The following is a 115,944-nucleotide window of genomic DNA, read 5'->3' as shown; positions in this document are numbered from 1 at the left end:
TGGCCCTGCTGACACCTTGATTTCAGATTTGTAGCCTACATAACTGGAAGACAGTAAATTTCTGTTTTTTTATTCACCCCACTGTTGGTACTTCATTATGGTATCACCAGGAAACTAATATAATCCATACACATTTTTGACAATGGACTCATATGTAAATGGTTTTAGAAATTTTGTTTGGAAACCTCTCTCTTTTCCTTCTAGGAAAACAATGGAATCATTTAGAATGCACTAGAAGAGATAATTCACCTTTTAAGGAAAACTGAGTTTATCTTTTCTAAAGCAAAGCATCCATTTGTGGTGTGAAGTATGACCTGTCTCATCCATCAGTTTTCCTCAATGTTACATGGAATACTTTTCTAATTAAGTAGATCCTCACTAATTCCTTTTGTTACTACAGTGATCCTGGCTCCATAGCAACCTCTCCTGCCCTACCTCCACTCTCCTCCTCCGAGTGGCCTATTCCATCCAGTTAGGTGGAAGAGCATAGCCATGAGATTATATTAATCCACTGTCGTTTGATATTCAGCACTGTTGGGGTGGATTTCTCGGAGCAGAGGCTGTGAGAATTTCTGGGAGATTAAGCCAATCTTTGCCAAGGGATCTATCCCACAAAACTGGGAGAAACACCTAATCCAAGACAGCAGTCTCTCCCTACCCCCACCTCATACAAGAAGTCCACTGGAAGTCTGCTCTATGTACTTCTGTAAAACCCACCTCTGCAGGTGGTATAGGCTTCTCTATGACACTGGAAAAGCCTTCAAGAGATCTCAAAGGCCCTGTCTGTGATGTTCAATGCTTGGCAAACACGTCATTATACATAGGATGATTTTCAAACAGGCTAGGTGGTAGAATTGCAGTTCTAGTCCAAAAGCACACTGCATGGCAGCTGAAGGAAACTAACCACTTCAGTTCCTGTTCTCTGTTCCAGGGATATTGCAAACCAGATTGCAGCTTCACTAGTAGGAAGGCTGTTCAAGTTTGTTCAAATAGACAAGAGATGGGAAGACTAGGCCTATGGCCATCAGAAGCCTGATGGGCTGTAACAAATGAGCCAGGGCAATGGTTCAGAGACTGTGCTTTCTAGGAACTAAACCATTCTTGCTGCATCTGTGACAGACTTGCCTAAGAGAGAGCCCCAGAGAACAGAATGCAGAGATGGGAAGCAAAGCCAGCACCAACTACATGAGACATCATCTAAAAGCAAGACTGAATTCCTGTCCTTCAAAATGGTTCTAAGATGCCATATGACAGCCTCTAAGCAGGGCTTCATAGAAACCACTAAAAGACCTGCTTCTCAACAAGATTAGTTGCACTTAATGCCCTTGACAATCAGCAGCTGTGTCTAACCATAAGGTGAGGCAGCACTAGCTTCAGAGTTAGATCTGGATACCCTATCAGGAGTGTCTAACCTGTGGCCCAGGATTGCTATGAATACAGCCCAACACAAAATCATAAATTTACTTAAAACCTTTTTTTTGCTCATGTTTTTGTTAGTGTTTGTGTACTTAATATGTGGCCCAAGACTACTCTTCTTCTTCCTGTGTGGCCCAAAAGGTTGGACAACCCTGCACTTAGATCTTCCATTTATCAGTATAATATCAGGCATGTTTCTTAACACTCTAAAGCTCAGTTTCTACATTAGTATTCTGGATATGATTCAAGAGTTAAGATAAGTAGTATATGTTAAGTGCACTTAGTTGGGCCTAATAAACATTAGTTCCTAGTCTCCTAACCAAAATCTCCTGTGCAGAGACAAAAAGTAGTCTTTGGACAATTTGTCAAATAAACCCACCTTTAAGTATCTTTGAACAGCCCTGTTAGGTAACTCAGTTGGCTAGAGTGTCGTTCTGGCATGCCAAGGTTGTGGGTTTGATTCCCAGTCAAGGCACATGCAGGGGTCAATGAATGCATGACTGGGTGGAACAACAAAATGATGCTTCTCTTGCTCCCTTCCTCTCTCCAAAATCAACTTTTTAAAAAGTTAACTATTTTTGAACATTTAATCATTTTAATTGTGTCTCAGAAAATCCCAAATACTTCTCTACATCCATGGTCATTAATCTTTTAGTTATCGCAAAATTCCTTGAGAATATGATGAGGGCTATGGGCCTTTGTCCCAAGTGAAAAATGCAGTTATACATTCACACAAAATCTCATCAAATTTCAAGAGATACAATTCATGAGAGCCTATTAATGGACTACAGGTCCAAAGATCCAAGGCTAAGGACCCTTGTCATACATAATCTTAAACTTCAAAGCATCAAGATGGACATACTCTTCTACTAAAGACCTGAAAGTAACTCCTCCAATAGCTGAGAAGCAGAATACTCCTGTGGTTTTGTGCAAGGGCTTGAGAGTGAATTTCCTCTATCTCTGTTTCTAATCCAAGGTCCACCAATAACAGATAGTGCAAACTTGTACGAATTATCGTCTTGATTTCTTCATTTATAAAAATGGAGAATGATAATGAAAACTACCTCATAGAGTTGTTCAATGAGTGCATTAAATATTGTAAAATTTCAAAGTGATTATTTGATTATTATTCTTTCATTCAACCATACATTTATGGAGCTTGCCATATCTATGTCAGGCAGATGAAAGGTATAAATAATCCCAAATCCTTGAAGGCATCTAAATGGCTACTCAAATACCTTTTAAAATAAGAGTTATCATTTTATAAAAATGTCAAACAGAACTATTATCCAGAATAATGATTATTGTCCTTGAAATAATGGCATACAATTAGACTAACCCTTGTTTAAAAAATGTAAAGAAAATATTAAGTCCCTACTCAAAATCACTTAGCTGCCATCTCAAGTGCAATGCCTCACTCTTTTTCCCCTAGAAAAAGTAGAACATTTTGTCTTACCTGGTGTCTTTTTCTTTCTTTTTTAAGTATATTTTATTGATTATGCTATTACAGTTGTCCCAATTTTCCCCCTTTATCCCTGCTCCACCCTGCACCTCCCAACTCTCCAGCATTCCCCCCCTTAGTTCATGTCCACGGTTTGTACATATAAGTTCTTTGAATTCTCTGTTTCCTACACCATTTTGACTTCTTCCCATCTACTTTATGCCTACCATTTATGCTTCTTATTCCCTGTAACTTTTCCCCCCTATTCCTCCCCTCCCCCTCCCCAGTGAAACCCTCCAAGTGATGTCCATTTCTCTGATTCTGTTCCTGTTCTAGTTGTTTGCTTAGTTTTTATTTTCATTGTTTTTCTTTTCTTTTTTTCAGGTTCATTTGTTGATAGTTGTGAGTTTGTTGTCATTCTACTGTTCATAGTTTTTATCATCTTCTTTTTCCTAGATAAGTCCTTTTAATATTTCATATAGTAAGGGCTTGGTGATGATGAACTCCTTTAACTTGACCTTATCTGGGAAGCACTTCATCTGCCCTTCTATTCTAAATTATAGCTTTGCTGGACAGAGTAATCTTGGATGCAGGTCCTTGCCTTTCATGACTTTAAATACTTCTTTCCAGCCCTTTCTTGCCTGTAAGGTTTCTTTTGAGAAATCATCCGACAGTCTTATGGGAACTCCTTTGTAGGTAACTCTCTCTTTTCCTCTTGCTGCTTTTAAGATTCTCTCTTTATCTTTAATCTTGAGTAACTTAATAATGATGTGCCTTGGTGTGTTCTTCTTTGGATCCAACTTCTTTGGGACTTTCTGGGCTTCCTGGACTTCCTGGAAGTCTATTTCCTTCGCCAGATTGAGGAAGTTCTCCTTCATTATTTGTTCAAATAAGTTTTCAATTTCTTGCTCTTGTTCTTCTCCTTCTGGCATCCCTATAATTCGGATATTGGGATGTTTAAAGTTGTCCCAGAGGTTGATTCCTAAGCCTCCCTTCATTTTTTTGAATTCTTGTTTCTTCATTCTGTTCTAGTCAAATGTTTATTTCTTCCTTCTGTTCCAAATTGTTGATTTGAATCCTGGTTTCCTTCCTGTCAGTGTTGGTTCCCTGAATATTTTGCTTTATTCCACTTTGGGTAGCCTTCATTTGTTCTTTCATTTTGCAACTGAGTTCAATCAGTTCTGTGAGCATTTTGATTACTGGGGCTTTGAACTCTCCGGCAGACTGGTTGGCTATCTTCTCATCATTTAGCTCTCTTTCTGGAATTTTGCTCTGTTCTTTCATTTGAGCCATATTTCTTTGTTTCAGCACACCTGTTAAGTTGTAAGGGGGCGGGGCCTTAGGTATTCCACAGGATGGAGCAACCACCCTTGCTGCGCTCCAGCACTACCTGTGGGACTGCCTGTGGGGTGGGACCAGAGAGGGAACAGTGCAGCTCACCTGCTCATCTCTAGCCCCACTTTCCAATGAACCCCCATATGAGGCTGGGAGTTTCTCCCACTGTGGCAACCCCCCAACCCCACCCTGTAGTCCACAGTCAGCCCTGAGTCTGTTTCCCGTTCAGCCAGCCCTCCCCACCTTGCAGCACTGTCTGGTCCACCGCCTCACAGTGGGCCCTTTCAGCAAGCCCCACCTGTGTGGTCTACCACCTTGCCTCGGGTTCTCTCCATCAGTCTGTCTTACTAGTCTGGTTGACTGTTTCTTTAATTCCTTGGTTGTTGGAGTTCCATGCAGTTTTATTTTCTGGCATTTCTGGTTGTTTATTGATTTTAGATTAGTTGTTATCCCCTCTTTGGTTGTGTGAGGAAGTGAAAGGTTTCTACCTACACCTCCATCTTGGCCAAAACTCCACCTGGTATCTTTTTCTTATCTATAAATGGTCCATTTAGGCCTGGGCTTTGAGCATGCTGGACCTATCCCTTACCAGCTGTATGATCTTAAACAAAATACTCAGTGAACTTGTTTTCTCATTTGCCTTGCATAGTTTTTATGAGAATAATATATACAAATGCCTAGAACATAGCAGGTACCAGTAAATACTAACACTGTAGCTGAAGTTTCAAGTACTTCACTTGTAAGTCTAGGAGGACACAATTTGAAAATTATCATCATAGATATGTTGTGAGAAGATATGGGCCTACAGTATGGTAGTGACCAGGGCCCTACAGAGAAACAGATCCAAGGGGAATGTCTAAGGATTAACACAGGAAAGTTAACTGACTGCATATTGTGGGTAGAAGAGAAGTATGAGTTCATACTGACTCCACTGTTTCAAGCTCAGATAACCAGAAGAACAGAAGTGCTTACTTAAGCTTCACATTGTTTCTTAAATCTTTGGATTTATAGTTTTCGTAAAATTTAGAAAATAAAATTTTAATCATTAATCCTTCAAATATTCTTTGTTCCATCCTCCTTGTCTTCCCTTTCAGGGACTGCAGTTTCACAAATGTCGCACTATTTGATATCACCTCACTGAGGCAGTCGTGGAGGTGCACTGTTTGGATCTCGCATCAAGGAAAACTTGGCACCCAACTCTAAGGAGTGTAATCAGCTGACAACATTTGGTTCTTAGTGTCTTCAGAATCTGCCTTGGGTTTTGAGCCAAGTTTTTGCTCTTCCTAGGCATCCCTCAGTCTGGTCATTTCTGCCCAGAATGGAACTCCCTCTAATAGACAGTCTTTAACCTGAAGCACCCACTGGGTTGGCTGACTCTATCAGTGATGCATGGCAGTCTGAGGTTCTCTATACCAAACCTCCTTCCACTCACCAATATTTTTCTTTCACTGGTATCGGATCTGCAAAGATTTTCTTTCTCAGTCTTACTCCCTCCCCTTTCATCTTTCCAAGGCATTGCTGTTCAATAAACCTCTTAAACTCCAAACTCCATCTCAGTATCTTCTCCCCAGAAAATCTAACTGACAGAGTTAGTACCAGGAGTTGTCCAAGAGAGTAGATAGTAATCTGGGGTCTTTGGGCCAGATTACTCACCACCTGGCTAGCAATAAAGGCCCCATACTAGGGGTATTTGAGCCATGAATTTTCCCTGATACAAAGTGGCAACTCAATTGCTAATCTCCTGCAGTGGGAGAAAAGAAAAAAGCTGAAGATCAAACTCAGGATTTAGGAGAGTTGCTGAGCTACAAAGATAATTTAATGCGAAACCAAGGCAGATCTGTTATGCCAAGATCAGAATACTAGTTCAGAATACTTAGGACCCTAATAGATGGGATGAGTATACCTGGTGATCAATGGTGGTGAATCCATCACTGGTGGTGAATGTCACCAATTATTTGGCTTCCCAAACTCCTCTGAACCCTCAGAGTCTGCCGGGATGCCCAGTCTCATTAAGAACTAGCACTCTGCCTATGGGGAAAGATACTGCAGAGGCCTCTCTCCTAGAAGGCTATAGAAATTCCCTTCAGGATATGTCTCTACATTCCATCCTCACTGCCAGGCCACAAAAACCAGCTATGAATGCACTAGGCTTGCTGAGGCAAGAAAAGAATAAATCCTGAAGGAGGTGGAAGAATTAGGAGTTGAGGGAGTACCACGGACTAGATTTTGAGAATGCTATAAAGCAAAGGAGTCAGAATATAAGATTGGATGAGGGAGAATTTATTAACTTAAGGGTAATTCTCAGGATATAGGATTAAACACCCTAGCAAAAGCCCCAGGAAATATGAAAACTCACTGGGTGGCTCCTGGAAGAACAAAGAAAGTGATGACCTTCATTGCCTTGATGCTGAAATGCTTAAATCACTATGGCAGATAGTGGAGGAAAGGATTTAAAATCTCAGGGAAGAGTGGATATATTATGTAAAGGCAGAAGACCCACCAGAGAATTACATGCCAGAGGACAAGGGTGTTCACCAAGGCCATCAGAAATGTACTGCTCTTCTGGCCTGGGCTAGTTGTACCTGGGGCTAATTTTCATAAATACCAGCACATTGATAGCAGCACTTAATTATTAGAAGCCAGAGGTCTCAATTATCACAATTGACAAAATCTGGGGTCCAGTCAAGGGGGCTTGATTTACAGTTATAGATAAGGTTAACAGGACATAGCCACTACTGAGGCAGAATATGGACAGCCAATAAGGGTGTTGTTTAATGTGTGTGTGTATATATATATATATATATATATATATATATATATATATATATCCCTCCCTCCCTGGTTCCAGTGTGTTTTTTATGCTATCAGTGGATTTAGGTAAGCCCAGTGACAATCATTACCCAGTGAGTTTCTCAGCCACCTAGCAGGTCACATTTTTCAGACCAGTTCTGTCCTGTGGCATTCTCCACTGAGCATGTATACCATCCTCCAAGCCACCAGTTTCTGCTAACTGACTCTAGCCCACCAATGCTCACCAGTGAGTTTCTTTCAGCTACCCAGTAGGCTTCAGCTGGGCCACACCTCGTAGTGAGTTTCTCTGCCACTCAGTGGGGCAACTCTGTGGATCACCAGAAGGCTGCTCACAGCTTCCAGCAAGTTTCTTTAACACTCAGCAGGCTGTTTACAGCAGACCAGCTCTAGCTGACCAGTACACTCCAATGGGTTTCACAGCCACTGAATTGATTACTCCTACAGACCAGCTCAGTTCTTCACCCTCTGGTGAATTTCTTCACTACAGCAGGCTGAAAGAAACTGTGGTAGCAATAACCTCTTCAATAAGGTCTGAATCTCAGACTGGGGGGCAGGGAGCCTTATTATAAGTATTTAGTTTCTTTCTCATTTATTCTCTCAATCCTATAATTAGTAGCCAATACCTGCATTCACCAATTCTGTATTCCTTAGCATCCAGGTTTCCCCTTCTAATAGTTAACCAATAGTTTTACTAGTTGATCATTTTAATGACATTATCGAGATATAGTTCACATACTATAAAATCTACCCACTCACAACTATGTAATTCAGTGGGTTTCACTTTATTTGGAGCTGTGCGACCATTACCACAATCTATTTAGAACATTCTCACCTCAAAAAGAAATCCCATCCCCATAACCAGACAACTCTCCATTCTCCACCAATGTCCATCATAGTCAACCACTAATCTGTTTTGTATCTATAGATTTTATACTCTTGACATTTCATATGAATGGAATTATATAACATGTGGTCCTTTGTGACTAGATTCTTTCATTTAGCATAATATTTTCAAAGTTCACCCATGCTATAGCATATATCAGTACTCCATTTCTTTTTATTGCTGAATAATATACTGCTATAACATATTTTGTTTACCCATTTATCAGTTGATGGAGTTGTTTCTACATTTTGGCTACTATGGATAATGCTGCTAAAAAGATTTGTGTACAAGTTTTTGAGTGGATATATTTTTCATTTCTTCAGGAGGTTATATATATATATATATATATATATATATATATATATAACTGCTATCATATAATAACAATGTTTAACAATTTGAGGAATACCCAACTGCTTCCTAAAGTGACTGCACCATTCTATTCTCTGACCTACAATGTTCCAGCTTCACATACTCACCAGCACTTGGTATTGTCTTTTTTATTTATACCCATCCTAAAAGATGTAAAGTAGTATTCTCATTGTGGTTTTCATTTGTATTTCATAATGATTAAGATATTAACTATATTTCATGTGGCTACTAGCTATTTGTGTATATTTTTTGAGAAACGTATACTCAAATCCTTTGACCATTTTTGTCTTTTTATTTTTGAATTGTAATTTTTATTTATTGAATACAATTCTCTTATCATATATATGATTTGAAAATACTTTCTCCCATTCTGTGGGCTCTCTTTTCACTTTCTTGAGTTCTTTAAAACACCAAAGTTTTTCATTTTAATAAATTCCAATGTATCTGTTTTTGTTTTTGTTCTTGGTGTCTTATTTAAGTTGTTCTCTAATTCAGGGTCACAAAGATTTACACTCATGTTTCTAACATTTTACAGCTCTGTCTCTTAACATTTATATCTTTGACCCATTTTAATTTTTATTCATTGTGTGAAGTAGGTGTCCACGTGTATTCTTTGGCATGTGGATATCCAGTTGTCCCAGCAGCATTTGTTAAAAGACTGTACTTTTCACACTGACTTGTCTTGGCATTCTGGTCAAAAATCAATTGATCATAAATGTATAAGTTTATTTGTGGAATCTCAGTTCTATTCTACTGATCTACATATTTATTCTTATTTCAGTACTACACTGTCTTCATTACAGAATTGTGGTTTCAAAATGGGTAGTTATAAGTTTCCCACCTTTATTCTTCTTTTCAAAATTACTTTGGCTACTATGGATCCCTAGCATTCCCATATAAATTTTAGAATCATCTTGTCAATTTCTGTAAAAAAAAAAAAAGTAGCTAGAAGTATGATAGGAATTGCATTGAATCTATGGATCAATTTGGGGAATACTGTTCTCTTGCCAAAATTAAGTCTTTTGATCCATGGATACTGGAAGTCTCTACATTTATTTAGGTTTTCCTTAACTTCTTTCAACAATAATTTGTAGTTTTTGTATAAAAGTCTTGCATTTCTTTTGTCAAATTTATTCCTACATATTTTATTCCTTTAGATCTGTTATAAATGGAACTTTTCTTAACTTCATTTTAGGGTTGTTCATTGCTAATGTATAGAAGTAGAATTGATTTTTCTATTGATCTTGTGTTCTGTACTCTTGCTGATCTCATTTATTACTTGTAAGTTTTTAGTAGATTCCTTAGGGTTTTCTACATACAGGATCATGTCATCTAAAAAGGTATTTTTAATTCTTTCTTTCCCATCTGAATACCTTTTTTTTATTTGCCTAATTGCCCTGACTAGAACCACCAATACAATGTTTAATAGAAGCAGTGAAAGTGGACATCCTTCCTTGTTCCTTATTTTATTTTTTAAAATATATTTTATTGATTATGCTGTTACAGTTGTCCCATTTCCCCCCTTCACTCCCCTCCACCTTGTACAGCCTGTCCCTCCCACCTCCCCCGCTTTAGTTCATGTCCATGTGTCATACTTACAAGTTCTTTAGCTTCTACATTTCTCATATTATTCTTACCCTCCCCATCTATTTTCTAACTACCATCTATGCTACTTATTCTCTGTACCTTTCCCCCCTCTCTCTTCCTCCCACTCCCCTGTTGCTAACCCTCCATGTGATCTCCATTTCTGTGGTTCTGTTCCTGTTCTAGTTGTTTGCTTAGTTTCTTTTGGTTTTGCTTTAGGTGTGGTTAATAATTGTGAGTTTGCTGTCCTTTTACTATACATGTTTTTTTCTTAATCTTTTTTTCTTAGAAAGTCCCTTTAACACTTCATAAAATAAGGGTTTGGTGATGATGAACTCCTTTAACTTGACCTTATCTGAGAAGCACTTATCTGCCCTTCCATTCTAAATGAAAGCTTTGCTGGATAGAGTAATCTGGGATATAGGTCCTTGTCTTCATGACTTGGAATACTTCTTTCCAGCCCCTTCTTGCCTGCAAGGTCTCTTTTGAGAAATCAGCTGACAGTCTGATGGGAACTCCTTTGTAGGTTACTGTCCCCTTATCTCTTGCTGCTTCTAGGATTCTTTCCTTCATTTTTACCTTGGCTAATGTAATTATGATGTGCCTTGGTGTGTTTCTTCTTGGGTCCAACTTCTTTGGGACTCTCTGAGCTTCCTGGACTTCCTGGAAGTCTATTTCCTTTGCCAAAATGGGGAAGTTCTCCTTTATTATTTGTTCAAATATGTTTTCAATCTGTTGCTCTACCTCTTCTCCTTCTGGTACCCCTATAATTCGGATGTTGGGATGTTTAAAGATGTCCTGGAGGTTCCTAAGCTTCTCCTCATTTTTTTTGAATTCTTATTTCTCCATTCTTTCCTGTTTGGTTGTTTTTTTCTTCCTTCTGGTCCACTCCATTGACCTGAGTCCCAGTTTCCTTCCCATCACTATTGGTTCCCTGTGCATTTTCCTTTATTTCTTTTATGGTAACCTGCATTTGTTCATCTAATTGGTGGCCAAAATCAAGCAATTCTGTGAGCTTCCTGATCACCAGTGTTTTGAACTGTGCATCTGATAGGTTAGCTATCTCTTGGTTGCTCAAAAGGATGAGTTCTGGGGCAATGATTTGTTCTTCTGTTTGAGCCATCTCTCTCTCTCTCTGTCTCTTTTTTGGTCTGGTCCCTCCTGTTACAGTGAGGGGTGGAGCCTTATGTGTTCACCAGGGCTGGGCACCCCAGTTGCTAGATTGTGACATTGTATGTGAGGGCAGGGTCGAGAGGGAACAATGGCGGTAGCTCCGTTCTCCATGGGACCTCAGTCCCTTCCCTGGGATCCTGGGTTGTATGCTCTGCCCTGCTCCACAATCACCGCCTCACTGGATTGCCAGCTGCTGCTTGTGTAGTGATTGCACGCCCCAGATGCCTTACCCGCCCCAGATGCCTTACGCGCTCCTGGTTGCCTTATGTGCCCAATTCTCCCTGCTCTCCGCGCTGCAACTGGCGCCCGGCTGCTTGTTTCCGCCCCTCTTACCGGTCTGGATGAAAGGGTCTATTTCAATTTCTTGGCTGTCCAATTTCCATTCAGATAAATTCTCTATCAGTTCTGGGTGTTATTCTGCCTCTAAATTGTTGTTGTTCCAATCTTGGTTGTGCATGGAGGTATGGTGCATCCACCTATGCCTCCATCTTGGCTAGAAGGCTGTTCCTTATTTTAAAGGAAAAGCTTTCAGTGTTTCAGCTTTTAGTTTGATGTTAGCCATAGCCCTGAAAATAAAAGCCCCCATTCCTGATAACAGAGGGAACAGAACTCATTCACAAAGAATTGTAATTATTTGTCTTGACCAGTTACAGTAACTTCCTAGAAGAACTAGCTTTTGCCTAACTTGAAGCTGGCCTAGAGTTAAAGCTGCTACCTAGGGGAAATTCTGAAAACACGAACAGGCAAATGATTTAGTTGCTGCTGCCTGTAGTGATAGATAATATTTCAGGCAAACAACAGACTTAACCAAAAAGCCAGGCAGGAAAGGCTGGGAAACGAGATATTCAAAAAGGCTTTGTAAAGCTCCAACATATTCCTGGGAATCTAAAAGGCCACATATATGGCAGGACCATGTGTGTGCTAAGGAAAAAGACTTGAGAAGGCCCTGAGCTGTCATCTCCTCTCACCTTGAGGCTGTGTCAAAGTATGAGGTGAGAGCAAAGGCAGAGTTGTAAGTGCCTGGCTGAGTGCTGAAGATCCACCACACAAAAAAAGCAGCACCTTGGCACACACTGGGAGAAGTTTTCTATTTGGGCTATTTAAGGAAATCTCTAATTATTAGCTGACCATTAAGCCAAAATAACAGAGACTTTGGTGGCCACACATGACAAAGAACAGAGACTTTGAACATTTAATTTAGAAAGGTTACTAACAAACAATTACAATAAGCACCAACAACAAACCCTGGGTCAGGGAAGGAAAAAGGTAGGGAATCTGATTTTTAGAGTAGCCATAGAAGATATTTTAAATATCCTATTTTCAACAACAAATTACAAGGCATGCAAAGAAAGAGAAAAAATTGCCCATACATAGCAGGCAAAAACAATTAAAGAATCTCTGAGAGAGACCAAACATTGGAAATTCTAAGACTTTAATTTAGCTATTTTAAATATAGTCAAAGAACAAAAGGAAGAAAATCAAGTTTAAAGACCAAAAGGAAAGTAATAGAATGATGTCTCAATCAAATACAGACAATAAAGTTATGAAAAAAACTTTTAATTCTAGAACTGTCTACATAGAGTTAAAAAGGACAATAACTGAAATGAAAAAAAAAATTCACTAGAGTAGCTCAGTAACAGATTTGACTAGTGAGAAGAAAGAATCCATGAACTTAAAGGCAGGTCAACTGGCGTTGCCCCGTTTGAGGAACAGAAGAGAAAAAGTGAACATGGCCTCAGAGACCTGTGGGACACCATCAAGCATAACAGCATACACATAATGTGCGTCTCAGGTGGAGAGATGAAAGCATCAGAAATATTTGAAGAAATAATGATCAAAAACTCCCCAAATTTGATGAAAAACATTAATCTACCAATCCATGAAGCCCCAGAAACTCCAACTAGGATAAGCTCAGACAGAAGCACAGATATCATAATCAAACTGTTAAAAAACAAAGAATTCCTGAAAGTAGCCAGAGGAAAGTGTTTAATTTCTCATCAGAAATGAAGGACCTCAGGATGCAGAGAGATGACAAAGTGCTGAATGGAAAACAAAACAAAACAAAACTGCCAAGATATATTCAGCAAAACTATTCTTTAAAAAGGAGGAAAAAAGAAGACATCCCCAGATAATTCCCATTGCTAGCAGATCTGTGCCACACACACACACAAAGCTACAGTGAGTCCAGAGTGAAAGGACACTAGATAGTAACTCAAACCCACACAAAGAATACAGAATAAAAGTAAATAAACACACCAGTATAGGAAAACATATAAGACAGGGTAAATATATTTTTTATTTGTATCTTCCCCCCTCCTAACACAAAAGACAAGTACATAAAGCAATAGTTATAAATCTATGTTGATGGGCATGCAATTTATAAAGATATTTGTGACAGTATCATCAGGGGAGGGAATGAGGCTATATACGGCAAAGTTTTATTATTGAAATAATTTTCTACCAATCCAAATTAGATCAACTGTACAATCTAATAATAATACTATATAACTTTGGTCCTTTTAATTTGTTCATTTATGAATTTAGTGTCATATTTAAGAAGGCTTTGCCTTAAAAAGGTCACAATTAGTTACTTCTATACTTTCTTCTATAAACTTTAGTTTTTGTTTATATTTTGCTTTATGATCTATTTTAATTGTTGTGTATGTAGTGTGAGGAATATTTTCTTTTTTTTGTCTGTGCTTTTGACTTCATAATCTCTATCAATCTATCTGCATGTTTGCTGATTCCTCCTCCAGCTGCCAATATAGGCCTTCTGTGGGACACAGGTGTGTGGAAACTGAGATCTATCAAACAGGGGTATATTTGACCTTACACCCAGAAACACTGTGTATTTCTGGTAGGTTTTGTGGTTTTCTTCTTTTGACAGCTTCATACTTTTATTATAAATGGGTCTTCTTTTTTGTTTCCCAGATGATTCCTGTTAAGCATTCAGGAAAGCTAATTTTCAGTGTACTGTTTTGAATTTTCAAAATATTGAAACCAAGTTATTTGCATATAGTAACTTGGTCTCTCTCCAATTTTACATTTTGCTTTCCTTTTATATTAGCATGAAGTAATTGATAACAGGTATCTGTTTCACTCCTTAATTGAAAGAGGCAATTTCAGTTATAACCTGAACGTAAGTTCAATTTTGGTTGAAGGACTCTAAACTAAATTAGCCCTAGCTGCTGTGGTTCAGCGGATTGAGCACCAGCCTATGCACCAAAAGGTTGCCGGTTCAATTTCTAGTCAGGACATATGCCTGAGTTGGGGGCCTGCAAGAGGCAACTGATATTTCTTTCCCTCTCTTTCTCCATTCTCTTGTCTGAAAATAAAGACTTCCTGCCAAGATGGGGGCGTAGGTAGACACACTGTGCCTCCTCACACAACCAAAATGAGGACAACAATTTAAAAACAAAAAACAACCAGTACTGACAGAAATTTGAACTGTATGGAAATCCAACAACCAAGAAGTTAAAGAAGACACATTCATCCAGACCAGTAGGAGGGACGGAGTTGGGCAGCCCAGGCGGAGAGGGCTCAGGGCAAAGTGGTGGCTACCCTGGGGTGCACAAGGTGGCGGCTGGTGGACCCAGCGAGGCTGTGGATTGTAGAGCAGGGTGTGGCACGCAAGACAGCTGGCAGGCTGGGCGGTCCCACATTTGCACACAGATAAACCAGGCGAAACTGGGGAGCAAAACAAACCAAGCAACCCAGGGTCCCAGTGCAGGGAAATAAAGCCCCAAATCACTGATTGAAAACACCTGTGGGGGTTGAGGTGCCAGAAGAGACTCCCAGCTTCACAGGAGAGTTTGTTGGAGAGACCCACAGGGTCTTAGAACGTAGGCAAACCCACCCACTTGGGGATCAGCACATCAGGAGGACCCAATTTGCTTGTGGGAAGTGGGGGTAGTGACTGAAATCCAGCAGAGAGTGGAGCAAGTGCCATTGCTCCCTCTCAGACCCCTGCCCCACACACAGCGTCACAACATAGCAACACGGGTGGCCCCTCCCTGGTGAACACCTAAAGCTCTGCCCCTCTCACTACGTAACAGGTGTGACAGGAAAAAAAAATGGTCCAAATGAAAGAACAGATCACAGCTCCAGAAAAAATACAATTAAGCAAAGAAGTAGTGAACCCACTAGAGGCACAGTTCAAAACACTGGTAACCAGGATGTTCACGGAATTGGTTGAATTTGGTCGCAAATTAGATGAAAAAATGAAAGCTATATTAAGTGAAATCAAGGAAAATGTACAGGGAACCAATAGTGATGGGAAGGAAACTGGGTCTCAAATCAATGGAGTGGACCAACAGGAAGAAAGAAACATCCAACCAGAAAGGAATGAAAAACCAAGAATTCAAAAAAATGAGAGGCTTAGGAACCTCCAGGACATCTTTAAATGTTCCAATATTCAAATTATAGGGGTACCAAAAGGAAAAGAGGAAGAGTAACAAGTGGAAAAGTTATTTAAACAAATAATAAAGGAGAACTTCCTTAATCTGGCAAAGGAAATAGACTTCCGGGAAGTCCAGGAAGCTCAGAGAGTCCCAAAGAATTTGGACCCAAGGAGGAACACACCAAGGCATATCATAATTACATTACCCAAGATTAGAGATAAGGAGAGAATCTTAAAAGCAGCAAGAAAAAAGGAGAGAGTTAACTACAAAGGAGTGCCTCTAAGACTGTCAGCTGATTTCTCAAGACCTTACAGGCAAGAAGGGGCTGGAAGGAAGTATTCCAAGTCATGAAAGGCATTCAAGATTGCTCTGTCCAGCAAAGCTTTCATTTAGAATGGAAGGGCATGTTGGGAACTGCCCTGCCTGGTATCAGAAGCTGTAACCCTCACCAAGGCTAAGGCTGAGGGAATGACTTTGGACAGTAAGCCAGCAAGGAGACAAAAGCTTATCTCCCTGGCAGGAGCGCAGCTTCTACTCCTTTTACTTCACGCTGCCTGGCCCCCAATGCTTGGTCGGTTAGCCAATGACGGGTAAGATTCCCCAAAAGGGGAATGACCTAAGACAGGCACGAACATGTGGGAGGCCCCCAAGGAAGGACTTTGGGGGCTACAGCAAAAGGGGGTAATGGACCCTCACCCCTCGGCTTTTACAAAGCCTGAGTCCTCATTGTCTGCAAGAGAATCTCCTAATCTCTTGGCTGCCTTACTTCCCTTGCTCCACCTAAGCCTGAAACAATGACAGAGGGTGGTGCAGCCCTGTGCTGGAAAGGACAGGTTCCCCGGGTGATCAGGCCTAAGAGAGAATATGTAAAATCCTGTGAAACCTGCTTTGTTTAGAATGCTCTCAATGAAATAAGGGTCCAAGCAAGAAGTAAGTTTGTTCCCCAAAGTTTTACAGCTCTTTAGCTATCTGACCCTGACTCAAAATAGGCTCTCAGACTTCCTTGTTATCTATTGTTTGATCCTTACTTCCTGGCAATGATTAATGAGCTTTACCTGAATTCCTATGCAAATGAACCCAATAAAAAGCCTGCTCAGGTGGGAGAATGGGGTGCTCTCCTCTAGGGAGGGTGGCCGAAGCACGCCCCACTAGAGAGAGTGGCCATTCCGTCCCTATTTCCCCACAGGACCTGGTTGTCTCTGTGTGTTTTTCTCATGTTTCGACAAGCCATCCACAGCGTTCCGCGGTCATTTCAGCGGCAGATAAAGTGCTTACCAGATAAGGTCAATTTAAAGGAGTTCATCATCACCAAGCCCTTATTATAGGAAATGTTAAAGGGACTTATCTAAGAAAAAGAAGATTAAGAAACATGTACAGTAAAATGACAACAAACTCACAATTATTAACAACCACCTAAAACAAAAACAAACTAAGCAAACTAGAACAGGAAGAGAACCACAGAAATGGAGATCACATGGAGGGCTAGCAACAGGGGAGTAGGAGGAGAGAAAGGGAAAAGGTATGGAGAATAAGTAACATAGATGACAGGTAGAATATACACAGGGGGAGGGAAAGAATGGTATGGGAAATGTAGAAGCCAAGAACTTATGACACATGGACATGAACTAAAGGGGGGGAATGTGGGTGGGAGGGGGTGTGCAGGGTGGAGGGGAGTGAAGGGGGAAAATGGGACAACTGTAATAGCATAATCAATAAGATATATTTTAAAAAATCAATAAATAAAATCTTTAAAAAATAAAAGTATTAAGAATTCTTTTCATATATCGTAACTGTCTTTACCAGGAATAAGTATTTTTTTATAAGCACCATTCTTGGTATTGACCAAAATCATTTTTAAAATTGATGTTCATTATATTAACACTCTTGCTACAATATTCACTCAGAAGTTTGACTGTCACAGTGGTACTCATTTGTTTAAAGAAAGCAGATTCTTAAATTTGGAGCATTTATTAACAGAAGTCCTTTGAGACACAAAACTAGTCAAAAATAATTCAAAGAAAATTCTGTCAAGCATCTCTTTCAAGGTACTGAGTACTTCTCAATTGCCCAGTTATGAAGGGAAGCATATTTGAACCAATGAACACCAAAATCAACCAAGCTGGTGCTATTTCAATTCTCCATTATTGGGAAATTTTCTTGCCACTGCCATACTCCTAACTAGTGACAATTAATGCTCTGAAAACCCCTCCACCAAATTTTGCTAGATAAGATTCTCAAAAGTCAATAATTTAAAAAAAAAATTTGTGTGTTGATTTCTTAGAGGAAGGGAGAAAGGGAGCAAGGGAGGGACAGACACGATCGGTTGTTCCTCCTACTCATGCATTCTTTGGTTGACTCCTGTATGTGTCCTGACCAGGGATGGAACTTGCAACCTTAGCATATCAGGCCAGGGCTAGAGTCAAGGATTTTGCTGAAAACAAGTATCATAACAAATTGACAGGGAAGAAAAAGAGCCAATACCCTTACACAAACGGGACATGTCCCAAGTAATAAAAAAAATCAGTAATTAGCTGTATGAAATTAATATCCTTCCATAAGCTGCATTACCCTTAACATACAAATGACCTATCTACCCAGTCACCATTTTCATTACATTTACATTCTCTTCAGTTTTAAACACACATCTACATTGGTGATTTACATACATTTTAGTTTTTGTACTTTGTAACTTTTATACAGGTAGCATACATCACAAAAATCTGTATCAAAATTTTATTTTAATAAAATTCCACCTTAACAGCAGAATTTTGAGACACAAAGGTTGGTAAACTATTTGGTAAACTAAATTTGGCCCACTGCCCATTAAAAAAGTTATTAAAACACAGGCAGTCACTCACTAATGTGTTGTCTGCTTCATTATAAGTTAAGTAGTATGACTACATGACCTACAAGCCTAAGTTATTTACTATACTATCTGACCCATTACTGAAACACTTTGCTGACCCCTTAACAAGTCCAAAATTTGTCATCAAAAATTATTTAAATCTGTTACTGAATACTTAGAAGGATAAAATAAACTCTTTAAAAATTGTTTAAATTAATGCCAAATAGTGAGGCCCACTTCAATGGAGATGGGCAAACAGGGAGAAAAATAAAACAAATTACTGACTCAGAAGATTGCAAAAATACAACTTAGTTTATCAATTTATAAGTACCTCAAATGAGTGACTACCACATTTTGTAAAGCCATTTTCACCTCAGTTTCAACAGAGAGAAAAGAGGATAGATTTTGTTTTCTGCTCTGGCAATAAAACAGCTCCAAACAAGTTCATCTCCTTCAGAATAACCTGACAAAGTCAGAAAAAGCTACTAACTACAGTATCTGGCGCATGAGGTATTTTTAAATGATTTTCAAAACTTGAAGGCAAAAAGTATGTATCTCAACATATTGATATGACTGTTCCAAAATGTGTCTTTAATTGTATTGGGGTGACAGTGGTTCACAAAACCAAACAAGGTTCAAGTGTACAACTCAACATCATCTGCACACCACACTGTGCGCTGTGACCCAAAGCAATCTCTTTCTGTCCCCATTTACCCCCCTTTGCCCACCCCCCCTTTCCCTCTGGCTATCACCACAGGCTTATGTCTTGTTATGTCTATGTTTTATCTGTGTGTTGTTGGGTTTTGCTTAATTCCTTCACCTTCTTTCATCCAGTGCCCCCAAACCTCCTCCCCTCTGAAAGCTGTCAGTCTGTTCTATGTAACCACACTTCTGTTTCTATTTTGTCTGTTTTTTGTTCATTAGATTCCACATATAAGTGAGATTATATGGTATTTGAAATGTATTTTATATTGTCGTCAATACTGGCAGATAGTTCTTTCTGTTCTCTATTTACAGAAGGCAATGCATCACAATAGGTCTCCATAAAAACAAAGCACTTCAATTTTATTGCTGTTAGGGTACTGAAGGGCATTAAGCCTCTCTAGTGGCTTCCTTACAGCACAATAAAATGGGTTATTTGTTACCCTTGTCAAACAAATTTTCAAATTTCACTTGTGGTTGGGGGTGGGAGGAATCCCACACTTTATTTGCATAGTTCACTACAATCAAAAATCTTTAAAATCTAAGTATTCCCCAATAGAGTTAAATTCCCATTTGATTTTAGCACAGCAGAAAAATTGTGTAAACACAAACTCAAATTTAATTGAAAATGTTCATTACAGAAATTAACAATGCTTACCATTCTTTAAACACCATGTACATTATTAATATATACTGTATATTTCCAATCACCTCCATTCTTAGGCTCAATTTAAGAAACACAATTTTAACAGGTTTTATACAAAAAATACTTCACTAAGAAAGTAGACAAACTGCACAAAAACAGTACATGTATAATGTGCATAGCAAGATTAGCTTGAAGCATCTATGTATGGCTTTCTTTAAAATAAAACTATTTGGAGAACGGGCCCATTTGGGACCTACTGTTACAGTTGATATATGTAAACTGTTTCACATCTTTTAGGCACTTGCTAACAATAGTGTTCAATCCCTGAAAAATGAATTTATCCCCCCCAAAAGATTCTATCTCTGAATAAAAACCAAGAAAATAATATGGGTAAAGTTTTATATATTCCTTTTAAATTAAACAACCAGTTTTATTAGTGCATGCACAGAACTAAATAGAAAAAAAATAAAATTTATGTCAAAAACTTTCTGTGCAAAATTTACACAATGAAAGGTACAAAAATATGTACAGGTTTAAATTCTTTGTTATGTACAGAAAAGAAGCCCTGAAGTTTTCACTCAATCAATGAAAATGTCATAATACTTGTAGTAACAATGTAACAAAAAATTATATAGCGTGTAATTTTCCAATAGAACTCTATTATTCACTGATTAAAAAAAAAAGTCGATCCAAACTTAAAGGTGAAAAGTTTAAGCTGATGATTCTGCCGCTGTCACAAAAACATCCATTTTAAAACTCTTCCTCTGTTGGGCACATCCCTTAGGAATCTGTCCTGAAGTTTTATGTGCCACTGCTGAAGTCCACTATTAATGATTACTTTCAACTGCCAATAATTAGTAAATAATCTGCTTTGGATTATATCATACCAAAAACTTGCTAACAAAAATGGTTTGTCCCAATGTGGAGATGTTCACACACTAATTAAACACACACAAAAATAGGATTCACTTTGCTAATCTTGCTTCAAAATATCATTTCTGTAGAATTTTTAGTTTTCAAAAAAAAGCCATTCCCTTGGAAGTGCTTCTATGTTCCACTCTTTTTAAAGAAATGGCAACCAAGAAAAAAATGGCAATTTGGTTTATGGGGGACAATTTAAATCAAACAAGCATAGTTCTATGCAAGGGGCACATTGGAAAATGTAAATAGATTCAGAAGTGTCCCAAGTTCTTTCATTGGACTTCATCCGAGACCAAGAGAGTTTAATTCGTTCAAGGCTGCCCATCTACTGCAATGCTTGACCTAGCCATTTAGAAAATCACCGTGAAAAGGTGTTACAATCTCTGACAAGGGACACCACCTTATGAGAAAAAAAGTTGTCAAAACTTTTTGAGCATTATGAGTTTTAACTGTAGTGAATGAAATATACTCTCAAAGAAACCTATACCCTTCACAAGAACTGTATTTAGCAGATGTAAGTTCTTTACCCAAGCTCTTTTAGTATATCCTCACAAATGATGTGAAACTCATTCAGTTCCATGATGAAAGAGCTCTCCATCTTCAGAGGAACTATATTTATCAGATTCATAAGGCTGGTGAAAGAGAAGGAATGGATGGAGCTGTCGGCCGGTAAGTCGCTGAAGAACTAAATTGGGAGAACTTTATCAAAACTTACTTTAGCCCTAACTTCCAAAGAACACATTTTTAAAAAATCAAATCAAGGTACATCTGTGTTGTGATGAATTCTTTCAAAATTTATGTGGGCAGTAATAGCATTTTCCAACATAACGCATAAAACTTTTTCTCTTCTAAAGAATATAGCCAGTGGTTAAATGTTTAATTTCTACTGAAGTAGAAAATGTCTGTATTAAGGTAAATCCACTGTTTCCTTTCATTTTACCTTTTCCTTGGTAATTACAGTAAGTTATTCTAACATATTCCAATCACGAGTAGCTTCCATTAAATGTCTCTGCCCATGACCAGCCCAAGCATCCTGATTGTCAAATACTCTACCACAAAACCAACAGTTAAATTTAGCCTTCAGAACATTTTCGGAGGTAGTTTTCACAATCTGGTAATTGTTTTTGCTTGTCTTTTTGAGTGTTAATTTTAGCACAAATCTTTCTTTCACAGAACAAACAGGTTTATATGTTTTGTGCCTCTTGGAAAAATCACCATAAGTTGTTTTAGAAGGGTTATAGCAAACTGGTTTCAGTAAAGCATTGATAGTTCTTTTTGACAACGAAACCTTAAGTACACGTCCATTAAATTTGGAAATTGTTTTCATTACATTTACTACTTCTGGTGCATCTGCATCTGGATGATTCAACACCACAACTGGTTGATTTCTCCTGGGACATGTCACAAGCTGTTTGGAGCTGAAGGGGAAAAGTCGCAAAGTTCTGACTGAATCTTTTGAAAGCCTAGGTGTGCAAAATCCAAATGATTCGTGGACATCTTCAGGTTTAACCTTTTCTTTACACTTTCTATGTAATGTTGCTTTTTTTCTTGGACGTTCTAGGTAACTGTCCCTGCACTTTCGTTTACAGTTTCTGCTTCTAGATACACTGGCAGTTTCAGAATCTCTACTTCTTACATGAGCTTTTATTCTTGAAATATTTTTTTTTGAAGTCTTTTTTCTATTAAAACTTCTCTCAATTGTACAATTTGTTTTATACCTCAAAACCCTGGCCTCTGAACCATCAGTGATATGTACTGGTTCCTCAGAAGATTCTGGGCATGTTGCAGTAGAAGTTATCACAATTTCATTTGCTGGCATCATATCGTCTAAGAAGGGTAAGGCATCTCTAGATGATTCTGGCTCTTTCTGCCCTCCTCCTGCAGTCTGATTAGACGACACATTGTCTTTCTGCAATGAGGACGCAGAGTTGCTTACTGACAGATTATTAGCAGCAGTCACATTTAAAACAGGGTTAAAGATTTTCAGCAATATTTTTTGTGGTGTTCCCTCAGGTTTCTTTGGCTGTATATTTTTATAATAAGTACTATTTTGGACCAATTTAGGCTTAAGCAGCTCAGTTTTATTTGGCATCACACACTTCAAAAAAACAGTTTGTTTGCCATCAGGCAAGAGGGTAAAAAGAGGTGGTTTTGGAAAAATCTCCCTTTGCTGTTTTACTGAATTCAAGACATTCGACTTAGCACCCCGATGCTCAGGTATTATATTAAAAGTAGGAACAGCTTTCACTGAAGAACTTGATGGCGTTTTAATAATGTAAGGGCCTTTTAATGGCAAAGTATTTTCTGAGCTACTTTTCATGCTCAAACAACTGCCAATGCTGGAACAAAGTGCAGGTGTCAGACAATTATTGTTCGGTTCTACCTTTAAAAAAGGCATTCTGCAAGGCTCTTTTGTTGTAGTTCCACAAGCTTGAGAACTCTCACTCTTGACAGTGTTAACACCTTCAAATTTTCCATTATTAAATGTTAAAATCATCCCAGGTTTCTTGTTTAAAAGAAGAGAAGCAGGTGCTCCTTGATTATTATTAACCTGTGGTTTTCCTGAAACAACATGTAATCCAGGCTTGTTAGCAATGTGCAATGGTACAAAAAACCCTTTTGGAGTCTGGACAAATATAGCTTTTTTTGGTTCTGAATTTACAAGTGGACTCGGCATATACAAAGAACCTAAATTTTGCGTAGTGGCTCGTAGTTTGTCTTTTACAAGTTGCTGTGTTATTATCGCATCTGACTGAGTCTTAAGTAATGTGCCAATACCTGAAATTCTAGGTGTTTTCTCCAAATCTTTCACATCTTGTGACACTGACAGCATTTGTGTTTCTTTTCCACTACATTTTAAATTCAGATCATTTGTAGGCACATTAATACCCATACTACCAGATGGAATTGGAAAGATGCCTTGTACTCTGAAGTCTTTTGAAGATTCAATAATTTTGCCTTCTCCCTCATGTTTCTGAAAAGACTGGTCACAGTGACCTGACAGGCCTTTATCTAGAGTGTTACTAGAGTCTTGTTTTACATCAGGTTTTGTTTTTAATACATCTTGAAGTAACTGGTTTATTTCAGGTGGCAAAAATTCTGATGCCTGTTTGCTCTGCAGAGAGAACACAGATGTGATCCTAGGCATCAAAGGTGACTCAACACTGGAAATGTCATCCCATTTAGATTTTTCGGTCATGCTCTCTAAATTTTGGTTTTCATTAATGTATAGATTCTGGCCATCAATGTTTTGTCCTTCTTCTAAAACAGACTGTTCTTCTATATCAACTTGAGCTTTTAAAGTTTCATCTTTAGCATTTAAAAGGCTAATAGATGCTAACATGCTATCTGGGTTTGAGCTCTCCTTTCTCACTAGTGATAAGACTGATGCACTTATTGGTTGTTGAACAACTGTCTTACTTGATGAAGATTCTCTTTGAGGGCTTTCACATGTTGCTGTTCCTGAAGACCTCCAACGTTTATTAGAATTATTCACTTTTGAGTAATTATGAAAAGGTAATGATCCTTGTTTGGAAGATTCAACAGGTGATTCAGAATTGACATAATTAATGCAGTAGTTATGCATATCTCCGCTATTGTATGCATTTGATTTGGTAGCAGAGTTGATTTTATCTGGACTTTTCATGGCAGTACCTGATACCTCAGGGTAACTATGAGTAATATGACTTCCTAGTAAGTCAACATTATCTCTTGTTTCAACTTTTGTGGTAAAATTCACTGATGATGTAATTAATTCTGATGATGTTGGAAAAGAAGATACACTTTTTTCATCATCCCCAGTTTGAAGGGTATTACTCGTCTGAGATAGTAAAGCCATTTCTTTTTCTGAAGTTACTTTCCCTGGAAGTATAGGAGGCGAACATGAAAATGTAGTTGCTTTCATGTAAACTGTGTCACTTAAGTCAGTTGTTCCTCTTGTTAGAAATCCAGTGGTGTCCAAAGTCTGTAGCTTCAAATTAGCAGTACTGTCCTTTGCACCATCTGACTGTGAGCCTGATGAATATAAATTCTCTTTATTGGTAGGCAACAATTTTATTACAATATGTTGTTTTCCATCCACCATCTTGAAACCCATAAACTTAGCACTATAGTTAGCTGGAACTGTTATTCTGTTGTTTTTCACCATTAACACTGTAGGTCCTTGTACAGCAGTCTTCAAGAAACCTGAAGTAGAATTTGACAGCTCTTCAGCTCTATTATGCTGTCCAGTGGACAGAATAGTTGGCTTTTCTGACTCTGACTCACCAGGTTTGTCATTGCTTTCACAGTGTAGTCGTTCATCCTTTTCATTTAAATGGTCTTGAATAAGATGACTCTGGCCTTCAGATTTAGCCTGTGTTTTGTTCACTTTTTTAACTACTTCAGTGTTTTTTTCTAGAATTTGGTCACTTCCACTGTGGATTTTCTTGCGTTTCCAGAATGTCTTCCTTGATGCACCTATTTTGTACCTTTTCAGTATTAGCTTAAGTCCTACTGAAGTCTTTGCCATCTTTTTTTCATATTTGTCTTTTTCTAATTTTTCTTTTGCATATAAATGTTCTTTGTGTAACGTTAGAACATGTCTTACAAGGTGCTCCCTCCTTGAGGCACCATAGTTACAATATTGACAAGTGAAGGGAAATTTAACAGAATGAACATGAAGGTGCTTCTGAATCTCTCCTCTAGTAAAGTATATATGATGGTATTTATCACTTTTATAATGAATTTCATTGTGTCTATGAATGTGCTGAACAAATGTGCCAACATCCAGGGTGGAAAATTTGCACTTTTCACACTGAAAACTACCATTTACACAATGTGTGGATACAAAATGTTTTGTCAAGTCTAATAAAGTATATACATTCTCATTGTTACAAATGTCACATTTTACTAAAGTGCTTCTATGGGTTCGTCTGTGTTGTTTAAATGCCTGGAAGTCATTTGCTGAAAAACTGCACATTTCACAAGGATATGAAGGTAACTCGCCATGGTGCCACATTTGAAAGTGTTTCTGCAAATCATTTGGGCTATATCGAGTACTATCTCGGCATTTTAAACAGCTGAAACTGAGTATTTTTGCAGACATTTTTATACCCTCTTCTTCAACCTTCTCAGACTTACGGAACAACACACGCTCCCCTACACAGCTTACAGCCTTTATACCGACAGATTTCCGTGCAGTCTGTGGTTTATGCTGAAATAATTTTCTGTATTTGTCAACTTCATGTTTCAATAGGACTTCATTTGGAATATTTATCTTCGGCAAATCAATTTTCACATTTTTCAGTTTATAATGAAAATCACTTTCTGAAATTTTGGGTTCAACTACTGATCTGATAGTATCAACTACATCACTTTTCATATCATAATCTTTTCTTAAAGTAGCTTGTTTTTCATCAAAAAATAACTGTTTCTGTTCAGATGGCATGATTTAACCAAAAATTCCGATTTCTTTTTTTCTGAAAATTCTTGCAATTACTGGAAATTTAAACAGGAAACAATACTGTGCTGAAACATCTTCGAAATACCAGGATTTTCCCCACATTAACTCACCTAAAACCAAACAAAGAATTGACATTTTTATCACAAAAACATCAATAAATTTCATATTTAAGCTTATTTTGACAGAAGATAGGAATCTGCTCAAATACATAAATAAAAGATGTAATAAAAGACCTGTTAATTATTTTAAGAACAGCTTACCAAGAAGCAAAAGTCTGAAGTAGAAATATCTCTAACACAGAAGTCAGGGAATACAAGCTTTACTTCCAGCTTTGCTCTGTGGCACTGGACAAGCTTCAACTTCTGTGCACCTCAGCTTCCTCATCTAAAGAAAACCACAATTGGAAAGGCACTCTTAAACTCTAAGATTTTTATATTAAGTTGATGCTATAGTTTTTAAACAGGATTTTTAAAATCTTAAAAAGAGAGCCCTAAAACCTTACATTCCAATTACACACTTGTACTTTTAACTTTCTCACTTGTTTAATAAACTGACTTTATAGCTATTACCTTGGGAAAATTTCAACAAACTTCTCTCCATATTTCCTACTTCTTTAGTGTATCAGGGACAACTTATATATAAAATGAAAGTTTCATTCATCTAACAACAACAAAATGACATTACCTGCTCTCAAGTTATCATTACTAACATGTAAAAAAAAAAAAGAACAAAACAGAAGAAATTAAAAGAAACAGCACTTTCCCTGGAGGTACTCCTAATATCTACCTACTACCTTTCTGGTTCCCTACCATTTTGGTTATTTGGCTTTTTGTTCTAGAACTCAGACAGATGGCACAAAGAAAAGCTTGGCAGATTAGAATGTACCCATTACTATTTGCCTTCATTAATTCAAACACTTACTGATTTATGTTATTCTTGACAAGTGTCAATCTGTATCTTAGGTTCTTCATCTATAAAATGAAACATATTCGTACTTCCCCTATTTTTATAAAATTGTTGTGAAGATTAAATAAGAAAATATATGTGAAAGTATCTGGTAAAGTGCTAAATAAACTGCAGCTACCATCAGTATTATTACCACGGATGAGGAAATACGATTAAAATTTCAGAGGAATAAAAAACAGTAAAGTGATAAGCTGACAGTACATTGCTGAGATTAGAACCTGAGTACTAAAGGTTCAGTAGTAAAATATCAAACCATGTATTAGAAGAATTACATTTTCTTACTTTAGTAGTCTTAAATATATGTATGAGTAATAGATAAAATTAGATAAGCTAATGGAAATAAAGTGAAAAATCACATGAAGCTTCATCTATAATGTCCACCCAAAGGTCTCAGCTTCAGATTTCAGTTAATCTAAATAACTAGGAACTTCACTGTTTCAGAAATCCTTTATTTGAGGAATATAATTAGACATCACATTAATTTTATATTAAAAGGCCCTTTTAATATTACTCAAGCTTAATAATTTTGGGATGGGTCTAAAAAACACATTCTTCATATATACATACATATATATGTATATGTGTGTGTGTATATATACACATATATATGCTAGCCTGATAAATTCATTAGAGAGGTAGCAGTTTACAGAATTTTTTAAAAAGATTTTATTTACTTTTAGAGAGAAGGAGAAAGAGGGAAAGAGAAACATCAGTGTGTGCTTGCCTCGTGCATGCCCCCTACTGGGGACCTGGCCCATAATCCAAGCATGTGCCCTAACTGGGAATGGAACCTGTGACCCTTTGGTTCACAAGTCAGCACTCAGTCCACTAAGCTACATCAGCCAGGGCAGTTTACAGAATTTTTTTACATACTATACCTAATACAGTAAAATATCAAATGTTACCGTAAACTTTTTACTATATTACTTAAAGTGAAATGTAAAAAGCTTTTTCTTCAAAAGTAAGAAAAACAATCAATGGCTAGAAAAAAATTCAATGATCTTTGGTGGTTATTCATACCAACTGAAAAGATTCCCTAAAGATGATCACATTTTCAGCAGTGACAAGTATCATAATTATGTATAGTTTTTACCACACCAGAATCTGAAAGTGGGGGTCAAACATATGAAACTTTTTAAGAACACCTAGAAATGGTTCTTCTCCATTTGTTGGTCATTCTGGATTGTCCATACCCAAGCTTTTCCATTATTACATACAATTAAGAGGATTCTATATCATGAGTTTCATTGCAAAAGGAAAACTTTTTACAGTGATATTTCATGTATCCAAAAATTATGTGTAATGCTAAAAAAGAATTTTAATAATATTTCTAAATATCATTAATTCCATTTCAAAACTTCTGTGCAACTTAAAAAATTTCTTATAAGAAAACACATATCTCAAAGTATGACAACCAGTTTAAAAATATGATTTTAAATAACTCAACTAACACTAATAAATATCTACTATGAATATGAGGCATTTTGGTGGGTGTCATGGAAAGATTCAAAAACTTGGTCCTTACCTATTTGAGGCTTACAATCTAAGAGGTGGAGGCAGGACATATACTTTAAAACATTTCTTATTCAGAGTTGACCATCCAGGAACCTCACCCTTTCAGTACACAAAGAACAAAAAATAATTAAGCAGAATATGTTACAGCCAAATCAGGTGCCATAAAGTTTACCCATTAAAGTGCATGCCCTTGCCCTGGCTGATTTAGCTTGGTTGGAATGTCATCCTGTAACCGAAAGGTTGCAGGTTTGATTCCTGGTCAGTGCACATAACCTAAATTACAGGTTCAATCCCTGGTCCAGGTGCACATGGGAGGCAACTGATCGATGCCTTTCTCTCACACCAATGTTTCTCTCTCCCTTCCTTTCTAAAAGCAGTAAAAACATGTCCTTGTGAGGATAAAAAATAGATAAATAAAGTGCATGCCTTTTCCTCACAGGCAAAGCAAACCTGGAAGAAAGGGACTAACTTATTAAGAAATCCACTCAACTTTTACTTAAGTTTGGTAACTGTTAATTAATGTTGAATGCCAAATTTTTCTATAATTAATGTATGGCATATACAATACAGTATTAGGGGAATTTTGTGTATTTTAGGAAGTTCTAGGTTTTTTATCTTTCCCAAATTTTAAATTTGGAGTATCTATTTTGTCTTCAATTTTGTTCAACCTGTAGTATACATGGAAGCAATCAAAGATGATACCCTGGTAGCAAATTATGTTAGGGCTGCCGCATATGGGGACAAAATATATTGACATATTTGGAACACTTCAGAAAAAATGCAGGAGAAATTTACTATAATTTTAAGCTTCCAACCTATTAGCTAATGTTTTCACTATAGTCTCATCTCTACTCTACCAATAAGGATTACTGATTTTAAATCTTCTATTTAAACTACTGCCTTCTAAATATGTATTATTTCTTCATAAGACTTGACCAACATCTCATCAAGCCTTGAAATAATACAACTTGTATAAAGTATGACTGGCCCTTTAATATAACCTGGAGAGTTTCATGCACCAACATGGAACTTAAGCAATTTGACTTTCTTCCTTTCCCAATTGCCCACTGAAACACAAACCAAAAAAAAAAAAAAAAAAAAAAGTCATAAGAAAATCCTACAAAACGGCTAGAAACTAGAAAACATTCCCTATACATACTACAAGGCATTGGTAGGAAATGGTCCAGAGAAAGAAGAGTGAAAATAAATGCTGACCAACTTTCAAGCACCACTTGTAAAGAGGAGGCCTATTAGGGGACATTCATTCAACTAATATTTGATGAGTATGTATTAATATTATGCCCTGAGTAAGGAAATGAATAACGTAATTCTGTCTATTCCCTCCCCTAAACATACCTTGGTAAAGAAAGCAAAGGCTTGAGAAGATGATTCTGTATAGTCCCCTAGGGTAACAGAAGTCTCCAGCTGAGGTATGGGGGAAGATGATGAATCCAGAGCTTTGATCTGGGTCCAGAAGCCAACCCTTGTTGGGGGTTGCTAGCACCTGCTATCAGGAGAGAAGAGAAAATTATTTCTGAACAAAGACATATCTTCCTAAATCCCTAGGTATCTCCTGCTTAAGATGTCTATCCTTTTCCATAGAAGTAAATAATTATTTCTAAGCTGTTAGAAAATTATTACAACTTTCCTCTGCCCTCCATTTAACTAAAAAAAAGGAAAAAAAAAGGAAAGAAAGAAAAAAAGTATCCTCTAAGAATTCATCTCAACTATCAATGCCTATAAAGCAAAAAAGCTAAGTAGGCAGAAACATCACTGGATGTCATGTCTCAAAATAAGGCAAATAAGCTGAACACTTAACAAAACCTATCTTCTATTCTCCCATCTACTAGTGGAAAACAGTAACTACAATGAAAGTTACTGCAAGAACAAGCAGAAAATGTTAAAAAAATCAATTAAAAATCGGCAATCTCATTTTTTTAAAAAAAGAATACACTGACATGAAAGGGAGAACAAAGTAGATGGGGGAGAAATATGATTTTGGAAAAAAAAAAAAGAAAAATTATATTGAGGTTTTATTTTGTTTTGTTTTTTAAGACCTGAATTTTCAAAATGAAAGGCTCTCCAAATACCTGGCAACATTATTAGTGGGGGGAGAATATGAAATTCATTAACTACAACTTATCCTAGTAACATGTTCTGGTTTAAGATAAAAATAAAATATTATTTCAAAAAATAAGGTGGAAAGGAACAGTTACCTAAAAAGATATTCAAATTTTCATCAGCAATGTCAACTTCAATCAGACAGCAATATTAATCAAACATTTTACAGACAATTCTATACACTAGAGACAATGAAATAACATATATAGAGTTCTGAGAGAAAAGAATTAACCCTTCACCCAGGTAAATTCTCGTATGTGAGGGAAAGATACAAGTTTAGATGTGCAAGATTCAGAGAATATACTACCTATGTACTCCTTCTGAAAAAAAGTTTTAAGTAAATACTTTAGTAAAATCAAATTTCAATAAAAAAGCAACGAAAAACAATGAGAAGAATTATCTGTCAACATCTACAAAACAGAAATAAATGTAAGTATTTTCTTAACACAGCTAAGAAACCAGAAAACAATGGAGAAAGAGAACATTTGCTACATGATTATTAAAAGAAGCCCTTAAAGAAAAATTAACAATGGAAAACAGAGGAGATGACAAGAGCAACAAAATTGTAGATACTGGAAAGCAGATAAATAAGTAGTAAAGAACTCTGCAGACCCAAGAAAACATCCCAGGCAGACAGTGGGTAAAGCTAAGAGCTAACCCATTTTACATTATTTTATCTTCAAAAGGATTTGGAACTGGCAGCGCCATATAACTCTAAAATGGAAAAGGAGGAGGGAGCTAAAATAAAGAGAAATTTGGAGAAAGCTGCTTCAGTTCTGGTTAGATGCTAAGAGTCCTCCCTATTCAATGCCAGGTAACTGCTGTTCCCCCACCACAGAAGTCTGGAGGTTTATTCTCTGCAGAGAGTAAAACAGAATATCTGAAATAGGGGATACCAGACACAGTTGAGACAGTGGGAAACTAAAGGTAACAATCAGAGATGTTCACTACAGCCCTGTTTACAAAAAGGGCAAAACTGAAAATAACTAAATACCCACCAAAAATAAATTATGGTATTTTCATTCAATGGAGGATTACTTAACTTTTACAATATATTATAAACACATTTATTAATAGAAAGATATCCAAGATGCAGTGAGTGAAAAACCAGAAAACAAACAATAGATATATCAGGCTTTTATGTATCAGGCTACAACTATCAATGTAAATACAGAAGAGATAGATAAGCAAACAGTCACAAGGGCCCACACAAACTCACAGTTAAAAGTCAATCATATACACATAAAAATGTTTAGTGATAGATAACTGGTTGTCCTTAGGTCAGTATTTCTTAAAATGTTGTCCCTGGGTATCTATGGCCTCCACAATGGCATACTGTATTTCCTTATCATAGCATAAGCAAACAGATTACATTTGGATGTAACAAGAATGATAACCTTGTCGCCTCTAACCGCACTATTATGAAACTTTATCAAAAACACCATGAAACCACGAAAATTTTGAAATTCTCAAACAAAGCAAGTGACTTCTGTGTAAACCAAGTTTTTCCTAAACCAACTTAAAGTAGTAAAATTGAGCTAAAACAAAATTGATGAACGTTTTGATTGTTTTTCTATACTAAAGGTAGAAAAGCAATCAAAATAAAATAGATTACTCAGTCCTGTACTCCTCATATAAAAACACAGGTGTCCAACCACGCCACTGTAGAAAAGTTGATTACAAAGTTAGTGGCAAACATAATACGCAGAGAATGAAGAATTATGCTACTAGATGTCACTCATGCTTTATAAATTCATGCTATAAGTGACTTTTTGTTGTTTATTTAACAATTAATTTGTGAGCCATGATGTTACATAAAAGGTAAGGGCATTGGCACCGCAGAATAGCAGCTATGGAGTGTTTTATACAAAAAAGTTACATGTATTTTATAGAGAAAATAAATAATATGCCTTATTATCTTGGTTCACTGTTAAAACAATAAAAAAGAGTAAAAATTATAACATCGATCTATTTTTTCTATATACTACACAAATGAATAGCAAGTATAATGTTGAACTATTTTTACATTAAGCATATCATTGCTTAATCAAGTTCTAGTTTTGATCAGACAAAATTTTATTTAGAATTTTTTTCCCAATGCTTGCTGTAAATTTTTCTACTTCATCTGCTCTGTAAAGTTCACTAAACATGAGAACTGTCCGCACCTTAAAACAGCATACACTATACTGACTTTCCAGTTCCCGTCAAGATGTCGGCAGAGGTAAACATGGTTCCGCTGTGCACACAACCACATCAAAATTACAACTAAAATATAGAAAAACTATCACTCAGAACCATCAGAAATTGAGTTGAATGGAAGTCTGAAACTAAGGAATTAAAGAAACCACATCCATCCAGACTGGAAAGCAAGGCAGAGACACGGAACTGGCTGGTCCCACATCCATGTGTGGTGAATACAAATTTAGAAGAGATATCTCAGGTGTGAGAGGTTCCCAGCCCCGCCAGGCCAGGGTTTCAGTGCCAGGAAGATAAATTCCCATAACTTCTGGCTGCAAAAACCAGTGGGGATTGAGTTGGTAGAAGAAACTTCTGGAGTCCCACACAGTTCCCCTTAAAGAATCCACACACAGACTTACTCAGATTCACTCCCTCTGAGCTCCAGCACCAGGGCAGTAGCTTGAAAAGCACCAGTGGCATACAAGGAGAAACTGAAGTGTCTGGCATCAACACAGGAGCTGGGGGACAGCTTTCTTCCAGAGAGAAAGGTGGGCAGAGGCCACTGTACCTTTTCTGAACCCTCCCCTCACAGGGCCACAGAGCCAGTAGACAGGGGCAATGTCTGAGACTCCATCAACCTAGCAAACACTGTTTTCCCTGCCTTGGAGATACCTTGAGACCCCATCACACCTGACTTATGGGCCCATCCAAACTGTTAAACCATGACTTTTCCGTATGAACGGCTAGTCTTAGTTCATGCTTCACAACTTCCCAAATCCTACCCAACAAGCAATAGCCAGCCTCAGTAAGTACCTCTTGCTCCCAGCTTCCCATACCTCTTGCTAAGTGGCCCAAGGCCAGGCACTAGGAACAGCCAACCTTGATTCACAATTTGGCTTTTCCTGAGAATCTCCAAGCCAGCACAAGTAGCAGCCATCTTAGATTGCTTTATACCTCATGAAGGGTGGCCCCAGGCAGAACACAGGTAGAGGCTAATCTTGGTCAGCACCACCAGGAAACCCCAGAGCCTGCATGCCCAGTGGAGAGGTACAGACCAAGTGGGAGCACTATGACCCTGTTCCTGTACAGCTGATCTTCCATGGAGCGGGAAGGTTGGTAGTCAGTGGTCACAGCCAGTACTTGCCACTGACTGGCTGGGGTAAATCCCCCACTGACCTGCTAACAGCAATCAAGGCTCAACTACAAGAAGAGGGTGTGGTGTACTCAGCCCACATGAGGGGTACCCTCGGGTACCCAGCTTGGGTGATAGGGGAGGCTACGCCACTGAACCCTACAGGGCACCTACTACATTAGCCCACACTACCAAGACAAGGAGCCATAGCAGCTCTACCTAATACACAGAAACAAAAAACGGAAGCTGTCGAAATAAGCAGACAAAGAAACATGGCCCAAATGATGGAAAAGATCAAAATTCCAGAAAAAGAACTAAACAAAATGGAGATAAGAAATCAGATGTAGAGTTGAAAACACTGGTTATAAGGATGCTCAAGGAACTTAGTGAGGACCTCAACAACATAAAAAAGATCCAGTCAGAAATGATGAACACACTAACTGAAATAAAGAACAATTCAGGGAAACAACAGTAGAGTAGATGAAACTCAGAATCAAGTCAATGATGTGGAACATAAGAAAGCAAAACCAATCAATCAGAACAAGAAGAAAAAAGAATACAAAGAATGAGGACAGTGTAAGGAGCCTCTGGCACAACTTAAAGTGTTACAACATTCACCATCATAAGGGTGCCAGAAGGAGCAAGAAATTGAAAACCTATTAAAAAAATAATGGAAGAAACTTCCCTAATTTGGTAAAGGAAATAGACTTCCAAGTCCAGGAAGTACAGAGAATCCCAAACAAGATGGATGCAAAGAGACCCACTCCAAGACACATCATAATTAAAATGCCAAAGGTTAGTCTACAGTCATACCACCATAACACGCCCAATCTCGTCTGACCTCGGAAGCTGGGCAGGGTCAGGCCTGGTTAGTACTTCGATGGGAGACTGCCTGGGAATACCGGGTGCTGCAGGCTTTTAGTCTACAGCCACACTATCCCAAACTCAATCTTGTCTAAAATGCAAAATGTTAAAGATAAAGAATCTTAAAATCAGCAATAGAAGTTAGTTACCTACAGGGGAGAGGGGAGTTCCCATAAGGCTATCAGTTGATCTCTCAAAAGAAACTTTGCAGGGTGGACAGAATTGGCAAGAAATATTCAGTCAAGAAAAGCAGGGACCTAAAGCTAACAGTGCTCTACCAGCAAAGCTATCATTTAGATTAAAGGGCAGATAAAGAGCTTCTCAGACAAGAGAGAACTAAAGGAGTTCATCATCACCAAACCATTATTACATGAAATGTTAAAAGGATTTATTTAAGAAAAAAAGCTCAAAACTATTAACAATAAAATGGCAATAAATACATATCAACAACCAAATAAAAAAACAAAGCAAACAAGAGTAACAGACAGAATCATGGATATGGAGAGTGTTTTGATGGTTGCCAGATGGGAGAGGGTATGGGGGAATGGATGAAGAGATGAGGGGTTTAAGTACAAATAGGTAGTTACAGAATAGCCATGGGGATGTAAAGTACAGTCTAAGAAATGGAGGAGCCAAGGAACTTACACCATAGCCTATGGACATGAACAATGGTGTAGGGATCACTTGAAGGTATGGGGATCACTTGAAGGTGTGGGAAGTGCTAGGTGGAAGGGGCAAAGGGAGAAAAATTGGGACAACTATAATACCATAATAAAATATAATCTTGAAAAACTTCATATACTACACCAACAAAACCATACAGGCCTGGTACTCTTGTGGATTTTAAGCCTTACAATTTTGCAAGTGCTTCCCAAGCTCTTTAATTTGCTTGAGTCACTTTTGGCAATTTATATTTTCCTTGAAAATAATCAATTTCCCTTACATTTTCTAAGACTCTCCCATAGTCACTTTTTACATTCTACCCTACAAATAAAAGCACCACATATAGAGAGAGATATATAGATATATCAGTATGACTTAAATGTCCATGAATAGGAAAGTGATTAAATTACAGAACAGCCACATGAAAACATTATAAAGAGATATATGTACTGAATTGACTTATAAAGATTTATTGTGAATTTTTTTGTGTTTTAAAAAAGGAACTTGTCAATTAAGGCAAGGCAGTTTTTAAATTAGGAGGAAAGATCCTCATTTTTATATCAGGAGGAAAGGTCCTGTATGTTTATACAAACAAAGACAAACCTATAGAAAGATTTCCTCCAACTTTTGAAAACAGGGTAAGTTTTTAAAAGGAATGACACCATGGCATAGCAAAAACATAAACAATAATAGAGAGAGGATCATCAGCTCTTCTAGGTACCCTGACCAAAACCAAGAGAGTAAAGTCATACCGCAAGTCTTTACTGAGACTTGCCTGTCTATTCCTGCCCCTAAATTCTAGAAAATCCTGTATCCTTAAAATAGTTACCCCTTTTCAGCTTAAGCTAGTTCTATTACTTATAACCAAAGGCTCTTAACTAAGACATTAGGTTGATAGATGAAATGCTCTTAAAAAGTAGATGATCCTTTAAAGAATAGTGGGATTTAAACACTTAAGAAAGGAGCAAAAGCTATCTAGACCAAAAAAACAGAATAAAGAAACACTGGAAGAAAAACATTTTTCTCTTATGCCACTGGAGGATCTAGATCAAAAAGACAATATATAACAAAGATTTAAATGAGAAAAGGGTAGAGAACAGATCTGAAATTGAAATAAAAGGTAACCAGGAATGACTGTTACTTCTCAGGCAGAGAGAAATTATAAAATCACTATTTTAGAAATATTAGAATGGTACTAAAAAGCAAGGAAGATACAGCAGAGAATGAACAAAAACCTTAAGAGGACTAAGTGGCAATCCAAATAAAAAGAGAGAATCCAGAGAACAGGCAGTGTTAGCATGGGTTAGGAACTGTACAGTAGATACCAAAAAATTTTAAAAAGACAATTCCCAAAGTAAAATGCCAAGGCTAAGACTGGAAAAAAGTAAATTAAGAAGTATCCTTCCTAGAGTTTTGTTTGCTTTCTACAACAGATTAAAAAGCAAAGATACTCCATAGTCTTTAATTTTAGTGAAACAGTACAAAAACAAATGTATGTGCTATTCATTACATTCTAGTTGTTTAAATATTAAACAAAGAACTAAAACCCTCTAATTTTAGCTTATCCCTATTTGTGACTCAGCATGTAGCTCTGTAACTGAACTAGTCACAATACACAGATAAGAAAACTAATATAATTAGTCATTATTTTTATAACTATTACACTCCTTGAATCATCAAATTTTCTGCAGATAATTGAATGAAAAATGGTCACACAAATATATAAATGGATATAAAACAAAAGCAGCATGCAGCAAGAAGGCCTTACTGAAAAATATGAGGTTCTGCCTAAAAGAAATCTAAAACACACAAAAAAACCCTAAAATTCTTATTTCAAAGCAGAACCTATTTTAGTGCCCTCAAAAAAACTATTATGTTTTTATGACGTGGAACAAAGATTTGGGGTGTTTTTTCTTTTTGTAGCTGTTTTAAGTTTTTTCAAAGTTAACATTAGAGAATAACGCCTATCATACTTTAAACAAATTAAATGGATTTTGTAGAATTTATGTATACAATGAAAGCCAGCTCCCTTCAAATCACTGTGGCCTAATGAGCAACTTAAACACAGCAGAGAGAAAGGAAGTGCCAATTATGCAAATATAACTAAGCACAGATCTACAAATGTTGAAAATGCTAGTGTACATGTGAGACATATAACATTCAGGTAGGTGGACAACACAGGTATACAATTATGAAAAAGTTCAATTATGAAGGAGTATGAATTATGAAAGAAAATTAAAAATTAAAATACAAAAACTGTTCCTGGTTCAGATGAATCCTCTTATTACTCTGAAACTTTGCTCAGTGTGTGTGTGTGTGTGTGTGTGTGTGTAAAGTGCTCAATATATAAGATGCTTTCTGCTCTCCCCCAATACACATACGTGTTTACCTTTGTTCATACTGTATCCTTTTGCTGGGTCTGTCACCCCTTCTCTCTATCTTACTTCAATACCGGTCAAACTTCCTTTCTAACTCTACCTCCTACAAGGTTATGAAACCTTTAAAACACACTAATCTCTCCCTTCTAGAATATTCACTTAAAGGATAGGCATTGCTCACCACTTTATTACAAACTGTTTTATAGTTACATCATTTCATTTTTTAAAGTTTTACCTCCCAAGATAATTGATAAGCTTCCTAAAGACAACTTCTGTATCATATTTCTCATTTATCCCTCACAAAAACCAACAAGACTGGACACACAGGGACCTAACACATTCTTAATTCATTTACTATTTTATTTCCAACTCAAGTATCTGACTTCCTGTGATTTCAGATTAAATCACTTCATAGCAAATGCCACAGATCATATAAACTCTTCTTGCTGAAATGCAGTCTGACTTAAAATACACAGACACAGTTAGAAAAAACACATTTTTATTGTGCAGGCATTAGTAGAAAAATCAGAAATAATCTGTCCAAAGTGAAATAAAGACTACTGGATTCAGAATAAGAAGGAGAAAGATTACCTTCATCTCTCATTCCTTTCTTCCTCTGTCATTTTGCTGTGACAGTGATTTAGGAAAAGAGGCAGAATTTACTTGAGATTTTTGAGCACGTGCACGGGGTGGGGAGCTTCAAAAGATTTACTGCTCCTTGGTTAGGAGAACATGTAATGCACTTCCTCTCAGCTTTCTGTTTAATTTTTCTCTGACTCTATAAAAACCCTCTGTCTATGAATAGAAAACAAATTCTACTCTTCAGGCTTCCCCATCTTAGTATATGGCACCACAGCCCATCCAGTTACCAAACCCAGAAATCAAGCAACCATTCTTGATTTCCCTTTTCCTTATTTTCCATGTTAATCCATAAGCAAGTCCTGTCAATTTTATCTCCAAAACATATCTTGAATTCTTCTCTCCATCTCCACTAATCATTTTAGCCCATTGTCATCTCTAACTTGGATTGAAACAATACTCTTACTAACTGGCATTCCATGCCTTCCTTTTACCCACCATCCTCCTCTGACTCCATCCTCCACACAAAAGTAAAAGTGATACTAATATAAATAGATCAATTTCCCCAACTTAAAACTCCTTAGTGGCTTCCTAAGGCACTTCAAATTAAATTTAATCTCTCTGTCAAGGCCTGCAAGGACCAGTGACATCTAATCCTGGACCTTTCTCTTCAATTTCATCTTAGACCACTCTCCCCACCTGTAAATATACTGCAGAAAGCTACCAAAAATAGTCTCTCAGTTCCTCAAATACTCTCCATCTCAGGCGCTTGCACCTGCTGTTCCCTGCTTGAAATATTCTTTATAAAGCTAGGTCCTTCTCATCTTTTAGGTCTCAGTCCAAATGTTACCACCTCAGAAAGGCTTTCTCCAACCTGTAAACCAGCCCTTCCTCAAACAGAAAAAAATGTTCTCTATTTTAGTCACTTGTATTTCTTTTTTTGTAATACTTTTTTTCTCTGGGAAAATTTTTTAAAATTTTTGTGAAATAATCTTTTTTTAAAAGATTGTATTTATTTATTTTTGGAGAGAGGGGAAGGGAAGGAGAAAGAAAGGGAAGGAGAAAGAAAGGGAGAGAAACATCAATGTGTGGTTGCCTCTCACGTGGCCCCCACTAGGGACCTGGCCTGCAACCCAGGCATGTGCCTTGACTGGGAATAGAACTGGCAACCCTTTAGTTCACAGACTGCGCTCAATCCACGGAGCCACACCAGCCAGGGCTCTGGCAGTATTTTATTTGACGATTTATTTTCTATCTGTCTCTACCCCCAAAATAAAAGCTGCATAAGTATAAGAACCACATCTGTCACATTCTTTGCTGTGTCCCCAGTGCCTAGCATAGTAGCAGGCTTGCAGCTAGCAGCAAATCTGTGCCAATCTTTGTTCTAAGCACTGGGAACACAGCAATGAACAAAACAGATAAAAATCCCTCCCTCCTGAAGCTAGTATTTTACTGGTTACTTAAATAATAAACTAAGTAAATTATATAACATATTCAAAAGTGACCTGTGCTGTGGAAAAATAGAAAGCAGGGAAAAACAGGCAGAACCATAAGGTTGCAATTTTAAATATTAAGTCAGGGAGAACTCACTTGAAAAGGTTGTATTTGAGCCAAGATCTTAAAGAAGTGAAGGAGACATGATCCCTAGAAAAGAAATAAGTGCTAACAGCCTGAGTGTACACTCTGCCTAACATGTTCAGAGGGTAGCAAGTTCAGTATGACCGGAACAGAAAGCACTGCAAGGAAAATAATACATGAGGTCAAAGTAATATGGGGACTGAAACAAGGTTTGCTGGACATTATAAGGACTTTGGTTTTATGATAAACAAGATGGGAATCTCCTGGAGCATTCTGGGTAGAGAAGTAGCATGAGCTGAATTACATTTTTAAAGAGATCACTTTAGTTGTGTTAAGAACAGAGTTTTGGGGAGGAAGGTAAGAGTGGAAGGAAGGAGACTAGTTTGGAGATTACTACACTGCAATTACACAGGTAAGAAGAGATGATGGTGTCTTAGTGGAGACAATGAGGCATGGTCAGACACTGTATATATTTTGAAGACAGAGCCCATGGGATTTTCTGACAGACTAAAATTTGGCATATTAGAGAAATAAACATGTCAAGTATACTTCTGAAAGTTCTGACCTCAACAACTAGAATAAATAAGGTGCCATCTACTATTAAGCTAGGAAAGCCTGTATAGGAATAGTAGGTTTGTCAAGTATATCAAGAGTTGAGTTCAGCCACACAAGATTTAGAATATGTAGTTGACAATCAAGTGGAAATGTAGAATGTGTAGCGCAATATAAAATATAGAGGTCTAGGTGTAAGATAAAATTTGGGGAGTCACTTATGTGTGTACATTTTTGTGTGTATGTATTTAGTATATAGAACTAAATGATCCAAGAGGTAAGTAAACAGAGAAGTCTAAGGCTTGAGCCTATACTGTAACATTTAGAGGGAAAATGAGCAAGAGCCAGCTTGCAAAACTGAAAGGAACGACCAGTGAGACTGAAGGTGAATCAGGACTGGTATCCTGAAAGCAAAGTGAAGGAAGTGTTCCCAGGGTCAGGGATTGATCAACCCTGTCAAGAAGGATGAGGACTGAGAATTGACCACTGGACTTAGTCATTTTCAACTCTATCCTTTGTTCTCTGTGCCTATCAAAACCTGCCTCGTTAAGTCAAAATCCATTTGAAGTTACACCTTCTTTAAGAAACCTTCCTAGACTGGGCTAGCCCTAACTAATTTCCTTCCTATCAGAACTCAAACTTAAAACCCATACTATACAAGTATGCATTTACTTATCTGTTTTAGCTGTTTATGTTGCATTTCACATACATTGATCTGGATACCTTAAACTATAAGCACTTTGAACATTAAGAACTCTTACTCTTACATATTACTAAAATGCTAAGCACAGCACTGAGTATTCTCAACACACGCTTATTATCTGTGTAACTTACGTATACAAAAACAGGATTATATCAGAGAAAGTCCACCATCCACTCAGCCTAGTATGCATAATCCTTGACTAACCAGGCAGTTGCATGTACTTGTACATGGTAGACAATAAATGTAAGGTGGAACACAGGACTACATGCATGCATGAATGGTGAATGAATAAAGGGCATCTTTTATAAGGTGGAGGAAAAGAGCACATTTTTGATGAATGTGAATGATTAACTTGAAGTTATAGGTCTTAAATTTGTTCTGCTGTAATCAAATTCAAACTACTTTATATACAGAATTTTGGCCCAAAGGACTGGGAAGGACACCGGGGTAGGAGACAAAATTAAAAGATAGACACTGATATCTCATACTATAGGCCGAGTGAAACTGGCACTCTATCTCCATCCATCTCTCATTTCTATATGGCTTCACTTTTTCCTACTACAGATGAGGTTCTCATTCATGGGAGAAAGAATGTCACTAGCACCCTCCCAAATTAACTTTAGAAAGAAGAGAGCATCTTTCTTTCTGCATTCATACATCAATTTCAAACGATTCCGATTGTGTCTGCTTGAGTAACAGGCAATCATTGTGGCAACAGGGATGACCAGGCCTGGGTTTTAAAACTATAAAACTGATAGCCCACCAACTACTCACAATAGAAGGGGAATGGTCCCCCAAAATGAACATATACTGAGGTAACAAAAATTATAGATAGATTTTCTACCAGACACAACCTCCAACAACCCAATTTTAACGGTGATGATTCTACCACATTTTAAAATTAATGGGGAGGGCTGCAGAGGTGGGCTGGGATGGGAGTAAAAGGCAGAAAACTGTACTTGAACAACAATTAAAATAAAAAAAATAAAAAAATAAAATTACATGACTTTTTACCCTGGTTGATATGGATCGGTTGGTTGGAGCATTGTCCTGCGAACTGCAAGGTAACAGGTTTGATTCCTGGCCGGGACACAGGTCTAGGCTGCAGATTCAGTCCCCGGTCAGGGTGCATACGAGACGTAACAGATCAATGTTTCTCTCTCTCTCATGGATGTTTCTCTCCCTCTCTCCTTCCCTTCCCCTCTCTCTAAAGTCATTGAGTATGTCCTCAGGTGGGGACAGACAGACAGACAGATAAATAAATAATTTGACTTTTTAAAAGCCAGCATTTGTTTTCAGCTATTGCTATTTCCACTTCTTGAAGTGAGACCTATTTGAAGCCCACCTAATTTTCTTAAGCTTCAAGTCACGCACCTTTATTCTAATATTGGGACACTTGTTTCATGAAGTCATACCTATTACAACTTTAAATTTTTAGTCAGACTTTGCTTTTTTTTTAAGGTTTTATTTATTTATTTTTAGAGAGGGAAGGGAGGGAGAAAGAGAGAGACAGAAACATCAATGTGCGGTTGCTGGGGGTCATGGCCTGCAACCCAAGCATGTAACCTGACTGTAAATCGAACCTGCGACACTTTGGTTCACAGCCCACGCTCAATCCACTGAGCTACACCAGCCAGGGCTGGTTTTTTAAGATAGAATTATCCAAATCATTCTGGTCAGTCATCACAGAACAGCCTCTTGTTTAGTCCATTGTATTTGAAGTTTTCGTTCTTCAACATATTACTTTTTGGATAGTTAGATCAAACACGGTAAAGAAAATTTTTAGCACTCAGCATTTCTCTATTCCAGATGAACATAGTACCGGTATGAATCGCATGAAGTAAAAGATCAAACAAACATCATATGGGAAGAAATTATGCAGGTAAATGAATATAGATGAAAACCTGGTATCTCAATTCAGCTTTGTTGCTTTCTACACATGATAGTTGTTAGACATCAACTTCTAATAAAATTAAAAATGCATGCCGTTGTAGAAATGCCTCTGGAAAAAAAGCCATCTACTAGTAAAGTTCATGGAAATAAAGTAGTAATTTAAGTTGATATTGTCTATTTCAGCTATTTTTAGTAGTTACATACATATTCTTAGTCCTAATCTAGGGTTATACTTCTGTGTATATTTATTTCACTTGGTGAGGGAAATTATGATACTGTGGTATCACAGGAACAAATAGCAAGAAGCAAGAGACTTGTGTTTAAAAACACTTTTGTTTCAGGTCTTTTTTTTCTCTTTTTTTTAACAAGGGTACAATATTTTCCACTGAGTTTGCAAAGCTTTCCTTAGAATACCATATATTTGTTGGCTGATTTTTTCCCCCTTCTTTTTGTCCACGCTGAGATATTCAGATGATTGTCTCCAGGAAATCAGTCACAAATCTATAGTGATTCCTAAGTCCCTTTGCACAATGTAGATGCCATTAATCACACTACACAATTTTTCTTCAGGTGCATTACTTTGTCCTTACTACAGAAAAACACAAACATTCCTCTGGCCATTCATATAGCTTCCAAACATCTTCCTGCCATATTTATCTCCATTGTTTATTACCCAAAAGTCCTTAATGCCATCTTTATATTTAGAAGGATAATATAGTTAAAATCATCTTTAGATCTCTAATGAAATGTTAAACAGTAAAACCAAAAACTACTTTTTCTGTTTATATTGTAATGAAAAACCATATGTATTTTATTTTAAGCCAAAAATAAAATTATAATTTATGAAAACTCACATATACACAACTATTTTATTTTGTCCAAAGTTAAAACATACTAACTACTTAATAGACTATATAAAACAATACTTCAATCTTTACCATACCTCTTTTTTCAAGGAACAAAAGGCACACAATTTAATGCTTGCACAAAGCCACAATCAGGAACAGTGATCAAAAGAGATGATATCTGGAAATGAAGACCAAGATTTTAAAACTTTGATGGCAAAAACTACTAGCACAATATTTTTATACTCTCAATTCAGTTATGCTTCATATTAAACTTATGTGTATAAACTTAGAAGAAAAAATACTTTTCTGCACTTAGGCAAATAATCTATCATTGATACCCAGTGACAAAGTCATGAATTTACCAAGGTCAGAAAATTCAAAGCTTAGAAGGGAGCTTAGAATCAACGTAATTCAATTTCTTCATTTATCACAAGACAGGGAAAATGAGTCTTGCCCAAATTCACAAAGCTAGAACTAGAATCTGGATCTAATTCCAACACAGCTATCCTACCACAATGGTATCCTTCCACAATGGAGGATATCCTACCCTCTTAATACTCATCTCTGGTATCTAACATCCCATGAAAATTGCTCACCACATGAAGCCAATACCCCATACAGAAGTGAAATAGTCATAGCCTTCACACCTTGGATCAGATAATTAATAAAAATTTCAACTTTATTATCATTTTTTCTTCTGTGTACAGTGCTCTGTAAAAAACTTTTAGTAGAGTAACCTAAAAGAAACTGGGCAAGATTCAAACCTTTTATCATTTAAAAAAAGATGTATTAAGTGACGTAAAGCACACAATGTTTCAATAACAATTCCAAACAGAAAAGTAAGCAATAAAGTACATTAAAGGGCATGTGTAAAGTATATATTAAAGACAAACTATATATTTATACTAAAATAGATTCCTTCTGGTATGTTTCAAGATATAAAAACTTTTGGGGTCACAGTATACTATTACCAGAAAGGACAGAATCTGAAGTGTTACAATGATAAAAACCTTGAGCAATTAAAAAGCTCATCCGTTATCAATGTGTACAGCAGGTATTCTTGTTGTTGCTGCCCTTTAATTCTCCCATAAAACCAGATATAAAGTGCTTTGAACTGGTATTTATATTCACTTTGATGGCAACAATAAGAAAAAATGTGAATGTGCAAAACAGGTTGTTAGACACTTATATTTTATACTGCCTTCTGCTTTTAACAATTTTCTAGGTAAGGAGCTATTATTTATGAGAATTTTAACAAAAATTAGCACGGTCTACTATCTTACCCACCCTATGAAATACCAACATCCTAAAAATGTTAGCAAAATGCAACGTCTTTAAGAGTTTCAGAATAACCTACTTGTACTGATTAGCAATTAAACTCTGAAAAAATGTTAACGTGTTTCACCCAATCTTAATGGTTTCTGCTTATTCAACCGGTGGATATTAACTTCATAGTACATTCAAACCAGATCTCTTGCTGCATAAAACCCAATTCAACAATTTAAACTGGGCCTAACACACAGCTATTCGAGTTCACGAAATTCCTACCCTAACGTACAGTTTGGTGTCTTCATGTTTCATCATTGTGGCAATCATAAAAACTTCAACATTCTTAAGAATTCCTTAAACATTGGTTTTATTTTTTTTTAGGAATTTTTAAACTTGTGATAGGCAAACATACCCAACCAATGTTTTTGCTACAATACCTCACAAACACTAGACGCCTCCAAATGTAAACCTATAAAGAAACTGAACCTTTAACTTTAGCATTTTGAATCTCAAAACTACCATATCTGTTTCGTTGGTCTACTGAAAAGTTACACATTTTACCTCATATACACTCACCCTACATATTTTCAACTACCATGACTATCTAGGAAAAGACTACTTGACAATGAGGACACCATGTTAAGAGAAGACTCAAAATGGACCCTACAAGTGAGAAAGCCAGTTACAAAGAAATCCATCTGCCACGGGGTGTGGTTGAGGTTTGCAGGGAAGAAGCGCGTTTGAACAACTCCGAAGAAGGAACGCGCGCCAGAGAACTGAGCATTTCTGCAAGAAAAGACCACCGAAGACCATAGACTGGACCCACAATGGGGACGCCGTCGAGTTGGGGTGCCGTAGAACTGCGAACCTACAGTTCAAGGGGCGCGGTCTGAGGGGTGTCCGTGTTGCCTCCACCAGCCCTGGAACCCTCCGAATGGGTGCTTCGAGCGCCGCGCTCCCCGCTCTGTCCCAAACACCGCGCCCGATCCGCCCCTTCCTCCGGGGTTCCGCTGCCCCTCAGGCGCGCGGAGGCACACTATAGCCGCACTCTCGCTCCAGCTCCCAGGCTGTGGGGTCAGGGAAGAGTTGGAAAAGCCCGGACGTAAAACAAGTATGGCTAGGGTTGGCGCTAGCAACCTGCAAGGGACCAAACTGAAAAGACCGACTTACCTAGAAAAACTTTGCAGCAAGTTAGGCAAAAGCACTGAATGGCCGGGACTATTTAACAAGAGCTTCCCAGCTCAAGAGGCGGATCCCTGAGCCGGTTCGGGGGGGAACCCTGACGCCCCACAAACTCGCCCTTTGCCCCCTAGCTGGCCCTCTAGAAGTCCAGGCATCCTAACAAGTCTGGGCAGCCCCGCTCACAGGGAATACCTGTCGTGGTCCCCATTGCCTGTGAGTCCCTGACGGCGGCCATTACACTTCCATCCGGGTATTGCCGAAAAGCCGATCGCCGCTCTACGGTGAGCGCTCGCTGCGGCGGATGGATCCGCGGTGCACCTGGAGCAAGCGGAAGAGGACGGAGGCCGGCAGGGCCCGCGCCTGTCCTAGCGAGCCTAGGCCATTGAGTTGGGCTGGCCGCTGACCTCTCAAATTGACGCGGTTGCCTGGTACCCGCCCCTGCAGAGACTCACTCTCCTCCTTTGCCCGCCAGTAGTTGGAGAGATCCTACTTCTAGTGGAATAGTAGACAAGCGTCCACTCTATGGTCTTGCTCTTCAGAGTAGACACCAGAAGCAGGAACTGTGCTATTGGCAAACCCTTGGTGACTGGGAATGGTCTCAATCCTGAGATTTTAATCATTTCCGGCTTTGTAAATGGCGTCTCCCCACCCTTTGCTTCTGAGACGCACGTTTTTCCAGCCTTTGCAGCCCTTGTCAATGAAGGAAGATGCCACAAGCAGCTGTGGAAGACATAGTCAACTCAACACATGTACATATTTAATAACTGATCTGAAAACTGCCTTTACAACAGGGGAAGCCCTCATCCCCATCGAAGAATTCATCTGCTCTCATTCCTGTCACAACGGGGTTGGACAAAGAGGTCAATTAATATGACTGGGTTTCCCCTAAAGACCAGTATGGCTCCTGGTTTCTCCTTTGGAGCATTTCTGAAATCCAACTTATTAACTGATCGAACTTTTGACATAAATTATTTTACCTTAAAAAATATGATAGAAACTGTAAAAACTGCTTGCAACAACAACAACAACAAAAACCAACTGGGGAGGAGAATTATACCAAAACATTAACAAGGAAACTACGATAAATTTTTTTGTGTATTTTTATGTTCCACTTTTTTCTAGTAAGTATACATGGAGTTTATAATTGAAAAAATTGTTTAACATAAACATTTTTCATTCTCTTAGAGTATGCTTTTGAAAATATCGACTTGTAGTCATACACAAGACTTTCTCCATGCTTTAATAAAAAGTACACTGAAGTAACTTCACTTTGTGTTCAGGGACCTTTCTTATCACTCACTCACTGTGTATGTTGATCTATGTGATTCCTACAGGAAAAGGCAAATGAAATGTAATGCACATTAGATGTGCTCTCACATCCTCTGCTGGAATGCCCTCATAAAATACACCAGGAGAAATCTTCAGCAAATACCAAAAGGGATACCATTAAGGAATGAGAAACATGTAATGATTTTATTTTGCATTAAACATCATCCCCTCTCCTTCTGGTCTTCATGCCCATGAAGTCAAGGCATGCATACACATCACAGAGTAAAGAGAGATGATAGGATTTTTTTTAATATATAAAAAAAGATGATTGTTGGGAACTTGGACAGAATTGTTTTGTATTTTGATGTGATTTTTGTTTCACATTGAAGTTAGCACAGATAAACAGAGTAGTAAGACAGAAAGTAAGGAAGGAAGATAATTAAAAGAGAAAAAATACAAAGGAGAGAAAGTTAAATCATAGCTTAAGAAAGGATTCTGGAATGTTTTCTATTTGAGAAAGATAGTTAATGGAGATAAGGCATCTAAATTAATGTTTTAAATAGCTGATTCCTTTGAAGACCTGAGTGTACAATTTACTAGCTAGAGGGCATTTAACCTCTGAGTTTCATAGAGTTATGCAATGCATAATTAATAGAGTTCACAGATTGGAGAGAGTAATCAACCCCATTGCGCACACAGTGCAAATGGTACAAGTAATGATGGTTGTGATAGTGACAAATGTTCCATCTTGATTACAAACCTTTATCTGCTTTTCAATATATAATTCATAGACATTATGTTGTAAAACAAATCACTTCAAGACAGTGAAATTTTCTCCTAAAAAATATATATATATGTTACATTTCACACTAGAGATTCACACCTCTGAATTATAGAAAACACCATACCATAATAAATTACAACAAACATATATGCATTTCAAAAATGTAAGCATGCTTTTAGTCATAGATAGCTTGGTATATCACAGGCATTATATAAATAGCAACTGTTACAATCATAATTAAAGAATTACATGATATTAATTTGAAGAGCAAGAGTCTCTTTGACATGGCTCTCTCCTTTTTGTTGATCTCTCAATTCAAGTTCAGACTCCCTACCTCCAATAATATAAGCAAGTACAACCAGAACTGGAAAAATACAGATACAAAGAGCTTGGGTGACCTAGTTTAAAATGGTCACACTGCTTGGTCAAGAATATTATGGTTGATTACTTTCTGCAATCTATCAATTGAACATAAGCTTCAAGTATTATCTTCCCCAATATCCTTTGACATTTTTTAAAATTTAATATCTACTCAGCAGACACTTTCCTGAACATCTATTATGTGCCAGAAACTGTACTATAATAAATAAAGCATTATCCCTCAGGAGTCACCAGTTCAATGGCAGAATTTTAAATATCTAAAAGATTTAATGACTTAACAGAGCAATTTAGCTATGAGCTTTAGGAAACTACACAAGACAAATAACTTGCTTTCTCAACCAAACAAAAAAGAGATGGAAGAGAAGCCTATCAAAAATAAGGGATTCTAAATCAATTAATCACTGTATGTGGAAGTTAGTTAATTAGCTCCTGATTCAAGCAAATAGCCAAAAACACATTTATGACTTGTATGAGATAATTGGAAAATTGAAGACTGGGGATATGTAATGATATTAAGAATTGTTTTGTTAATATTTAGGTGTTATATATATTGTTATATTTTAGAGGTTATTATTTAGAGACATATGCCAAAAGAATTATAGATGAAATTGATAATGTGTCTAAGATTCATTTAAAAATAAAGAGGCAGAGTTATAGGAGAGGGTTTGAGTTGATAATTGGCCTGAGTTGATAATTGTTGACCCTGGAAGATAGAGACAGAAGAAACTATTATAAAATTCTGTCTACTTTTTGTACATGAATTACGTTTTTATATTTTCCACAGTAAAATTTTTTTAAGTTGGCATAAAGGGAAGAGAAGGGAGCTGAAGAAGACCCCATAATCAAACCATGTTTCATTTCATTGATTTCCTAACAGGAGAGGGACCACAGCAGAAAAGAAGAACATTATCCTGAGGCTCAGTTTTGCATTTGGTGAAAAAATCAACCGAGAGTAAGAAATATTTCCATAGACTATAGGTCTTCCCTTTAATCCTATTACCAAGATGGCCAATGTTCCTCAAAACCAAAGGAACTGATCCTCAGGACAAAGGGCAGAGACCCAAATATGCTCATATATAGACTAAAATTACACTAGTGCCCTTCCCCCCTCTAGTGAAATGGAAGAACTTAAGAAAAATACTCATAGAGATTGACATTTAGGGGTCTTGCAATAAAATGTTAAGACTCCACAATAAAATCCACCAGTCAATAACCAATCCAATCAATGTTTAATTAATTGCCTCACTTTTAAAATATAAATTTTTGAGAGCCAAGAATAACCAGAAATTTAAGAAAAGGCTCTAAAAATATTTTTTTTGTTGTTAAAAAACAAAAACAGCCCTTGCCAATGTGGCTCAGTTGGGTGGACATCATCCCGTTACTGAAAAGTTGCTGGTTCAATTCCCGAATGGGCACATACCTAGGTTGCAGTTAGGGACTTGGTCTCTGTGCATACAATACCTGTTCTGGTCAGGGCGTGTGTGATCTTCCCATATCAGAGACAACCAGTTGATTCTTCTCTCTTGCATCATTGTTTCCATCTCTCCCTTTCTCTCTCTGTATAAGCAATGAAAAAATGTCCTTGGGTGATGGGGGAAAACAGAAAAAGTAACTTTGAAGAAAGTTTATGGAGCAAGCAGAAGAAAGTATACTAGTAAGCAACTATAATATCCCCAGATAATAAAAGATACTGCATCTATGGAAGAAGAGCAGATATACCATGAAAAGAGGATACTATCCTGAGGCCAAGAAAGAGCTCTTGAAAATTAAAAACATGCTCTAAATTATTCAATAAACAGTTTTGAAAATAAAATTGTAAAAATAGTCACCCCCAAATAGAAAAAAAATCAGAAAAGATAAAAATACAAAAAATTAAAATCTAACATCCAATTAATAGGAGTTCCAGAAAATGAAAAAATAAAAATGAAATTATCAAATAAATAATACAAGAAAATATATATAGAAATGGACAAATCCCAAATGTATGGTGCAATGAATTTTCTCAAAGTGAATACACCCATGTAATCACTACAGAGATAAAAAAATTGCCAGCACCTCAGAAACTACCCTCATGCCTCCCTCAGTCACTACACACTATCCCCTCCCCAGAGATAATTACTTTCACAACTTTTATTCACCATAAATTAGTTCAGACTTTTTTCTTCTTATAGTATGTAAGCAAAATCTTAAAAGTACAATTGTGCTTTTATGCATTTACTCATTCAACATTATATCATCCATTTTCTAGTGTGGCAGTAGATAATTATTTTTAAATTGCTATGAACTATTACCTTGTATGAATATACCATGATTTATCTGTCCTTTCTATTGCTGTTGGACAGTTGGATAGCTCCCAACCTGGGATAATGACAAATAATGCTGCTATGAGTGTTCTTATATATGTCTTTTATTGCACAGATGCACATTTATGTTGGCTATATACCTCAGAATGAAACTTCTAGGTCATATGATTGTATATATTTACTTTTAGCATAGATTGCCAAATCATCTCTAAAGTGATATACTAATACACATTCTGAGCAGCTACATATGAGAGAGTACTAGTGGTTCTACATGCACACCAGTACTTGACACCATGGTTAAATTTGTATTATTTAATAATGATGTTGAACTCTTTCTATATACTTGGTAGCTAGTTGGATTCTCTTTTGTGAAGTGCCTAAGTCTTTTGACCATTTTTCTATTTGGCTATCATTGATTTATAGGAGTTCTTTGGATACAGTATTTGGAATATGAGTTCTCCATAGATTAAATGTGTTGTAAATACAGTCTTCCTCTTTGTGGCTTGCCATTTCAATCTCTTTTTCCCAGCTTTATTGGGGCATGATTGGTATACAAAAACTGCACATAATTAATGTATACAATTAGGTGAGTTTGTACATGTATACACTCACATTATTTATTATCACCCCATTAAAGTAATAAACATCCATCACTATCAAAGATTTTCTTGTGTACCTTTGTGGTTTGTTTTGTTTTATGGAAGAACACTTAACATGAGATTTACCCTTCTAACTAAGTTTTAAGTGCAAAATACCATATTTTTAACTATAGGCACTATTTTGTACAGCATATCTGACACTCATCTTGTATAACTGTAACTTTATATCTATTGAACAACAATTCCCCCATCCCCCTTCCTGAATCCCCTGGTAACCACTATTCTATTATCTACTTCTATATGCTTGACGATTTTAGATGTCCCATATAAAAGGAACCATGCAGAATTTGTCCTTTTGTGACTGACTTGTTTCACCTAGCATAATGTTTGCCAGGTCTGTTCATGCTATCACAAGTGGTAGGATTTCCTTTAATGGTATCTTTTGATGAACAGAACTTTTAAATTTTAATGTAGTTCAGTTTATTCATAATTTCCTTTAGAATTAGTGTCTTTTTATGTTAAGAATTATGTCCCACAATAGCCCTGCTCAGTTGTTTGGCCATCAGCCCGCAAAGCCAAGGCACATGCCTGGGTTGCAGGTTCAGGCCCCACGGATCCCAGTGCATGCAATTGATCTATATTCACTCTCACATTGATGTTTCTCTCCCTTTCTTTCTCCCTCCCTTCCCTCCTCCCTAAAAAGAAAGAAATAAAATCTTTAAAAAAGTAATTATGTTTCCACACTATAGAAGATCTTTTCATATATTACTTTCCAGAAGTGTTGTTGCTTACTTTTCAAATTTAGAAGTAGGAGTTGCTTCATTTGTTTGATATAGAGATATTCAATTTTCCAAACATTATTAATTGGAAAGATAGTCCTTTCATTACTGCTCTACAGAACCATCATTTTCATAAATCAAGTGTACACATGAATATATTATATCTCCAGACTGTCTCTTCTGGCATATTGTTCTATTTCTACATACTCGCAGCAATAAAAGTCTTAATTACTGTAATTTTATATAAGTCTTGATATAAGATGAAAAATTATTCCCACATTTTCCTTCCTAATTCTTTCAAATTCTTGTGAAGACATATTCTCAGCCTCTTGTGAACTTAAATTTACAATCTTATTATTTATTTTTTGTTTGTCCTAACTTTTCTGTGTTATTTCTCTTTCTTCTTTGGAATGGCTTTGGTGTTTTGCTACTCCTTTCTGTCTTTTATCACCTTAATATTTATTTATTTCTTACTCTTCTTTAAGTGCTTTACCTGTAGTTTATCTTATTTACTTTCAACTTATTAATGCCTAATATATGTTAGTATTTTATGCTTCTCCTTGACAATGAAAACATTGACTCCCATCTTTCCTGACTTAAGTGCTATTGTTGTTTATGTATTTTAATTCTCTTTGTATTTTAAACCCCAAAAGATATTATCATTACTGTTTTACACAGACATAATTGATTCAGGTTTACTTGCTTTCATAATATTCTGCAGCTCTAAGCTTTCATCTGGGATCCTTTTTCTTCTGCCTAAAAGAAATACCCTCAATTATGTCCTTTAGCATGGATTTGTTTATGGTGAATTTTTAAAATTTTTCTTTGACTGTAAATGTATTTGTTTCACCTTCATTACTGAAGGATATTTTTGTTTAGTATAAAATTCTAGGTTGGCAGTTATTTTCTCGAACCATGTTGAAGATCTCTTTATGTCATCTCTGGCTCCAATTGTTTCTCCTGAGAAGTCAGAACTATGTATCCAATTCTTGTTCAAGTCAAAGTAACATGTCTTTTTAAAGTCTTTGTAAAAAAATCATTTTGCTTTAAATGTTTTCCCTTTGTCTTTGACTTTAGCAGTTTGGTTCTTATGTGTTTAGCTTAATTTTCTTGTATTTATCATGCTTGTGTTTTTTTAAATAAAAGTACTTCAGTTTTAGAAATTTTTCATGTATTAGCTATTGATAGATGCATAAAAAGTACCTCAAAGAGTAGCAGATGTAATCAATGAACACTTATTATCTCACACAGTTTGTGTGGGTGAGGTATCTAAGAGCATCTTAGCTATGTGTTTCTGCCACAGAGTCTCATATGAGGTAGCAGTCAACATGCTTGCCAATACTGCAGTCATTTGAAAGCTTTATAAGGGTTAAAGAACTACCACCAGGGTGTCTTCCTCACTTTCCTGATGAGTAAATAGAGCTGAATGTTAGCAGGTGAACTCAATGCAGTGCTGGTTGAATACCCCACTGGCATGGCGGCTGGCTTCCACAAAAACATGTAATCCAAGAACATTCAAAATGGGAACTATATTGTCTTTTATGACAGTTTCAGAAGTCACACTCCTCATTTCCACAATGTTCTACTGGTGGCAGAGGCCAACTGTATTCAATGTGGGAAAGAACTACATCAATATTTATTCCTTTATGCATCTCTGTACTTCCATCTGGAAGTACAGCTACTCTCAGAACAACTTCCTTTTATTATTTCTTTTACAGAATGTCTGATGGAAATACATTCCTTCAGGGTTTGTTTGTTTGTTTTTTGGTGGGGGGGTTGTTTTGTTTTGTTTTGGTCTGAAAATGTCCTTACTTTGCTTTAATTTTTATTTTGCTTTACTTTTGAGGGATTTTTTTTTTTGCTGGTTATAGAATTCTAGCTTTATGAATAGCTTCCTTCAACAATTTAAAGATGTTCATCTATCACCTTCTGACTTCCTTGATTCCATTGAAAAGTCATTTGTCACTCATATCATTGTTCCTTGGAAATTTGATAACTTGTGTCTGTTTTGGAAAAATCTAGGCCAGTATGTCCTCAAATATTGCTACTAATTTTATTCTTTCCTGTCCTTCTGAGGTTTACATATAATTAGAACATTTCACCATATTTTATGTATTCTTATCCTTGTTATGTATGTTTCATCCTTTTCTCTCCTTGCTTTAATCTTGATACTTTCTATTTACATGTCTTCTAATTAGCCTCTGTTTTGATGTGTTTAATCACTTATTAAACCCATCAACTTACTGATATTTCTCAAAGCTAGTTACCATTTTTTCATTCCTAGATCACTATTTGATGTTTTATTTTCATTTATTTTAAATTAAATTTATTGAAGTGACATTGGTTAATGAGTTTATAGGTTTCAAGTGTAAAATTCTATGATACATCATCTATATCTGTGCCCACCAAAGTCAAATCTCTATCATCATATATTTGACCCCTTCACCCTTTTCTACTCTACCACCTCCTACCCTCAGATAATCACCATACTGTTGTGTCTGTGTTTATAAGTTTTTGTTTGCTTTTCTTATTTGTTCATTTGTTGCTTTCAGTTTAATATCCCACATATGACTGAAATCATATGGTCCTTAACTTTTTCTGACTTACTTCACCTAGCAAGATATTTTCAAGATCCACCCATACTATTGCAAATAGATGCACTTCATCTTTTCTTATGGCTGAGTAGTACTCTGTTTTTTATATATGTATCACATCTTCTTTATCCAACTGTCTATTAAATGTTTATTAAAAAGTTTTCCCCATGTCTTGGCCACTGTGATTATTGCTGAAGTGAACATAGAAAATGTAGTATATATCTTTGCAAATAAATGTTTTCAATTTTTTCAGGTAGATACCCAGAAGAGGGGTTGCTAGGCTGTATGTTAACTCTACTCCTAATTTTTTGAGCAGCCTCCATACTGTTTTTCATAGTGGCTGTACCAGTTTACATTCCTACCAGCAGAGAATGAGAGTTACTTTTTCCCACAACCTCTCCAACACTTGCTATTACTTGTCTTGTTGATAACAGCCATTCTAACAGGTGTAAGGTGGTACCTCATTGTAGTTTTGATTTGCATTTCCCTAATAGCTGGTGAAGAGCATTTTTTTTTTTTCATATATCTGCTGGCCATTTGTATGTCTTCAAGGGAGAAGTGTCTATTCAGGTCCTCTGCCCATTTTTTAATTGGATTAGGTTTTTGGTTTGTTTTTGTGTGTGTGTGTGTTGAATTGTAAGAGTTCTTTATACATTTTGGACATTAACCCCTTGTCAGAGCTGTTGTTTGCAAATATCTTCTCCCATTCAGTTAGTTGCCTTTTTGTTTTGTTGGCAGTTTCTTTTGCAGTACAGAAGCTTTTTAGTTTCACATTGTCCCATCAATGAATTTTTGCCTTTATTTCTCTTGCCTTTGGGGTCAAATTGATAAAATCTCTAAGATTGAGGTCCATAACTTTAGTACCTATGTTTTCTTCTATGTAATTTATTGTTTCAGGTTTATATTTAGGTCTTTGATCCATTTTGAAATAATTTTTGCATATTGGGACAAACAGTGCTCTAGTTTCATTCTTTTGCATGTGGCTTTCCAATGTTCCCAGCACCATTTATTGAAGAGGCTTTCTTTTCTCCATTGCATGTTTTTTGGTTCTTTTGTCAAAAATTAATTGTCCATTTACATATGGGTTTATTTCTGGGCCTTTAATTCTGTTATTGGTATATGTATCTGTTTTTCTCCCAATACTGTACTGTTTTGATTTTTGTCACTTTGTAGTATAATTTGAAGACAGGGACGTAGTATCTCTGGCTTTGCTGTTTTTTTAATAGCCAGGATTGCTTTGGCTATTTGGGGTCTTTTGTGGTTCCATACAAGGCTTCACTAGTGAATTCTACCTAACATTCAAAGATTTGATATCTATTCTTTTCAAACTCTTCTAAAAAACTGAAAAAGAGGCAATATTTACTAACATATTTTATGAGGCCAAGATAATTCTGACACCAAAACCTGGAAAGGATAACACATAAAAAAGAAAACTACAGGCCAATATTTTTGATGACTATAGATGCACAAATCTTAAAGTACTAGCAAATTGAATACAATAATACATTTTAAAAACAATATATCACAATTAAGCAAGATTCATTCCAGAGGCACAACGTGGTTCAACATATGCAAATTGATCAGTGTAAGGCACCACATTAACAAAATATAGGATAAAAATCATATGAGTCTATCAATCAGTGTAGTAAAAGCATTTGATAAGCTATAACATCCATTTATGATTAAAACACTCAATAAATTGGGTATAGAAGGAAAGTATCTCTACATAATAAACACCACATATGACAAACCCTCATCTAACATCATACTTAATGATGAAAAACTGAAATTTTCCCCTAATATCAGGAACAAATGAAGAACATTCATCCTCACCACTCTTATTCAAAAGAGTACTGGAAGTCCCACCCAGAGCAATGAGGCAAGAGATACAGTGAAGCTGCAGGATGCAAAATCAATGTACAAAAATGCATTGTATTTCTATATACTAAAAAGTGAAAATCAGAAAACAAAATAGAAAAAAAACAATTCTTTTTGCAATTGCAGCAAAAAGAATAAAATACCTAGAAATATACTAAACAAAGGATGTGAAGAACTTATATACTGAAATCTACAAAGCATTATTAAAAGAGATTGAAAATGATACAATGAAATGGAAACATCTTCTATTAGTGTTCGTGGATTAGAAGAATCAACATAGTTAAAATGTCAATATTACTCAAAGCAATACATAGGTTTGTTGAAAACCATTTATCTTTTAAATGGGCTCCAATGTTAGCTGAAATTCTCTATATTTTCCTCCATTTTCATTATATTAATTATTTTAAGTTTTCTGATAACTCCAACATATGAATCACCAGTAAGGATATTTTTACCATTTCTTTTTAATCTAGTTTTTTTTTGTTATTTGGACATTTTTATAGCATCCCTCAAAATTTTTACTGGATGCCAGACATGTACATTTAAAAAATGTGAAATTTTATTGGTTAAAGCATTGACCTGATACCTCAAGGTTGCAGGTTCAATCTCTGGTCATGGTACATACAATAATCAACCAATGAATATATAAATAATGGAACAATAGTTGATTTTCTCTTTTTCTTTCTTTCAAATTTCTCTCTCTCACTAAAATAATTTTTTAATGTAGAATTTTAACACCAGAGATGCATAGGCACAGAGAAAAGACCATGTGGGGACATGGTGAGAAGGTGGCTATCTGCATGCCAAGGAGAGAGGCCTCAGAATGAGGTCAAACCAGTGACAACTTGATCTTGAAATTCTAGCCTGTAGAACTGTGAGAAATAAATCTCTTTGTTTTTTTTAATGTAAAATTTTGAACAACATTATCTCTTCCCTGAGCCAGTTAATTTTTTCTCCTGGCAAACAGGTATGGTACAAATAGATCATCTTAATAGTGTCTAGTCTTAGTTTTAGGCTTTGTTATAGCCAATTTACTTTTTTTGTCATTTCTTCTAAGATATGGATTTTCTGTGCTCTCTTCTAAAAGTCTATGGTGTTTGGTAAGGTCTCCACCTTTACTAATCTTAACTTCCATCCTCTTTCTCCCTATCATCCCACAGCTGCTGAATCTGTATTCATGTCTTTAGCCTCAAAGATGTTCTTTTATACTGAGTTTATTGGAATTTTCACCCGATGCATGTAAAACTTTGCAACTGGCAAACATCTCATGGAAAGATGGCATGCTGGTTTTTGGAATCACTTTCCCTTGATTCTTACTGCTATGGAATTGTGTCCCTTAAATTCCTGTTGTTTGTCTCCTCAGCCCAATGGGACTGATACTTCCTGTTATGGATTTGTTTGTGTGTGCTAAACACTGACAAATTCCCTCAGAAAAAAAAGCCAAGAGTTTATCAAAACTGATTAGAGAAATTTACAAACTACCAGGCAGAGTGTCTAGAAAATAAAAATATATTAATTGAACATTAAAACTCAAGGATTGTATTAAACTACAAATTAGAAACTCATGGAAGAGTGATAAAATGAAAGATAGATATGAAGATATTTTCTAAATTCGGCATTAAAAGTCAAAGAGATAGAAACAAACAAAAAAACTAAGATACAAGGACGAATGGTAATTCCAGAACATCTAATCAGAGTTCTAGGAGAAAAGAATGGGGAAAATACCCCAGAGTCAATGGAAGAAACAACCTCTGAAAGTGGCTGTAATTGATAAAAAGACACCATGCTTCAGACTCAGGAAGTCCAGAAAATCCTAAATAAGACATATAGAAAGACATTTGTAATAGAGATAATATGGCAAAACTGAAGAATACATAAAGGGAAACTGAAGAATAAAAAGGAGGATGAAGAAGAGAGGAGGAAAGGAGAAGGTGGAGGTGGTGGTGGAGGATGAGGTGGAGGAAGAGGAAAGAGAGGAAGAAAAAGGAAGGGAAAAAATTAAATGGAGCAAGAAAAAAAACACAGCATATTAAAAAGAGCAACAGTTACACTGAGTGATGACTTCTCAAGGGCACAATAGTACGTTGCCCATAAAAGACTGAAAGAATATATTGATAATCTATAATTGTATAGTAAGTACACGTATCTTTCAACTTCAAGGGTTGTAAGATATCTTTTCTGATTAACCAATATGTTAATATTTCAAATATGTCAAATATCAAATATAAGCAGCACCATATAGAATAGGGATAGAATAGAGAATGAAGACTTTATTTTGCAATTTGAAATAAATCGCTTAAAGCTGTACCCCATAGAAGGTAGAATAAAAATAGCCTTCTATATTTGTTCTCCCAAATTTCAAGTGCCTCAAATTCCCTTCCCTCGCTTTTTTGGGAGAAATTTCTGATTGTCATATATTTTTATACAGAAGTGTATGAAAAACAAGTTTTACTCATTTGCTTTATGTTTACTGTGAGAATTGTTGAGCCCCAAAATGTATTTTGATAACACTGGCAAAAAAATCCAATGCTTTTCCAAACAGGATTTCTCTGTGTGATTTGTGTCAGGGACTGTCATTTGTCAAAATGTGACAACATGCGTTTGTCTTCATTATAATGACAAGCAATTAAGAATGTTTTATCATGGTCAATTCATTTTTCTATATTAAAAATATATTATAGCAGACATGGAAAATAGAAAGAAGAAAATAACTAGATTAAATGGTCACTTTAAATTTTATCACTGTTGATTTTGATGTATTTGTTAGTGCTTTTTTCTATGTATAATTTGTTTTTACAAAACTATGATCTTAGTAGCTATTCATACGTTATTTGAGAGCTGGTAAATGTAGTCTTAAGAGCAAAGGATTGGTTCTCAGTCATATTCTGAAGATACAGAAATTAGAAGAAACATTATTGATTTGGTATAGAGTTCAATTTAATTGCCAGTTCTTAGTTAAGGTCAAAGACTGTATTTTATCATGGTGAGAAGCCTCGAGTTGTCTGAACAGTCCCGAATTTACAAGTGTCTAACAGTTAAAACTGTTTCCCAGAGCCCAACAGCCAGTTCCAGTTTCTTTGGTAGCAACGAGAAAAAGCCGTGCATGTGCAGAGTCAAGGGGCAGGAGACCAAGTGAAATTTCAGGTCATTGTTTTAGGGAAGGTGACTCAGGCTGAGCTTGGTCGTATGTCCACAGTAAGGTGCAGAGTAGCTGTGTGGCCCCATTGCCTGGGCAAAGGGATGCTGAGCTCAAGATGAACAGCCCTTGCAGAAGTGGCTTACCAGGATGCCAAGCACGAGGGTTTTGGACTTTTCCAAATGGAAGCTCCACGGTAGAAGTTGAAAGCACAAGTTCTGCAGCTAGCCTGTCGGGGTTGGACCAGCTCCAAATACAAGCTCTAAAATCTTGGACAAATCACTGGCTCTGTCTTAGTCTTAGTTTCTCCGTATGGAAAAGGGAAATATTCCTCCCTCCTGGGATTATTGTGAAGAAATGACTGAATGGCATAACAATGCTTGTGTTAAGCACACTGCCTGACAGGCAAACACGTATTAGAATGAGCTGGCTGTCCTCAAGACCCAAGCTTTCTCTGCCACAGCCAGCGTCCCTACCGGCCCTACTTCCGGGAGTGCCTTGATTTCAGACTTCCTCGGCGGAACGCGGATCCCTCCGCGCTTGCGTCACTTCCGGGAGAATCCGGGTTCCGTTCCTCGAATACCCGGATGTAATATTCATGGATGCCATCAGTGAGGGACCGCAATGAAGACAGAATCAAGAATTGCCCGGAAAGCCCTCAGAGTTGGCTTCAAGGAGGCCTCTCTAAAGGACAAAAGATGGATGGCTGGGTGTCAAGGTGCCCTAAATGGTCCTAGGATGTGCCTCCGCACTTCCTGTTAACCTGCCGCCAAGTTTCCAGATCATTCACTTCCCTTGGCAGGGTGGGGCTCGCTTCCTATCCTGACCTTCTTGGTGGGTCAGGCTTTTGTTCCGGTCATTCCCCTCAGCCCTGGAGAATCGGGCTTATGGTGGCTGGTCTAGGAGGAAGGGGAGGGCAACTAGGACTGAGAGAGGTGGGGCGCGCCGAGGATGGCCGGGTGGCGGAGGACCCGGGGACGCCCCACTAAGTGCACCTCCAACCGCCGCCCAATTGGAGCCTCGTCGGGAGTCGTTTTCGCCTGAGATGCTCCTTGCAGGGGGTGTCTCAGAGTTGGTCATAGGGCTCTTCCCAACCGACCAAAGCACGCTCAACAGTAGACTTTGAACCTGGAAAATAACTAGGATTTGTATGGTGCAGTTTGTGGTGGTGGTGGTTTCTTTTTAATCCCGGACAAGCAAACTGATAATGTTAAAGTTTCGGAATTAATAGGGGAAACTCACAGTTGAATTATGTGGTGGGCTTTCTTTTAAGGTTTATTTTAAGTTTGGATAATGCTGAGATTTTACCAAAAACATTAAAAAATGAATATTTTGAGAAAATAGGCTATTTTAAATACTCAGGGAGTTGAACTTTGCTACTGTGTAGTCGTCATGCTGAAACTTGTAGACATCAGAATTGTACCTTGTGATACGGCTTTAATTGCCAGAAGCTTCTGAAAATGCAACAATTCTAGTTATAGATGTAGATACATTAATTAGAGTTAGTTTTCCTCACTTCAGGGTACCCTATAAATTTTGTCATAAGGTAAAATAAAAAAATGTTCGTTGATTCATTAACATTTCCTGGTAGTTAAAATTACTTTTTAAGTGTGACACTGTGTAATACACATTACTTTCTTATAGAAAGAAAATATGGAAACTATATTTAAGGCAGGTCAACTCCATATAATACAGTGTGTAATAATTTAGATTTTCACTTAAACTCTCACAATTAGAAAAGCTCACCTAGAAAAGCTTAAAAAAAAGAAGAAAATAAATCTAGACATTGACCCCTTCTCAGAACATTCCATAGTTTGAACACAAAACAAAGTGACATTAGAAAGCACCTGGGATTTACTTGTATACAACTACACACTATGTGTAAAGCTCTGAGTTGGTAATGGATGAAAAAGTGTTCTAAGACATATATAAAGTAAGGAATCAGTCACTAACAAGTTCTTACTTTCTGGCCAAATCATGTCTCCCTGTGGTAACTTTTAACCTCCAAAACTCATGACTGTTTTACTAGCACTTAGGTATACAGATTATAATCATATTTTAAAGGAAGCAAAAATAAATGATCTGTTCATACATTTTGAATTTTTTTTTGATGATATGTTACTTGAGATTGTGTTTATAAATGCATTTGTACACAGAAGAGTACTTAGTAACTTGATGGTCATAGATAGCCTTTGTTCTTACTTTTTGTATGTTTTCTTTCAGGTAAGGTCTTGGCACAATACCATATGGACCTGGACAAAACTTGTTAAGGTGGAAATTTTTATTATATTAATTAGTTCAAACACTTGACCAGTCTCTTTAGTTTTCCAGTACTTTAGACAAATAACTATATGTGGGCTTCATGTTGTGAGCAATGTCTGTGGGATAATTGATGATCACTTTAAATTATTTCCTACCAAATGTAACGTTGGATCTCATATAGTTAATTTTCATGGAGCACTTACTGTAGGTAAGTATCTGTGTTAGTCTTATACACACATTATCTCACTGAATATTTACAGTAACATCATCAGTTAGGTCTATTAAACTAGCTGCTTTATAGATGGAAAAACTGAGGCAAAGAGGGATTAAGTTCCTTGTCCATAGTTCCCAAAACTAGAGCCACATTCTAGAGCCTTTTCTTCCATATAACTGAAGACTTTGGGTAGAAAAAGCATAAGAGTGAACTCAGACCCGGACTCTGGTCCTGCCTACCCTGTTTTGTGAGTTAGAGCGTCATTCAACCTCTCAGAATTTTCCCTCTCGTATGAGAAAGGAACACTAAACTCTTATACAGGGTCCAGTACAAATAACGCCCCTTTTTTATGAGCTGGTAGTCTATACCAAATCTTTTATTACAAAATCATAAGCATATAATTCTGTGACATAACAATATCATACTTAAGCACAGCATATGACATTTTAGGTGAAATGTTCAAATTGCTGCCCACCTTGTGTGAGACATTCACATACCCTACCAACCACACTCAGTGGCGTTACTTCTGTCAGACCCTGTATTTTACTGAATCTTGATTTATCAAGAATCCTTAAAAGGGTGGCTTCACCATTGTCTCTCAGATTTTCTTTCAAGCCCCTGACACTTGTTTAGTAAGTTTTGATGCACATACACAGGCTGTGACAGCTCCATCTCTATTACTGGTTTGGTCTGCCCATGTTGTAAGATGTGGCTGATTTCAGAGGTGTCAAAATATATATTAAATAATGTGTATCTTGTAACTGATGACATAAATTGGCCATATCTGGGCTTTTCAACCTTAACACTATGACATCTGTGACTTTATAACATTTTATTGCAGGTTTATGTATTTTTAATGTAAATGATTAAAAATAAAACATAAGTGTCTTTCTGTCTTTTTCACCTTTGAATCCCAATACCCAGAACAATGCCTAGCATATAGTAAATGCTCAGTAAATATTTGCTGAGCAATGTAAAATAAAATCCCTATTTTATATTACAAATATAATATTGAAAAATTTTTAAAAATTGTATTTAACTTGAATTTGACACAAAATATAATAGTATCAACAGTGCAAAAATTGTTTGCTAATAGTTTTTGCATTCAGAAGTATACTGTAATAAAACAGTAGTTATTCTTTGCCAGCATCTTTTCTGCTCACTGTTGATTGTGATTAGGTGTGGAGTATATTTTGTTCCTTGAAGAGTTAGAGTGAAAATTGAAATACTGGCATAAAGACCTAATAAGGAATCAAACTGGTTTTATATTTTTAAACTAGCTGGTGTATAGGCAAACTGTTTCATATATAGGGACTTTTATTTTAACAAAAGTTGAAAAAATGTTATTTGATACCTTTATTATATTTTTTAGCATTCTTGAGGTAATTAAGCATACCATCCTTCCAAATGTACAAATAGAATTAAATATGTGTGAGTTATGAATGATGGAAATAAACTGTACTTTAAAGATATTTTTGAAAGTGTGTGAATGGACAGAAAAGTGTTCAAGTTTTGGAGTGGGCAAGTGTAATAAGATAATGTAACTAAAGAAATCTCAGTGATATTTATAGTACGTATGTTGAGGTTTGTACTTTCAGTTAGAACCAGCATGGGGGTGTGGGAATTATTACAGAGTTATAGACCATTCTCTGGAGACAATTTTTTTTAAAAGATTTTATTTATTTTTAGAGAGGGAAGGGAGGGAGAAAGAGAGAGAGAGAAAGAGAAACATCAATGTGCGGTTGCTGGGGGCGGTGGCCTGAAACCCAGGCATGTGCCCTGACTGGGAATCGAATCTGTGATGCTTTCGTTCGCAACCTGCGCTGAATCCACTGAGCTATGCCAGCCAGGGCATGGAGACAATTATTTAAGTGGTTCTGCTGTAGCTAGAAAAGCCAACAACATGAGGTATTATCAGAAAAGGATGTTGGAAAATTAACAAAAAATATCTTACCCTCAAACAACACAGTGATCTATGCCCATTTTTGAACCAAGCACTGGCAAAGAAAATGAATTACTCTTAGACATCTAAGTCCCATTTCATAGTTGAGGGTAATCTTCAAATGTTTGGTAGGGAGGGGTACATAAGAATTTAAACTTCTGTTAGGAGGAAGGGGGAAATGGGTGCTAGAATAGGTAAAAACAGAATCCACTGCAATGCCTCTGTTGTCTTCTAACAACCCTTGGGTCAGGGCAATGAACACTAAAAGCAGAGAAAGATTATGGACAATGTAGTTTAAAAATAAATAGTCCTGATGTTCTGTAAATGCACCACACATTTTTAAAGCTCATGATTTAATAGGTTCATCAAAAAAGTTACTCCTGTCACCCTAGCTGGAGTAGCTCACTTGGAGCATCGTCCAGTCAACCAAAAGGTCATGGGTTTAATTCCTGGTCAGGGCACGTGGGTCAGGACACATGGCCGGCTTGCGGGTTTGGTCTCCAGTGGGGGTGTGTACAAGAGGTTCCCTGTTACAATGCTTAAGAGAGGCAGCTGGTCAATGGTTGGGGCACATACAAGAGGAGATTGCTGTTTCTCACATTGATGTTTCCCTCTCTCTCTCCCTTCCCCTCACTCTAAAATGAATAAGCATGTCCTTGAGTGAGGGTTAAAAAATCACTTTTGTCAGACAGCATATTAAGAAAATACATTTGAATTACTTCAAATAAAGAAGGTTAAAGGAGCATGGAAAATTACCTACTAATAGAAGAAATTTCAGCTCTTTGGGACTTCATGAAATAAACTAATCTTCTGGGTAACATAGAAAAACAGAAAATGGGAGTGAGGATGGAAAGAATGGAGTTCCTGATAAATCAGGTGGAGTCCCTGATAAATCAAGTGTAAAAACAATCAATGTAGGAGGAGACTGACACTATAAATGAAATTATTCAATATCTCCAGCTTTAAAAGAGATTTACACACAATTTTAAAAAGTGTCAATGAGAAGAAATTGAGACTTGGGGTTAGTTAATAAAGTCTATTTACTCTCTATCGAATGGTTCTCAAAATAGGGACCTTGTCCAGTACAACCTGAATCAAGGGTGCAGTATACGTGTATCCAGTGCCTGGCATATTACCTGATACATAAAAGTCACTAGAATGGTATTTGTTGAATGAAGGAAAAAATGAATGATCAAAAGACAAGTAAGTGATGAAGGTACTAATGAATCCAGATGCCATTTACTAGTAATTCCTAATATGATATTTCACCATTCTTCAAGAAAATAGCATCCATGATGGCACTAATATTGCTCTCTTTCCAGCCTATGAGATGCTAATTGTTACTAATACTAATAGGTACTATTTATTGAGCATTTAACATGTGTCAAGCACAATGTAAGTGCTTTTTTTTTTTGCATCAATCGATTTTTTAAAATCCTCATCAGAGGATATTTTTATTGATCTTAGAGAGGAAGAGAAAGAGAGAAACATCAATTGGTGGTTTCCCGTATGCAACCTGACTGGTGATTGAACCCACAATTTTTGGTGTACAGGGATGATGCTCCAACCACTGAACCACCTGACAGGGCAGCCCCAATGCATTTAATCCTTTTAACAACTTTGTGTTATGGAAGAGGAAATCAAGGCTCAAAGAGATTAAATAATTTGCCCAAAGCTAGACAGCTGATAAATAATGGAGTTTGGGTTAGAACTCAGTTTTGATTCACTTTGTAAATTGAAGCCTGTGCTCTAATTTGCTACACTGCTTCTTCCATAATGTGCAACATTCTGCAAATACATTTTCTCCTTTGAAATTACCTTTGACACTATTTTGGGTTTCCTGCTTTGGCGCTGTTTCTTATTGCCAGGGGTCGTCATGAGCTCTTTTGTTTATGAACTAATTCATTCTTTATTGGCTTCTTTTGAAAACTTATCCCAAGACCTGAAACCCTCACTCAGGAGAATTCTAGGCTAAATATATTCAATTTATCGCTTTATAAATCTCATTCTCTTCTGCAGTTGGGCAAGCCGCCTGAGAGGCCTTCCGTAAGCCTCTTTCCCTCTTTGCTCCCTGGGATCAGGGTCCCATCCTTTATCTCGGGTTTGCACAACCAGCTCAACCCAGATCAGACATAAATGTCTATCATTTCCTATTGTCCCAAGTACCTTTCTTTAAAGGTGTTTTCCTATTTGTCTGATTGTTTTAGGATTAGAGTCATCATATTTTATTATAATTTCTCTCAGATTTATCTTGGTTGTATTTGAAACTGGTATTGTAAAAATGTTTTAAACTTCTAATCCAATGGAGAGGCAAAATTAAGCAGCTTTTCCTCTTTACTTTTGGAAAGGGTTGAAAATAGAGATCTCTGTTAACATAAATCCCTCCTTGGCTGCCTTCACTATCCTTATCTCCTCAGTGCTGCCCCAGGCTTCCAGTGGGAGAGGCCTCAGAGAAGTTTTTTGTTATTCCTAAAGCACACTATCTGTTCCATCTGGCCTTCCCAGATAAGACCTTTCTGCCTCTGTCTCTGCATACCTTCAGGGACCAGGGCACAACCTTCCCATTGTCCAAATTTTACCCAAAGGGGTAATGGAGGTGCCGATTTTATTGACTTTTGTCTCAGTCTCAGAGCAGCTGGAAAGTTACTTTTTTTACTTTCAAACAGGTGGTGTGGGTTTTTTTCAAATGAGAAAGGATGGCTGCTTTGATTTAGCTGAGATTAAACCAAACTAAATTGCCAGCAAAGATATGATTGATTGATTAGGCCCAGTCATCTTAGTGAGTCAAGTTTTCCACAAGGATTTATTATCAAACCAAGTGACTTAAATTTTTAGTGTTGGTAAATGTATGTCCTTCTTTTGTGGTCACTGTCATTTTATGTTCAACAGAAACACTGAAAGGAAATGTTAGCTAAGCTAGATGAAGACTCCAAGTGGTCAGCTTGCTGTTTTGTGCCTTCAGAGGAATTGAATAAGAGGATGTAAGTACTTTTAATTCAGTTTAAGGAAATTTCTGACGTCCAATATTAAAGGCCTCATTTCCAGTACCTTTGTAACCCTTAATATAAGAGGATAGAATTTGGGGCCTCCATGTCTTAAATAGATAGGCCCCATGTCAAGGAGCCTACAAAGGGGACTTTGTCTGAGGCCTCTTCCTTTTAGGCTCAGAAGAATCTGTTAATCAGGCAACATTTTTATGTTTTCCTGTCTGTGGCGATTTCCTATGGCTGCATGAATTCACAGCCATACTCAGCATCCGTGCCCTCCCCATTATTGGATCCTTAAGAAGTGGGCCCCTTTTTAAGAAAATCAAATTTATTAAGGTATAATTTGCATATAATAACATGCATACATTCGGTAAATTCAGACAAATATATACACACCTAGTGTAACCATCATCACAATGAAGATATCAAGAGAGCATTTCCTTTACCCTTAAAGGCTTCCTTGTGCCACTCCCGCTCAGTCCTTCCCACACCCAAGTCCCTGGCCAAAGCAAGCATTGAGAGTAACAGCCAGGAGACGAGCATCTAACATTGCTGAATAAACTTGTTTTTCCTAGAATTTCAAACAGAGAATTATACAATGTGTTCTCTTGTGGGTTTTCTTTCATTCAGCGTCATATTTTTGAAATTCAGCCACATTGTTGATATATCAGTAGCTTATTTTTACTGCTTAGTACTATTCCACTGTATGTATACACCGTAGTTTGGGGGTCTATTCCCCTATTGATGGACATTTGGGTTGTTTCCAGTTTTTTGGCTGGCCTTTATTTGGACATATGTTTTCATTTCTCGTGGGCAAATACTTAGGAGTGGAATGCCTTGCGTCACATTGGTTAGAGTGTTGTTCTGAATACTAAGGCAATCCCTGGTCAAGGCACATACAAGAATGAATCAATGAATGCATAAGTAAGTGAAACAAACCAATATTTCTCTCTCTCTCTCCCCTTTCCTCTCCAAAAAAAATCAGTTAAATAAATTTTAAAAAGGAAGTAAAATAAACTGCCAAACTGTTTTCTCAGAGTGGTTTTACTATTTTACATTTCCACCAGCAATGTGTTAAGAGTTTCTACTGCTCCACATTCTCACCAACACTATGTAGCCATTCCAGTAGGTGTGTAGTGGTCTCATTATGGTTTTAATTTACATTTCTTTGGCCATTTCTTGGCTACTGATGCCAAGGATCTTCTTATGTGCTTGTTGGCCTTACTTTTGTGAAGTGAACAGATATTTATAAGCAACTGACATTTGCTAGACAACTATTCCCTGGCCCACTTGGACTTCTAGAATGGCCACCAGAGTTACACTATCCCTACCCAACCACACACCCTTATTGCACCAAATCCCTTCCCTTTCTTTAGGCCAGGGATTAGTAACATTTTGTAAAGAGCCAGATAATATTTTGTTCTTTGTAGGCCATAAGAACTCTGTCACAACTCTGCAACTCTTGTCATCATAACAGCAGCTGCAGATGATATGTAAATGAATCAGTGTGGTTGTGTTCCAATGCAACCATTTATGGACCCTGAAATTGTTACAAAATATTTTTCTTTAGATTTGTTTTCAATCATTTAAAAAGGCAAAATTATTCTTAGCTTGCAGGTCTAAGCTTGCCAAACTCTGCTCTAGATGGTTCACAGGAGTTCAGCAGGCCCTTAGGTTACAGTGGAATCACACAGTTATGAGTTTGAATCTCAGCTCCACTATTTATCAAGCTGTGTGGCCTTGGGCTTATTTTTCCTCCTCCCTTCTAAAGGAGACTTTCTGGAAGTCTCAAACTTTTGCTTCCACCTATATTTTATTGGCTAAAACTTAGTTCACATGTTTATACCTACTGAAAGGGAGGCTGAGAAAGTCACTCAGCTATGTGACCATGTACCCAATGGAAAATTTGGGTTCTGTTACTGAGGCTGAATAAAAGAATGGATGTTACAGTAGTCAATGCAGTCTGTGCCATACACTTCTTGTCCATCACCCTGTTCAGATGTTCTCTGAGCTGCAGAATAGGCTCTGGAAATAAACTAGACACTAAGCTCAGCCACAACTGCCTGCTTGGGAGGGGCCTTATGTAGGAATAATTTTGTCAGGTTACAATGGGAGAAACCAGAGTTTAAAGTCCAAAGAGTCTCAGTGCATCAGTGGAAACTTTTATTAGTAACTACAAAAATACCATCCCCTATATCTTTAGAATATTGTCATTTTAGATCTCTTTTGTGATGTTCTTCAATACTCTGTATCAGGTTCTGAGGTTAAATTTACTTTTGGTGATGATAGTGCTTTGGTGAACAAAATGTCAACATGGACTTTTTCTACTCTGCTAGTCAGTGAAAATTTAAAATAAGCAGGTATGATTATTTAAAAAATATTTTGTCTTGAATCTCCCCACCAACCCCACCTAGTACTTGTCTCCACAGCACCTAGACTTTTATTTTTTAAAAAAGATTGTATTTATTTATTTTCAGAGAGAGGGGAAGGGAGGGAGAGAGGGAGAGAAACATCAATGTGTGGTTGCCTCTCACATGCCCCAAACCAGGGACCTGACCTGCAACCCAAGCATGTGCCCTGACTGGGACTCAGACTAGTGACCTTTTGGCTCATGGGCTGGCACTCAATCCACTGAGCCACACCAGCCAGGGCCACCTAGACTTTCAGAAAACTGGTAGTGTCGACATTTTGAATTGATGGAACTTTGATCATCTCTAAAGGATTTCATGAGAGACCTAATCTGATTCTGAGAGATCTACTAAAATCTTTGACTTATTATCTATAGTCAGATTACTTAACCAGATACATGGGACTCTTCCAAAGACATGGAGACACTCATACAGGAACGGCTTCCACTGAGCACACTACTCTTCAAATGCCCACAGAAGAGCGCATCCCAAATCTTAGGCATATGAGGGTAGCAATAGGGGATTTAGATTGCAGTATTTGGATTTAGAGAGTAAGTCTTTCTATTTGGATGAAAATAACATGATTTTATACTGTTACAGAACAAATAGAACGGGTTTTATTTACATGATTTATGTACTATGACTTTACCATGTTCTGACAGGTGACAAAAACTATTTTGCTTGAAAATAGTGGGAACATGTGTCTGTTTGTTAGATTCCTCTCCTCCAAAGCTCTTTTATGCTGAAATTGTGTTCTCCCCAAAATGGAAGAAACCTCACCATCTTCTGGAAGACTTTCTTTGAAGTACTATTGTTATGTGAACTAGAGACCACTGGCTTTTAATGGAAGTGTTTTGGGTCATCTAGTCTCTATGAGTTATAAAATGAATTGATTTATTGTGAAGTTGATGTATTATAGTTTTTTAATCTATAAATGACTTTCTCAAAAGACTGCTGGTCCTACATTTGTTTGCTGTTCAGTAATAAAGTATCTTTGAACATTGGAATAGGATCCTATTAAAAAGAAGACTACATAAATACCAAGGGTTTCATTTAGAGCCTCTTTGAGGCACAATAAAGAAGTCAGTCTCCTTGATCTGAGAAGCTTTTTATTTTTATTTTATTTTTATTTTTTTAAGATTTTATTTATTTATTTTTAGAGAGGGAAGGGAGGGAGAGGGAGGGAGAGAGAGAAAGAGAGAGAAACATCAATGTGCAGTTGCTGGGGGTCATGGCCTGCAACCCAGGCATGTACCCTGACTGGGAATCGAACCTGCAACACTTTGGTTTGCAGTCTGTGCTCAATCCATTGAGCTATGCCAGCCAGGGCACCTGAGAAGCTTTTTATTTTAACAAAATTTTTAAAAATGTATTTTTACCAATTGTAAAAGTAATTCATTTTACTGTAGAACACGTTAGAACACAAAGTTACAACAGAAAAAAAATAAGAATCATCCACAGTCCCACTACCCAGCAATAACTATGTTAAGTCCCTTGACAAACTTCCTTTGAGATAGTAAAATTATTGGGTTGGCCAAAAAGTTCATTTGATTTTACCCATAAGATGGATCTAGTAGCACCTAGTGGTCTTTAACTGCATTCAAAACAATTTGGTTAGATTGTAATGTGACAGCTGTCATATCAGCATGCATTAAAAAAAAACCATCAAAACAGTGTATGGAGAAGGTGCTGTGACCAATCAAACATGTTAAAAATGGTTTGCAAAGTTCCATACTGGAGATTTCTCATTGGACGTGATGCTCCATGGTCGGGTAGACCAGTTGAGGTTGATAGCAATCAAATTGAGACATTAATTGAGAACAATCATCATCATACCACATGGGGTATAGTCGACATACTCAAAATACCCAAATCAATAAAGTTATTTGTGAAAATGAAAAATGTGCCTTTTATTTATGGAAAAAACTAAAAGGACTTTTGGGCCCACCCAATAAATTGGTTTTCTTTGAACCAGTGAAATATACCCAGTGGGCTGGCTACCCTAAAGTGATTTGTGAATAAGGGAGGGCTTTGAGCCTCTATAATTCAAAGCCTCTATAATTTCACTTAGAACCTCACTGGGAGGAATCGTCCAGTAAAACATGAGTCTTCCTGAATTCACTAATTGCTAATACTGCAGCAGCACATACCCAAACAAACCCTTCAGCATTTCTTAATACTTCTTGGAGATCATGGTTTCTAGGATGACATAATATTTGGGGGTGCCTTGATAGTAGGACCAGTTGAGGTTATAAGTCCTTACAGAAATGAATCCTATTTCTTCCCTCAGGTGTGTGAAAGAAGAAAGAAAGGTGTGAAATTGGAGGATATGGTCCCATCATCTCAGATTATAACAAACTACCTCCCTGGTAGTTGAAATCCATGAGACACCTTTGCCAAAAGCAAATGAATTATTTGCTGAGTCACTTTTTTGACCTGGATGTGTTGAGATGGCAAATAGTGGTGGTGTCTGTCTCTGAAGACTTCTGGGACAGTTAATTTTGTGTTCCCTCTAATGCCAAGAACAATGCCTGAAGCCTAGTTTAGTCATATTTAATAAAGCAATTGGGTTAAGAATAATCAAAATCAAAGAGCACTTGAAGACACATATTGACACTAGGTAACTTCTAAAGCCACTTAACTATAAGAGATCCAGATCTTAGCTGTGGTGTCACCCTTCCTGACCACATTGCTAACGCACTAGCATCATATCTAGGAATGGAGGTAGGTACAGGAATAATCTGCAGGTCAGTACAAGGACAAGGCTGCGGGCTGCAAGCACATGCCACCTAGCCCTGCCCTTCTGTACTAAGGTGGTTTTCAGTGGCAAAGGGATGTCACCGGCTGCCTTTGGTACCTTCTGGAAAAGATATGCATGCACAGTAAAAGTGTTTCATTTCTGCATTATACATAGCATGGTTTTTCAAAGTACAGTCTCACTGCATGAAAATCACTTGTAGTGCCTTTTAAAAATGCAGGTTCTTGGTTTCCATTCCAGATTTGCTGAATCAAATCTTTTGATCCTGAGGTCTATATGATTTTTATGCACCTGTTCTTTGAGAACCTGGTATTAAGTAGTTTTTTCAAGCTTTTATGACTGCGACCTAGAGTTATAAATACGTCTAATAAAACAATACTTATACCTGCTAGGGCAATGCACTCATATGTTCTCTTCAATTATTTTTTACTCAATTTTCTAACTGTGACCCACTAATTTGATTTCATCACCTACTAATTCTGGATAAGAAGATTGAATTAGATGACTTTAATGTTTCAACATTAAGATTCTACAACTAGGGAAAAACTGAAATATATAAAATAAACAATTTTATCCTTTCTTTTCTCCTTTCAGATTGCAGCCAATATGAAGGATTGTCACAATTCATAGGTGCACTACAGGTGACATACTTGGGCTTTACTGTCATTCTGCCACTAACTACCTGTATGACTCTGAATACTCCAAACTTTGGGGCTTCAGTTTTTATCTAAAATGTTAATACTTTCCTCTTATATTTTATAAAATTTCTCAGATGAAACTGTGAGGAATCTCTGTGAATTCTAGATGCATGCATTAACATAAGATCGTGTTCTTTTACAAGAACTGAACTTGAAAACATTTGGACCGCAAGTCACCTCTCTTACAACATCTCTTGTGTTTTGGTCATAACTACCACTCTCCTTAATCCCTAGCAGATGACTTTTAGAGAAAAGGGTACTGCAGAAATCACAGGAATATTTATGCAAACCTTTGGTTTTTACTCTTATATCTTAATTGCTTTCATGTGAGAGAAAATGTCCTGAAGAAACACTCCTGGGAGAGCAATCCAGATCTTTGGTCTCCTAGCTATGTTGTTAGGCCTTATAACCAAATCTACCTGCTGTGATAAAGAAATGCAGAGGCGCCATGGCCAGGTTGCTCAGGGGGTTGGAGTGTCATCCTGTACACTACAAGGCTGAAGGTTCGATACCTGGTCAGGTCACATACTTAGGCTGTGTGTTGAATCCCCAGTTGGGGTGTGTACAGGAGGCGCTGATTGATGTTTCTCTCTCACATCAGTATTTCTCTTTCACATCATTGTTTCCGTTTCTCTCTCTCTCTTTCTCAAATCAGTAAAACACATATCTTGAGTGAGGATTAAAATATATATATATTTTTGCATTTATAATTTTGATACATACTGCCGAATTGCCCTCTGTAGAATCTGATTCATAGGAAATGCCCATCAGTAATGTAGGATGAAGCCTTCTCACCCCAACACTCTTATCAAACTTTAAAATGAGGGTAAGTATCTTCTGAGACTTTTTTTCTTCTGGGAACTGACTGTTTATATCATTCCCTCTTTATATGTTAAGAAAATTAGCCCTTGCCTGGAGATTAGTTGCAAATATTTTACCCATTTTGTTATTTGTCTTTTAACTTTAATCATGGTGATTTTTACCACATAAAATAATTAATTTATATAGTTAAATTTTATGGCTTCTAGATTTGTCATACATACTTGGAAAAATTATCCCCTTTTCTAAGTTATAATTGTTATGAAGTTATGAAATAATTCTTTCATGACTTCTCTTTCATCAAAATTAATTTTTTTGAGATGAGGGCAATTTTATTTTTCTAGGTGGCATCTCAACTCCATTTATTGAGTAATGCATATTTTTTCCACTGATTTGAGAAGCCATTTCTATCACATATTAAGTTCCACATGTTTAGGTTTATTTTTGGAATTTCTGTTCTGTTTCATTGAATTATCTGTCAACTCATTTGCCAGTACCCGTAGTGTTCTATTTATTGGTTGTTTGTAATATTTTTAAATCTGTCAGATGCCAGCATTTCCTGGTTATTCTTGATGGTTTAGTTCATTTTTAAAAATTAGCTTGAGAGATTGCAAATTCATATATCAATTTAATAAGAATTGATACCATTTTGATGTCAGTGTTTCCTGTCCAAGAACATGAAGTGCGTTGTTCCTGTGCTCTTTAGTGTGACTTACAAGCGTTTAACAGTTTTCTTCATGCTGGTCTTGCACATTTTTTATATTTCTTGCTATGCATTTTATCTTCTTTTGGTAGCTGTTCTAATTGAGTATACCTTTTATTAAATCAAACTGGTAGTTGTGTGTATATATGAAAACGAATTTAATTAGGTACCCAGACACTTTACTGAATTCACTTATTGTCTGTAATAGTTTTTCAGTTGATTATCTTAGAGTTCCCAGGTTTTACAATCATATCTGCAAATAGTGGTCATTTTAGCATCTCCCTTTCCAATTTTTAACCTCTACTTTTCTTTTGCATAGCTGCATGTATGAATGTATTTGTTCGTTTTCTCTTTTATAGTTCATTAATTTCTGCTTTTCTTTCTTTCCTTCTGTTTTTGTTTGGTTTACTTGTTCTTTCCCAGACTTTTTCAGTTGCAGGTTAATTTTCTTTTGAGCACTATTTTAGTTTTATCCTGAGTTCCTGATGTGTAGAATGTTCATTATAGTGATTTTACAGATACTCTGAAATCTTGGTTTGGATATCTTATTTAATAGAAGGATGGTTTGGGATTTGAGTCCTATTCTACATATTTTGTTCACTTCATTTTCATGATAGTATGTTGTCTATGTTAATTCTACTTTTGGGGGATTGATTGCTTTTGTTTATAGGTTAAAACATAGTCAAGTTTTGTGCAAGTTTGCATTAGAGTTTAATATTATCTAAGAAAACATAGATATAGTTTGTTAGTTATTAGTACACTATTTTTTGTGCACAGGGAAAACCAGTAATGGATTAATTTCATGTAATGAAGGCACAAATGGGAATACTTTTGCAGTTTGGAAAACATAAGATTTTGTTTTCTTTGGGTGAGCTGCAGGATTAGCTGGCAGCTAGCAGAGACTAGTCAGTGTGTTCTGATCTTATGCGCCAAGAGGCATGACAGGATCTGTCTGTCATGTCCTTTATTATCTTGTCCATCTTAGTTATGCCAGATCTGTACCATTTCCCTTCTCAGAATTTCTCAGTATATGTCAAATAGATCACCATAATATGTTGAAGTTTTCTGTATCTTCATTTTTAATTACTGATCCGTCATGGTCTAAGAGAGATTAATTACTTGTAGTTTATTACCTTTTATAGCCTCTAGTTTTTACTTAATATTGTTGCAAGGTTATTTGATCCACAGATATTCATAACTGTTCATCTTTATCACCTTTAGCATTATACAGTGTCCCACCCCTACCCAGTCTGGGTTAATACATTTGGGCCTGCATTTGGCCTTATTTATTATTAAGATGCTGCTTTTTGTTTGAGTAGTTTTACTCATCCTTGTATCTTCAACTCTTCTGAATCAATTTATATTTTTGTTGTCTTTTATGTAGCATAGACTTGAGTTTTGCCTTGTGATTTAGCCTGAAATTCTTTTTCTTTAAAAAAATTTTTTATTGATTGATTTTAGAGAGGAAGAGGGAGAGAGAGAGATTGATTTGTTTTTCCACTTATTTTTTTATGCATTTGTTGGTTGATTCTAGCATGTGCCTGCAACCTTGGCATATCAGGACGATGCTCTAACCAATTGAGCTACCAAGCCAGGAAGGACTTGTTTTCTTTTAATAGCTTGAGTTTATTAGCCCCTTTACATTTTCTATTTGATGTGTTTGGTCTTAGTTCATCACATTATTTTGCTATACCTTCTGAATTTACCCCTTTTAAAAATATTTTACTATTACATAGACAGCCTGCTGTGTTTTCAGTATTTCTTTTGATAATTAGGAAGATTTAATTTTTATTCCATTATCTTTATAATGCCCTGATTGTGTAATACCCTCAGTTCTCTATTTAGCCAGACTTTTAGTGTCTGTAACTCCCTCCTATAAGTAGTGATTGATAAGCTGGACTTCATTAAAATTAAAAACTTCTCTACAAAAGACAATGTGAAGAGAAACAGAAGACAAGCCACAGAGTGGGAGACAATATTTGCAAAAAAACACATTTAATAAGGATTGTTATCCAAAGTATACAAAGAACTCTTAAAAATCAGTAGCAAACAGCCCAACTCTAAAAATGGGCTTAAGACCTTCATACACAACTCACCAAGATATACACATAGCAAGTAAGCATGTGAAAAGTTGTTCCACACCATTTGTCATCAGGGAAATGCAAATTAAAATGAGATACCACTACACACATACCAGCATGGCCAAATCTGGAACGCTGACAACACCAAATGCAGGTGAGGATGTGAAACAACAGGAATGCTCGTTGTAGGTGGGAATGCAAAATACTGCCACTTTGTAAGATAGTTTGGCAATTTCTTATAAAACTAAACATACTCTTAACCTGTGACCCAGCAATCTCTCTCCTTGGTATATTCCCAAAGGTGCTGAAACTTAATGTGCACAGTAATACCTGCACACATATGTTTATAGTAGCTTTATTCATAATTGCTGAGACTTGGAAGTGACCAAGATGTCCTTCAGTAGTAGGTAACTGGATAAACAGTGATCCGCCCAGACAATGGAATATTATTCAGCACTAAAAAGAGCTACCAAGGCATGAAAAGACATAAAGGAAGTTTAAATGCATATTACTAAGTGAAAACTAATTTGAAAAACTTATATATTATGATCCCAACCATATGACACTGGAAAAGGCAAAATTATGGAAACAATAAAAAGATCAGTGGTGGCCAAGGGTTGGGGGAGGGGAGGGTGGTGTGTGGGGACAAATGGAGTTTCATGGAGATGGATGAATTGATGTAGAGGATTTTTAGCATGAAAATACTTGGTATGAAACCATGATGAATACCCAAATAATGTATATACCACCAAGACTGAACCATAATGTAAGCTGTGGACTTTGGGTGATTATGAGTCAATGCAGATTCACCAATTCTAACAAATACACCACCCTATTGAGGGGATGTTGAAAATGGAGGAGGCTGTTCATGTGCTGGGCCCAGGGGTACATGGGAAATCTCTACCTTCCTCTCAATTTCGTTGTGAACCTAAAACTGCTCTTAAAAAAGTCTTTTAAAAAAACCCCAAAACACACACAACAGTGGCAGTGAGGTGGGGTGGCAGCAGGTCTTTCCCATAGGAGGCCAGAGCCTGGTCTTGATGCTTTCTTTCAAATGACCATACCATTTTTTTTTTAACTCTAGGGATTTTAAAATGGATATTGATTGATCCTGGAACCAGGATAATATTAAACTGAGTTCCAGACTATACCATTAGAATAGCTTCAAGTGCATTAGTCATATTGAGCTAAATATAAGCTGTTTGTGGCTAGGAAGGTTAAGTCTTTTTTTTTTTAAATATATTTTATCGATTATGCTCTTACAGTTATCCCATTTCCCCCCCCTTCACTCCCCTCCACCCTGCATACCCTTTCCCACTCACATTCCCCCCTTTAGTTCATGTCCATGTGTCATACTTGTGAGTTCTTTAACTTCTACATTTCCCATACTATTCTTGCCCTCTCCCTATTTTCTACCTATCTATGCTACTTATTCTCTGTACCTTTTCCCCCCTCTCCTCCTCCCACTCTCATTGCTCTATGTGATCTCCATTTCTGTGGTTCTGTTCCTGTTCTACTTGTTTGCTTAGTTTGTTTTTGTTTTAGGAAGGTTAAGTCTTATCACATGCTTGAGAACAGTTGTTGGTGATTAAAAACTTGTCACATGGGTTCAGAATCACCTCAAGTAAAGTTACCTGTCCTGATTTGGAATCCTTGTTGCTTTTTTTTTTTTTTTTAATTTAATCTTAAAGAGCACTGTATACTAATTGTCTCTCTTAAGGGCTGTTGCTAAATCCTGCCACTGTGCCCGAGCAACTGACAATATTCAGGACTAATTTAAAAGATGCTTTTTAAGAGTGTGAATTCCTAACCCACACATACAAACCTGTTAAAAATTTTACTCTTCAAGCAAATTATATCTAAGTTTTAAGCTGAATTATGTAGCAAATGATATTACATTTAGGTGAACAGAACATTACCACTCAACTGTTGACCCTGTTCCCCCTCACACCCATGACTATTTTCTGCATCCCCACTTTTATTTGAATCAGACTTCAAATTTTCTGAAGCTTGCATTGTTTAATAAATTACACACTGTCAACATATTTATAACTGATTTTAGGCCCTGTGTGTCCAATGTAATTTTGAGGGCTTTAATGCTTCATATGGAATACATGAAGAATGGACAATGTTTCCCACCACTCCAGTTGTATTCCTACATCTGGAGGGCTATTACTAAGTACAATATAGTTGTGATTGCAAGTCGGACCTAAGTGATGACATGGTTCAATGAAGCTACAAGTATACATCAAATTTATATTTTAAAACAAAACACCAAAACCATTTTACTGAAAACTAGTTTTATTTTAAAATTAAGTGCATAGCACTCATCTAATTCCATTGGTGTAGACTTTAGCACCATACTTGCCATTTGCAATTAATGTCATGACAGATACATTTTGGTTCACAATCTGTATTTGAGTAGTGTGTATTTAATGGACTTTGGTAAAGCCCTTTATACATATCATTAATCTCTTCACAGTACACATTTAATGATGGTCCGGTAATCTCAGGAAAAAAAAAAAAGACCTACTTTAAAGACTAATCAATAAATTAAACAAAATGAAACCCGCATTAACTCCCCCCACCCGCATCCCCCACAGCTAGCAGTTGTGAGTTGTATTTATACAGAAACCTAATGTTTAAAAAATAGTTCTGGTTCTCCAAACACCCCATCCCATCCCACCCTGGGTATGCAGCAATAGTAACCAATTATTTTATTCTGCCCCCCCCCAATTAATCCAGTGTTCTTTAGCTTTTTTTTAAATACAAACTGGGAAAGTGTTATTATAAGCTTTTTAAAAGGCATATTCTATAACAAGAATGACATTTAAACCAATCAATAAAAGCATTTGACAATACATTAAATTACCATAGGCACCAATTGTTGTTTCAAGTTGGGATCTCCATCCCAGTATCTTACATTCATAGTATTATTGAGGTAGTTAAAATACTGAAAATTACACTCCAGGTTGCTGGGTTCTGAATGTGAATATGAAAGATAGATTCTTTTGAACCCACTTTCCCCCAAATAATTCAAGTTCTCTTGAGGTAAGAACTACCAAAATCCAATTAGCAGCCTTCTATAAAGAGGAAAAATGATGATACTTCCATAAAACAATTTTCATGCTTGAAAACTGCCATGTGAATGTTCTTACCTGAGTGGTTTTTAAATTTTTATCTACCAGACTAATAAATCCACATCATGCCCTATGTACTCTAATTATAAAAGTTACCTTTGTTTTAAGGAAAGGACATTCTCTAAGAATTCACTCTGGCAGAAGCCCACCCACACTTACCACTGGAGCCATCTGGATCAGTTTTTGAGTCCCTTCCCTTCCTACCAGAAGCCATTTGGCTTAATTACTGAGACTCCTGCTGCATACCCACATCTCTTATAATAAGTTTGTCTTCAATGCATACGGCGGTAGTCACGCACCTGCCATGCGGTTTCCCTTCTATTCAAGTGCTATCTTAAGAAAAAATACAAAAAAAGACACACTTTACTAATTTTTAAATCAGAAAGCTTCCCTCCACCAAATCTCTGTTCTTCCACAGATAAGAGCACAATGTATAATATAAATTCAGTTATTACATGATTTTTTTTCTTTCTACTTTTTAAGTTTACTCCCTCCAAACTCTTTACCCCCAAATTGCCCTTGCCATAATGACTTATTATTGCTGTTTTCACTCATTACCAGTACAGTGAAAAGTCCCAGGGCAGTTTCTGGGGCCAATCTACTGAAAATAGTTACTGCAATTTAGTAATCAATACCTCTGCCTGCTTATACTGACTAGCTGAATACAAAGGTTGCCTATAAAACCTGTCTTCCATGTAACAAGGTGCTATTCTAGCACAACCTGAGAACTACCCTGGCCACATTCCACTTAAAAAATAAACCTACAGGACTTAATTCTAGTACTGACATTTTACAGTTATGCCTTCCCTTGAAAAACTTTTTAGGGTAAAATAAAATCTGAGTATAAATCAATGATTGCACTGAGAAATGCAAAACCTATATATGTATTATGAATGATAGACACCACCATTTCAGTCACTCTAAGCTACAATTATGTTCTCATTTGAAAATACATCCTAGCAGGAGTATTTAATCTATGTTATAAAGGTAGTTCATACTATAACATTCCCAAAACATGTTGCATTACAGTTACGTGTTTCCAAGTAGTACAAATTCCCTGAGTTAAATGTGTTTTAATTCTAAAGATTTGAGGTTGATCACTTAGGGAAAAAAACAACAAAAATTTATGGCCATGATTTTAAGAGATCTACTCCGTCCTTAATTTCAGTACATAAATCCAGGTACCTATATACTCTGTGACAGGAAGTTATACAGAATCATATAATTTTTTTTTTTTACTGCACAGATCAGTATAGCATAGTGACTCATGACTTTAAATTTAGTCAAAAATTCATTTGTGGATTAGAATATAACTCAAACCTACAGAATAAAGAAAAAAGGAACTCTTCAAAAATTAATACTGTATGTTTCCTTCATAAAAAGACTGTTTGGCAAGTCCACAGACAAACATTAATTTCTGACATACAAACCAACATTAAGCCCAGAGCCTAACCACAGGTCAAATCTCAAAACTGCAAAATGGATGGAATCTGTCCAAATTTTCTGTTGTATTGAATATTTTTGAAATATTTGGACCATTAGCCAGGGTCTGAAATTTCCGTCACATAGGGGTTTAACAGAATTTGACATACATACTGTTAAAAGTTTTTGCTTTGTTCTCCCAGGTATTTATGGTGCATTCAAAGTGAGTCAGTTTTCCTGGTGCTGCTATCTGAAAAGTTCTGATGCAATTTGAATTCCTTTAGAGGAGTTTACAAAAAGCTTGTCCCAGAGCTTCAAGTCACGAAACAGTCTGGATCAGGTGTTAACCTTCACATAAAATCACCTTTCAAAACATGGAGTAATGCAAGGGTAATGTTCATTTATCTGATAACTCCGGTTATAAGAAACATTCAGACAGGGCTTAACTTCTACTGGTATTGCCAGTGACATCCCAACACCGGTCTGCACGTGCCCCAGGCCCTGAACACTGGTTTGGAAGCCAGCAGGACATGTCTGTAGTGTGTAAGATGAGGTGTGTGTGGTAGATACGATCTGCTGGCAGCTTGGTTGTTCTGATACAGGATGGCGATACTGTAGTGAAGTCTGATGTGTCTGATGGAGATACTGAGGTTGCTGAAAGTGAACTGGCCGAGAGGGCTGGGAGGTTGTCTGGAACACACTTAGTTGAGCTGGCTGAGGTACGGCTTGTCCTCTTTGTTTGTTTGCTTCTTTCACATCATTATCATGAGCGCTGAAAAGAAACTGTTAATGTTACTTGAGAAGAATTTGCAAGTAAGTTATGCAGTACCCCCAACACCCCCACAGCTGACTCCAAGGATTGCATGCTGTACCTAGATAGCAGTCACTGTGACCATAATTTCAACAACAGTGAGATCTCACTCTTACCCTTCTAAAGGCTCCTTCCCTTGGTACAAACCTAGGGAACTGGCTGCTGCTAGAGCTTTAAAGGTAATGTCCAGCTTGGGAGATATGTCCACAATAAGCACTTAAATGTGGCTCCTACTTTGGTGATGTCCTGGGGCCTGATAATTTAAAATTGTGGAAATGAAGAATGAGGCAAGATTTGCCTGAACTGACTGCATAGTCATGGGCTCACACAACAGCAGCTCCTTTCCTTATCATATACTCAGAATCATACTAGCAATGACAGCCTCTACCTGGATAACAGCAAAAGGGACTCCCCTTCCACTGAGCATTGCTCTTACAGGAGCTTATTCATGGCAGTAAAAGCTGTCAGAACAAATACCATAAAAGCTCTGTACTTCTGAAAAGTTACTTTTAGGGCCCCTTATACATGAAGGAAAATATTAACGGCAAATTACAAACACAGAACAAGGACGCTTACATCAATAGCCGTTCAATGCACTGCACTAAGAAATCCCAGGAGTAAGCAGTAAGACGATGCAGTCTTGTAGGCCACGTAGGAGAAAGACGAAGTATAATCCTTGAAGAAGCCACACATGCAGCAGCTACTAAAGAAGGTGCATAATTTAGAAAGGCATAATCTGTGGAGACATCAAAAATGAACTTAAGCAACAGAATACACAAGTCACAAACTCACAAGTCACTTACTGTGTCCACAGTGACCCACCTTGCAAAGATACTTCCAGGAAATAATCTGCATACTTGGCCATGTAGAGTTTAGTTTTTTCCAAGCAAATCATTGGCCAGCCATCATGAAGATCTGTTTCATGTACTGCTTCAGAGAGATAATACTCGATGAAATGGGCGGCTGTTGGAAGGCAGAGGTTCCATTGAAAGGTTTCTAATAATAACAGTTCCATATGTAGCAAATTTTGTTTTGTTAAAACTAGATTCATATTAGTCATACAACCCAGGCTGTTGAGCTGCTCTAGCTTAGGCACACTATCTTCTTTTTCTTCGAATTTACCTTATAAAAAAGGGGGGGGGGAAATAGAGACAATATTAGGCAAATGATATTATAAGGTCTAGTCAGTTAAGTGGAATTTGCTGCCTTTTACTGCAAAGACTTAGGTCCAAAGATATTCTTTCCCCTACCTTGGGGAGATACAATTGTGCCAGAACTCTGTGGATATCATATTTGCATGTTTTCTCTCCCAGTGCCTCTGTCCCTCACCCTCTACCCTCCCCTAAAAAACCTGGAACATGTAAACATTTTGATCTAAGTCCTATTGTGTAACAAAAAAGTCACATGTGCCAGTGAAAAATACACTGTCAAATCTAACCAGCCGAATCTTTTCATTTAATTTCTTTGGCAGAGGGGCAGGTAGTGGTTGGTGTTAGAGAATTATTTTATTTTTGAATAGAAGAAAGTTTAAAGGACTTAATGTCACAGAGTTATCTAAAACCAAAAGTAGCTAAGTATCAAATGTCATCTCAGCATATTTTCAGCACAATCTCAATTCTGGAGAGAGATACACTGAGGGAAAAAACTGGATGAATATATGACACTAGCATTTTCAACCCACACAAAAAAAAAACTTGCCCCACTTCTTATGAATTCAAAACAGAAACCTTGCTAAGTCTGTTATAAAAAAGGGGGGGATTACTTTATATGAACTTTTATATCCCCTTACTCAAAGCAGAATAGGAGTGAAAACAATCTGTTGGCAGAACTTCATTAGTTAAAGGCATTCACTTTTTCAGGAAATACCTATCCATATGTACAATGTAAGGAATATATTCTATAATTCCCTCTCCAGCCCCGGAATAATTTTTTAACAGAACACGTACCATCTTACACTTTAAATCCCAAGCAAGTATTTTAATATATATCATTCACTTTAGGCATTTCTAGAACTCATGGCTGGAAAAAATTCAAACTACCAAGTACTATTATAATTTTCCAGATGCACCAATAGAATCAAAAAATTGTCTTCAAGTCTCTTTGGGTCTTTATTCCGTGGGGATCCAGAGAAGAAGAGAAATTATAACTAAAGCCCTCTACCTTCCTAGTATTATGTTCTATTTTATGATAGGGTTTAAAACAGTCATATTATATTACAATTGTTATGGACTTCTTATAATAGCTTTTATACTTACACTTGTTCAAAATAGTAGTTGTTAGAATATTACAAATTACATAAAAAATTTTGTTCTACTATTTTAACTATTTTATCCATTTAAAAAAATTTTTTTAAGTATTTTTTAAAGGTTTTTTTTTGTTTTGTTTTTAATATTTTTATTTATTTATTTATTTATTTATTTTAGAGAGGGAAGGGAGGGAGAGAGAGAGAGAGAAACATCAATGTGCGGTTGCTGGGGGTTATGGCCTGCAACCCAGTCATGTACCCTGGCTGGGAATTGAACCTGGGACACTTTGGTTCCCAGCCCGCGCTCAATCCACTGAGCTACGCCAGCCAGGAAAAAAATGTTTTGAAGAGTCAGAATGACAACCAAAGCAGTAGGAACCAGATGAGTTTCTCTTCCAGAAGAGACCAGTTTACACCACATGTTGAAGCTGCTCCCAAAATGGTAGTGGCCAGGGTCACTCAGCCCAAATGCTCAGTGCATTGGACCCAGTGGGGTTTGTTCAAATCATCCTGCCTTAGAGCCAGAAAGAAGAAAGTAATGTTGACTATCTTGATCTTTGCTTAGGGAGGGGGAACTGGGGTGGAAGGTTTTATCTCCTATGGCAAGAGATTCTAAGATCATAAAATTTCAAGAAGAAAGCCCAAGGAAGCAAATAATTTCTCTTCTGCTCCCAAAATTTTGAATTTCTTTAGATTTACACTACTCTTAACTGCATATTGCTACAGGTAGGGGTTAATTTTAAAAAATTACATAATTCAGACTTTTCATAAATTTAGATAGCTCTTCCCAATTCAAACCACATCAAGGTGAATCTCACAAGTTTTCCCAAAAAGCATATACTTAGCACAGGTGAAAGCACTAAAAGTGGTCTCTATGACATGGTAATCTAGTATCACCACTGCATAAAGATATAGGAGGAACCCACTGTGTTCTTAGTATAAGAGACTGGAATTCTTCAGAAGGAGAACGACCAATGAATTGAGGTCAGTCCCTCTGGATGAATCATTAAGGCTTTCAAAGTGCCCTGCCATTTCTGTAGCAGCAACAACATGGGCAGTACACCCCAAAGAAATATTGTAAAAATTTATGAATTTATATCACTCTTGAAGTTCCTCTGAAGAAACTAATATACCATAATTCACTGTTTAATACAAGGATCAAGAAAGTTTCATATTATCTCCTTGAAACCTTCAATACTGAAAACAAAATTGTGTATGACCAATTTCACAGCTCAAGCACCAAGGTAGTGAGGTTGGCCAACTCATTTAAGGTCAAATAAATGGAGCCGAACTAAAAATGGAAGCCAAAAGAAAGGCATATGTTTGAGTTCCCAAATCTGGACTCCTACACCAAAGTATTACACTGGGTTATATGGGGACAACTACCAGAATAGACAGACTTCTATATTATTAAGCATCTATGGAGTTTCTATACTAGCAAAAGTACTCAGCTATTACCAGTGTGAAAGCCTTTGGTATCTTGATTTCCAACATTAAAAATAAACTGCACAGTGCATAAATACCATACGTGGGATTTTTTTTTTAACCCTCACATGAGGACATTTTTTTAAAATTGCTTTTAGAGAGAGAGAGGAAGGGAGGAGTAAGGGAGAGAGAGGAAGGGATGAGTGAGGGAGAAAGACACATCTTTGCAAGAGAGACATTTTGATGTGAGAGAGAAGTATCAATTGGTTGCCTCCTATTCCACGCAGACTGGGATCACAGGGGCTCACATCAGGACCAGGGATTAATGAACAACCTTAGGTATGTGCCAAGGTAAGGAGGAGTTGAACACACAACCTTGTGGTTACAGGATGGTGCTCCAGCCAACTGAGCCACACAGGCCAGGGCCATACTTTGGCTTTTAATTCAGGTTTAATTTTTTAAAACTTTTTCATTATATATAGGAATATAAATACTCGGATACATGGATATGAAAGGATTTCAAAGTGTGTGACAGCATCAAAGAGAACCTGCATTCATAGCCATAGTTTCTGTTGTGCTAAATGCTATGTGAATGGGTATTTTAAAACTACTTACCCACAATACCACATATAGATAACAAAGCTCAGTTTCTTCAAATGAAAGGAAATACCAGAAGCCATGTGATTATATCGACAAAGGCCCTAAACAGGAAATAAGGGCACAGGAAATTCATGTCTGCTTCCCCGAAAATAAAGAATTAGAGGACACGGAAACAAAACATCAGGTTGTCTTTCCTTTATAGGAAATGTTCACATCAGCCCTGGAAACCTGCATATTTTCAAAGCCAGCAGTGAATGGAAGGTATGTGGTGGTAGGGCAAGGATCAGATATCAGTGAGCTCTTTCAACCTACATTCTGTTCTTTTATAATGAAGTAGGAAAAAATCATCCATAATATATACCAAGAACTCGCACAGATTTTATAAGACTATAGAACAATTGATAAGGAATAGGAAGAGGCAATTCATAGGAAAAAAAGAAGGTTCTATTTTCATTAAAAATTAAGATATAAAATCAACTGTGAGATACAATTTTTCACCTATCAGATAGTAAAGTGAAAAGCTCTGTCAGCCCAGTATTGACGAGCAAGGGGAAACAAGCGCTTGTCACGAGCTTTTACTGCTCAAAGCCTGTGATCTCACTTTTGCCTTCATCTTCACTCCAAGATAATTTCTTACCTACCCAATATCTTGAGCAAATTATCAAAAGCCTCATCCCTGAGTCTGCTTCTATGCTTTTCACAAGTTCAATGCTGATCAAAGAAGCCAAGGAAAGCCAGTGTATACATGTCAAAGAGCTGGAATTTGAGAATTTCCCAGGATAAACCAGTCTTTTCTGGAATGAACCAGAACCTTAGGAATAGGGACCTAGACCAAAGATCATGAAATAGTTTATGGAAGAGTCATCACTGCAATGCTAACTTTTATATTTCGATTTCCTGCCTGCCTTTTTTTCCTCCTCCCCAAATTTCCTACCTGGTTTTAAACATATTACCCCCACTTGATTCTCAATACAACTTTGTAAGTCTTTATTTTCATTTTATAGAGAAATAACCTGAGACTCAAAGGTTCCTGAAATTCATATTGCTAACAAGAGATTCAAACTGAGGCAATCCATCACTATAATCCCTACTCTACAACACTACACACCACCCTCCAATCAGATAACCTGAGGCCCTTTTTTCCTACCTCTACACTTAGGCAGCTGGATACACATTAGTACCTAGAACTTACAAACTGTGCTCCATCTTTGATCAAACTACTGACAACCTCCCAATTTCTTTAATAACTAGAATCTACTCTCAGCTGTAAACTGTTCTTCACTTTTATACACCAGGCTACCCTCCCCAAAGCAGGGAGCAGCTAGGGGAGCAGAGCATACAGAATTCAATCATTCTGTGAGCAGAGAAGCATTACTTGAATAAAATTTATGGTAACTAACTGGAAAGCTGCCATTGGTATCCAAATGTAAGAATATAGAGTGTAAGAATGTAAGAAATACTGGAATGAACTCCACAAGTATAAAAGATATCAGGTCCTGAAAACAGGCTACTAGTTTACAAGCATCCTAAGCGCTTCTGTGGTAGTCAAGTCACAGACTGCAGTGAGGAGAGACTGCAGGCAGCTACTACGAGCCAGCTTATTTGCTTCCTTGTGTTGTGCAGAAGCCACATCTTAAACTCTTTTGAGCACTGCTTACTTGGGAGGTGCTGAGACTTGGGGGCGGGGGGGGGGGGATACCTATCTCACACTTCCCCATTCTTCAGTGGAGAAGAATAATGTAAAAGCAATTCTGTCTCTGGGAAAAAGGGGTTAAGGGGTGGCAGTAGGACAAAGGGAGGAGGTATCCAACTCCTTCAGTAATAGGTGGTAAACAATTCATATTTGAACCACAGTAAATACAAATCCTAAAGCCTAGCTCCTTGAAAACAAACAAAAAGTAATTACTATTACCACATAGCTTAAATCAAAATAAATTGATCATGACCTTAAACTAAAAGTAATAGATAATTTAAAAACAGGAACAATTTGGAAACTATTCTAACCAACCTAAGAGAGTACACAAATAAAGTAACTTTTCCCCAAACTGTGAAAATTGCAGGAACTTGGAACCAACCCCAAGCTTTGCATGGAGGCCAGAATTCTTACTAAATTACTTAACTAGTGTCCTCAGAAAACTTTGGTAGTAACATGTATGAATATCTAGTTTATTAATCTCTAATTCACTTAAGTTACCAGTTGTTTATGAATATCTAGTGTAGTAATTCCTAATTCATTTAATAAGTTACAAGTAAACTTTAGTTATAAATAGAAGTTGGCCTATGAACTGACTATCCATCATTGATAACTTCACAGTCCACCAAGAGGAGTATCCCACTTGGCCCACACCGTACTTTAAGAATTTCATAGTGGTAAAGGATAGTAGTGATGGCCATAGAAAGCAAAACATTATTTTTCGTTAATTATCCCAAATTATAAAAATAACCTAACTTGAAAATTTGATTTCTCTTTGATAGTAGTGTCTCTCTACTATAACCTAGTTCACCAATAAACAAACATAACATGAAACTATTTCATTTGTGGATTCTCATACATCTGATGTGTCAAGTATGGGTTTTTCCAATTTTATGCAAACTCTTAAACTACAAAGGGCTTTGTGGCCAGTGATAAAGACATAGTGAATTGTACACATAACTGCTTATGAAGGTGAAACCTTAATTAAAGGTTAAAGGTTCGTTATAAATATATAAGCATTACTTCATGGGCTTTCCGGGTGAGGAGTAGCAGGTGATGTGTCTGGATCTTAGAGAACAATAAATTGAAAGAGAAATATAGATTCTTCAGGAAAAAGAGTATTCTGGTAAAAATTTGGCTCAAAGTACATGGTGATAGGGTTGGAAGATGAAACTGGAAAGGTGGCTGATTCCAGATGAAAAGTTCAAAATTATACATTAAGGAGTTTCTACCTAAATCAACAGGCAGTGGGAAGTCTTTACTAGGGCTATGTTTATTTATATTCGGCCTGGTTCGCAAAAGATTTGAAATAAAAAAAAAACCTTCAAGGAGACAAGTAGTTGAGGTCATCAGATCAAAGGAAGAATAAGGGTAGGAAAAGGGTAAAAAACCTGAGGAAAAATCAGTACCAGAAATGATACCACACAGGCCTGCATTTAAGTTTATTTGCAGTAAAAACACAAAGATGTCTTAGAAAGTACTCTGGTGGCAGGATGTACCGGGACTGTTCTTTAGAAAGCAGCCACACTGGATCCCAAACCCTGAAGTGAGGATGAAAGGTAAAGGCAGCACATATTCTAAATACTACTTTGAGGTGAGGCTTACATTTCTATTTTAATGACATGAATAATATAGAAACTTCATAATAGGTTCAACTTCAATATCAAATACAATTTTTTCACATTACTAAAAGACGAAAAACTCCAATTCCTTTACTCACCCTCTTTATCTTCAGCTGGGGTACTAACAATGAAATGAGTGACAGGAAGATGTTAAGAGAAAAGGCCAATAGTAGCATCTGCACTGTGTAACAAGTATGGTTCTATCTGATGCCACCTTGCAGTCTACCACTGAGTTGTGCCTGTGGCATAAGCAAAGGCTTTCACATGTGCAACAGCTGCATGTGAACCTTCAGATCTTTTTTTAAAAACATATTTTATTGATTATGCTACTATAGTTGTCCCATTTCACCCCCTTTATTTGCCTCCACGCTGCACACCCTCTTCCACCCACATTGCCCCCCTTTAGTTCATGTCCATGGGTCGTACATATAAGTTCTTTGGCTTCTACATCTCCCATACTATTCTTACCCTCCCCCTGTCTATTTTCTACCTACCATCTATGCTACTTATTCCCTGTACCTTTCCCCATCTCTCCCCTGCTGATAAACCTCCATGTGATCTCCATTTCTGGGATTCTGTTCCTGTTCTAGTTGTTTGCTTAGTGTGTTTCTGTTATTTTAGGTTTGGCTGTTAATAGCTGTGAGTTTGTTGTCATTTTACTATTCATATTTTTTTAATCTTCTTTTTCTTAGGTAAGTCCCTTTAACATTTCATACATACAGTAAGGGCTTGGTGGTGAGGAACTCCTTTAACTTGACCTTATCTGGGAAGCACTTTATCTGCCCTTCCATTCTAAATGATAGCTTTGTTGGATAGAGCAATCTTGGATGTAGGTCCTTGCCTTTCATGACTTTGAAACCTTTCCAGCCCCTTTTTGCCTGGAAGATTTCTTTTGGGAAATCAACTGATATTACTACGGGAATTCCTTATTAGGTAACTGTCTCCTTCTCCTTGTTGCTTTTAAGATTCTCTCCTTATGTTTAATCTTGGGTAATGTAATTATGATGTGCCTTAGTGTGTGCTTCCTTGGATCTAACTACTTTGGGATTCTCTGAGCTTCCTGGACTTCCTGGAAGTCTATTTCCTTTGCAAGATTGGGGAAGTTCTCCTTCATTATTTTTTCAAGTAAGTTTTCAATTTCTTGCTCTTCCTCTTCTCCTTTTGGCACCCCTATGATTCAGATGTTGGGATATTTAAAGATGTCCTGGAGGTTCCTAAGCCTCTCCTCATTTTTTTTTTAATTCTTGTTTCTTCATTCTGTTCTGGTTGAATGTTTTTCTTCCTTCTGCTCCAAACTGTTGATTTGAGTCCCAGTTTCCTCCCTGTCACTGTTGGTTCCCTGTGCATTTTCCTTTATTTCACTTTTCATAGCCTTCACTTTTTCCTCTATTTTGTGACCATACCCAACCATTTCTGTGAGCATCCTGATTACCAATATTTTGAACTGTGCATCTGATAGGTTGGCTATCTCTTCATTGCTTAGTTGTATTTTTTCTGGAGCTTTGATCTGTTATTTCATTTAGACCACATGTTTTTTTTGTCTTGGCACGCCTGTTATGTAGTAAGGGGCAGAGCCTTAGGTGTTCCCCAGGGTGGGACAACTACGTGGCTACATTGTAATGCTGTATCTGGGGGAGGGGTCCAAGAGGGAATAGTGTCACCTGCTCTGCTACCCACAAGCAAATTGGGCCCTTCCGGTGCTGATTCCTATTTTGGTGGGTTTGTGTGTGTTCTGGGACCCTGTGGGTCTCTCCAACGAACTCTCCCATGAGGCTGGGAGTTTCTCCCACTGCCTCAACCCACACAGGTTTTCTCAGTTAGAGGTTTTGAGGCTTTATTTCCCCATGTTGGAACCCTTGGCTGTGCAGTCTGTCTCGCTCCTCAGCTGTTCCTACCAGTTTATCTGCACTCAAATGTGGGACCCCCCCCCCAGCTCTGCCAGTTCCCTCCTTACCTGCCCTGGTCCTCCAGCCACCACCTTGCCATGAGTCCTCTCTGCCTGGCTGCCCATCTCTGCTCCTCCTACTGATCTGGATGAATGTTTCTTCTTTAACTGCTTGGTTGTCAGACTTCCATACAGTTCAATTTTTTGGCAGTTCTGGTTGGTTTTTGTTTTTAAACTTGCTGTTGTCCTTCTTTTGATTGTGTGAAGAATCAGTGTGTATACCTACGCCTCCATCTTGGTCAGAAGTCAATTATGGGAGTTCACTCAGCAATAAGGGCGGAAAGATCTTTTCTGATTGTAGTTAGGAGTAAGCAATAGTTAGATCCCATTGAAATCCTCAGTTCTTTGGTTTCTGTGCAGATGACGACTTTATGCCTTTTTGTGGTCACCTGCTTCCACAGGGCAGTGCTGATGCTATCTATGCCCTGCACTCTACTGCAATATTCCTGCATCTTCTCTGACTGTAGAAGGGTCCCTTCAATTCTTTAAGTTAACTCATTATATAGTCAATAGAAGGTATTCTAACAAAGAATGTGGTTTTATTTATTTACTTATTTATAGAGAGAGGAAGGGAGGGAGAGAAGGAGACAAATACTGATGTGAAGCGGAAACATCAATTCAGCTGCCTCTAGTACGTGCCTCAAACGAGGAGTGAATCCGCAACCTAGGCAGGCATGTGCCAGCTGGGAATTGAACCAGAGACATTTTGCTTTGTGGGATATGCTCAACCAACTGAGCCACACCAGTCAGAGTGAGTATGCTACCTTTTAGACAGAGTTTCTCAATCTCAACTCCACTGAATTTTGGTCCAGATGTTTCTTTGTTGTGGGGAACTGTCCCACTCTACTCACAGGATCTTAGTAGCATCCTCTAAGGTTGTGATTATAACCAAAACCATCTCCACACATTGCCAAGAATCCCCTGTGGAGCACAAATGCTCCTGGATAAAAACCACTACTTTAAGGCAATAGTTCTCAACTGCAAAGGTACATCAGACTCACCTTTGGAAATTTTTAAGAATTTAAAAAATACCCAGGCCCCATGATATAGATTCTGAGTCAGTAGATCTGGAGTGGCCTAGACATTTGTTTCACAATCTTTAGGATGTAAGGCTTAGACACGTGTGTTTTTAAAAGACTTCTGTCCCTGGATGCTGTGGCTCAGTTGGTTAGAGTGTTATCCTAAAAACAAAGGGGTTGCTGGTTCAGTCCCCAGTGAGAGCACATACTTAGGTTGCAAGTTCAATCCCCAGTCAGGGCACATATGAGAAGGCAATGAATCAATGTCTCTCTCTCTCTCTCTCTCTAAAAAATTTAAAAAACAACAAAAAAAATGCAACAGGACCTCAATGCCACATTTTAATGTATCGTTAAGAATTATAGTGCCAAGGAGAATTTTCAACATAAACTTTCTGATAATCATAAACTGGAATAAATGTAATTTGGTGATATTTTACCAAGTTCCACATAAATTTATTTTATTGTAAACAGAAATTTCAAATCATGTAGGTCAGATTCATACTTACTTGCTAGAAGCAGACAGGAAAGTGCAACTAAATGCAACTGCTGGATAGAGATGTCATACCGATCCATAAACAAGTCCAGCAAATAGACTGCAAGATGTCGAGCAGAAGGGCAGAGTGTGAAGCGATTGCTCACAATGGCAATCAAGTCAGCAAAATATCTTCTGAGACTTAGCTGAGGGGACTGGCCTTTGTAGGATGGCAACTTCAGCTCCTAAATCAAGAGTAACAAAATTCAGTTAAATAGCCTATAGAAGAAGTATTTCCACAATGCAAAGATCATTTTCCCCCCAATATGTTAGTGTCACATGAGCCTAAAGTACACTTTCCTTGAGTGAAACAAAAATGAAAAAGTTGAGTGGAAGAATAATGAATGGCATTTAAAACTTAAACTTTTCTTCTTATCCTTAACTACCTTTGACATGACTGATTATAGGTGTTTCTTGGATTGTGAAATAGATGTATTCAAGTAAAATTTTCAATATGGGAATCCTGTTTTCTCTACCAGGTGTTTTCAGAAAAAACATCCTGCTCAAAACATACACACACCCTCCAAGAAGCTCAGAGCTTTTGATTAGAAGGTAACAGATAAGTGGATATACTCCTAGCATGTCACATACTATATTATACTTGCAGGGATGTGGAAGATAGAGACTAGTATTCACTCATGAGTATCTTCTAATATATTTCCGTTCAACAGTTTTATGGTATCTCCTTTGCCATCATCCTCTCACAGACCTAAAGTTTTCTCCATCATAACTGTTCAATTTCAGAATTAAATAAACTTGTTTTTTAAAAATTAGAAAATTTCTATACTGTTAAAGTGTTTAGAGCACAGAGAAAGATGGAAAGGTTCTAAGTTCATGTTATGAGATGAGCATAATAGCAACACTAAACCCAGTAGGTATCATAATAGAAGTATCATGGAGAGAACCCTGAAAGGGGGAAAAAAAGGATAAATTACACTTCATCAAAATTAAAACCTTTTGCCCTGACCAGTGTGGCTCAGTTGGCTGGGCATCATCCTGCAAAGCAAAAGATCACCAGTTCAGCTCTGTCAGGGCATGTGACTGGGTTCTGGTCCCCCGTAGGGATGCAGACAAGAGGCAACCAATGTTTGTCTCTGATATTTCTTTCCCTCTTTTTCTCCTTCCCTTCCCCTCTCTCTGAAAATATAATAAAATCTTTTTTAAAAATGAAAATCTTTTGTGCATCAATGGACACTATCAAAAAAATGAAAAGGCAACCCACAAAATGGGGGAAAATAATTGCAAATCATATATCTGATAAAGGGTTAATATCCAGATTATATAAAGAATTCTTGTGGGGCAGGGGAGGATGATATTTGCAAGATGGCAACAAAGGAGGAGGATCTTTCTCACACCTCTTCCCAGAACCACACTGGAAATAAAAATAAAGAGGGGAACAACCACCAAAAATAAATAACCAAAGACTAACTGAAGAAGAAACTTCTAACCAAGGATGGGCAGAAACCACCGTGAGACTGGTAGGATGGTTGGGGACGCAAAAGGGGATGGCCCGCTCCCATGGGTGGCAGGCTGAGGATACATCATGGCTGTGGGAGCTTCCCCCTGAGAGGAGTGAAGCCTAGACCCCAGACTGGGTTCCCAAGCACAGAGCACCAATGCCAGGATCAGCCACCCATGTAGCATCCAGTGGTGAAAGGCCACGGGGTTTTCCTCTGCCTGGGAGAGATGGGACCTGCTGGAGAGAAAGCCACTGGTTTTTTTAAGAAGCCAAAGCACAAATGTCTCATTCACAGTCACTCGCCTTGGGCTATGGCAAAGGGAAGGCAGCGTGGACTGGAATTGCCTAGGAAAATCTGGAGTGGGAGGCACTGGGAAGAGACCCTATGTCAGGACATACCTCCACATCGCAGCAGACATTTTTCTTGAGAAGGGTAAGCCCTGCCCATGGGAAAAACAATTACCAAACCCTGTGGGATACCTATCCCCACCCTCTGGAATCCTGCTTGCCCCACCCTGCATCCCTGCCCCCCATACCCCGCTGTCTGCCCCCTCCCCCAACTCCAGCATCTGAATCTCTGCTGAGGAAACAGCAACATATGTAGACTTAGAAGGTGTTTGAGACTAGCTTTAGGGTACAACCAACCCATACACTTTCCCTTGAAACAGTATGGCAGTTAGTTCCCTCTCATGGGAGAGCCACAGAAACACCCTCCTGGCTTTTGGCAAACCCAACCTCTGGGGTCTAGAGGCCCCGTATGCTTTCCTGCTAGGGGCTCTACTCTGCCAAGTTCAGAGAAATAATCTGGAAAAGACTAAGATGTGTAGCTAGTGGATGGGGAACATACCCACTATCTTCCCTGAAGTCTGAAAGGGACCTCCCATGGGAGATCCAGGGGTCCCATCCTCCATACTTCATCAGAAGCTCTCTCAGAAACAGTCAAGTTAGGGACTAGACTAAGACTGACAGTAGGCCACCAGCCAGAGGCAGGTGGAGGCAGATCCTAGTTTGCTGACCCACCCCTGAGCCCTGTGCTGACAAAAGCCAGTCATGCAGCAGCGTGGCCCATCCTGTGTACAGCCAAGCACAGAGGAGACAGCCACAAGCACTGGATCTTTAGTGGCTCCAATAGGCTGCAAAGGGCTAGTCAAGGACAGCATCTGACATTAGTTTATACCAGCTTTACACAACATTAGAGTCATACTCCAAGGGAGAACCTGGCAGGCAAGAATTAAACTGTGCTGAGGTGAATTCCACTTTGTTCTTTTCATTATTTCCATTATTTTTTGTTTTTTTCTTGGCCTTTTTTTTCTTCTATTTTTTGTTTTTCCTGTTTTTCTTTCATCTCTCTTATTTTACTCTTACTCCATTTTTCCTTCTTTCCTTATTTTTAAATTCCTTCTTTGTTCTTTTTTGCCATCTCCCTTTATCTATTCCTTATTCTTCTTAAAATATGAATTATATTTTACTATTTATGTTATTGCAATTGTCCCAATTCCTCTCTCTTGTCCCCTTCCATCTATACCTCCCCCTAAGTCCCTGAGGTGATCCCCATGCCATTATCTATGTCCATGGGTCAGGCATATATGTTCTTTGGCTACTATATTCCCTATGCTGTACTTTACATCCCATGACTATTCTGTAACAACCAATTTGTACTTCTTAATCATTTCAACTTTTTTTCCCACTCCCCCCAACCTGCCTCCCATCTGGCAACAATCAAAACAGTCTCTGTATCACTGATGCAGTTTCTGTTCTGTTTGTTCATCTATTTTGGGTTTTTTTTTTGGATTCAATTATTGATAGATGAATTTATTGCCATTTTATTGTTCATATTTTGATCTTAAAGGAGACTAACATTTCATATAATACTGTTTGGTGATGATGAACTCCTTTAGCTTTTTCTTGTCTGGGAAGCTCTTTTTCTAAATGATGGCTTTGCTGGGTAGAGTAATTTTGGTTGTAGGACCTTGCTTTTCATCACTTTGAATATTTCTTGTCAATCCCTTCTAGACTGCAAAGTTTCTGTTTAGAAATCAGCTAACAGTCTTATGAGAGCTCCCTTGTAGGTAACTAACTGCCTTTCTCTTTTTGCTTTTAAACTCTCTCCTTGTTTTCAATCTTTTGCATTTTAATTATGATGTGTCTTGGTGTGGGCTTCTTTGGGTTCATCTTGTTTGAGACTCTGAGCTTTCTGGACTTTTATGTCTACTCATTTTACCTTCACCAAATTAGGGAAATTTTCTGTGATTATTTTTTCAAATAGATTTCCAATTTCTTACTCTTTCTCTTCTCTTTCCTGCACCCCAATATGTGAATACTGGTACATGTGAAGTTATCCCAGAGGCTTCTTATACTATCATTTTTTTTTTTAGATTTTTTTTCTTCTTGCTGTTGTGATTGCTTGTTGTTTTCTTATATTCTAAATCACTGATTTGATTCTTGGCTTCACCTACTCTACTACTGATTTCTTCATTAAATTGTTCTTTATTTCAGCCCTGGCTGGCGTAGCTCAGTGTATTGGGCGTGCGTGGGCTGCGAACCAAAGTGTCGCAGGTTTGATTCCCAGTCAGGGTACATGCCTGGGTTGCAGGCCATGACCCCCAGCAACCGCATATTGATGTTTCTCTCTCTCTCTCCCCCCCCTTCCCTCTCTAAAGAATAAATAAATAAAATCTTTTAAAAAATTGTTCTTTATTTCAGTTGGCATACCCTTCCATTTCTGACTGGTTATTTTTAATGGTTTCAGTGTCCTTTTTTATGCTTTTGAAATTCTGAGTTCATTTATTCTTCCCATAATTTCATTGAGCATCCTTATAAAATGTTTTGAACTCTGCCTCCAGCAGTTTGTTTGCCTCCATTTTGTTTAGTTCTTTTTCTGAAGTTTTATTCTGTTCTTTCATATGAGCCATGTTTCTTTGTCTCCTCATACTGGCAGCCTCCCTATATTTGTTTCTATGTATTAGGCAGAGCTGCTATGACTCCCTTAGCTTGGTAGAGTGGCCTAATGTAGTTGGTGTCCTGTAGGGTCCAGTGGCACTACCTCTCCTATTACCCAAGCTGGGTATTCAAAGTATGCCCATCGTCTGGACTGTATACACACTGCTCTTGTAGTTGAGCCTTAATTGCTGTTGGCAAGCTAATGGCAGGGATTTAGCCAGGCTGATCAGCTGCAAGCACTAGCTGTGATCACTGACCACCAGCCTCTGACCACCATAATCAGCTGTACAGGGGCCTACTCCACAGAGCAGGACTGACTTCAGCAGGACTCTGGAGCCCGCTGAGTCTGCCCCTTGAGTGTGTCACTTATGGAGGTAATTGGGTGATGGTGCTCCAACATGGTCTGTAGCTGTCCACTGAGTGTGCAGGATCTGGGGCCTCCTGGGAGGTATAGGCCAAGGTCATCCACTGCCTGTGTTCTGTCTGAGGCACCAGCCATGAGCTACAAAGTGATCTGCAGATGGCCGCTACTTGTGCTGGGCTTGGAGGTGCCCAAGCAAGGCCAAACTGTGAACCAAGGCCAGCTGCTGCTTTTCTGAGAGAACTTAGCAAAACTAAAGCAGAGCCAAGACAAGCAATTCATATGAAAAAGTCACTGGAAATAGCTTGGGTGGGCCTGAAAGTTGGGTGGGCCTGAAAGTTGGGTGGGGTGGAACCTCAAGGTGGGGAAAACAGTGTGAGCCAGGTAATTGAGTATCAGATATGGTGTCCACCTGCTGGCTCTGTGGAGGTAGGGTTCATCAAAGAAACTATGACCTTTGCCAGTACTTCTGTCTGGGAGAAAGCTGTCCCCCAGCTCTTTCCCTGATGCCAGACATTTTAGTTCCTCCACATTTATGTCTGGTGCCTTTCAAGCTTCTGACCTGGCACTGGATCTCAGAGGGAATGAGTCCAAGTAAGTCCATGCATAGGCTCTTTACAAGGAACCGCCTGGGTATCCAGAAGCTTCTGTCTAACACAACCTCAATCCCCACTGGCTTTTACAGCCTGAAGTTATGGGGTCTTATCCTCCTCACACTGGAACCCTGGGCTGGGGCACCTGGTGTGGGGCTGAGACCCTTCACTCCTGAGATATCCCTGTTGGATTCCATCCACCACACGTGGGTGGAGGACCAGCCTGTTCTGTCTCTCCACCCCTCCTACAAGTCTCAATAAGGTTTCTTTTTGAATTCTGTACTTGTAGGACTTCCATTCATCTTGATTTCTGGTGGTTCTGAATAATGATTGTTTTGTAGTTTAGTTGTAATTTTGATGTGGCTGTGCAAGGACATGAGCCATATTTACCTATGCTGCCATTTTGACTAAGTCCCTGTTCCTTTCTCTTATTGTTTTGCTTCCTCTTCTCCTCTTATAATCATTTTTCTTTCCTTTGGTCTTCTCATATTCTTTTTTTCATTTACTATTCTATTGCTCTTTCCACTTTTATTATTCTTTGGTCTTTTGTCATTTATTTTGCTCCTGTTATTGGGCAAATACCTTTGCTATTTTTTGTTGTTGTTCTGTCAGCACCTGTACAACAGTATACAAAACATGGTGGGGATTGAGCCTCTCAGCCAGCCAGCCAGCCAGCCAGAGGAGATCCCACCAACAAATGAGCCAACAACAATCAACCCAAATACAATAGGAGAGCCCACATAACCCATGCAAGTGACATTCCTAGAGCACACAACTCAGGAGATCCAGCAGACTGCATCACAAAGTTCCACCATACTCCTACCACATAAGGCCACCCAATGAAGAGAGGAAGGCAAAGCAGATCTATCTAATACATAGAAACAAACAAAAAGGGACAGCTAAACTGGGGAGACAAAGAAACAACCTCCAAACGAAAGGAAAGGAGGAATACCCAGAAAAAGAGCTAAATGAAATTAAGACAAGCAATTTATCAGACATAGGGTTCAAAGTAATGATTATAATGATGCTCTAGGAACTTAGTGAGAACTACAATTAACTTAGTGGGAACTACATCAGCATGAAAAAAGGACACAGAAACTATGAATAAGAAACAATTGGAAATGAAGAATTCAATATCTAAAATGAACACATTAGATGGAATTAAAAGCAGGCTAGATGAAGAAGAAGATTGAATCAGCAATCTGGAAGACAAAATAGGACAAAATATCCAATCAGCACAACAAAAAGAAAAAAGACTTTAAAAGAATGATAGTTTATGGGAATGCTGAGACATGAAACGTAACGTCTACATCATAGGGATACCAGAAGAAAAAAAAAAGTAAGAGATAGAAAACCTGTTTGAACTTCCCTAACCTAGTAAAGGAATATGTCACACAAGTTCAGGAAGTTCAGGAAGCACAGAGAGTCCCAATCAAGATGAACCCAAAGAGCCCTGGCTAATGTGGCTCAGTGGATTGAGTGCTGGCCTGCCAACCAAAGGGTTGCTGGTTCAATTTCCAGTCTAGGGCACATGCCTGGGTCCCCAGTAGGGGGCATGTCAGACACTGATGTTTCTCTCCCTCTCTTTCTCCCTCCCTTCCCCTCTCTAAGAATAAAGAAATAAAATCTTTAAAAAAATAAAAAACAAGATGAACCCAGAGAGGTCCACATCAAGCCACACCATAATTAAAATGGCAAGCTTAAAGACAAAGAGAATATATTAAAGGAAGCAAGAAAGAAACAGTTAATTACTTACAAGGGAGTTCCAAGAAGGCTATTAGCTGATTTCTCAATAGAGTAACTGAAGGGAATGGAAATATTCAAAGTAATGAAAAGCAAGAACCTGGAACCAAGACCACTCTACCCAGCAAGGCTGTAATTTAAAACTGAAGGGAAAAAAGAGCTTCCCAGACAAAAAAAAAAAAAAAAAAAAAAACAAAAAACTAAGGGAGTTCATTACCACCAAACCAGCACCGCAAGAGATGTTACAGGGAATGCTTGAAGAACAAGAAGAAAAAAGGGGGGGGGGGGGGGGGCGCGGAACATAGGTACAAAGGGAAAAAATGGCAATGAATAAACATCCATTTACATTTAAGGTTACATTCATAACCTTAAACATTCATAACCTTAAATGTAAATGGATTAAATGCTCCAATCAAAAAACATAGGGTAGCTGAATTGGTAAGAAAACCTGACCCATATTTATGCTACCTACAAGAGATCCACCACAGAACAAAAGATTTACACAGGTTGAAAATGAAGGGATGGAAAAAATATTCCATACAAATAGAGACAGAAAAAATCTGGGGGAACAATACATATATCTGACAAAATAGACTTCAAAACAAGGCCATAACAAGAGACAAAGAAAGTCACTATATAAAGGGATCAATCCAACAGGAAGATACAGCCCTTGTAAACATATACGCACCCAATATAGGAGCACCTTCATATATAAAGAAAATCTTGGTGGACTTTAAGGAAGAGGTCCACAGTAATACAGATATTGTAGGGGATTTTAACACTTCACTGCCACCAATGGATAGAGCTTCCAAACAAAATATCAACAAGGAAATAGTGACCTTAAATGACACACTAGATCAAATGGATTTAATTAGTATTTATAGAACATTTTACCCCAAAGCAGCATAAAACACATTCTTTTTAAGTACACATCAATCATTTTCAAAGATTGACCACACGGTAGGATACAAAATAAATCTTAACAAATTCAAGAAACTTGAAATCATATTAAGCATTTTCTTGGATCACTATGGCGTGAAACCAGAAATCGATCTCAATAAAAAAACCTCAAAACACTCAAATAGCTAGAGGCTAAATAGAATGTACTAAGATTAAATAATGAATGGGATATCAATGAGATCAAGGAAGAAATTAAAAAGAGCTTAGAAACAAATGAAAATGAAACATACAACAACCCCAAACTTATGGGACACAGTGAAAGTATTCCTAAGAGGGAAGTTCATAGCATTACAGGCCTGTTTAAAGAAGACTGAGCCCTGGTTGGCATGGCTCAGTGGATTGAGCGCTGGACTGCGAACCAAAGAGTTGCCAGTTTGATTCCTAGTCAGGGCACATGCCTAGGTTACAGGGCAGGTCCCCAGTGCGGGGCACTTGAGAGGCAACCCCACATTGATGGTTCTCTCCCTCTCTTTCTCCTTCCCTTCCCCTCTCTAAAAAAATAAATTAATAAAATTAAAAAATAATAAAAAATAAATGAATACTGAAAAATCTCAAATAAACAATCAACACTGGACCTAAAATAACTAGAAAAACAACAACAAACAAAGTCCAAAGCGAGTATAAGAAAGGAATAATCAAGATCAGAGCAGAAGTAGCTGACATAGCAGTGAAAAAAAAATTCAAAAGATCCAATGAATCCAGGAACTGGTTCTTCGAAAAGATAAACAAAATCAGACTCATCAAGAAAAAAAAAGAGAGGACCCAAGTAAATAAAATCAGAAATGAAGAGAAGTAACAACTAATACCAAAAAAATATAAAGGATTTTAAGAAAATACTATGAACAACTATATGCCAAGAAACTGGACAACCTGAGCTAAATGGATAAATTTCTAGAACACACAATATTTCAAAACTGAATCAGGAAGAATCAGAAAACCTGAATAGATCAATGGCAACTAATGAAATTGAAGCAGTAATAAAAAAAAACTTCCAGCAAACAAAAGTCCTGGACCAGATAGCTTCACAGACAAATTTTACCAATCGTTCTAAGAACACTTATCCTTCCCAAACTATTCCAAAAAATTCAAGAGGAGAGAAGAACTGCAAGCTGTTTTTACAAGGCAATATTACCCTAATTCCAAAACCAGGTAAAGACACAACAAAGAAAGAAAATTACACGCCAACATCTCTGATTAACAGATGATAAAATTCTCAACAAAATATTAACAAAAGTGTTCCAGCAATACATTAAAAAGATCATACACCATGATCAAGTGCAATTTATTCCAGGGATGCAGGGTTGGCACCACATTTGCAAATCAGTAAGTGTGATACATCACATAAACAAAATAAAAATCACATGATCATGTCAATGGATACAGAAAAAAATTCATTAAAATCCAGCATCCATTTGTGATAAAAAAACATTCAGCAATGTGGGAATAAAGGGATCATACCGCAACATAATAAAGCCCACATACTAAAAACCCACAACTAGCATGCTACTCAATGGGCAAAAACTAATAGTGTTCCTCTTAAGATCAGGAACAAGACAGGGATGTCCGCTTTCACCATTCTTATTCAACATAGTACTGGAAGTCCTAGCCATAACAATCAGACAAGAAGGAAAAATAAAAGGCATCCAAATTTGAAAGGAGGATATAAACCTGTCCTTATTTGCAAATAACATGATATTATACTTAGAAAACTCTGTAAGCTCCACCAAAAAACTACTAGACCTAATATATGAATTCAGCGAAGTAGAAGGATACAAAATCAATACTTGGAAATCAATGGCATTTTTATATACCAATAACAAACTATCAGAAAGAGAAATTAAGAAAACATTCCCATTTACTAATACAACAACAACAACAACAACAACAACAACAACAACAAATAAGGTACCTAGGAATAAATTTAACCATGGAAGTAAAAGACTCATACTCAGGAAACTTTAAGACACTGAAGACAGAAATTGAGAAAGATACAAATAAGTGGGAGCATATACCATGTTAATAGATTAGAAGAACTGAGATCATTAAAATGTCCATTCTACCCAAAGCAACCTATAGATTCAATGCAATTCGTATTAAAATACTAAGGGCATATTTCACAGATCTAGAACAAATATTCCAAAAATTTATGTGGAACCAAAAATGACCCCGAATAGCTTCAGCAATCCTGAGAAAAAAGAACAAAGTTGGAGGGATCACAATACCTGATATCAAACTACACTATAAGGCCACTGAAATCAAACAGCCTGGTACTGGCTTAAGAACAGACACATAGATCAATGGAACAGAATAGAGAGCCCAGAAATAAACCCATGTCTTTAATAGTCAATTAATATTTGACAAAGGATGCAAGAGCAAACCTTGGAGTAAAGACAGTTTCTTCAATAAATGGTGTTGAAAGAACTGGACTGGTACATGCAAAAACAATGAAACTAGACCACCAACTTACACCATCCATACACAAGAATAAGCTCAAAATGGAGAAAAGACTTAAAATCATGATACCATAACAATCCTATGGGAAGACTTGGCAGTAAAATTTGAGGTATCTCACATAGAAATACGTTTGCCAATACATCTCCTAGGGCAAGGGAAACAAAGGAAAAAGTAAACAAATGGGACTATATCAAATTAAAAAGCTTCTGCACTGTTAAAGTAAGTATAATTGAAATGAAAAGGGAACCCACTGTATTGGAAAACATATTTGTCAACAATACACAGGACAAGGGTTTAATCTCTGAAATATATAAAGAACTTATATGACTCAACATCAGGAAGACAAAAAACCCAATTAAAAAATGGACAAAGGACATGAACAGAGGACACTTCTCCAAGGAGGACCTACAGATGGCCCATAGACATATGAAAAAATGCTCAAGTTCACTAGTCATCAGAGAATTGCAAATTAAAACCACAATAAGCTATCACCTCATACCTGCCAAAATGACTATCATTAATAAATCAACAAACAAGTGCTGGCGAGGATGTGGAGAAAAAGGAACCCTAGTGAAGTGTTGGTGGGAATGCAGACTAGTTGCAGCCACTGTGGAAAACAGTAAAAATTAAAAATGGAACTGCTGTTTAACCCAGCAATTCCACTTCTGGGAATATATCCTAACAATTCTGAAATACTAATTCAAAAGAATTTATGCATCCCTATGTTCATAGCAGCATTATTTATATATAATAGCCAAGATTTGGAAACAGCCTAAGTGCCCATCAGTAGATAAGTGGGCAAAAAAAGCTGTGATACATTTATACAATGCAACACTATGTAGCAGTAAAAAAGAGAAGGAATTCTTACCTTTTGCGACATGGAACTGGAAATTATTATGCTAAGTGAAATAAGCCAGTCAGTGAAAGACAAGTATCCTATGATCTCACTTATAAGCGGAATCTAATAAACAAGATAAACTAATTAACAAACATAGAATCGGAGGCATGGATACATGGAACAGACTAATAGCTGTAGGAGAGGTGGGAGAAGTGGGGACTGGTTGAAGCAATGGGGTTAGTCAAAGAGCATATAGGTATGTATGACCCATGGACATGGACAATGGTGTGGGGACTGACTGGGAGTGGGGGCAGCCTGGGTGGAGGGAGGCAAAGGGTGACAAATTGGGACAACTGTAATTGCATAAACAAAAAATATTTAAAAAAGAAATTATTTTTTATATATACAATTAAACAAAAAACAACCAACTCATTTAAAAAGTATGCAAAGGACTAAAATAAACATTTCTCCAAAGAAAATGGTCAATAGACCCATGTAAAGAAGCTCAATGTCACTACTCATTAGGAAAATGCAAATAAAAACCATTGAGATACTGCTTCATACCCATCAGAACTGCTATCATCAAAAGAAAAACAGTGAACAGTAAAGTGTTGACAAATATGTGGAAAAATTGGAACCCATGTGTACTAGTGGATATAAAACTGTGATGCCACTGTGAACAACAGTATTACAATTCCTTCCCAAAATTAATGTAGAAATACCATATGACCCAGCAATTTCACTTTTAGCCATATGTCCCAAAGAATTAAATGTAGGGACTCAAACAGATAGCCGTATATCCATATTCATAGTAGCATTATTCACAATAGCCAAAAGGTGGAAACAGACAACCAAAGTGTCCATCAACAAATGAGTGAATAAAATGTGGTATATACATACAATGGATTGTTATTCAGCCTTAAAAAGAAATGAAATTCTAACATCTGCTACAGCATAGACAAACCATAAGACAGTATACTAAATGAAATCAGCCAGACACAGAAAGACAAATATTGTATGATTCCACTTGTATGTGGCACCTAGAATGGTCAAAGTCATAGAGGCAGAGAGTAGAACTGTGGTTACTAGGCACTGCAGGGCAGGGAAAATAGGGAGTTATTGTTTAATGAGTATGAAGTTTCAGTTTAGGAAGAAGAGAAAGTTCTGAAGATGGACAGTGGTTATGGTAGCCATGTGAATTTATATCTCATGTCACTAAATTGTACACTTAAAAATGATTTAAGTGGTAAATTTTATCTTATATACATTTTTCAATAAAGAAACACAAATGGAAGTTACATAGCAACCTTACTTAATAAGGTATAAAATTTTAGACAAAATAGTATCCAATGGGTGCTTACTAAAATTGGAACAATACAGGGAAGATTAGCATGGCCCCTGTGCAAGGATGACATGCTGATTTGTGAAGCATTCAATATTTTTGTCTAATATATAGTGATAGAAGATCTGACTTTGGGTGGTGGGCAACCAATGCAATATACAGATGATGTATCACAGAACTGTACACTTGAAACCTATGTAATCTTATTAACAAATGTCACCCTAATAGATTTAAAAAACAGGAAATAAATTAAAAATATATTATCCAATATAATTTAGTAATATATCCAAAGAGTTTCAATTGTAGTACATCCCAGGAATGCAAGGATGGTCTGATATTAGAAAATATATTAATATAAATCACAATAATACTTCACACATAAATATGCACAATCACTTTGATAGATGTCAAAATAGTATCTGCACAAAGGTGACCCTGAGAGAAATAACAGATCCATATTTGTTTAATGAAGGGAGAGAAAAAGATCTCAAATATGAAAGCCAGCATCTCACTTGTATGTGAAACAATAAAATGATTAGCATTCTAATACTGCTACTGCATATTATTATTTAACATTATTCTGTGAATACTAACCAATCCAAACAGAAAAGGAAAGGTTTAATTATTGGAAAGGAAAAATCAAAGACACTCTCGGAAACAAAGTTATTATTTTTAAAATGATAGCATTTATATCCATAAAGAAACAAGAAAAAACAGAAAAAAATGTGTAGAAATAGTAAGATTGCTTACTATTAATAGTAAGACATGTAGAAATCAATATGATGGCTATTTACAAAATTAATATTAAAAAAATCAACAACTTTTCTGTATACTAAAAGCTGGTTAGAAAATAGAATATTCCATATACAGTAACTATAAAAATTAAAGTACCTAGAAATAAACCTATACATGCCAGCACTATATGAACACGATACTAAAATTCTGCAGGAGTATGGAAGACCTGCATACATGGAAAGACATTCCTTTTTCTTGAATAGAAGAACTTACTTGATAGCAATGACATTTCAAATTAGGGAAGAACAGATGAATTTAAATTAATAAATATTTCTGACACATAGGATAAGAGTTAATCACTATACAGAGAACTCATAAATCAATAGGAAAAAGGCAACAAATATGAACAGTTTGTAGAAAAAAATAGGACCAACAACATATAAAAATATACCTCATCACATTCAAAATTTAAAAATCATAGTTTTTCACTTACCACATTATATTTTATTAATTTTTGTTTATGATATCAAGAGTGGAAACAGGAACTCCCAGATATTATTGGTTAGGTTCACAATATAACCTTCTGAAGGACAAGTAGGTAATAATAAATTTTTTAAAATGCAGATTGCAGATACCCTTTAGTGTGGCAACACTAGGCTTAGGAATTTACCCTACATATCAGGTCCTTTGCAGACCCATTTTTAATAGCATGATAATGGAATAAAAAGCTTTATGTCCAACAATTTGGATGGATCTCCAGAGAATTATGCTGAGTGAATACAGACAATTTCAAAAGGACACATACTGTATAATTCCATTTATATAACTAACATTCTTGAGATGACAACGAAGAACAGATTAGAAACGAAGAACAGATTAGTGGTTGCCAGGGGTTAACAGGAGGGGGGAATGAGGGTGGCAGAGAAAAGGGTGTGGCTATGAAGGCATAACACAAGAAAGAGATCACTGTGGTGGCAGAAAACATTCTGTATCCTGACTATATAAACATCAATATCTTGATTGTGATAATTGTAGTATACTTTTATAAGATGTTACCACTGGAAGAAATGGATAAAGGGTACAGGGGATCTCCTGTACTATTTCTTACAGTTGCATGCGAATCTACAATTATCTTATAGTAAACCAGGTAGCTAAATTGGTTAGAGCACTGTCTCAATGCTCCAAGGTTGTGAGTTCCATCTCTGGTCAGGGCACAAACAAGAATCAACCAATGGAAAGCCTACATAAGTAAAACAACAAATAGATGTCTCTTTCCTCCCCCTCTAAAATCAATCAATAAAAAAAATTTTTAACTGTAATTAGATAAAAGCTTGATGTCCATTAACAGGGAACCGATTAAATAAACTATGGGACACTGATTCATTGCAAAAATTAAAGGGCAGCAGACCTGTATGTATTGATATGGAAAAATTTGATAAATTGAGTGAGCCTGGAGTAGAAGGAAGGTATAGAATATATATTTGACCTCTTGCATCAACAAAAATAATTTATTTGCAGATACATTAATTTATTGGTTATCTTTACAAGAAAAAACACAATAATAGTGGTAACCTTATAGTGAGGTTGGGGAAAGCTCATTTTAATCCTTCTTATACTATCCAAATTTTAACCATATGCATTTATCATTTAAAATTTAAAAAACTATTAATAGCATTTTATGTTTTTAATTTTCATGTTAAGTGAGAAAAGCAAAACAAATGCTACTGAGGAAAAAAACACGTTGGTTTAGGCTGGCTTGGCTCTTTGAAGATAAATTTAATTTCTCCAAATAAAGGGAGCATCCCAATTTCTTAGGCAGTCCCTAGGGCTTTTCTTTTCTTCTTTATCATTTCTGTAGACCTTTACAATGGTATAAATAAATGTGCTACAATTTCAAATTTCACCTGTCCTCACATGACATTTATTGAGCATTATCCATGTAGCAGACACTGTGCTAAGATAAGAGCTGGAAAACAATCTCAAGCCTCTCTCTAGCAGGTGAACGAAAATACAAAGATTACCAGAACATAATACAGTACTTACAAGGTAGTATAGGACACTGAGCAGGGAGGTCCCCAGCAGTTCAGGGTTGGGTTGTTGGGAAAAAACAAAGCCAGAGGGGGCTTAATGCAAAAGAGGACTGAATAAGGTTTTAAAGACTCACTGGGAAACAGCTGGAAAACACTGATGGACTTTATTTTTAACTATAGTAACTTTATTAATTGAAGACAAAACAAAGGCAAGAACCCCAAGGGCCATCAATTGGAAATTTTAAACAATGTGCCCAATACATTTTCTTTTTATGATTTTAAATCGTAAAGTACAAGTGCTTACCAGATGGCTATCAGATCTACTTCTTCCCCAGGCTCCATAGTTATGCAAGCATGAGAAAATGACCTATGCGTTTCTCAGCTTACATGTTTTTTCTGTCTATCACTGATACCCTAGAACTGAACACTCTCGTTCCCGTCTACTCCTCAGGATCTCATAGGACCATGGCAAAGAGACCTATCATCTCTACCTCCATTCTCCAGTCCTCCTCAGCTCAACATGCCAAGTACCATCCCCTTCCCAGAAAGGGTTAACTGTCCATTCAGGATGGAAAGAAAGACCTAGAGGGAATACTCACAAGTGTAAGTACAACTCTGTGAGATTTTCTCAAAGTTTCTTACTAGCATTGCTTCCATCTATCATAAAGGGTCCTAAAAATACTACCCCAAGTACTCTAAGACACTAGTATGCAGAGCACAACAATGAGAAGAAAAAGATGACACAGTGTAAGAAGACAGCTGCTTTGTAGGGTTTTTTTTTTTTTTTTTTTTTGGTGGGGGGGATACATAAGGGAAGGCAATTAATTATATTTTCCAAAAACAGTATAATGGGCATATGGGGTTGAGAATTTCCATTTGTGGTAATTTTTACTCTTCCCTAGTTACACCAATTACTTCTCCACAAACATTTGGTATAAGCACAGAACACCTTCCATACAGTTCAAATGGCAACTGCCCAAAGGAAGACCTAAATTCAGATACTCTGAATTATATGAGACTCCAAAAAGGCAAGCATCATGTCATTTCATTCACTGTCACCATTCTAACACCTGGCATAGCACCTTGTACACTGCAGGTACTCAGATACTGTGAATAAATAAATAAGCATATGATTATCCAACTAAGTCACTTAATTAACAGTCTGGAATTAACATCTATTTTTTTAATAAGAAAAGTTCATTTTAACTTTCCTTGATTCGGTGTATTACAAACAGTGGTCTCCCCAGTTCCACAGGTTCAACGTTTACTAATTAACATAAATTCTTTATAAAGTGTGGCCACTGTGTGAAACCATGACATTTGGCTTACAAATGCTTAAAGATAAAAAAATAAAGACAACCCAGGATAGCATACCACAGGTGGCCCAAGATAACTTCCAATGGCATTCCTTCAGATGCTGCACTATCTTGTCTTTTGATAGTTCTAAGCAACTTTAGTAACAAGAGTTGTGTCTTATTCCTTGGATCCTCCCCAGAGCCTAATACACAAAAGCATTTAACAAATCTACTGGGGAAAAATATCCACTTCCAATATTAACTGACAAAATGAATGCAGGTAATCGCTCAGGATTAAAATTATACATAAAACATAAGAATCAAAAATGATGGGGGAAAACATGGAAATCAACAAGAAAAATCTTTTAAGTTTGATGTTATTTAAAAAATATGTAATTAATTTCACCACATACCAGAGAGACAAAGAGCTAACACTTAGAAAAGAACATTTAAAACTGAAAGACATTATCTGCAAAAAAAAAAAAATACCCAAAACAGTACTGGGACAGTACTGTTCCCACTTTCTTCCACTTTTTTTCAAAGTGGAAGAAAACCTGCAGCCCTCTTAACACTCCAGAAAACCATTCCATAGGTGAGACCTTCTGTGGTATAAAAGACCTCTTAGGGGACTGAGGTTTATTTAGTGTGTCTACTCTCACACACTGAATGTCAGAATTAGTAAGTAGCATTTAGAAATCTCAAACCTTACAAAGGATACAATTGTAACAATTTAAGTCAAACTTAGGTTTTCTAATTCTACTTAACCTGATTTTTAAAAAAATCAAGATTTAACTCATTATCATCCCTGGATCTCTGAACGCAACAATCAGCATGCTTTTTATTAAAGTATCAGCTGTTTTGCTTCTTTCTAATTTTCTACACCTAATAAGTGGCTCTCTCTGTCCATGGTGAAACTGAGTCAAGTTAGAGATAATTTTGGATCTGGTCTCTTCTCTATCAAAGAAGCAGAACTGACTCATTATGCTAAGATGTGACATACTGAGTAAAATTGTTATGTAAAAGCAACAAAACACTATGCATTGTGCCAGAAAAGCATATTCTTCTCCCCTAATACCTATTAAGTATACCAGGTCTACTTTCTGCTCTTGATATTAGCTGGAAAAGCAGCTAACTCCTTCTACCTTAAGGAAGCAGCCCCAAATCTTGGGGTTTGGGGGTTGAGAATAACGAGTTATTTTTTTAGTGCTTTCTACAATGTATGCCAATCACTGTTCTAAGCACATGTACAGTATCGACTCGTTTAATCTTCACAATCATCCCATAGGCACATTTATTATTATTATTATTATTCATTTTACGAATGAGAAAAATCAGGAAACAAAATTAAGTAACTCGTACAAAGATTCACGGCAAGTGAGTGGAAAGGCTGGGGAATTTATGTGCAAGTGTGACATTACACAACTGCATGCAACACGGAATACAGAACGAGGGCTGCTCTGCCCAATAAAATGTCCACTGGCTTTTTAAGTACAATATCAGATCCCTGTTCCACCTGGAAACAACATTAGAATGTCTCTTCACACCTTCTCTCTTCCAACTACCATGCCCCCACCCCCACCCCCTCCATTTAAGTTGCAGATTTTCCTGACTTCCAGGGAAGAAGCCAAGAAGTCAATTAACCTTGAGCAAATCAGCAAACTCGCCTTTTCTGGTCTGGAAACTAGTCGTTGAGGAACCTGACTGTTCAGAGAGCAGAGATTCATACTACTGGCGGGAGACGCCAAATACCCGGTGGAAAGGTACGGGCATCAAGGTTACCTTGTACCGAAGGGCCTGATGAATATCTGCAGCCAGCTGTCCCCGCCACCACTGCCCCTCCAGCTCCATGAGACCCGGCGGCGCGCCTGGCCAGACGAGGCAACTTCAGTCTGTAAGACACACCCCAGACGCGGTCACTGCCAGCTCCCTCCTGAAGACCGTCCGCGCCGCCTCCCTGAGGGGTGTGACCTCAGGCCACCCGAAGGGACTGTTCACTTTCACCTGACTGGTCCTAAAACCAGCAGGATACAAACCAGTCCCCCGATGCCACACGGAGGGGACCCGAGCTACCCAGTTAGGAGGAACTGGCTTATTCTGGAAGAACTGCCGGACCGGGTGCCGGGGAAATGGGAGTAACTGGGGCCCGAGTTCCCACCGCACTCGGGAAGCCTAGAGGGGGGACCGGCCTTGAGCTCCCCGGGATCTGGGTTCGAATTCTCCCGCCCGCCCTGAGGAGGGGAGAGACTTGACACCAGTCACAACCCCCCTGCCGGGAAAACCTCCCGCAGAGAAACCCGGAGACGAACGCCCGCCCAGGGCAGAGTCACCGCAGCAGACGGTCGGGCGCTCACTCCCCACCCCTCCACCCTGGGAGTCTCCCCGAGGCCCGGCCCGCACCAGGCCGCCTCCCCCTCGACCCGAGGAGCGCACTGTGTCGCGCGGCCCCAGAAAGGCGAACAAAAGGCCGGGCAGGGCGGGTCTGGTGTCCGGCCGCCCAGCCCAGGCCTGCAGGTCCCACAGCGGCCTCCCTTACCCAGAACCGCGGCCCTCACAGCCCCAGCCCCGCGAGCATGAGGGGTATCCCGGCCCCGCTCATGCTGCAGACAGTCGCCCGCGAAGCGCTGGCCTCAGCTCAGGCCCAGCGCCTGGGCGCTCGCGCCGCCCATTGTTAAAGGACCGGCAGGCGGCTCGCGTACAAAGCCAGCGCGGGGGCACATGCGGCCCCGCTGCTGCCAATCTCGTCTCGCGATACAGCGGGGTCACCCCGAGCATCCAATCGGCGGCCGGCCCGGCCCAGGTGTAACGCCGGGCGAAGGCTTGCCTGCTCCGGTCTGGCCCGGGCAGCAGCCCCTGCTCGCCCAGCACGACTCCGGGGTTCGGGTAGTCGGAACCCTAATGACGCCCGCCGCGAAGCCTGCCTGAGGGGTGGGCAGAAGTCGGAAGGGAGCACCGGAAAAATTGTGTTAATTATTATTCTGGTGGCCAGTCCGGTCGTGCCACTCACCTGCTGAGAACCTTTGATGGCTCCCTGGTGCCCACAGAATTAAGGTCGCATGCCTCAGCTTGGCGTTTATAACCCTTCACAGGTTGGATTCAGAATGCCTCATCTCACAGTACAACAGTCCCGTACATCCTATGCGCTGCTTACAGGGATTATCAGTTCCTGCATACTTGCTTTGGCCATTTCAACAGCCACTAAGGCACTTTCTCTTGTGAAATTTCGCTGTCTTTAAAAATTTTTAAACCTCCTTCTAGAACCCTAATTAATCTCTCCCCCTTCCTTATTTCCTTTGCTTTAGCGATTCCCAAAAACTTTGAAAAAAAGTTAAGATTACCTTTAATAACCTAGTTTGTCAATTTCATAGTGGATGTAATTAACCATGTGAGGTCCTAAATCAGGAAACTACCCAAGTATGGAAACACTCCAACATCAATTAACATAATATGGGACCTGAAATATGATGAGCAGACGTTTAATCAACTGTATTTTAACCTGTTTGGTGGAATATCACAACGGAAGTGGATAGTCAGCCCAGGGCAGTGATCCTTGTTTTCCTAAGAATATAATCAATCTCTTTCAATATTAAAAAATAAATCACAGAACACTATCCCGTTCAGTTAGTATCCTTTGTCCCAAAAGTCTCATGATAAAGAGCTGCTGTAAAGTGATAAGCCTGTTACATGAATTTGACAATGACATCTTCATACACGAAGAACAGCTGCAGATATGAGACAATGCTTATGTACAGAAGAGCAGGGCTACAGGGACCAATGGCAAGACAAGGGAAACTCAGAAGCAGAAGTTGGCAGAGACCAGCTTAGCCCAGCCTTATCCAGGAAGAGGTGGCCCTGGCCTATCTCAGTTGCAGAGGTTCCCTAGAGAGGACATGGACACAGGCTAAAAGCTCCATGCCATTTGTAATGGCATTTAAATAGTACCTACCTCCTCAGGTTCCAATTCATTTTCACTAAGCAACTTTATGACAATAATTTGGCTTCCCAATAACTTACATTTTCAGGGCTTATTTAAGAATCCTTTCAAGACAATAGGTCACAGGCTATAATCATCAGTGTAGTAAATAGGTCGTTTCTCATGATTTCTACTTTTAAGATGCTACTCACTGGGAGATACTTGTTCAGAGATATTTTAAATTATTTTTTGGATTTACCTCATATGATAAAAGGACTTTAATGTTCATTTATTTCATAGATTAATATGTGTGTGTGAACATATATAATTTGTCCAGTGTGTCTTAGATTGTAAGTCCCTAAAATGCAAAATTTAGGTTTATGATGATTTCTTCACTAATTCCTTTAGGCCAAGGTGGACACAATTACGTACTTACTTAATTCCTAAATAAAGTCTGCTCTCATAAAGTTATATTCTAATGTGGAGAGAGAAATACAATAAAGAAACAACAATGAAGTCACACGGTGACAAGTAGTATAAAAATAAACAGAAAAACAGAATAGAGAGTGAAACTGGGTGGACATTGTTTTTTATTTTATTTTTATATATTTTTAATTGTTTTTCAAGTACAGTTGTCTCCACTTTCCACCCACCATGCCCCCCTTCACCGCACCCATCCCCACCTCCCACCCTCAAACTTGCCCTGTTTGGCTTTGTCTAGTCACTGTGAAAAACAGTATGGAATTTCCTCAGAGCACTAAAAATGGAACTGCCTTTTGACCTGGCAATTCCACTGCTGGGAATATACCCTAAGAATCCTGAAACACCAATTCAAAAGAACCCATGCACCCCAATGTTCATAGCAGCACAATTTACAATAGCCAAGTGCTAGAAGCAACCCAAGTGCCCATCAGTAAGTGATTGGATTAAAAAACTGTGGTACATTTACACAATGGAATACTACCTTTTTTGACAGCATGGATGGAACTGGAGAGCATTATGCCAAGAGAAATAAGCCAGGGGGTGGATATTGCTTTATAAGGTGAGGTGGGCAAAAGCCTAAGGGAAGTGAGGGAGCATGCAGGTATCTGATGGCTGAGTGTTCCAGGAAGAGGGAACAGCCAATGTAAAGGCCCTAAGGAGAAGGCATGTTGGGAATGAGTATGGAGGCTAGTGTATGCCTGGAGTGAAAAGGAGACAGGGAAAACATTCCAAGTCTCAGAAGTAGTAATCAGGAAAGGTGTGAAAGTTAAAAAGGCAGAACTATATAGCAAGCAGAGTAAGGAAACTGCAAAGAGTGCAGTGTGCCAGCAGCATAAGGCACAAGACAGGTTTGGCAAGAGATGAACATGGGACCAGATTCTCTGGAGAGATTTTCTAACTCACTTAACTGTAGGCAGTGAAAAGCCACTCATTTAAAACTGTTTTTAAAAAAAGAAAAAATGCGCGTGAAAATGGTAAAACATTCAGACAGTGAAAAACTGTATGTGACGAGTGAGCCCCCTTCCCTCCTCTGTTCCAGTTCTTCCCAGAAACATTACTATTTTCTTTTGACATTTCTAGTGATAATCCAGGTTTTTACCACCATGTATATACATAATGCTCTTGCACCATTTTGAACACAAATAATAGCATGTTTTACTCTCTGTCATGTATCTAGCTTTTGTCCTACTGTATATTCTGGTGAATATTCCATAACAACACTCAGGATTCCTTTCAATAGCTAGAGTGGAAGCCAAGGACTATAAACCAGAAGCCCTGGGCTCTTGTTCTTGGATCTTGCTTTGCTGCTTCCTAGCAGAGTGGCCTTAGAAGGTCATTTCCCTCCTCTGAGACTGAGGT

General features: G+C 37.5%; 2 protein-coding genes, 1 long non-coding RNA gene and 1 pseudogene across 13 annotated transcripts; 2 read left to right on the top strand and 2 right to left on the bottom strand.

Moving 5' to 3' along the window:
* Positions 1-8,682: 8,682 nt before the first annotated feature.
* Positions 8,683-47,376, bottom strand: ZNF518A (zinc finger protein 518A). 9 transcript variants are annotated; one of them, XR_004903459.1, is made up of 5 exons: positions 46,382-47,376; positions 44,038-44,120; positions 29,810-29,960; positions 26,233-26,356; positions 8,683-9,182 (listed from the first exon to the last, which is right to left on the bottom strand). XR_004903459.1 is itself a non-coding variant. In XM_036027074.1 (5 exons), the coding sequence occupies exon 5, from the start codon at positions 25,955-25,957 to the stop codon at positions 21,494-21,496; it is 4,464 nt and encodes a 1,487-aa protein (XP_035882967.1). In that variant the 5' UTR covers positions 25,958-26,082; positions 26,233-26,356; positions 29,810-29,960; positions 44,038-44,120; positions 46,382-47,087; the 3' UTR covers positions 20,612-21,493. The 9 variants fall into 9 exon arrangements, 8 of the variants coding, with proteins under 8 accessions (XP_035882967.1, XP_035882970.1, XP_035882968.1 ...); XM_036027074.1 differs by lacking the exon at positions 8,683-9,182 and adding an exon at positions 20,612-26,082 and having other exon boundaries at positions 46,382-47,087; XM_036027077.1 differs by lacking the exon at positions 8,683-9,182 and adding an exon at positions 20,612-26,082 and having other exon boundaries at positions 29,810-29,957; positions 46,382-47,087.
* Positions 47,377-60,717: 13,341 nt separating this feature from the next.
* Positions 60,718-71,013, top strand: LOC118500878. Its single transcript, XR_004903458.1, has 3 exons — positions 60,718-61,677; positions 62,340-62,387; positions 70,645-71,013. It is a non-coding gene; the product is annotated as an uncharacterized LOC118500878 (long non-coding RNA).
* Positions 71,014-79,271: 8,258 nt separating this feature from the next.
* Positions 79,272-112,912, bottom strand: CCNJ (cyclin J). 3 transcript variants are annotated; one of them, XM_028511567.2, is made up of 6 exons: positions 112,726-112,912; positions 111,972-112,081; positions 93,417-93,627; positions 83,184-83,483; positions 82,938-83,061; positions 79,272-82,322 (listed from the first exon to the last, which is right to left on the bottom strand). In XM_028511567.2, exons 2-6 carry the CDS (start codon positions 112,038-112,040, stop codon positions 81,911-81,913), a joined length of 1,116 nt encoding a protein of 371 aa, XP_028367368.1. In that variant the 5' UTR covers positions 112,041-112,081; positions 112,726-112,912; the 3' UTR covers positions 79,272-81,910. The 3 variants fall into 3 exon arrangements, with proteins under 3 accessions (XP_028367368.1, XP_035882966.1, XP_028367367.1); XM_036027073.1 differs by having other exon boundaries at positions 82,938-83,097; positions 83,184-83,324; positions 112,726-112,911; XM_028511566.2 differs by having other exon boundaries at positions 82,938-83,097; positions 112,726-112,910.
* LOC114498212 lies at positions 106,135-106,233 on the top strand (annotated as a pseudogene).
* Positions 112,913-115,944: the final 3,032 nt, after the last annotated feature.

Source organism: Phyllostomus discolor, chromosome 5 (assembly GCF_004126475.2).
Source record: "Phyllostomus discolor isolate MPI-MPIP mPhyDis1 chromosome 5, mPhyDis1.pri.v3, whole genome shotgun sequence".
NCBI classification, from domain to species: Eukaryota; Metazoa; Chordata; class Mammalia; order Chiroptera; family Phyllostomidae; genus Phyllostomus; species Phyllostomus discolor.
The sequence above is the reverse complement of the archived record's forward strand: the minus strand, read 5'-3'. Positions and strand labels throughout refer to the sequence as shown.

Bases quoted from the DNA above. Each gene is read 5' to 3' on its own strand.
- ZNF518A (XM_036027074.1), bottom strand. From the start codon at position 25,957: ATGCCATCTGAACAGAAACAGTTATTTTTTGATGAAAAACAAGCTACT.
- CCNJ (XM_028511566.2), bottom strand. From the start codon at position 112,040: ATGGAGCTGGAGGGGCAGTGGTGGCGGGGACAGCTGGCTGCAGATATT. The intron at 83,484-93,416 runs GTAAGTATGAAT...CTTTTTTATAAG, and splicing joins TTCCTGTCTGCTTCTAGCAA to GTAAATTCGAAGAAAAAGAA. The intron at 83,098-83,183 runs GTGGGTCACTGT...ATGTCTCCACAG, and splicing joins CCTGGAAGTATCTTTGCAAG to ATTATGCCTTTCTAAATTAT.